The 144,179-nt window shown below is 45.9% G+C and overlaps 2 protein-coding genes and 1 long non-coding RNA gene across 3 annotated transcripts in view; 1 reads left to right on the forward strand and 2 right to left on the reverse strand.

Annotated features, from left to right (window-relative positions):
• Positions 1 to 24,285: 24,285 nt before the first annotated feature.
• Positions 24,286 to 34,280, reverse strand: LOC144259204 (uncharacterized). Its single transcript, XR_013344829.1, has 5 exons — positions 34,178 to 34,280; positions 32,243 to 33,808; positions 30,870 to 30,986; positions 24,697 to 24,765; positions 24,286 to 24,452 (listed from the first exon to the last, which is right to left on the reverse strand). It is a non-coding gene; the product is annotated as an uncharacterized LOC144259204 (long non-coding RNA).
• A 4,616-nt stretch (positions 34,281 to 38,896) lies between these two features.
• RIMKLB (ribosomal modification protein rimK like family member B) lies at positions 38,897 to 102,226 on the reverse strand. The gene is made up of 6 exons (XM_077807388.1): positions 101,796 to 102,226; positions 94,763 to 94,985; positions 50,654 to 50,884; positions 48,593 to 48,679; positions 45,753 to 45,956; positions 38,897 to 39,360 (listed from the first exon to the last, which is right to left on the reverse strand). The coding sequence occupies exons 2-6, from the start codon at positions 94,935 to 94,937 to the stop codon at positions 38,897 to 38,899; spliced, it is 1,161 nt and encodes a 386-aa protein (XP_077663514.1). The 5' UTR covers positions 94,938 to 94,985; positions 101,796 to 102,226.
• Positions 102,227 to 137,995: 35,769 nt separating this feature from the next.
• The window catches only part of MFAP5 (microfibril associated protein 5), a 14,625-nt gene continuing 8,441 nt past the window's right edge, over positions 137,996 to 144,179 (forward strand). Inside the window, exons 1-2 of the mRNA XM_077807389.1 lie at positions 137,996 to 138,056; positions 141,501 to 141,548. Coding sequence (XP_077663515.1) covers positions 137,996 to 138,056; positions 141,501 to 141,548 — 109 coding nt within the window. The remainder of the gene's footprint in view (positions 138,057 to 141,500; positions 141,549 to 144,179) is intronic.

The following is a 144,179-nucleotide window of genomic DNA, read 5'->3' on the forward strand; positions in this document are numbered from 1 at the left end:
CCCTGTGGGGTACCCTCAAGCCCTTTCACACCCCGCCACCAGGGAAGAGCTGAGAAAGAAAACAAAGGAAATTAGCTGTTACCACCAGCTAATCAAACAGCACAGGCATAAAACCTTGGGGCCCAAAAATCCAAATCCTGTTCTTAAAAAAGGTAAATTTTATTTAAAACAAAAAAAAGAAAATACATCTGGAACTTAGCTATTGCTAGATTTTAAAAGAGCAATTCCCAAAATTAAGCACCCAAAATAGCTTTCTTGGGGGTTCACCTTAAAGGTTACAAGCAAACAAAAGCAACTGGGGTTAGCATAGAGGAGATCCACAAGCCAAAATAAATAAACATGATTGTGTTTATCTAAACATTCCCTATCCAAATGATTTCTTCTAGGTATGGAAGATAATTTTTCATACCTGCTTCAAACCTTACATAGCATTCCTTCTTATAGCATTGCTGCTCCGTGTCTCTGAAACCCAGGGAGAACACCACACAACAGAGGGAAGTTTTTTCCCCAATTTTAAAAAGTTCTAGCCCTCCCATTGGCTCTTTTGGTCAGGTGCCCACTCCCTTTTTCTTTTTTGTACCAATCCAGGGAGGCTTTTTAACCCTTTACAAGTAAAGCAAGTAGAAAACAGCTACCAAGAGGAATTTTACAGCTAACTGGCTGGCTGGGTGTACATAAAAGGGAGCTAACCCCCCTTTATTTATCACAGGGGCTTCACAGGCCTGCCAGCACCAGAGGAAGAGTGCTTGACCTCAACAGTACCCTTGGAGACAGAGGACCTTGACAGGGACCTGGTCTTTTTCAGATCTGGCTCCTTACAGAGATAGAATCCATGCTCCTCTTTTGGGAAGTCTTCCCAGCATGCGCCAAAGACTTCCTTTTCTTAGGGGAAGGATGCCCTGACGTTGTCTGGGCTCTGGATCTGTCCAGAGACAGATGTACATGGGAGAGGGTGTCTCCTGACCTGCTCAGAGGGTGATTGCAGGGAGCATTCCATAGCCAACAATCTGAGCTTTATCTCCCTATTCTTCCTAGCCCCGGACTTATGGACCAAAGAGAAGGAACACTCCTGGACATGTGGCACTCCCCTCGGCAATAGACACACTTGTACTGTCTGTTGCTTACCAGTATAGCCTCCTGGCAAGAGAGGCAACATTTGAAGCCTGGCAAACCAGGCATCCCCTGCCAGGAGAAGACAAGTTTCCCAGGTGAAAAGGGAGGGGAAACAGTCCTCTCACCTATTACTAACCACTGAACAGTAACCTCCAACTACACACTAGCTTGGAAGAAAGAGAAACGGCTGAGTATGCGCTAGGCGGACACGACAGTGTTCCATCTTGGGCCAACGCGGTAGAAAAGGAACTGAGGGTGCTTTGCCTGCACACCCCTATCGAGTCTTGGCGTCTGCCATGAGGAGGAAGAGAGAGCACGCAGGGGCCAGACGCTGTTAGCTAGATATCTCTGATCGAGGGTTCAAGAGGCGCATGTGCACCTGATGTGGAGCACCCATAGGGACGCTACTCAAAGAAGAGCAAACCATTTGCCAATAGAACTGTAGAGTCATGGGGATAGAGGGCTGGACATCCGCATGACTGAATGCCATTCCAGACTACCACAGGGGAAGGGAGAGAATGCAGCTGGCTTCCAGGAGACACCGGCTGCTTTACCAGGATCATGGATGCATATATGCTGTAAGGATGGAACTTGGCCCATGCAGATTTCCTTATCCCTGCTGTTCTTTTTCTTTGCTTCGCATGCTTCCTGACTCGCCTGGGCTTACCTGGCCCAAACAGCCTTTTTATCCCATTGCTCTGTGGACATGCCCCTCTCATAGAGCAGGTCTTGCTCCGCTTCTTTCCATGTTCGTCTAATACTTTCCTTCTCTCCACATGCACCTATAGACCTGTTGTTCACAGAGTCCTCTTTGCAGTTCCCATCATCTCAGCCAGTCATCTCTGTATCTCCAGCTACTCACCTCTCTGCTCATCTAGCACGGCCCTCCTGGCCGTCCCATTGCCTTAACTCTGCCCCCTTAGAATCATAGAATGTCAGGGTTGGAAGGGACCTCAGGAGATCATCTTGTCCAACCCCCTGCTCCAAAGCAGGACCAATCCCCAATTTTTGCCCCATATCCCTAAATGGCTCCCGCAAGGATTGAACTCACAACCCTGGGTTTAGCAGGCCAATGCTCAAACCACTGAGCTATCCCTCCTTGTTCAGGTGCTTTTTGATACAGTCTTTAAATACCAGATCACATTCTATTTCTCAAGTAACACCGTATCCCAAATTTTTTTTTTTTTTTTTTTTACAATTAGAGATATAAATTTCTGCTTTCTACCCCAACTCATTTCAGCTGCAGGACTGTTTGGAGGAGGAGGAGGGAGTCAAAAGAATTTATTTTTTCATACTGTATGCCAGGGCCATCCTTACCCATACGCAAACTATGCAGCTGCATAGGAGACCAGGAAACTTGGGGCAAATTTCCCGGTGCCCTACGCAGCTGCGTGCTGCTCCAGTGGCCAGCCCGATCCCACGGTCGGCTGAGCTGGCCAGGAAAGCTGCCCCCACTCCCGCCCCACGCCCACTCCATGCCTTCCCCATAGCCCCCACCCCTGCTCTCTCCCAGCCCTGCCCCCACTCCACCCCTTCCCCTGAGCTACATCCAGGGGGACTGCAACAGGGGTCGGGCATGCCCTGCACTCACTGGGAGGCAGGAAGTGGAGCGACTGGGCCTCAGCCTGCTCCGTGCTGCTGGTGAGTGCTGGGGGGCGGTTCCCCCGTGCCTCCCAATTCCCAAGGCTGGGAGCCAGGGGAGCAGAGTAGAGCAGGCTGGGGCCGGGTCACTACACTTCCCGCCGCCCTGTGAGTGTGGGGTCAGGCATGCCCTGCAATTACCAGGCGGCAGAAATTAGAGCCACCTGGCTCCAGCCGGTTCCACTCTGCCAGCTCGTGCTGAGGGGCAGTTTCCCACCTGCCCCTCCTCCCCAAACCTGCTCCTGCCCCCCAGAGACCTTGGGCACAGCCCCCTCCCCCTGTTGAGGGCTGGGGCTAGCCCCCCCCCGTTGCGGGGGGGCTGCATAGGGCACCACAATGTCTAGGGGCAGCCATGCTCTATGCTCCAAGATTGCAGACCTTTGCTGTCTTTGCTTCAGTTTTCCAGGGAACAAAAAAATCATCCTTGGGCAGCGATCAAGCCTGGAAAATTTCTGCCCACAAGTAACATTTGCTAAAATTCTGAGTGACTGGAAACCAGGGAACATTCCCTTCTGTCTAACGTATTTATATGGTTTCTCCCTGCCTTACTGTAGTATCTGAGCACATAAATCTTTTAATGTATTTATCCTCACAGCAGCCATGAGAGAAAGGAGGACTATGGGAAGAATTGTGGCATGGAGAGACTAAGTGACTCACCAAAGGTCACATAGGAAGTGTGCGGCAACGCAGGGAATTGAACCTGAATATCCAGTGTCCCAGCCTGGCATAGGTGCCGACTCCATGGGTTTTCCGGGGCTGGAACACCCACGGGGAAAAATTAGTGCATGCTCTGCACCCACTGGCAGCCAAGCTGCCCTGCCCCACCTCCTCCTCCTCCTCCTCCCCCTCTCCCCTGAGCGTGCCGCGTCCCCGCTTCTCTGCCTACCTCCCAGCATTTCCCGCCCGGCCAGCACCAAACAGCTGTTTGGCAGTGTAGCAAGCTCAGGGTGGGAGGGAGGAGCGGGAACGTGGCGTGCTCAGGGGAGGAGGCGGAGAAGAGGCAGGGGTGGGGCGGGGATTTGGGGAAGGAGTTGGAATAGGGGCAGGGAGGGGGCAGAGTTGGGGTGGGGACTTTGGGGAAGGGGTTGTAATGAGGGGAGGGCAGGGCAGGGTTGGGAGGGGGTGGAACAGGGGCAGAGGGGGGTTGAGCACACACCAGCAGGAGCAGAAGTCGGCACCTATGCAGCCTGGCACTGATTATCCTTCCTCTTGCCCTCATATGTACAAGCCAGGATGGGCTACACTAAGCCCTGAATAAGTAATTGGATTGACCTGCAACATTTTACAAGCCTACAGTGCTACAAATAGCTACTTTATTCCAACAGAAAGGGGAGAGTCCCAATTTTTCAGTGGGACACTAAGGTGAGATCTACATTAGAAACTTTTGCCAGTAAAATAATGTTGCTTAGGGGTAAGATTCTTCATGACATTTTATATTAGCAAAAAGTCTTAGTCTAGCCACAGTTGTACAGGCAAAACAGTCCTTTTGCAACATAGCTTATTTAATTCAGGGAACTGGTATAAGCTATATGGGCAAAGACACTCTTTTGGAAAAATAAGCTGTGTCTGTACTAGGGTAATTCACCAGTATTGCTATATTTTCTAGTGTAGACATACCCTAAGTACTTGCTTCTAGTGCTGGAGTCATAAGATACTGGACCTTAAAACTACAGCATTATTAGGTGTCAAAAAGCTAACTTAGAGTTGCCTACAATTTTCAGTTATAATTTTCCTCTTCTGATTGTTGTACAGTTGGATTTGAAATACATGGCTGAAAAGCACGAAATAATAGCTAAGTATTATTACTACTTGAGGGCAAAAATAAAAAAAAAACAGTAGGAGAAAAAATGTTAAACTCCCCACAAACATTTTGAAAACAGATTTTATGTAAAAAGAAAATGAGGACTTGTGGCACCTTAGAGACTAACCAATTTATCTGAGCATAAATTTCGTGAGCTACAGCTCACTTCATCGGATGCATGTAGTGGATTCCACTACACACATCCGATGAAGTGAGCTGTAGCTCACGAAAGCTTATGCTCAAATAAATTTGTTAATCTCTAAGGTGCCACAAGTCCTCCTTTTCTTTTTGTAGATACAGACTAACACGGCTGCTACTCTGAAACTAGATTTTATGTAGCATAACCAGAATATAAGGTCTTACAGTAGAATGCACTGGGCACCTTAACTATAGGCAGTGCTACCTGCCCCCGTAGATAGCCAGTAAGAGAAAATACTTTAATAAAAAAAAAGTTTTAGCTCATGGTGCACATATCTAACTTTACTCACATGTGTAGTCCTAATAACTGGCTCTGTGGATGAGGGGAAAGCAGTGGACGTGTTTCCTTGACTTTAGCAAAGCTTTTGATACAGTCTCCCACAGAATTCTTGCCAGCAAGTTAAAGAAGTATGGATTGGATGAATGGACTATAAGGTGGATAGAAAGCTGGCTAGATCGTTGGGCTGAACGGGTAGTGATCAATGGCTCCATGTCTAGTTGGCAGCCAGTATCAAGCGGAGTGCCCCAAGGGTCAGTCCTGGGGTCAGTTTTGTTCTATATCTTCATTAATGATCTGGAGGATGGAGTGGATTGCGCCCTCAGCAAGTTTGCAGATGATACTAAACTGGGAGGAGTGGTAGATATGCTGGAGGGTAGGGATAGGATACAGAGGAACCTGGCCAAATTAGAGGATTGGGCCAAAAGAAATCTGATGCGGTTCAACAAGGACAAGTGCAGAGTCCTGCACTTAGGATGGAAGAATCCCATGCATTGCTACAGACAAGGAACCAAATGGCTAGGCAGCAGTTCTGCAGAAAAGGACCTAGGGGCTACAATGGACGAGAAGTTGGATCTGAGTCAACAGTGTGCCCTTGTTGCCAAGAAGGCTAATGGCATTTTGGGATGTATAAGTAGGGGCATTGCCAGCAGATCGAGGGATGTGATCATTCTCCTCTATTCGACATTGGTGAGGCCTCATCTGGAGTACTGTGTCCAGTTTTGGGCCCCACACTACAAGAAGGATGTGGAAAAATTGGAAAACTTCCAGCGGAGGGCAACACAAATGATTAGGGGGCTGGAGCATATGACTTATGAGGAGAGGCTGAGGGAACTGGGATTGTTTAGTCTGCAGAAGAGAAGAATGAGGGGGGATTTCATAGCTGCTTTCAACTACCTGAAGGGGGATTCCAAAGAGGATGGACCTAGACTGTTCTCAGTGGTGGCAGATGACAGAACAAGGAATAATGGTCTCAAGTTGCAGTCGGGGAGGTTTAGGTTGGATGTTAGGAAAAATGTTTTCACTAGGAGAGTGGTGAAACACTAGAATGCGTTACCTAGGGAGGTGGTTGAATCTCCTTCCTTAGCAGTTTTCAAGGTCAGGCTTGACAAAGCCCTGGCTGGGATGATTTAGTTGGGGATTGGTCCTGCTTTGAGCAGGGGGTGGGACTAGATGACCTCCTGAGGTCCCTTCCAACCCTGATATTCTATGATTCTATGAAGTTACATGTCTGCATAAGTGTTTCAAGGATCAGGACCCATATTTCCAATATATTGTTTTTTTGCATACAGCAGTTTTGTAACATTCAAATCAGACAACCTACCAGTAAGGGTATCTTTTAAAATATCCAACACTTATAATTTAGTTCATTCTACATTTTAACCTAGACTTGCAATGACATACATTTTCAAATTATGCTGAACTTGATTTATACCAATGATTCAAAACAAAATAAACAAACATCACTCCACCTTGCCTGGTTGTGATTATTGGTCACTACTAAAATATACATATTAAATTACTCTTCTTCTTGCCACCTATGTTTGCAGGGACACTGATATCAAAGTCACTTTGGAACTCATAGCATTTTAGATAATTAAAAATAAAGCACTTTACACACCTAGTTTCACTAACCCTCTCTCTCCCCTCCAACCAACAAAAAAAAACCAAAACGGATTCAATGTCACAAACCAACGTCTTTGCCATGTTAATATCACTCAGATTATTACAGTGAAATAATTTTAAAAAACAAATATCTTTAATGGCATTTCTCTCAGTTTGGAAAATGAAATTCAATTAAATCAGTTTCAGTTTGGTTTACAGCCAGTTTTACTTAGTGTTTCTCCGTGCTGCAATGTTTAGCTAGTCCATGCTGCTGGGGATTTTTTTTTTTTTTTTAATCACTAGGAAACTTTCTAATGGATTTGGACTTAGTTTTGGACTTCAAGTTTTGATTGATTTAAAGGCCTTTCTACAAAACAAAACGTGTGTTCATATGAGATACCAAAGCCGCCCCCCCTCCTTTTTTTTAATTCCATATTTAGGCCTCAAATTACAGTTTTTAAAATGTCTCCTTCACAAGAATAAGGAGGCAACAGCTTCAGAAAATGCCTGAATGAGGAAAAACAGATTTTATTGGATACCAGCAGGAGGAGACAGAGCCTCAGAAAAACAATCATCCTTTCATTGTGGTGAAGACATTTGGACAAAATCCCCCATAGTATAACAGCACTAGAATCAGCTGACTTACTCTAGGGATAAATTTAGCCCATTGAGATGTGGCAGTCTGAGTCTTGTTTCTATCCCATATGAAACACAACGACAATAGTACAGATGAAGACACAGGTTTTCAGAATGACCTCTGGTTTGGGGTACCTCTGCTTTTGAATGCCTAACCTGGGGCATTCTTAGGCCTGATTTTCAGAGGTGCTAAGCCTCCTCTGTTCCAACTGATATTAGTGGATACTTGGCATCTCCAACAAAATCAGGTCGTGGGTGTCTCAAGCTGGGGACCCACAATTAGAGACAACAGTCGAAAATGGGTTCACATGTTTCAGCTCTGCAGACATGGTGCAAATACTAGTTAAAGTGACAGCGAGTGCTTTTAATAGATTTTATCTGGGGGAGTAAATATGGTTCTTTCAAGACGGGGAAGATAAATGCATTGCATTACACCTCCATCCTAACCAGCAGCGATCCCTGCCTAAGTGCTGGGGAGGAAAGATTTACACAGCCATAAGGCAGCAGGTAATGGGGGGGCAGGGGGGGAGGAGGGTTTCCTTGTCTGGAAGGCAGGGGCTGGTTTTTGAACAGCAGGGAAGTTGGGTGATAAGGGGACCCCACCCTTGGTGACTAGCTGAGGGAGGTGTGGATGGGGAGAGGATTCTAAAAAGGAGGATGGAAATAATGGAAGAGTGAGACTTACTGTGGGCAGGAATTTCATCTCTTCCTGCTGATCAAAAGCTTCCCCCACTCCATATTAGCACCCTTTGCTTCCAAAACCCTCCTAACTTCACTGAGTCACTGCTTGTGGAATTGCTCTGGCTCCTAAGGGTTACATCTATTCAATGACACTTACAAAAACCTGTAATTAAAAGACAACTAAACTCCTTCAGGCAACTGAAGCAAAACACACACACAGACGCAGGCATGTCAGGGTGAAGGGAAATTACGACCGCCCCAATTCCACATGAACAAAACAATGCACCACAGTATGTTGAGTTCAAAGGGGCACAGAAGAGAGGGAGATTAAACATAAGCCACTCAGGCTCAGGGAAAGAGATGGAAATATAATTAAAAGGAGATGGCTGGGGTGATGTAATTTTGCAGAGTTTGGCTGCTTGTAAAATAGACTCAACTCTTTCTCCAGGCACACTAGAGAATCCAGGGGCATAATCCTATGAAGTGCTGAGCACTTTCTTTTCTCTTTTAAGACAGCAGGCGTTGAGGGCACACAGCATCTTGCAGGATCGACTCCCCCGTCTCGCCCAGGGCAGCATCCAGAAAATCTGTTCCCAACCCAGCTGCAAGCTCCCCTGTCCCAAACTGCTTTCCTGTCCCTACTGGGCAGGAAGAGGCTTCGATCCCACAGGGGGAGAATAGAGCAGCAGTTCTCAACAAGGGCCCAGGACCCTCTGGGGGCCACAAGCAGGTTTCAGGGGTCCGCCAAAATAAACCAGAGAGGGGCCAGTGTTAGATTCATTGGTCCCAGGGCAGAAAGCCGAAGCATGAGCCCTATGCCTGGGGCTGAAGCCGAAGCCTGAGCAATTTAGCTTCACGGGGCCCCGTGGCATGGGCCCCTGGGCAATTGCCCTGCTTGCTACCCCCTAACGCCAGCCCTGGATATGCAGAAAGACAGTTGTTATGGCACAGGTGGGCAGTGGAATTTTTATAGCAGGTCCACAGGTGGGCAGTGGAATTTTGTGGGCAGTTATGGCACAGGTGGGCAGTGGAATTTTATGGCACAGGTGGGCAGTTGTTATGGCACAGGTGGGCAGTGGAATTTTATGGCACAGGTGGGCAGTTGTTATGGCAGAGGTGGGCAGTGGAATTTTTTGGGGGGCAAGGGGGCACGCCTCAGAAAAAAGTTGAGAACCCCTGGAATAGAGAACACGTACAGAGCTGGTGTGGATGTTTGTGGGGTGAGTTAGGAGAGCAGTAAACAGAAAGTTCCCTCTTAAACAGGAAGGGAATGTGATGTGCCCCAACACACATTGGCATAAAGCAGATGGCTGCATTCCCCAGGGACTCAAGCTATCATCCCCTCAGGCTCCTTATGCTCTTAGACAGACCTGTAAAAAACTTGATCTGTAAAATGAGGATTGTGAACCCTTGGTGCCAACTGGCAGAGAGCACACGGATTTATGGGGATCCCCTAGGTCAGATATACACATAATAGCTCACCAAAGGGTGGCATGTGAGGTCTCTGCTCATCAGGAGGTGACATACCTCTGAAATGTTCCTTTCAGGCAGGAGGTAACAGACAACTATCTCCCTGTCAAGCCATTTGGGTATTGTCTGCCGCACACTGTCTGCCTGTTTGCATACAGAGCCACCAACAAACAGAGATTGCAAAATCTACAAGATGAAACAAACAGCAGGGAGTGTCCTTTCTATGAATAAAGACAAGGGATTGTCTATCTTGGCGTGTAAGGAAATACACGGACTCCTTCACCTGGGAGGCAATCTGACAGCATACTTGCCTCATGAAACAAATATCTCAGCCAACTTGTCTGTAAAACACTGCAAGGATTTTGGGTAAGCAATATTCTACGAGATATGAGAGGATCTTGTTAATTAATTCTAGGCTCTACAATGTGCACTAGGATTTTGTTTTGCCTGTAACCATTTGTTTCCAATACTCCTAGTTGCTACTACTTGAATCTCTTTGTTAAATGAGCTCATACTTGATTTCACTGTAAAGGTATCCAAGTGCTGCATGTTAAGGAGAGCGGTGATCTGAGGCGTAATTGGAGAGCTGGGGGGTACTGTTCCTTTGGAAGCAGCAAATCAGTGAATACAGAGCGTCTAGGAGGAGATCGGGGCTGGGCACTACAGGGAAACATTCAAAGGGCTCGTGTGTTGGAGCGTGCCCATCGCTAACCTGTAGAGTAACAGTGGGGCCCATGATAACAAGAGCGGAGTGCTCGTGGCTGGTGGAGTTGGGAGCTGACCCATGGCAGGCACAGACAAGGCTTCCTCCCACTATAGGCAGGTGGTAGTAAGGTGCCTCACAACCCTGGGTGCCACCAGGAACCGTTATAGGGGTAATGCTGACCTACCTTCCAAGGTCAGAGAGTGTGAGTGACTTCATTACTTTAGAGACCCTCAGCTCAAAGGTGCTACTAAAGGTCAAATTAACATGGCTTCTTTGAGGAGACTGTCAGGGAATAAATTCAAGCCATTTGGAAGAGTGAGATCAGTAATACAGAGCCCAGCTCTGCTCAGGGCTGGATTAAGACCACCAGAGACTAATGACCGTCATTCCCCTTAACCAGCTGTGCACCAGGGGCAGGTATAGTGGCAGTTCTTCTTCTTGCAGCTATGCCCATTCAGTGCAAACATCAGCAAGGGCAGGGAGTTCAGGAACAGAAAAAGTGATTGATCTCACTGTGTGTGTGGCAGTCAGGGCTCCTCATAGGACTCAGCCCTAACCTGCATTTAAAATACCACTTTGCCTCTCTCCCTTGGTTTCCACTCACAGATAGCAAAGTGCTTCACAAACACTGGGGAGTTTAGGGTCACAGAACCCTAGGAGGGGCACATCCATAGTTTCTCCATCCATAAGACTGGGGCACAGGATGTCATGTGAGTTGCCTCAGCTCACACAGTAAATCAATGGCAGGGCCAGGAAAAGAACACACGGATCCAAGTCTTGTCGCACTCCCATCTAGCCACTAGACCACCATGCCTTTCCTAAACACGCACCTGATTTCTTCTCTAGAATATTAACAAGCAAACCCTCCAAAGGGCTGAGAGGTTTGGTTCAAATCTCCCAGGCCTATGCCTTAAACACAGGACCATTGCTTTTTCCCTGCAACAGACCGCCCTGTTAGGGTTGCTGTTATAGCAACTAACATCACCGAAGGGAGAGTGGGGAAAAACTGGCAGCAGGCATCTCTCTTGGTCAAAGCTGTTTCAGAGCATTGCAAGAAAACGAACCCAGCAGAAAAATTAGTTGTAAAAAACGGAACTGCATCAAAGAGCAACAGCAGTGGAACAAAGTAGGGAATGGCCATAATTGCTTCTCCTGAAGGAAGTTCTGCTTAGCACCTTTCACAGCCCAATATGATCAACTAGACACCCACAAGGTGGGTATTATCCCCACATTACAGCAGAGGAAAACAAAGGCAGGGTGTTAAGGAACTTGACCAAGATCTCATAAGGCAGCTGCAGATCATGAAAGACAACACCGCTGTTCTGACTCCATAATCCCTGTTCTAACTAACAGACAATACTGCCTCAAGGTTGCTATCAAAACAATCCAAAAATAGGGCAGCCAAGGTGTTGGGGGGAGGAGGGGAAGTGACCCAGAGAAGCAGGCAAGGTGACAGAGCAAAAGGAAAAGTGATCCAGAGAAACAAAGGGCAGTGGTCAAAGCACAACTGTCTGCTTATCTCATACACAGCTGGGAATGCAGGCCAGCCAAATCAAGAGGTTTTTCCAAAGCTTGTGCTAACAAGATCACCCACTCCACTCCGTTACACTAAGAAGTTTTGTTTATAACAAGGGCTCCACTGAAGGGGAATGTGCTGTGCAGATTCAGGAGTGCAGCAGAAAAAACGGTTACTTACTTTCTCGTAACTGTTGTTCTTCGAGATGTGTTGTTCACGTCCATTCCACATTAGGTGTGCGCGCACCGCGTGCACGAGCGTCGGAACCTTTTTCCCTTAGCAGCTCCCGTCGGGGCACCCCACGTGACGCCACCGCACCGTGCATATACCCCCCTGCCGGCCCGACCCCCTCCAGTTCCTTCTTGCCAGGAACTCTGACAGAGAGGTAGGAAGGTGGGTGGTGGAATGGACGTCTCGAAGAACAAGTTAGGAGAAAGTAAGTCATCGCTTTTTCTTCGAGTGCTTGTTCACGTCCACTCCATATTAGGTGAATTACAAGCTTACCTCTGGAGGAGGGTAGGAGTCATGGAACAACTGCTTGGAGGACCGATCTGCCAACTGCCGCGTCCTCTCTGGCCTGCTGGTTGACCGCATAGTGGGTCATGAAGGTGTGCACCAAGGATCAGGTGGCTGCTCTGCAGATCTCCTGGATCGGGACCTGTGCCAGGAATGCCGTGGAAGTCGCTTGCGCCTTGGTCGAATAGGCCATGACCACCAGGGCCGGAACACCCGTGAGCTCATAGCACGCCTGGATGCAGCTTGTAATCCAAGACTAAATCTGCTGCACCGACACCAGGAGGCCTTTCATTCTCTCGGCTACAGCCACAAACACTGTGCGGATTTGCGAAAGGGCGTGGCGCGCTCCAAATAGAACACCAGCGCTCGACACACATCCAGGGTGCACAAGCTGCGGTGACTCGGGTCAGTATGGGGTTTCGGGAAGAACACCAGCAGACAAATGCCCTGGCCCAAATGGAATTGGGAGACTACCTTAGGGAGGAACTTGGGGTGCCAACGGAGCTGCACTTTGTCCTTGTGAAATACTGTATATGGTGGCTCAGAGGTGAGGGCCCTCAGTTCGGACACACTTCTGGCCGAGGTAATGGCAACCAGAAATGCCACCTTCCAGGAAAGGTGGAGGAGAGAATAGGAAGTGAGGGGCTCAAAAGGGGGCCCCATGAGTTTAGAGAGAACCAGGTTAAGGTTCCATGGAGGGACTGGGGGACGGGAGTATGGAAACACCCTCTCCAACCCTTTAAGGAACTGTCCCACCATTGGGTGGGAAAACACCGAGCCCTGCCGAGAACCCCGGATGGAAGACGGAGATGGCCACCAGGTGCACTCTGACTGAGGATGGGGCTAGCCCTTACTGCTTGAGGTGCAGGAGATACTCCAAAATGGCCTGCACCAGGGCCTGGCACGGCCACACCTGATGGGGTTCACAACAACATGAGAAACTTTTCCACTTGGCCATATAGGTCGCTCTGGTAGAGGGCTTTCTACTGCCAAGCAGAATCTGCTGCATGGGAAGGAATCACAGGGCGTTTAGCCACAGAGCCTCCACGCCGTCAGGTGCAATGACTGTAGGTCAGGGTGGAGAAGCCGCCCGCCGTCCTGCGTAATGAGGTCCTGGTGAAGGGGCATGACTACTGGGGCCTCCACCAACAGCTCTAGGAGCGATGTCTACCAGTGCTGATGGGCGCAGGCTGGGGTGATGAGGATCACCGCCGCCCTGTCCCTGCACACCTTGAGTAGGACCTTGTGTACCAAGAGGAATGGGGGGAAGGCATACATCAAGCGTCCTCTCCACGGGATTGCAAACATGTCCGCGAGCGAGCCCGGGCTGCAGCCCTGGAACAAGCAGAACCGCGGGCACTGGGCGTTGGCCCTGGTGGCAAACAAGTCTACCCGGGGAAACCCCCACCTGCGGAAGAGCGAAAGCACGACGTCCGCCCTGAGCGTCCACTCCTGCATGCGGTACGACCTGCTGAGGGAGTCCACCAGCTCATTTCGTACCCCCTGGAGATAAGACGCCTCGAGATGAATTGCATGGGCTATGCAAAGGTCCCAGAGGAGAGCCTTGTGACAGAGTGGCAAGGAATGGGCCCCACCCTGTTTGTTTATATAAAACATGGGAGTAGTTTTGTTTGTCAGAACTGTCATGCTGTGACCACTCAGAGTGGCGTGAAAGGTCTGGCAGGCAAGACGAACCGCCCTGAGCTCCTTCACACTGACATAGAGCGACCGCTCTGCTCCGGACCACAGCCCCTGCGTCATGAGGTCCCCCAGGTGAGCCACCCCTCCGTGATCTGACGCCTCCGTCACCAGCATCAAGTCCGGCTGTGGGGTGGCGAAGGGGATGCCTTCACAAACCACAGGCTGGGACTGCCACCACAGCAGGGAGTCCAGCATGTCCCTTGGGGCTGTCACTACCAAGTCCAGGGGGTCCCGAGCGAGCCACGCCTGCAGAGTCCTGAGTCTCAGTCTGGCATGCCTGACCACGTGCGTGTATGCCACCATGTGACCCAGCAGCCACAGGCAGCACCTGGCTGTTGTCATTGGAGACTGGCGCAGGGAGGTGACCACTTGCTGGATAGCCTGGAATTGGGATACTGGAAGGCTTGCTCTGGCCTGCACCGTGTCCAGGACTGCCCCTATGAATTCCACTCTCTGCATGAGTATGAGTGTGGACTTGGGGACGTTGACCAAGAGCCCCAGCTCGTGGAACAATCTCAGGGCCACCTCCACATGGCCCCGCACTTCCGCCTTGGATCGGCCCGCCAGGAGCCAGTCGTTGAGGTACGGGTACACCTGGATTCTCTGCCTCCGTGAGAAGGCCACCACCACCGCCATGCACTTCGTGAACACCCGTGGGGCCGCAGCTAGACCAAATGGGAGAACCGCAAACTGGTAATGTTCTTGGCCCACAGTGAAGCATAGGAACTGCCGATGTGCTGGATGGATGACCATATGAAAGTACGCGTCCTTCATGTCGAGGGCAGTGTACCAGTCCCCCAGATTCAGGGAAGGGATGATGGTGCCCAGAGAGACCATGCGGAACCGGGTCTTGACCAGGAACTTGTTGAGCCCGCGCAGGTCTAGGACTGGGCAAAGGCTCCCTTTGGCCTTGGGGATGAGGAAGTACCGGGAGTAGAACCCTTTCCCCCTTAGGCTGTGCGGCACCTCCTCTACCGCCCTGCCTCTAGCAGTGAGCGGACTTCCTTCTCTAGGAGATGCTCGTGAGAGGGGTCCCTGAAGAGGGATGAGGAAGGATGGTGGGAGGGGAGAAGGGAGGCAAACTGCAGCGAGTACCCATTCCGCACCGTGTGTAAGACCCAACGGTCTGATGTAATGTTGGACCATGCACAGGAGAAACGGGACAGGCGGTTCAGGAAACAAAGGGACGGATCCAGTGATTGGTCCGGTATGCTGTCCTCAAGCGCACCTTCAAAAGCCTGGCTTAGTGCCCAGCTGGGGTTTGTGCTGGCCTTGGTTCTGGCCCAGCACATTATTGTTACTGTTGTGTTGTGCCGTCGCCTGTTATCCCTACCTCACCTACGGTAAGGCTCATGCCTATGGCGAGGCTGTTACTGGCATTGAGGGGGAGGCTGCGGCTTAAAGGGTTTCCCCTGGGTTGCCGGGGTGTGCACACCCAGTGACTTAAGCGTAGCTTGCGAGTCCTTAAGGCTGTGCAGCTTCGTGTCTGTCTGGTCTGAGAAGAGCCCGGACCCTTTGAAGGGGAGGTCCTGGAATGTATTCTGGACCTCGGGCGGCAGGCCTGACTCCTGGAGCCACGCCGAGCGCCTCATGACCACCCTTGACACAACTGGTCTGGCCACCGCGTCTGCCGAATCCAGGGAGGCCTGGAGAGAGGTCTTGGCTATTGCCTTGCCCTCGTCCACCAGGGCTGTGAACTCCTGTTGGGAACTTTGCGGGAGGTTGTCCTTAAAACTTCCCCACCACCGCCCAGGAGTTGAAATAATGCCTGTTGAGGATGGCCTGCTGGTTCGCAATCCTCAACTGAAGGCCCCCAGATGAGTACCCCTTTCTGCCAAAAAGGTCCAGGAATTTCACCTCCTTGGCCTTAGGGGCTGGGGCCTGCTGTCCATGGCGCTCCCTTTTGTTTACTGCTGAGACCACTAGGGAATCATAGAATATCAGGGTTGAAAGGGACCTCAGGAGGTCATCTAGTCCAACCCCCTGCTCAAAGCAGGACCAATCCCCAATTTTTGCCCCAGAACCCTAAATGGCCTCCTCAAGGATTGAGCTCACAACCCTGGGTTTAGCAGGCCAATGCTCAAACCACTGAAGTATCGCTCCCCAGGGAGCATGGACTTGGGTGGCAGAACAGGAACTCATAGCCCTTAGATGGGGCAAAGTATTTATGCTCCACTCCTTTGGCCGTTGGAGCGCTGGAGGCCGGGGTCTGCCGTATGATCTTATAGTTGGACTGGATGGTCTTAATGAGTGGGAGCGCTATTCTGGACAGACCTTCGGGGCTCAAAATGTCCACCATGGGGTCCTTCTGCTCAACCGTCTCATTGCCCTGCAGCCCCAAGTTCTGGACAACTCTGCGCAGCAACTCCTGGTGGGCTCTATGGTCTATCGGTGGAGGGCCGGACACCGCTGTACCCGCCAACGCCTCATCCAGGGGTGACGATGAGGTTAGCTGCTGCTCGATCCCCTCTGGCTGGTCCTCCTACTCCCCTTCTCCCATGGGAGGGGCCTCTGGCTCGGGCCAGGGCGGGAGTCCATGGGACGGCACTGGACTCGGTCTCGATCTCTCTGGTTTATCCTGGGGGGATGCTGGATGCCTGGATACTGTAGCCTCTGGCACCGTCTGGCATCGGTGCGGGGACCAGGATCACTGCACCGAGTAACTTGCCCTGGACGAGGCCCCTTGGTGCTCCTGATAGGCCTGGGAGTCCAGAAAGGCCAATGGCCTGGCGGCCCCCATTGGCATTGCCAGCGCACATGAGGGTCCCTGCTGTCTGGGGCCCGGTGCGGGTAGCTATAGCAGCCAGTGTTGGCGCCGGACTGCGGTGACGCCAATGATCTGCGCTGGCAGGAGAACGAGCGGCTCCTGGCTGAGCGGTACCGGTGTCCCTGGGACCGGTGCCGGCGTTCCCTGGACCGGGACTGTCAGAGGGCTCCTGCAGATGAGGGCCATCTCGACTCCTCCCGGTGCCAGTCTTTGGGTGGTGCCGGAGAGCGGTGTGCCCTTTCCGGTGCTTCCTCACGCCGACCCGCTCCTGGTGCCGCAACCTCCTTCTGGGCTGCTGGTAACTGTGAGTCCGCGGAGTCGGAGCTTGACCGGGACCAACTCCAGGAGCGGTGCCAGGACGGTGTCCTCGAGCGGCACACCATTGCCAGCTTACCCCTCGATGGCACCCGTGGCATGGATGCCAGAGGGTTCTCCCAATACGGGAGGGGGCTTGCCGCCAACAGCTCAATGAGGTCCTTTGCAGCCTCAAAGGTGCCAGGCATGGAGGGCTGATCCGTTATGCCTTCGAGCCCACTGTCTGCACTGAGCTCACTTAAGTCTAGGCTCGGTGGGGCTTGTGCTGCTGGGACCACTGGTGTCGGCGCCGGTACCATGGCCTTCCCACTCTTATCGGCGCTCGGGGCCTTGGGAGGTGCCAGCCTCCTGTGCGGGGAATGACCACACCTTCCTTTAGGCTGCGCCGGGGGCCGCACTGGGGAGGACGATCGGTGCCAGGGCCTAGCCTGGCGCTCCGAGGCCGACAGTTTACGGTGCTTAGCCGGTGCCGGGTCTCTCGATGGCTCCGGGGCACTACTCACCGAGGAAGCCTGAGCCGGCATCGGGTGCTCTGGGCCTGGTGGCTGCAATGAGGCCTCCATCAACAGCTGCTTTAAACAAAAGTCTCTTTCTTTCCTTGTTCTTGGCTTAAACGCCTTGCAAATCCTATACCGCTCAGTCTGATGGCAACGTAGACACGAGTCGTGGGGGTCACTAACTGGCACAGGTTTGTGGCACGTGGCGCAAGCCTTGAAGTCGTGGGCCTGCGGCCCGGGGCGGGTGCTGGAAGCCTCCAAGCACATAATCACTTAAGTGTCCCCAGTAAAGATATGTTAACTAACTGATAACCGCTACTCTGAAGGCTAAGGGACTGCTCTTCTACGAGAGAGAGAGAGTGGGGTTGTTCCAACGTCGCTGGTCGGGCCGGCAGGGGTATATATGCACAGCGCAGTGGCGCTATTCGCGGAGACCCGCCAGGAGTTGCTAAGGGAAAAAGTTTCCGGCACGCGTGCACCTAATGTGGAATGGACGTGAACAAGCACTCAAAGAAGAACTGTTTATACCAGGGCTTCTCATGGGCCACAGTGTGTAGTTCCCTCACCAACCAAGGGAAGAACACAAAGGAACACAAGTAAGATGGGGCAGATGACACCCATTTATCCTAACACAGTGTAGCTGAGTGGCCCTTGAACTACAGCTGACCAGTTCCTTGTGGGAGTTGGCAGAATGAAAATTTGAGAACCAAGTAGCAAGGAAAGGGTGGAGAGATCACAAGGGAATCTCTACCTCTTATGAAGTCATGGTCTCTCTCACTTTTCTCAGCATTGATGCAGTGTTCTGACCTCCCTTACTTCAGCTCACTCCATTTTGGCAGTGGACCTAGACAGCTCCATTTCACTTTACTAGCTGCTCACTGCTGCTGTATTCGGGCTTCACATTCCAACAAGGGAATGCTTAATGTCTAAATAACAAACCTGGTTTTCACTAGAAAAAGGACAATAGGCCTTTTGGGGGATTCATTTGAATATCAAAGAGTGGCTGTCAATAGCCACTGAATAACAAATATGAATAAGCCCCTGTGATTTGGAAAGGGTGGGGAAGCAGGCAGCTAAAATAAGATTGCAGAGAGCAAGTAAGGCTAGCGGGTAGGAGCTGGTAAAGAATGGGGGAAGTCCCAGAGAAATTCCAGGGAAGCTGCAAAGCCACTATGCTATGGGGGCAGCCATTCTTGATATTGGTATTTGAGGGTGTTGTTTTAGGTATACGTTCCGACACAAAATAGCTGCAGATTGCTGATACTGGTATGGAGACTCTGCATAATATTAATCCCATTCCCAGCTTCCACTGACATTTAATTAACATACAAAGAGCAAGAATAAGAGGCACAAATAAGCCCGGAAATCAAAGTTCTACAGCAGGTGGGTGTGATTGTCATAGTGAAGGTGTGTGCAGAAGTCACTGTCTCAAGGGAAAAAATCATCTTGACATGTATTGCAAAAGGTCTTTTGGTTAAGTTAGGGAGCTGGCTACAGATTTCACTACATGTACAAATTTATGCACAAATCTGCTAATAATTTTTTTTTTAAATTGTTTAGTTGTGTAATGCCCTGATAGTGCAAAATCCTGTGGATGGACATTCAACATATATATAATCAGCAAATGAAACAGCCTATTTTGGGGACAGAGTGATCCACAGATCTCCTTATTAAGATGATGTTTAAAAAAAGTGAATGGTACAGAGTTTAAACATGAAGTTTCTGGTTACCAGGGAATAACGTACACATTAACTAGTACATCCTGACTCATCACCTCAAGGCAAACATGAGAGAAAAGAGTCTCTTCCCCCCTCCCAAAAAGTTCATTCACTGAGTGGAGTTGAAACTGGTCAGTACTTGGAGGGCATAACTAAGGCAGTAGTTTTCAACCTTTTTTCATTTGCATACCCCTAAAAAAATTCAGATAGAAAAGCAGACCCTTTGGAAATCTTAGACCACAAGTTGAAAATCATTGATCTAAGAGATAGCCACATAATGAAGTGGTTTCAGAGTAACAGCCGTGTTAGTCTGTATTCGCAAAAAGAAAAGGAGTACTTGTGGCACCTTAGAGACTAACGAATTTATTTGAGCATGAGCTTTCGTGAGCTACAGCTCACTTCAGCTCACGAAAGCTCATGCTCAAATAAATTCGTTAGTCTCTAAGGTGCCACAAGTACTCCTTTTCTTTTTATAATGAAGTGGGTTACTGATTTAGTAAGGGGCATTCTTTCCCAAATCTGTGTTAAGTGGTAATCCTGGCACTAGGGGCACTGTACAATTGCAGCAGCCATCGTTGGATGAATCATAAAACACAGCCCTTCACTCAGAGACCCTATGATATTTTTCTCCAGGACCTTGTCTTCACTAGAAAAACATTATATTCTTCCCACACGTTAGCTAGTACATGTTAACCTTGTGTGACCAAAGCAGGGCAGTTGTAGTCTTAAACACAGAGAAACATGATGCTATCAGTGTTAAAGGCCCAAGCATATTGATAGCACTACTGTATATAATTTAATGCTGATTCTATTTGTGCACAAATCTGCTAATAATTTTTTTAATTGTTTAGTTGAGTAATGCCCTGATAGTGCAAAATCCTGTGGATGGACATTCAATATTTATGATCAGCGAATGAAACAGCCTATTTTGGGGACAGAATGAGTGATCCACAGATCTTAAAGTACTTCACATGGGTTGTCAAGTGTAATTACTAGAGCTGTCAAATGATTAAAAAAATTAATCACGATTAATCACGCAATTAATCGTGCTGTTAAATAGAATACCATTTATTTAAATATTTTTGTATGTTTTCTAAATTTTCAAATATATTGATTTCAATTACAATTATATTTATTTTGATTACAAATATTTGCACTGTAAAGAACAAAATAGTATTTTTCAACTCACCTACTACAAGTACTGTAGTGCAATCTCTTTATCATGAAAGTGGAACTTACAAATGTAGAATTATGTACAATAAAAACCTGCATTCAAAAATAAAACTGTAAAACTTTAGAGCCTGCAAGTCCTTGTTCAGCCAACCACTCAGAAAACAAGTTTGTTTACATTTGCAGAAGGTAATATTGCCTACTTCTTGTTTACAATGTCACTTGAAAGAAAGAACAGGTGTTTGCATGGCACTGTTGTAGCTGGCATCATAAGATATTTACATGCCAGATAGGCTAAAGATTCGTATGTCCCTTGCTGCTTCAACCACTATTCCAGAGGATGTGTGTCCATACTGATGACAGGTTCTGCTTGATAACTATCCAAAGCAGTGCAGACCAACGCATGTTCATTTTCATCATCTCAGTCAGATGCCACCAGCAGAAGGTTCATTTTTTTTTTGGTGGTTCAGGTTCTGTAGTTTCTGCATCAGAGTGTTGCTCTTTTAAGACTTCTGAAAGCATGCCCCATGCCTCATCCCTCTCAGATTCTGGAAGACGCATCAAATTCTTAAACCTTGGGTCCAGTGCTGTAGCTATCTTTAGAAATTTCACATTGGTATCTTCTTTGCATTTTGTCAAATTCGCTGTGAAATTGTTCTTAAAACGAACGTGTGCTGGGTCATCATCCAAGCCTTCTACAATATGAAATATATCGCAGAATGCAGGTAAAACAGAGGAGGAGACATACAATTCTCTCCCAAGGAGTTCAGTCACTAATTTAATTAATGCATTATTTTTTGAATGAGCATCATCAGCATGGAAGCATGTCTTCTGGAACGATGGCCAAAGCAGGAAGAGGCATATGAATCTTTAGTGCATCTGGAATGTAAATATCTTGCAATGCCAGCTACAACAGTGCCATGTGAACGCCTGTGCTCACTTTCAGGTGACGTTGTAATTAAGTAGTGGGCAGCATTATCGTCTGTAAACGTAAAAAAAAAAAAAGGTGTTTCTCTTAGAGATTGTCTGAACAAGAAGTAGGACTGAGTGGATTTGTAGGCGCTAGAGTTTTACACTATTTTGTCTGAATGCAGTTATGTAACGAAAAGTTGCACTTTCTTGATAAAGAGATTGCACTACAGTACCTGAAGGAGGTGGACTGAAAAACACTATTTCTTTTATAATGTTTACAGTGCAAATATTTGTCATAAAAAATATAAAGTGACCACTGTACACTTTGTATTCTGTGTTGTCATTGAAATTGATATATTTGAAAATGAAGAAAAACATCCAGAAATATTTAATAAATTTCAATTGGTATGCTATTGTTTAACAGTGCGATTGTGATTAATTTTTTTAATTGTGATTTTTTTTTAGTTAATCGTGTGAATTAATTGCGATCAATCAACAGCCTTAGTAATTACCCCCATTTTACACAAGGGGAAACTGAAGCATGAAGGTATTAAACAATTTGCTTGAGATCACACAGCAAATCAGTGGCAGAGCTAGGAATAGAGCTTAAATGTCTTGGTTCCTTGCTGGATACCCCTTCCTTCAGACCATGCTGCTCATCATGCATGGAGTAATAGGATGGTACTTTTCCATGGTACAAACCTCATCCGGAAAAAGTCAACAAGCTGTATGAAATCACAACAGCTCATAACCACAACCGTGTAAAGCAACCCCAGATTATACACAAAACAGTCAAGTGACCTAAATGCTGATCAAACGCAGACCCCTGGAAAACACAGACCCCAGGGACCACTGTCTTTTTCAAATTTCAACACAAAGGATCCTGTGGAAAGAGAATTGTGGACCAGTTTGCAGTATAGAAAAAAGTGAAAGAATTCACATAGAATGGTGACTTACTAGTTAGCCAGTTTCAGCCACCTGGGATTTTGTTTCGGGCAGCTGATCAAATTGCTGGGGCAATGCAGTCAGCTCCCACTTCAGCGCATTTTTATGTACTGTTACTCAGCCCATAACAAAGCTCTGCAAAAGTATTTCAGTACGATCATTTCTATCGAATCACGCACACATTTGGACCTAGTAGGCTTCTGACAGTCGAGATGGCAGCAGTCTGCCTCCACCTCCCATCTATACTTGACTAGGGAACTTGCAACAATTCCTTTCAACATGTGGACCTCATAACACAGTTTGGTGTGCCTTGGTGATCCCCAGATTGAACTTGTGTAAGGTGCTTCATATGTAGGGCTACAGTTGAACTGACATACCAGGGCAGATCAGTGGTCTACCACATCCTGTGTACTGTCAGAAGTAGCTAGGACCAAATGCTTCAGAGGGAGTAAAACCCTCAGAATGGGCTATTATGGAATAATATGCCTAAGGAAAATTTGCTCTTGACCCCAGGCACTTAGGGATTGGTTATGCCCAGAACCATTAGAGTTTATATCCTTTAGATATAAAAAGAAAAGGAGGACTTGTGGCACCTTAAGAGATTAACAAATTTATTTGAGCATAAGCTTTCGTGAGCCTTCATCGGATGCATTCAGTGGCTCCTTTAGATATGTGTATTCTATCTAAAACAACTGTAGATGTTCTTATTCATGTAAGGCCTAATCCTTTATTGAGTCCTGTTAAGTTCTTGGCCTCAGCCTGAATTGTACTTTGAAACTAACTACTTTAACACTGCATTTTACCTGCTTACTTAGTAGTGCTTAGTTGCAGGAAATATATTACATTGGTACTCCCTAAACTGCACCAGCTTCCAACCTGGTCAGATGCAAGTAGTTAGTTTTAACCTAAAAAGCCCTTTTTGTGCTTTAGGTCCTGGACAGACACTGCCTCTCTCCGTCTCGTAACATCCTAGGACAGCTGCCATCAGCTATGGCACTTGAGTTTGGCTCTAGTTTTGCATGTCCAGAAGATCTCAACAAAGGGGTATAATGTTGAATTTTGTCAATCCTTATAGTACTTTGCAAAGCCTTCTGCAGTCTTTGCCCTGGCTCTTAAAGAGGGATGTGAAACTGAAGTTCTTGGCTTCTACCAGAAGGAAAGAGTTCATTGACTTGTGTCAATTTAGATTTCTTGTAAATTTGTTTCAATCTTTATATCACACACACCTAAAACTTTCCAAAAAGGCAAATTATAAAGTTAGCATTAGTCAAAATTTACTTTTCTTATATATTGTATTTTATTAATATCTTGCAGTTCCCTACCATGGTGAAATGTCCAGAATATGCATGTTCTGCATCTCAGGTTCTTTTTTAACACACATTCCTAACTATCACATGAAATAGATATTGTAATAAGTATATGGCTACCTAGGACATCACTGTTATAAGTATTTCACTGTGGCCCCTTGGAACTTCATAGCAACAGTTGGGGTAAAACTCAGACCCTCCTACTCCAAAAGCACAATCTAACCATTTAAAGCATTTCCATTTGGTGTCAGCAATACATGACCTATGACACCCAGCTGAGCATTTCTGACTGGTGCACACACTCTGCCATAGGTCATTACAATATGTTTTGTATTATGGTTTTATTGATTTTTCTTTTAAAACTCTGCTGGAATAAACATTTTGTTTTGGTTTTTGGTTTCTTTTAAGTCACTTGTCTTATTATCTGGATTTATAGCGGAGATCTGATAAAACTGAAGACCTGATGTTTAGTTTCTAAAGCACTTGGGAAAGTAAATTAATCACAACTCTACACCATGCCCACTCCATAAAGCGTTTTGGCATCTTTCAGAATGAAACGTGCTGGGGAAATACAAATTCTCCATCCTGTATCTTTAAAATATCTTAGAGTTAGTGACAGGTTTCTGTCTTCACTGTACCAGTGCTGTGAGGTCATCACATTTCTGATGTCAGCTGACACTTTGAGAAATTAATCACAAGACAGAGGAATACGTTTACAGAGAAACAACTACTGAAAAGAACCTCAGACTTCTGTGAGTTACAATTCACAACACTTTAATTTAGTTTTTCCACGTAACAAAGGCAGCATCACTGTGGCTGCTATCATCTCATCTCAAACTCTGTCTGTCGTCCCACACTTATGCAGTTCTGTTCTCTCATCCCTTCATCATCGAGAGTAACGGAGTGAGAAAAAGTATTCCCGTAAAGGGGAAAGAAGGATCTCTTGCCGCTTCACAATGCCTAGAGAAATAAACCACAGAAAATCAGTCTCCATCAGAATATACAATCAGAAATTCAAGCAGGCATCACAAAAACCACCACCACCAATTGGCAGTCTTAGTAGACATGCCAAGAACTAAATAGGGCATGGAGACCAAAACTCCCCTCTTGACCTTAAGGAAGGTCCCTCCAGCTCAGGGGGTGAGGAGCAGTAGAGGCTATGTGCCCTGAGGGAGAAGTTTAACCACTGATGCCTGTGTGTTACCTGTCCTGTGTATAGAAGATTTCAATCTCTGGGGCTGATGATCCAGCACCTTTCACCAGTATTACATTCCTGCAGAAATATTTCATATGGAGAGAAATGTGTGTAAAATGTCTATCAGAGTCAAACTGCAACCGCTCTCTCTCTTCCCAGCTCTCCCACTGACAAAGCCTTGGAATCTGCCACATGGAAGACAAACATTTCTGGCATTCAGGGAGGGGCACAAAGCCTCCTACAACAGATTGTGATGTTGGGCTACTGCTCCCATATGCTGCCCCACAGATGGGCAGGGAAGGTAATTAGAATGCTGGTGTGGGTTCTATCATCCTTGTGTTTGTCAGATGGATGGGGCCGTATGGTGTTCTCACTCCCCTGAAGAAACTTAAGCAATTCATCTTGAGTGTCTTCCTAAAGCATCTAGAGTATATTGCAAGTTGTGTGCATAACACACAACAGCAGCAAAATGCCAATACCTGGAGAGAGCAGAGACTGACTGACACACAGTATTCCACACCAAAGTGGTGACGAAGAAAAACTTTGCACAAGGATACTGGGGGAAATCCTATTCTTATAAAAATGGCAATGAAGTCTTTAAGGTATAGACAGAGCCATAGCTGTCTTCCCATCCCCCACCAAAGCCATCCTGCCATCACTAACCATCTTGGCCTCTACCCCACAACTGCATTAAGGCATTGAAAAGTGAAGCTAGTACATGTATATACCAGTACTACCCACTCCCCTCTCTCTGCTGAAGTTTTAGGTTTCTGGGCTCATGGAGCTGTGCTCCACAGCACTTCCTGTTTATTTATTTACCTATGTAATAAGAATATGAATAATATGCACTTCTACAACTCCTCCCTTCCAAGAATCGAAGTGCTTTACAGGCATTAATGAATTAAGCCTCACAACACCCCCATGAGGGAAGTCAATATGCTCAATTTCCCCCCATGCTTCTTTTGTGAATAATGGAGGAAGCCTGCGTGGTGAAACTGAATGAATTCCTCAAGGTGGCAGCAAGTTTGTGGCAAGGGCAGGATCAGAACCCAGGATTTCTAACTCCCAGTCCAAGTAATTTAACCGTAATAGCATCCTTCTCCTTGTCAAACTCAAATTACCACACAATTTTCCAAAGACTCCACCATATAATACAAAGAATTCATATGATTGACTCAGAACAAAAATCCCTCGGAACAATAACTACACAAATCTTTTTATGTTACCATAAAACAGTATCTATTATCAACTAGATTCTAGTTTGTTGCCCAACCACAAAATATAGGTCCATCTCATACTGCCCTAGTTTAACCCAAGGATTTAACATTGCTACATAAATGCAGTGTATCTATAAATGAAAATAACAGTACAGGACCACAGAAAAAAATCATGAAAAAAATATTTGGAGGTCAGAAAGCAGCTGCCATTTTCTGTACTATTCGTGCTCTGCAAATTCAAAGAAATATTTTTGTAGTGCGCCCCAAAACAGAACTCCCCCTTACCATCATGCTGAGCATGGTATAAATATGCAGGCAGACTGAGTAAAGTCTGGACCCAACCACTACCTCTTTCCCTTTGTGGAATGAGTCTGAGCGTTCACAGGGAGGAGAAGAGAGTCTAAATGACAGTATTTGAAAGGGTATGCCTAGACTAGTATAAAAGGTGTATTTTTAAAACATTAGCTAAAATATTTTAAAACTCTAGAGTAGACCAGGAAAGCTGTATTTTAATAGGTGTTAAAACCCTTCCTGGGAGTTCCCCTCAACCAGCTAACATGTTAAAATAATGACAGGTTTCAGAGTAACAGCCGTGTTAGTCTGTATTCGCAAAAAGAAAAGGAGTACTTGTGGCACCTTAGAGACTAACCAATTTATTTGAGCATGAGCTTTCGTGAGCTACAGCTCACTTCATCAGATGCATACCGTGGAAACTGCAGCAGACTTTATATATACACAGAGAATATGAAACAATACCTCCTCCCACCCCACTGTCCTGCTGGTAATAGCTTATCTAAAGTAATCGTCAGGTTAGCTATATTCTCTGTGTATATATAAAGTCTGCTGCAGTTTCCACGGTATGCATCTGATGAAGTGAGCTGTAGCTCACGAAAGCTCATGCTCAAATAAATTGGTTAGTCTCTAAGGTGCCACAAGTACTCCTTTTCATGTTAAAATACAACTTGCTCGCTCTACAGACATTTGAAAATACGTTATTTTAAACATTTTCGCTAACGTTAAAAAAAAGAAAAACACCTTTAATCGTAGTCTAGTCAAACCCGAGAACTAAAATTCACTGGTAGGTAGGTTTTGGCTAGGTACCCGTTCAGTCTAATCCTCCCACCTCCCCGATCTCAATTCTCAACAGCAGAGGGCTTTCTGCAGCCAGCCATTCTTTTAGTAAGACATATACACAACCACACCAGGAAGCTATAAAAAGCCAGCCACAAAGGATGCAGTTATTCAAGGCAGGCAGCACTTTCAACTTCCCCCTCCTTCTGTTTCTCTTCCTCCCTTACTAAACAGCAGGTCTGATCCTCTCCCAGCAATATCAATGAGTGCATGATTGGAACCAGACTGGATGGAACCTGCCTTATATTTTACAGGCAAAATTACTGCTTACCAAAAACACAGCTATGTTCCCCTCCCCCTTCCCACTCTGCTCCCTACAGGAGAGAAATTCCAGAGACTGGGAATGGGCAATGAAGTGACAAAACCATCCCTCTCCCACCCCCAGGCACTTTGCTCTTAGGAACAGTGCTACAGCAAAGAGAAACCTCTGCATATTCTAGTGATGCTATTTCTGTCTTTCCTATGCAGCAACTTGCCACCAAATCAGAAATGGACAATACCACAAAATAGACATAGGGGACGAAACCCACTAATATCTTTTTACGAAGCCCTCTTCTGGGCAAGTGTTCAATCTACTGAGCCTCCGCCATACTGTTCCTCTCTGTCACTTATATACTTTGGCAACACTTGCATCTCTTGTCATGCAATTAAAGAGAGTTTTGATTTGCTATCAGAAACTCCCCACTCTCTCTCTGCACCCCACCCAGCCCCTGCGTTTTTTTCTGACATGCTGTAGAGGAGAAGAAAAAAGAGGGTTTCTGAAGAGAACAAAAGGAAAATGGAGAAATACCCTGACAATGCCCTGCCTCAGCAAAACTTAAATGCCGCTCTTTGTCCCAGCCTAATCCACGCTGGCAGGGCTGGAGGGGTGGGGGAGGCTGAAGCCCCTCCCCTTTTCATTAATGCACCTCCTGTTCCACCCCCCCCTTGGACTCTCTGAAAAGAAATACAAGCCATTCCACTCCCTTCTTGGGTCTCTTTACCAGTGCGGGGTTGCAGCAAACACAGGGCACTCTGCTCTGTGCTGCATCTGGCGGGGAAAGCAGACTGGATAGACGTTGACTTGCAAAAAAATGGAAAAAAACATTAATTTAATCCCCACTTTTCTTGCATCTCAGAAAACTTTGCTGAACACCTAAAATGGCTACCTCAAGCCTTGCCTTTGTGAGCAAGGCTCACATTTCTATACCCCTACCTCCCCAATTCAACTACCAAGATCAGCTGGAGATGCCTTATGAGTAGGACCCTACCAAATTCTTGGCTGTGAAAAATGTGTTATGGACCATGAAATCTGGTCTTTTGTGTACTTTTACCCTATACTATACAGATTTCATGGAGACCAGCGTTTCACAAACTGGGAGTCCTGACCCAAAGGGGGGGGGGGGGCGCAGGGGAGGTCGGGTCTGATATTGCCACCCTTACTTCTGACCTGCCTTCAGAGCTGGATGGTCGGAGAGCGGCGGTTGCTGGCTAGAAGCCCAGCCATGAAGGCAGTGCCCCACCAGCAGCAGTGCAGAAGTAAGGGTGGTAATACCTCACCATGCCATCTCTATTTATCTGCTGCTGCTGGCTATGGCGCTGCCTTCAGAGCTGGGCTCTCAGCCAGCAACCACTGCTCTCCACAGGCCCAGCTCTGAAGGCAGCACCGCCGCCAGCAGCAGCACAGAAATAAGGATGGCAATACGGCGACCCCCCTACAATAACCTTCCGACCCTCCCTGCAATCTCCTTTTGAGCCAGGACCCTTACAGTTACAACACAGTGAAATTTCAGATTTAAATATCTGAAATCATGAAATTAAAGATTTTTTAAATCCTATGACCGTGAAACTGACCAAAATGGACCATGAATTTGATAGGGCCCTAGTTATGAGACTGACGAACGTTTTTGGTTAGGAGACTGACTATTACCTGCCCTCCTCACGCCTCTTGGTTTTCCTGTTTCACTCACCGCTCAGGGTAAAAAACTGTCATTTTACCATGAGAAACATAGCAGCATTTTTAACCAGAATGACCATCTGTCTCCATGGACAGGAGCTGTGCTGGTTTCTACACCATGCCCATCCCCAGGTCCACTGCTCAGTTTTTCTCCTCCATCTTGTGAAGGCTAAAAAGCCTTTTCCACAGGGGAGGAGGGTGGGTATGTTTCCTATTTTCTTCCTCTCAACGGACAGATGGGGAGTGCTAAGGCTGAGAAAGTTCCATTTTAACCGTCTTGACTCCACTGCTGCTGAAACATTCACCTATGCTTTTGACTCTGCTTGCCTTGACTATCACAATCTGCTCTCTGGCATTTCAGTTTCTTAACTCTAAATACAAGAGCCTTCTTCTCTAAAGCTCCTGCTATCTAGAACAGCATTTGTGTATCACTCCACTGACCAGAACTCTCTTTACAATTCTCTACTCAAAACACCTTTCCAATTTGCATCTAGATCTTAGTTTCTTGTGCCCTCTGCAATGACCTCGGGTCAAATCATGCTTACTTCCCACATAGTAAGTACTCCAGATGGTTTTAATGGGACTACTCAGATAAGTAAAGAACACAGGATTTTGCCCTTAGTATTTAACCAAGCGTAATATTTAAGTGCAAAGTGAACAGGGGATAGTCTTACTGAAGAAAAAAGGGACAATGGTGTATTATTCACTCTATGCATTTTAATCACATCCAAGTAACATTTCTGCCATATCAATGTGCTATAACCACAAGAACCTTCTTTTGGACTTTAAGACATTCTGGTGGGACAAACAGCAGAACAGCCTGTCTTGCCAGTTAACAACAGAGCTATTTTAGAAGGCAGGTTGCACATTTTACAAGTTACTTCTAAGGTACTTGATTTAGAAGCCAAATACAGTGAGGTATGCTGTAGATTTACGAAGTGTTCATTATAACTAAAGGGTCATACATTTTGTTGCTTCTGAGGGCTGAGTGTATTGGACATACCAGGTTCTCCTTGTAGCCCTTTAGTCCCCATAAACTACCTGTGTGCCACCCTCTCTATTTCAGGGACTCCCTGTAACCCTCATTAGCTCCTCCCTCTATGCCAGGGGCAAAGGTGTGCCCCCCCTCATTTCTTTTCTTTCTGTCTGGGAGAAAGACAGACAGAAACATGGATGCCATCAGGCTGAGTGTTAGGCTAGGTCTACATTGCGCAACTTACAGCGGCACAGCTGTGCTGCTAAAGCCTTGCCGCTGTAAAGCATGCAATGTACCCGCTCTTTGTAGGCAGGAGAGCGCTCTCCTGGAGAGAAAACAAAACCACACCCAACAAGGGGCAGTAGCTTTGTCAGCAGGAGAGCATCTCCCACCAACAAAGTGCTGTCCACACCAGTGCTTTTCGTCGGTAAAACTTTTGTTGGTCGGGGTGTGTTTTTTTCCCTCACCTGAGTGACAAAACTTTTACTGACGAAAGTGCAATGTAGACATAGCCTTAGACCTTGCTTTGCATAGCCAATGAATAGGTAGTTTCCAGTAAGTATCTTTCGCTTCTGTCTTCCATGAAGACCACACAATATCCTTTCCACTATTTCTAGGGTGTCTATCACATACAGTATTCTAAGTATCATAACATTTACATAGTTATATGGAGAGTGGATTTTATAATGGCCTCTGCTCTTTACCTCTTCCTACCTCAATAGCTTTTTGCTTACCATGTTGGGTTTGTTTTTGTTGCTGTATTAATTCCTTGTATCCTGTTATTATATAAAACTTTTTGATATTCTATATAACAAGTATAATCAGACAGGTTTTCTTTTTTAAATGAATTCCATCACTGATTTTAAATATTTTGAAGCCTTTTTCACATTGTAAGCAATTTAGCTTTTTGCACTTCACTTACCAATTTGACTTACTGAACTAGATCAAGACAAGGTGGGTGAGGCAGTATCTTTTATTGGACCAACTTCTGTTGGTGGAAGGGACAAGCTTTCAAGCTACATGGAGATCTTTCTGAGGTCTGGGGAAGGTAACCAGAATGTTCAAGTTAAATACAAGGTGGGACAAACTGTTACACATAAAGGTTTGGCAAGCATTGTAGGAGACCACTTAAAATGAAGTGGGAAATTAACATGTCTGCAGTCATAGGACAAAGGAAGGTAGTAGGCAGCAAGGTATGTTAGAAATTGTTCTGAGTCATAAAATCAGTGTTTCTGTTATGTCCATGGTTTTTGTGTGTCTAGCAGAGTTACAAAGTTACCTTCCCAGGTTCATCTTTTGAAGATGGTTTGCAGGTTTCCTTTGAGGAAAGGACTCATATCCTAGGACCAACATGGCTACAACAACACTGAACCTGATGGGTTAGTTTCACTTTATATTCACATGCACCAGTACAATGGTAAATGGGACAGTATAAGTCCCAAGGAGACAACTACTACTTCTTATTTATTATTATTATTAATAAAGTATCATGGAAAATATGTCTATTCACATTAAGATTTTGAAAAATGTTTTTTCTAAGGAAATAATGTGCTGAACTGACTATACACTCACCACTGCTCTCTACTGGCTGGAATCAGAACGGCTTAACTGTGTCAACCTCTATCCTGCTAATGGCATGTCCTTCAGTTCAAGCAGCTGAGCCCTGTGCATTTACTGAAGGAGGATCTCCGCTGTTGCTGTGAAATTTTGAGTGGCCATGGTGTGCAGCAAAGTGACAACTGTGGCATCCTAGGTGGCACTGACTTGGACAATAAAACTAAGATATACAGCTAGTTGCATGCTACACAATATGTAGTTAATGCTCCCCACATACAGTAAATGGATGAAAACCTGTCAGAATACTACAATGAGAGCACTTGAGATTAAAGAGGTGACTGATTTTAACGTACAGAAGACAGTATCTTGGGGGAGGAAATGCTAAATATATTTATCAAGTGGTGTTTGTTATTATAGATTAATACACAAAAAGATTCCAGAAAGGAATATATATAAAGTGAATAGCACACAGAGTAGCTAAGCATATTGGCTATGAGTCTTGTGGCTTCAGGGCTGACCACTGGCTCGGGGTCAGGAAGAAATTTTCTCCACATTTGACAACAAGTAGTATTATGGGGGCTTATGTCTCCCTCTGAGATATCTAAGCGTTAGCCCATGTCAGAGGCAGCTGGAAGTGGGATGCTGAATGTCAGACGACACTAGTCGAGAAGGGCCAAGGTGTCCATTCTACTATGACAATTCCTATGATGGGTAAGAATTGAGTAAAACCACACTCACCATTCAAAGTGACAGTTCAAGCACTCTGCCTCTCTCCTCTGTCCCCCTTACTTCAGTTAACATTTTGCAATCCATCTCTCCTTGAATTGTAGGTTTCGCAGGTCCCAGCCACATTAGTTCCTTCTTCTGCTACTGCCACCTACCAGTTTTATTATTCTGTTGCAGCAGAAGGGCATATAGAAGAAGTTCTTGTTCAGCTCTCACATAATTACACAATAGGGATCCCTTTGTCTAAGTTGCCAAGACTTATTCAAGTTTCTCCAACATCCTCCCTTCACCCAACACCCTTTGCAAAGTACTGGACACAAGCAAGATTAGTATTAGGCTTTGAAAGCCATTCCAGCAACAAGGGAGGGACGGGAGAGTAGAGGATTGAGACATCAGCTTCAGTGGACTGAAATAGCTTTTTTTTTCTATGCTTCCCACCAAAGACTGTTTATAAACACTATAGGGCTTAATGTTTTCTACCACCAAGAAAACTTTGAAGAAATATGTTAACTGTGGGTCTGAGCTGCAAAGTCTAGAGGCAAGTTCAGATCTGGTTAACTTATGGGTGATGGGGGTAGAAGGAGGGTTCAGACCTATCATTAAAGAGTATTACAAATCTGCAGATCTTTCCCCAAAACAGAAGACACCCAGCCACATGCTTGAAAGCCTACTGTGTCTTACAGCAGCTGATTCACAAAAATATACACAAATAAAGGAATAGGCCTGCCCAGTGGTGAGACGAGAGAAGTGGGAGTGTCTGAAAGGAAAAAGCATTGGAAATGTGAGTATAAACAGGTCTGTACAATTATCTTGCACGTGAAATTAAAGGCACAAATTCTATACTCTGTTATACTAGTGAAAATCTGGTCATTTCACTGATACTTTAGATTAGCATAACAGAGCAAAATTTGGCTCTATCTAAAATTACTCCCCCCCCACACACACACACATTTTGTTCCGAGTATTGCTGCTCACACAAGCTGAATACACCAGCACCGTTCTTTTCTAGAGCACAGAGGAAACAAATTGAGATGGTCACAAGTAGAATTTTTTTAATGCCTACAAAGATCAGAGTTATTCACATATACAAAAGATCTTCAAAAGAAGGGCAAGAGTACCTAGAAATAAATTATACGAGGGAGCACTTGTAAGCCAGCCTGAAGTGTCATACTCGCCCTGCTTAGAAACTCCCTCTGATACCCACTTCACCTCTTTGCTTACACCTGTAGAACACGGAATCTCCTACCCCACAAGGGATTTGGGAGGCTACACTGTCAACATCTGCAAGGTGCGTTGAGATCAGTAGATGTGAGGTACCACAGAAGGACAAATTATTTATTGATCCTTGGATATTACAGTTAGCGGGATCATTAAAAATGCCCAAAACAGATACAGTCAGCCCAAATGTGGTTCTATTTAGCAGAGGTATTCTCCCATTTGCCATGTCCCCCATATCTGCAAATTTTAACCCTAATCCAACCTTTTTAATACTAGTTTTCCATACCTTTCAACTCCTAATTGATGCTGTTAAACTTTGTGCTCACCGTGCACCTGGAAAGCACCATAACCCTGTGAAAACTTAAGCCAGAATAGCATATTGGAAGGAAAAAGTAGAGAGATACACAGAGGATGGTCAAATTTGTGCAGTTAGACATCATCCCTCCAATCATTCTGCCGCAGCAGTGGTATTTAACCCACCCTCACAGTGGCTCACCTGAGCACATTAAGGGAGAAACCCTGAAAAATTTCTTAAAATCTATCTTGTACAAGTGGGGGTAGGGAAAAGAAGGAAAGTAGGATTTGCTTTCTAAGCCTCATTACTGAGGACATCCTTTGAGAAGCTTCATCAAACTAGTGGGTGGATGGTGGAAAATGGGAAGGAAGAAAGGCAAACACATGAGGGTTAAAAAAGAAAGAAAAGAAAAAGAGCAGAAAGAGTGAATTTACCTGCCAACAGGTCGGTTTTGGATGCCACCAAACTGCTGCGTTTACTGTTTTACCAGCTTGCATTACTGGGGAGAAAAGTTTAGGAAGGAACATTCTCAAGGACTTTTCATAAGCTCTCACTCTCGCCATCAGAAAGGGGAGAAGGGAAGTTTTTCTCTGGATTGTTTGACTTTTTTGGCTCCTGAAAAGTTTTGCAAAGAACAGTAAGAAAGTGCGAACTGTTAGAACACGTCTTTTTTAAAAGAAAAAAATAATACACACAAAATAGAACAATTTCAGATAAACAAAATTACAATGCCCACCCAAAACCCACGCTTCATTTTCTGACGCTGGTTCAAACAAATGAAAAAAACCCAAACATTTCAACTGAAAATTGGAACACAAGGGGTTTGGAGATTACCAACAGTGGGCTAAGATCCGCCATCGGAACACTCTCCAAGGTCAAGAGAGACGTAAAAGAAAAAACAAAACAAAACAAACGGAAAAGGCAGCAAACACTTGGTTATAAATCCTGCAATGTGTTAACATTTTAAAGGAATTCCTAGAACAGTGAAAAATTAAAAATGAAGAAAAAAACAGTAGCAGCAGAGGTTACCTGTCTGAGCACCTACAATTCCATAGAGAGAACAGGAGTGGGTCGTGTGTCTCACACCAGCCATAAAGCCCATAAACCTTCTCAAAAAGAGCGAGCCATGAGAAAGATATTGTACACACGGGTTGCTTTCACAAAGTCTCTCTAAGCCTGTGAGGCCCCTTACATATTTAACCAGCTAGGGCTTTTTGCATTTGAGGAAGAAGAGAGGAGATTTAGAAAGAGTTATTGATATCACATGTGGGATTTAAAAGTCCAGTGCAACATTTGAAGAAATGTCCTCTTTCTTTTTTTTTTGGCCAACATAAACAGTAGTTCCAGAGGCGTTTCCTGGGCAGATATCACACATGAAAGACTGCAAATGTGAAGCAGGAGGGGAAAAAGCCATCAAAGCATGACCACATAGCTTGGAGGGGGTGGAACACCAAAAAAATAAATAGTCCATGTGTATACAGAGCGTCACTCTTCCATCACGTGTTACAGATGAGGCATTGTAGCATTCCAGAGAGGGGTGATTTTATAAAACACATCAAAAAAATTAAAAAGATACTTAATATACAAAGCCATACAGACAATTTAGAATTAAACATGGTAAACAAAGAATTGTAAACATGTGACCAAATCACACAGCAGAAAAATTCACAACCCCGCCCCCCCAAATCACTGTTACAAACAAGATGACAAATTCCATCAGGTTTAAATTAAGAAAAAACTTATTTCTGCAAACAAAAGTTTCTGCTTGGCTCACTCAAGTTTCTCTCCCCTCCCTTAAAAAAAATATAGATATATTAACAACTCATGCATCACCATTATCTGTATCAGCCCTTTTTTAAAAAATCCTCAGGTGTTTCTTGATTACGTGTCCTTTCCAATATAAGCTTCCAAACCAGAATATGACAGGTAATGTTAGCTCTATTAAGGCACTAGAATATGGAAAGCGTTCTTTAGGATGTGGAACTGAAGAGAGCATAGCACATAGTGCTGAGCTGTATAGTGTTTAGATGTGATGAGAGACATCTCTTGGTTAGCACAGGCTTGATTTTTTAGTTGTATTACAGGCATACATGTGAAACCCATTTTTTCTTCTCCACTATATACATCTCACTGACCACGGGACAATGGGTAGGTTGCAGGGAGGAACCTACAAGATTGATTCAAATAGACAAAGCTTTGAATCCTCAGCAAGGCTTTCCGTAAGCAATATCAAGAATTACTGTCTACATGAATGTGTATAAAGTTTTAACTCCTGATCCTCCCCCATAACAAGCACTACCCATAGACTTTTCTCCAATCTTGTAAAAGAAGCACCAATCGCACAAAAGGATCTCATCAGAAGGGAGCCAGCCACAACATAATACCCTTCTGTCCATTTGCTTGTGTGTTTCAGAATAAAAGTATGTGTACCACTTCACAAATCTGTATTACTCTGAAGTGTGAGTAGTAAATTCTAAAGGCGAGATGCATTAAGAAGTCCCTGCTGCCACAGCCTCTTTCCCTCAAGCAATGTGGGGACTCAAGACAGCTCAGATCATATAGCTGTTAGCAGCCTCTTTCCAATAAGTTATCTTTGCAAACTGTGACAGTAGTGCAGAAACCTTAGTTGATTACTTCCAGCTGGCATGGAGCTGACTTGTCCACCCTCCCTCACTTATATCCCCCACAGGTGCTCACAGTGTGTATATTAAAGTAGGGCTGGAAACTGCAGGCTCAATCGGGTCTCAAAGGGAATACAGAACATTATTTAAAAAACAGCTCCTTAGTAAGCATATGAAGGGACAAGAGCCTGTAAGGAGGCAGAGCTTTCCCACCCAGTAATTAGAAAGTTAGGTTGGATGTAACCTGTACTGGGGTGTACTGATTTTTTATACAAGGGAAAACCTTTGTTTTCGTTTGTTATAATCTGTGCACTTGAAGGTTCAGGAATAAAACCTCAGAGATGACCTTGACTGTTGAAACGTCTTTTGTTGCTGGATCATCTGGATCACTCCATCAGCTAACATCAACAATCAACCTTCCACTTGTTTTTAATAACAATATTTAATTCTACAAAAACCCCTCATTTTATTACATTCCTTTTTAAAATTAAAAAAACTGTACAAATAAGCATGATCAAACCTCCATGAAAGCAGGTTAATACTGTTCTGTTTATTGCCTCTTGAAGTCTCTCTCCGTAGTGTCCATGAGTTGTGTTTGTTTAAGATCCAAACGAGCGACGGTAAAGCAGCAGAGCAGCGGAGAGGTGAGGAGGGGCCACAGGGGTAGGAAGCGCAGAGCCTCAGCGGATACATGGGACATGCTCCTTTAAAGTATCCAGATAACAGCAGCATTGCACACACACAAACACCCCTCCAAACCCTCTTTTCACAAAACCATCTTTCAGTCACAAACGTTTTACTTTTTTTCCCCTAAAAAGAGGCGCATATATATATATATCTATATATATATATATCTATCTATCTATATCTATAGTTCCAGTGCTTTATGAACCCAGAAGGAGGGAAGGAACAAGCAGGAGGTGAGGAGGAGGAAGGTGGGGACTTCAAAATGGACCCAACACTGCTGTTTTGGTTCTTTGTTTCCCAAAACTGCTCAAATTGAATGAGAAAATGCACAGCCAGAAGGACTGAGGAAAGAAAATCAGTCAGCCTGAAAAAACGAAACTGAACAGCCCCAAACCAAAAAGAAATAAAGCAAAGCACACACACATACACAGGGTCCAGGATCCATCTATTCATTGCTTGTGGCCTTTTATATTTTTATTCTAGCTGAGCCCTTTTTTTTTTTTTTTAATCTGCTGCATAGTTTCCCAATGCCAAGAACTGTGTATTTTTCTCCTGGATCCATGTTTTGGAGCTCAGCTGACATCAGAGTTGAGACATTTTCAGTGTGGAAAATACAAGCCTAGTAATAGTGGTAACGAACCAACTTCAGTTTTATCCTAAATGTCTGAGGTTTCAACCAACCTTTTCCCTCCTCCACACCCTACCACGTTTCCCAGGGAAAAAATGACAAAAATAAAAGAATGATTTACAGGCTTCAAGTCAGTGTTTTGTTAAATAGTTTGTGGTGTTCTCACTTTGGCCACTGTTAAAGATGCAGGCATAGAGAAGGGTGTGTTGGACTAGCATGTATTAAAAAAATGGAACATTAACATAGCATCTCTCTCTCAAAAAGACTAAAACACTAACAAATACAAGTCAATGCACATTTGTTTTAAACTAGTGTAATTCTTTTTCACATTGGATTAAACATTATTTTGTACACCGAACATTACAATGCTGTTTATCTCCTCCAATCGTGCAAAAATAGTTAAAACGTGCCACTTCTGCCATGAATGAGAACATGACTGATTCCTCTACACACCTGCCCCAGGATTTAAAATGATAAAAAACACAAATTTAAAAAACATCCCCCCCTCAAAAGCTTTATAAACAAATATGGACACATTTTTGTGGACACATGCCAGTTAATACTGAGATGGCAGAAGTCGCAGGTTTGTACTGAAAGCTCAAGTTTCCTGTCCCTGCCCCATCACTCAAGGCCAGATCCTGCAAGGTCACAACGGGCTGATTTTAAGAGATGCTGAACTTTCACAGCTCCCACTTACGTAAATGGGAACTGCAGCTGCTCAGCACCTTTGAAATATCAGACCTTGAGCACCCTCAGCTCTCTTGGAAACTAAAGGCACTCAAGCAATTCACAAGATCAAGCTCTTAAAGAGGCAGGAGAGAGTTCACAGCTGCATGAGTTCACAGATGCTTTTGGAGAATTGTAAGATAGCATTCCAAAACCAGAAGCGTGAATTGCGCTGTAATATTTCCCCATCAATACACAAGTTCTGTGATAAGCTTGGGACCACAGCGGCACATAAATAAAATCCCCACGTGGGTTTGAACTGGGTATCACTGACTAGAGATTGGCTGCCAAAAAATGAAGCCAATCATATGTTGTGGAGGATTAAAAAGTAAGAGCAGCAAGCGGAGAACATGCACCTTTTAATCTCACCCTTTCGACTAATTCCCTCCCCACTCCATTCATCTCCCTGAGCTTCTCTGATAAACAGCATTGCAAGTTGGTTTAAAAAAAAATGCACAAGAGTTTTGCTGGTCATGTATTTACACGTGGCATCATTCCACAAGGAGTTTGATCTCATTGGCTAGTAGCTGGTTCATGTTGAATAAAGCCCCCGGGAGCTTGGTGAGCAACTCTCTCTCCGTGGTCTCAGGGTCGCTGTCGACAGAGCTGGAGCTAGCGCTCATATTGTCGACAGCGGCACTAGCTGGAGGGCCCAGCTCTGGCTCGCTCGTCTCGCTGGCCGTGGACACCACAGAGAGCAAGGACATGCGCCGCGTCAAGCGACCGGGGGGGAGGAGAGAAGCGGCGTAGTCCGCTATGATACCAGCTACATCTAGATTACAAGCCTTGTCAAAGGCAATGAAACCTACATTTGCATTGGCCTCACAGACGTAGAACGAGCCATCATCTTTCATCAGTAGGTCGATGCCACACACGTCCATCCCCAGGATGTTTGACACCTGGACTGCCAGCTGCTTGCCTTGTTCGCTCAGTGAGCACATCATCCCTACACCGCCTGGCAAAAGGGAAAAGAAGGGTCAGCCCTCAGGCTGCAATCTGGTCAAATGGCACCTGCTGAGCATAGTAGGGATGGCTCAGTTCTTGGATGGGAAACATCCAAGGAAAATCCAGAGTGCTGCAGGGAAGGGTGTGACCACTTTTGGTCAGGAAGGATATCAACACATTTTTTATTTGTAGGGGTGTTAAAGCTGACCTGCAAATTAAAAAACACACGCCATGTGTCTGTTTTGCTTCTTTGTTCCGTTACAAGGTGGTCTGACACAGTGTCATCCCTCTGCCCCCCACCTAAGAGCATTGCTTGCTTCTCCTATTAGCTACTCAGATCTTTGCTATGCTGGAAGACTATGGTAACTGAAGAATCAGTGATACGACATCAAAAAAGATAAGCCTGAAAGCTAAGCAGTTGAGGAAACAAAAACTAAAAATTCATTTAACATTTAAGACAGACTATTCTTAAAAATTAGATTGACCTAACTACATCAGTGAGGGCTGCGAAAAATTTTGCACCCTGTCCTACATATTTAGCACGACCTAACCCATTCTGTGGACATAGGAAGCATCTACACTATGGGCTTGGCTACATTTGCGAGTTAGAGCGCATTAAAGAAGCCCTGGGCGCACTAGCTCACTACCCGTCCACACTGGCAAGGCACGTAGAGCGCTCTGACTCCACGGCTAGAGTGCTCCTGGTACTCCACCTCAGTGAGTGGAATAACGTTTGGTGCGCCCACCACTGGAGCACTGCGGCACCAGACACCCTGGTCTGTTAGTGCACTCTGATCGGCCTCCCTAAGTGTCCCACAATGCCTGTTCTAACCACTCTGGTCATCACTTTGAACTCTACTGCCCTGCCCTCAGGTGACCAACCGTCAGACCCGCCCTTTAAATTCCCAGGGAATTTTGAAAATCCCCTTCCTGTTTGCTCAGCCAGGCATGGAGTGCTCTCAGCGAATCTTTTTAGGTGACCATGCCTCCACCCACCAGGCAATCGCCAGTATGGAGCAATGGTAAGGTGCTGGACCTCACCAGTGTTTGGGGGGACGAAGCTGTACAGTCCCAGCTGCGCTCCAGCCATACCTTCAGGCAGATATCAAGATACATGATGGAAAGGGGCCATGACCAGGACGCACTGCAGTGCAGGATTAAAGTGAAGGAGCTGCGGAATGCCTAACACAAAGACCGCGAGGCAAACAGCCACTCTGGTGCTACCCCTGCGACCTGCCATTTCTTCAAAGAGCTGGACGCGATACTTGGGGTGACCCCACCTCTATTCCGAGGACCACCATTGACACTTCAGAGCCCTGTGGAACAAGACAGGAGGAGGAGAAGGAACAGCAAAGCAGGAGCGAGGGTGCTGAGGCAGAGGAAGACACCCCGGAATCCCTAGATGCATGCAGCCAGAAGCTGTTCTCAAGCCAGGATTAAGGTAGCCAGTCGCGGCGGCCAGTGCTTGGGGAAGGACAAACACCAGAGGAGGACCCCAGTAAGTGGCTTTTATTTTGGGAAATAAATTATTCGGTGTGGGCTCTTGGGGCGAGGAGGGCTATGGCTGCATTGATGCCTAGATGCAGAATAGGGCGTTGATGTGCTCTCTCACATCGCGGTAATCGGCCTCAGTGATCTCTTCAAAGGTCTCGTCCAGAACTTGGGCAATGTGCTTGCGCAGGTTTCTTGGGAGAGCCACTGTGGTCCTTGTCCCAGTAATGCTAACTTGTCCGCGCCACTGTGCTGTGAGAGGCGAGGGGATCATTGCTGCACACAGGCAAGCTGCATATGGGCCAGGGCGGAAACCGCATTGCAGGAGAAGACCCTCCCTTGCTTCCCAGGTCACCCTCAGCAGTGAGGTATCTTCCAGGATGAACTCCTGTGGAAAATGTTGGCACAATGTTCAGTATAGGGGCCCCTGCCACTGTTGGCTCTCCCCAAGGCACAGAAACCCAGAGGACAGTACAGCCGTGAAACAGTCAGTCACACTTGACCGTGTGCTTACTCACCATTTTGGGGCTCCTGGGAGTTATGTGCGCTCGCTTTAGGACAGGCAAATTATGCTATTGTGTAGACTGTGCTTGTTCTTAAATATGGGGGAATCATTGCTTTGTCTGGTGTGAACAATGCTGCCTCCGTTAAGTGTTGCATTTTGCCTTTACAAATGCAACCTTGAGATCTCAGCCATCCATGTTATCACCGGCTGAAAGACTCCAAAGAATCAGAAAGAGGCCACGTGGAAGCAAGGAAGACATGTTGCATGAAGTAATGTAGCATTCAAATAATGAAAATCAAAAAGTGCAGGAGTGGCGGGACAGTGAAAGGAGGATCCGCCAGCAGAATGAGGAGCACCGGCACAAAAGCGCGGTGCTCCGGCAGCAAAGCACGGATCGGCTGATAAGCATAATGGGGCGCCAAGGGGACTTGATCCAGACGCTCATAGCCATGCAGGCGGAGCACTACTGCGCCCGCCCCCCTGCAGCCCTTGTCCCAAAACTCTTTCCCTTGTGCCTCCATGCCACCTCCCACCCACTTTCCCCAATATCTGGGTTCTTACCGTCACCAGCTGCCTCCAATACCTGCAGCTTCACCACCTAGCCCTGAAAACTACGACCCTTATCCACTGCACTCAACCCCCACCACCATGCAGTATAGCCATCCTGAAGTGCAGCACTCATTGCACAGCACTCCAGACAGGAAGGCCGAGTAACGTAACAGGACATACGGAAATCTGTGCTTGTACCGTTTCCCACTCCACCCCCTTGCCCTTTCTGTTTCCCAAGCAGTTGTGTTTCTTTTCAATAAATGGATTTTTTGGCTTTGAAAACATTCTTTATCATTGCATAAAGTAAAAGATACCTTAACCCAGGAAAGAAACAGGCACTGCAAGTCAGCATAGCAGACACAGAGTCCTACTAACATTGGAACCACTGCACTTCGCTCCCGTGCGGGGCACCAGACATTACTGGTGGCTTTCAGCTCAAATTGCTCCCTCAAGGCATCCCTAATCCTTGCAGCCCCACGCTGGGCCCCTCTAATAACCCTGATCTCTGGCTGTTCAAATTCAGCCTCCAGGTGTTGAACATCTGAGTTCCATACCTGAGTGAAGTTTTCACCCTTCCCGTCACAAATGTTATGGAGGGTACAGCACATGGATATAACCACGGGGATGCTGTCATCGGCCAGGTCCAGCTTCCTATACTGACAGCACTAGCAGCCCTTTAAATTGTCAAAAGCACACTCCACAGTCGTTCTGCACCGGCTCAGACTGTTGTTGAACCGCTCCTTGCTGCTGTCAAGGCTCCCTGTGTAGGGTTTCAAGTGCCATGGCATTAAAGAGTAAGCGGGGTCTCCAAGGATCACAATGGGCATTTCCACTTCCCCTACGGTGATCTTCTGGTCTGGGAAAAAAGTTCTGGCTTGCAGCTTCCTGAACAGGCCAGTGTTCGGAAAGATGCATGCATCATGCACCTTTCCGGGCCAGCCTGCGTTAATGTCAATGAAATGCCCACGGTGATCCACAAGCGCCTGGAGAACCAAAGAGAAATAACCCTTCTGATTAACGTACTCAGACTAGGTGGGTTGGTGCTAGAATTGGAATGTGTGTGCCATCTATCGCTCCTCCTCAGTTAGGAAAACCCATTTGTGCAAAGTCATCCACAATGTCATGCACGTTACCCAGAGTCAAGGTTCTTCTGAGCAGGATGTGATTAATGGCCCTCCAAACTTGCATCAACACAATTTAAACGGTTGACTTTCCCACTCCAAACTGGTTAGCGACCGATTGGTAGCTGTCTGGAGTTGCCAGCTTCCAGATTGCAATAGCCACCCACTTCTCCACCGGCAGGGCAACTCTCAATCTTGTGTCCTTGCGCAGCAGGGTGGGGGCGAGCTCCTCACAGGTCCCATGAAAGTGGCTTTTCTCATCTGAAAGTTCTGCAGCCACTGCTCATCATCCCAGACTTGCATGAAGATGTGATCCCACCACTCAGTGCTTCTTTCCTGAGCCCCAAAGTGGCATTCCACGGTGGTGAACATGTCCATGAATGCCACAAGCACACTCGTGTCATATGCATTACAAGAGTCGATATCATCGGAGCCCTCACTGTCACCTTGGATCATAAGGAATAACTATGCTGCCAAATGTGATGTGCTGGCGAGACTCATCAGCATACTCCTCAGCAGTTCAGGCTCCATTTCCGCAGACCGAAAGGGAAGACAGAGCGCGCAGTACAAAAAATGTTGAAAGATGGCGCCAGATGTGGACTGAGGCACAGGGATTGCTGGGATGCGAACCGATGCATCACAGGGCATTGCGACAGGATCCAGAATGCCCCGCCCCCTTCCCACAAGCCACAGCGCCAGAATGGGAAGAGGTGCTCTGTGGGATAGCCGCCCATAATGCACCGCTCCCAATGCCGCTGCAAGTGCTGCAAATGTGGCCACACCAGTGCACTTGCAGCTGTCAGTCTGGACAGACTGCCGCGCTTTCCCTACTGCGCTCTCTGAAGGCGGGTTTACCTCAAAGCACTCTACATCTGCAAGTGTAGCCGTGCCCTATGACACCACAAAAAGCACAACCGCAGCACTGTAGCTGTGCCACTGTAGTGCAAACAATGCCTTACTTAATTCAAATGCCTAATGAATATTTGAAAGAAAGAGCATCTTTGTTGAAGATTTAGCACCCCGCCCTTTAAGCCAAAGTGTGGGCTCCCAATACACATCTCTAAGCACTCTTAAGAAGCCTTTGAACAAGACCAGGGAGGACTAGACATAGTATTCCAAATATTGCTAAGGTCAAAAGTAAAATAACATTTAACAAAAACCTTTTAAGGCCACCTTTACTCAGTATAAAGCAATCTTCTCCACCCCACACAAAAAAACAAAAGGGAGTACTGCTGACCCCATATTTTAAAAATCTTTTGCAGATTTCTTAACTCCAGTGTCCAGGTTGAATTCTAGCTTGGATAGCAGTTATTTTGATTCCCTACAATTCCCCTTGCAGATTCAATTGTATATATATTAATTTCCTGTACTAAAATATTATACAGCACCGCTGTTTAATGTTAAAACTTCTGCCCCAGAATGCCTGTATTTCAGTGGTGGGTGTTTAAGTGTTCAGAGGTATATCTAGATTTCAGACATGTATGCGCACGTGTTTTGCCAAGCTCTTTGGGATCTTTGCTTTAGTGTGCCATATACACTAATGGCCTGATGTTCAAAGCTCCTACTTGCTTTAATGAGAACTGTGGATGCTCAGCATCTTAGGAAGAATTAAGTTATAGAGTATTCAATCTGAAACACCTTTCCTCAAGTCATCTCTCAAAATGAGTCATGTCCCCTAGTATCTGTTACACTGAAAATTCCCCAATTATTCAAACTTTTTTGATCTCCCATAAGATTTGAAGCTGTACTGCATGTGAAGGAGGTGGTAAAAATGGGGCCCAGCTAGGGTCAACTCTCCCCCCACCGCACTCCCCAGAACTATGCAGGGGAGGACCCCTTCCCCCACACCAACTTTGAGGACACTAAGAGCCATGTGTCTTTGGGAAAGAAATTGCATGGAGGAGCCAGCCAGAGACTGAAGCTGGTCCAGCAGCTGCAGAAAACACTTTAAGCAGGGGCTGACAGACACTGATGTCAGACAGCTCTCTCCAGTTTTCACTCTGAACATTCTCTCCCCTGTGCTGATTGGTTTGCTCCAACCCCTCCCATCCCCTTCTTTCCTGTGTCTTTCCATCTAGTTCAGCAGTTCTCAAACTGTGGGGTGCAACCGCATTTTATTGGGGTTGCCAGGGCTGGTTTAGACTTGCTGGGGCCCAGGGCTCAGGTTACAGGCCCCCTGCCTGGGTCTGAAGCCCTTGGGCTTCGGCTTTGATGCCCCCTGGCCTGGGAAGGTGGAGGTGGAGCTTCAGCTTTGCCTCTCCTCCTCTCCCAGGATGGCGGGACTTGGGCATGCTCAGGCTTCGGCCCGCTCTCCTTGGGTCCTGTAGTAATTTTTGTCGTCAGAAGGGGGTCACGCTACAATGAAGTTTGAGAACCCCTGATCTAGCTTATCCCCTTCTAATATAACCCCACTGAAAGACCAAAAATACCATGGCACTAACATGACATTTGCCACCATTGCATCATTCACACTACTTGTGCGTCTTATCTTTTTCTCCCATACTGTCTTCTCTATTTAGACTATAAGCTCTTTGTTGCAGGGACTGTCTTATTCTATGTTTGTACAGTTCCTAGCACAATGGGATCCTGTCCTCTGGTGGCCCCTAGACATTACTGTAATAAACATCAATAAATAAAAAATAAAATGTGCAACTTCTCATTTAAATTGGGGTTGCCACTCATCTCCCATTGGGCTCCACAAATTCCAATCAAGACCACAAACAATGCTATTCCTACCAAGTGAGCAGTTGCTCTGCATCCTCCCATCTGTTGAGCAGCGCAGCATGGTCCCCACCACGCGGCCGCCTACCACGATGACACGAACATCCTTGCCATGGGACTCCTTGACATATTTCTGGAACAGGTAAGGGGCCTCATGACGAATTAAATGGCTCAGGTCTGCCAAATGGTGCTTATCTCGTGCCAGGAATACAGCTTTGCCTGTTCCAAGAGAAAACATTGAGAGTGGGAACTGGGAACAAGGGCAAGAGCCGCTAGACTTGTCTTGTGTTATAGATTCAGCACATGAAGAATCTCCAAAAAAACTGCCTATCCTCATGAGCTGGATATATTTTATATCCCTTTACACATTCTCCTGTGTAGATCAGTACTCAACTGCGTCAGTGCTGCTGAATGTACCAAGTACTGAGACAGTCAGGGTGGTAAGTCAGCCAAAAAAGCTCTTTAATAGAGAAACTGGGCCTTATAACTCCCACCCCTTTTGGGACAGGTGCCTGGTAAGACAGGAGAGGAGACACAAACCACAGAGAGAAGCACACATGCAACCAACAGCACAACCTCTCCCCCATTTAAAGCAGAAAGCTGGAACTTCAAGGTATAAAAACAAAGTTAACTTAGAACTCTACCCAGATGCACTGTAGGAAGTATGCTATGGCATTAGTCCACTGCTGTAAAATCATCATAGTAATACATGAGGAAAACAGCACCCCTGTACCCACAACATCCCAGTAGTGGGGTGACAGACGTCCAATGGAACATAAGCGTTTAGAGAGAAATGTAGCTGTGACTGACACTGATGGAGCTGATAAAATGAGACAACTTCAGCAGCTTATTCCACTAAAAATAATGTGGGGCATACTGACAGTTGGTGAAAGAGGGCCAGCTTGTTTCTTTAGAAATTCAATGCCCCTTGCCAGCAAACTATTCTAAAGATTTACTTCAGCCAATCTCTAATTTATTCTTTTTACTCCTCACTTTGTTTCCTCAGCTCACCTCACAGAGACTTCCCATCCCTCCATGTAATCTCCCCAGTGTCTGTGAAAGGCACTTCTGGAACAGTCTCCACTACTCTGTAGTTCATTTCCTTTCCTTCATCAGCCTTATCTCTTAATTGCTCTCCTCCTCTGTTGACACCTCTTGTATTATATGGCACAGATTTACATTTTGCAGTAAGGCACCACCAATTTATGTGGCAGAGCTTCACTGAATTATGCTGCAACATTACTGCATTACAAAATCCCTTGATAAACTGCCTCGTTTAACGAGGAAATGGGAAAAAAAAGCAGAAGGAAGAGGAGATGAAGTACTGTGTTGGGGGTACCACCTCAGCAGGCTCTGCTCCTTCAGGGCTTAGGGTCTGTGTAGCAAAAGACTCCTATGTAACATGGAGCTGCTAAAGCCAGCAGTAATGGAGCACTGCTTCGGAAGGATTTAAGATAGTACTGGTACCACCTACTCAGTCCCGGTCCACACTTAAGCTCATTCTCCTCATGCTGCTGCTTATCCCCTACTTCCCCACTCTCCTAGCTACTGTGCTCCCAAAATGGGGATGAAAACACCAAGGACTTGGAAGATGGTAGGATACTGCCCATTTCAGTGGGATTATGTGGTACCAGAGATGTGTGGCATTTTGATAAAAAACTATGTGCCCATTTGCACTGATGCAAGTTGCACTGCTAATGGCCTTAAGCGTGAGTGGTTAAATTCATTCACCATATATAACATGTAAGCCACTGTTTTCTAAAATATCATTTGCTATCTGCTGTTCTGTATTTAACTTCAAAGTATTTGGGGGGAAGCTTTTCATCTAAGAATTCATGCCACTGAAACGACACTGTACAGACACACTGGATTAAGTGTGCTTTAAAGTACCCCTTATAAACAGGGGTTTATGCAAGCCCAGATTGGAAGAAATTTGGAAGGAGAAGAAATTTGATAGCTGTAAACTATCTAATTGATTATATTTAGTAGATCTAATCAGCAGAATACCACGTAGTGTCAAGTTAAATCCTGGGTCCCACATATTGCACAGATTCACCCTTTACTGCATAATCATGCTCCAGAGTCTAAGGCTCTGGCTACGTAAGAAACTTTCATCACTAACTAAAATCAGTTTTTAAAGTTAATTTAGTTAAATTGGTGCAATCCCCTGTGCAGAAACACATCGGCTTACACCTGTCTTCATTTGATAATCTACTGATTTAACATTAAGATAAACTGATTTAACACTTAATATTTAAATTACAAAATGAGGTTCTTATTCAGTTATTTGAAGCTGCTGCTGAATCTGCACCAAAGTCACAAAATCAGAAATCCAGCTGTAGAATTTAGGTCCAGTTTGGTACTTAATGCCTTGATTAAACTGAAACCTGACTATTGGCAACGCTAAGTAGAAAGAAAAAGATATTAAGATTCACTGAACTGAGCTGTAGTCTCTTAAGCTTATTTAGAAATTTCCCCTTAATTCCACTACTATTCCAAGTCCTGGAGCCTCTCTCCACAGTTGTGCCCGTGCCACTCACTCAAAAGCTGTAGAAACCTTCTGCTGTTCCAGTCCTGGCTCCTCACACGGCTCTGTGAATGCACCACATGCAGGACCCCTGTTATTTCTATTCTATGCTCCTTGAACAAGTTACCAGCTGATTTAAAAACTGCCTTCCATGTTTAAAGTCTGTTCAACGCTCAGAAGCAATTCAGAAGTTGGAAGGATTTAGAGAAGGAAATCAAAGTCTAACCCCCAACATAAAGCCTCTTCAAGCCCCTTTCCCTTCACCACACATGGAACCCTGGAATGCTGGTTACCACCACACGCCTCTTCCCCTCATCCCTGCACCCACCTCGATGACCCCGTGTGTTCTTCACCACCATGGGAAACTCCAGCACCTCCGCTTCATCAATCATTTTGGCAAAGTTCTCATGACCACCTGACAAGAAGAGAACGAAGAAACGTTACAAATTGCCAGTCAGATACTACCAATCTAATCTGTGACTGCTGGATACAGACTATACCCCTTCCACCTCTGGTCTTGAAGACAGCAGTGTAGGCCAAAGGTTAATAGAAGGCAGATCATTCAGAAGGGCCAGCACTTCCCTGACACATGTCATCTATGAGACATTAACCCGTAGTAATTGGGAAAGGGTATTGTTGCCCTTATCTCATCTTCCTTCCAAATATGCCCCAATACTCCCTGGAACTCCTGATCCCCACCCACGAGGAAAAACCCAATCCCCAAATCTTAATTCCCCTGAACTCTATTGTTCTTCCTGCTCCCTTTTCCTTCTCCATGTTTATCAACTCCCACCTACCTGCCTCCCATCCACCTGGCAGGGAACCAATAGGGGAATGCTCTGGAGACACAGGTCCATCCTGGCTACGTGTAGCAGGGGAACAAGATGTGATACAGGGACCAGCACCCCCCAAATCCTGTCCCATTCTACCTCCCCAGATTCCTAGATCTGAGTTCCTCACATCTCAGCCTGCCCCCCTAACTCCGGGACTAATGTTTCCACTCCTCCATCCCACTCCATCTATAAAGCCACTAGAAGAGTCGTTTTTAAATGTTGTTTACCTGATAACAGCCTAATGTTAGGCTGTTACCTGATAAGCTCAATTCACCCTTCATTCAGAGGGCTGACTGTAGTGTGGGGAACAGAAGGGAGGGGGTTAGAGGGAGAGAGAATGAAAGCCCTCAGAGGCTTGTGCAGTAAAGCAGAGGACTCAAGTCAGGGTGATAGTTTGAAAATCAGCAGCAGCTGCTGCCGCCCTGGATTTTGCTGCTCACAATGGAATATGAGCAGCTCAACATCTCCTGCTCTTCTTGGCAATGCCACCCTTTACAAGCCACCTACCACTTAAACAGAAGAGAGCGCAACCCTGAATCCAATTTGTTATATAGACAGGGCGAGCTGTGCAGGATGGGAGACACTCTCTCGTTACCCCTCATTCTTCATGTCCCCCTTTCTCAAAGGAACAACACACATCTCCCCTTCCCCAACAGTTGGGACGTCTGAATCTCTAATGCAAGGACACAGTCACTTTTCAAATAAGTATCTGTTTTATTTATATCACATTAGTTTATGTAACAGGTGGACAGATTTTATTCATGGATCAGTTCTCCTGTTAACTGAGACTTTGTATGACAGATCCCATTACTAGAGCCTGTTGGTGTTTCTGCACAGAGACAATAAACTTCCCCCTTTCCTTAGCAGAAAAGGAGGCTGAGAGGGAATCTTCCATTCTTAAATACATTACAGTTAAAAACAAAGAAGTTCCCATACTAGATCAGAGCACAGATCTATTTAGCCTAGTATCCTGTCTCTGACAGTGGCCAGTACAACACACTTGAGGAAGGTACAATAAAACCACTTGTAGACAAGGACTGAGTAATCATCCTGTAGGGGAAATTATCTTCCTAATACCAGACGGTTTTTGATAATAAAGCACGAGGATTTGTAACCCTTATGCATTTTTTCCTATCCAATATAGCTGTGGATGTTCTTGATCATATACATTTCTAATCCTTTTTCAAATACAGCTGAATTCTTGACTTCAGTAATGCATTGAGTTCCACACATTATCTGTGTGTTGAACAAGGGACATAGCTTTTTCATCTGAAGATATCAAAGTATTTTAGATAATAATCTTCACAATACCCCACCTTACAGATGGGGAAAGTGGGGCATGGAGCCTAAATGACTTGCCCATGGTGTCACAGCAAAGCCCAATATAGAACAATCAAGCAGTCCTGACTCCCAGTCCCCAATCTAGCCACTACACAACACTCCTCTAGGGCAGTTACACACTGCAACCCAATAATAAGGGCCTTGCCGAACTTGACTAATGTCCCACCTGCTGTAAGTGCTTTTAGTATGTTGCCCTTTTAACCCAATGGGCTTACCATAGGAGAAGGTGTCTGGAAGAGGCACACCATGACCAGCCAGCTCCTGGAAGGTCCAGAACTTGTTGACGCAGTTGAGGATGGCTTGGGGCCGATTCATCAACCGGCAGCCCATCTTCTCCAAGTGGCGAAGGACCGTGATGTCACTGTCGCTCTGGACCCAGGGTGTTGGCACACGTACAACCACCACCTGTGGATAGGCAGTAATGAGCTCCCCATTCACCCGGAGACCTAGGGAAGGAAAGGAAAGCCATTCCAATCAACTCCAAGGGCTCAAGAAGATGACAGATGGATAAACAAAGCATAGAAATAATTATAATACCAGATCACACCATCGATCCATCTGTATTCTGCATCTAACAGATGTCTAACGCCTTATGTTTAAATGGCACCCCGTTACTCTTATAACAGACCTAGTCAACTGTGCCACTTTGTACACAGAGGCAAAAAATCCTTCCTGTCCCCCCCAGTGATATATTTAAAACTAGGTCTGGACAATCCTGGACTAGCCCTCAGAGTGATGAATTATTAGAGATGGGAAAATACCAATCTAATCCAACAGTCTGTGTGTCTGGAGGGATGAGGTGGGGTGGGAGGGAAAGTTGGAGTGAAACAAGTTGCAGGAAAGTAAGTATGATGGCTTTGCTTTTAGAAGATGTCAAGTCTCCTGAGGAGGACCTAGCAGATGACAGTGGGTTGGGAGCCGAGAAGTCATTTTGATCATCTTGTCAGGTCAATAAAGTGAAAACTGATGGAAACTCATCAGTCAGTGCAATTCACTGAGGTGATGACACTTGCTATTGGTACCGTAATGGTTAAAGGAGGAGAGAAGAGATAGGAAAAGAGATAACAATGAGCTTAGATTTCCATAAACAATGGAAGCCAGCTGGAACAATTCAAATCTGGTACTGTGTATTTGCTGACTATCCCCATAACAAAAAAGGGGATTTATTTTTAAAACAGGGCTGCAAATCCACAGTATACAACTGCTATATTGACAGTTTGTGTTTCATTTTGCTTTTAAGGAGCACTTGAATTAATGCTTTTTCTTGGAGACAGGTCTTTTCTGCTCCTCTTCCTCTCATATCCCTCCTCCCACCTAAGATACATTTCAGATCATGCCTTTAATAGAAAGGAGAAGCCACCTCTACCCTGCAATGCATGGAGAAAGATGCCCTCCCCACCTTCACATGCACACAGACACAGAACCTTTTCTTTTTTTTGGAAAGAGCAGAAACAGAGCCATTCCCAATACAGATCCCTTTCCCCAATCCCCTCTCCTACTATTGTGCGTGCATGTGTGTGTATATATTATATATGTGTGTGTGTGTATAGACACACACACACATATATATGTGCACGAGAGAGAGCACACACAAGAGGAAGGCTGCTCTGAAAGCTCACCTCATTAGCACCAAGCACTGCCGCATTGCAGCTGACATGACTTGCGTGTTTAAGCAAGCAGGCTTCACAACACCATTTTACAGTGCTTTCTCAAACAAGATTAGAAATAGCCACTGCAAAAAACCCAAGTGGGATGCAAACATCAGGGAGAGGGCCACCATCTCCTTCAACATGAAAAGGAACTCTGATTTGGCAAGCACGGAACTTTGACGTTGTCAGAACAATTATATAGTAGCATTCTCCATTAGACACACTCTTCCCCGCCTAAATCTCCATTCACACCCACTTTTCACTATCCTATTTACATGCATGTATTGAGACACATGGAAGTTGAGTAACAGTTTACATTAGTGAGAATTGCTTTTTCAACAGTAGCCGTTGTATATTTTTGTGTTGTGAATTGGAATTATGCAGTTTTCTGATGAAAAAAAAATCTCTCTCAATCCATTTTGGCATTTTCTCTTTAAAATGGAATATACTAAATTGAGTAGGTTTTGGCTTCAGGAGTTTGCAAAAGGGATGCAGCAATCTGAAGGAGAAGTATAAACCACCTCCAATGTCCTCCTAAATATTTTGGACCAGATTTGACTGTTACAACTGGTATAAATTCAGTCAGGCCATCAGCTCCCATGGAGTGACACTGGAATTACAATGATTTAACCAAGAGGATAATCTGGCCCTTTGTTTAGATTCAAACTGGTCTGGACACTGTTCTCTCCAGAACAAAAAGCATTTTCTCTCCCTTTAGAGAAGACAGTTTAAAAACAAAGAGGAAAAAGGCACTCAATGAAATGTATAATTTGAGTCACTGCTACTGACGCGCATCATAAAAATTAGCTGCAGTCTCCCAGCAACGGAGTACTGCAACTAGAGGCAGCTCCATTAAGGTAAACAGGAAACCCAGATCCTGCCATTTTGAAAAAATAAGCTTTTATTTAGCATTGGCCCTGAGATGCAGTCATTTGTAGTTAAATGAACATCCAGGAGAACTGAATGCCCTGATGAGTAGATTTATCAATCCACGCATTAGGCTGTGGGGCATGCAGCAACATGTTTATGTATATGACTAATTAGCTTTTCAAAGAACAGATCTATACATACAATACGAAATAAAAACCAAGATACCAGAGAGTTATAGGAAGTGACTGAATGGCTTGAGAATTTGGCAAACAGTATGCAGAGTATCTCACCTCTAAGTACTGGAACCATTCTGGCCTTTGGACAGAAGTAATAAGTTACTTCCCAGGCTATTTGGCATCCTACGTGAAATGAATTCGTTTCAGGCCAGCATTTAGCAGGCATCTGTCCATATACAAAAAAATCCTGAACATGACTAACTGGCTGCCTTGGTGGCAGTCTCAGGCTACATCCACCCTACCACGGGATCGACACTGCTGTGATCAATGCACTGGGCGTCAATTTAGCGGGTCTAGTGAGACCCACGAAAACAACAGCACAGAGCTCTCCGGTCAACTCCAGTACTCCACAAGGAACGAGAAGAGTAAAGTAAGTTGATGGGAGAGCATCTCCCATCGACCCAGCACGGGTGTAGACACCGCAGTAAGTCGACCTAAACTATGTTGATTTCAGCTACGTTATTAACTTATGTTATTCAACTTACTGTGGTAGTGTAGACATAGCCTCATGAATAGGCCAAGCAGACATAGCTATCCACGCATCCTCAGCCCTAGCAGGTTTAGGCACATTGGGAGGAGGGACACATGTATTGATACTTCTTATACTTCACTGGTATCCACTTGAGGCCTTTTGCCAGCAAAAATGTTCGCTTTAATGGGGGGAGGGGGTGGCCAATGCCTATATATGTAATGATTATAAAGCACTTTGGGATTCTTTGGCACAAGTAGCTCCTAAGACTACACGAGCTTGAACAGCACCATAAAAAACAACAATCTTACATTTAAATAGGGTTTTACACTTAGTAATACAGCCATTCCTTAGCCCTCCTCTGCAAGGCAGATGTCTCCACAATAGAATGTGGCAGTTCTAACTCTACTCAGTGAATTTAATTCACTGTATCCAGATGATGCTGTAAGAGGAATTTTAGCAATGCACAATGTAATTACTTAAGATGGAATTTTGCCAGGATACTTCACTCTTGGGGGGGGGGGGGGGGAATAGGAGCTACAGAGCTTCAGTTCTCGCTCTCACATGAAGGGTGGCCTCTCAAAACAACATCTGATAACTAAGTAAGACAAGCACTCCTTGAATCACTATTACACTCATAAGAGCCAACCCTATTTCGATGGTGAGCTAGATGGGATAACAGCTTCCTCTCCACAAGCTAAACTGACTGCCATTTTATGCATTTCTCTAGGAAAAAATGCTTTCTCCCCATTTCTTCACACCAGAGGTCTCTCTAGCTGCTTTATTGTGACAATCCATCCATTAACCACCTTTTCTGCAGAAAAGGCAACTGTTCCTAAGACATGAAACATTTAAAGAGGGAACATTACATTCTAAAGAAGTATCAGAGGGATAGCCATGTTAGTCTGTATCCACAAAAGGAGGATCCACAAAAACAACAGCATCTTAAAGCAACAGTGGCACATTAAAGACAGATTTATTTGGGCATAAGCTTTCATGGGTAAAAAAAACCCCACTTCTTCAGATGCATCTGAAGAAGTGGGGGGTTTTACCCATGAAAGCTTATGCCCAAATAAATCTGTTAGTCTTGAAGATGCCACCGGACTCCTCATTATTCCAAAGAAGATGTATCAGTGTTTAAATGTTTCAACTTTTGCTGTACCCGCCTTCTTTCCAAGCTCAACAACTATTATTAGTGTTTCAGCCACATAGCCATCTGTTTCTCTCATGCTTCTGAAGCTGCTAGGTTGAGACTGCAGATATACTTTTGCACTGAGGGCATTATAGTTCACTGAAAAGGACCAACCTATTTCAAGACACCACGTCCAGGTCTGATCATCATCTTAATTCATGCACCAGAAGTATTTGATAGCGTCTGACATCTTTATAGCTCACTATGCCTACCTTTCTCCCCCCAAATCCTTTACAAACTCTACAAGAATCACTTCACCAGTAGCTGTTCAGATGTGACAACAACATAACCCTTCCTGTCCTCAACTGGAAACACAATTCTTCACCACAGTTTAAACAGTGGAGTGAACTTTAGGGAGACAGAAAGCTATTCAGAAAAAGGCTATGATACCCCCATGGAGTTGCAAAAATTGCCAAAAGATTTTAAAAAGTTTTATAGAATCATAGAATATCAGGGTTGGAAGGGACCTCAGGAGCTCATCTAATCCAACCCCCTGCTCAAAGCAGGACCAATCCTCAACTAAATCATCCCACCCAGGGCTTTGTCAAGCCTGACCTTAAAAACTTCGAAGGAAGGAGATTCCACCACCTCCCTAGCTAACGCATTCCAGTGTTTCACCACCCTCCTAGTGAAAAAGTTTTTCCTAATATCCAACCTAAACCTCCCCCATTGCAACTTGAGACCATTACTCCTTGTTCTGTCATCAGCTACCACTGAGAACAGTCTAAATCCATACTCTTTGGAATCCCCTTTCAGGTAGTTGAAAGCAGCTATCAAATCCCCCCTCATTCTTCTCTTCTGCAGACTAAACAATCCCAGTTCCCTCAGATTCTCCTCATAAGTCATGTGTTCCAGTCCCCTAATCATTTTTGTTACCCTCCACTAGACTCTTTCCAATTTTTCCACATCCTTCTTGTAGTGTGGGGCCCAAAACTGGACACAGTACTCCAGATGAGGCCTCACCAATGTTGAATAGAGGGAAACGATCAAGTCCCTCAATCTGCTGGCAATGCCCCTACTTATACAGCCCAAAATGCCATTAGCCTTCTTGGCAACAAGGGCACACTGTTGACTCATATCCAGCTTCTCGTCCACTGCAACTCCTAGGTCCTTTTCTGCAGAACTGCTGCCAAGCAATTCGGTCCCCAGTCTGTAGCGGTGCATGGGATTCTTCCGTCCTAGAGTGCAGGACTCTGCACTTGTCCTTGTTGAACCTCATCAGATTTCTTTTGGCCCAATCCTCTAATTTATCTAGGGCCCTCTGGGCCCTATCCCTACCCTCCAGCATATCTACCTCTCCTCCCAGTTTAGTGTCATCTGCAAACTTGCTGAGGGTGCAATCCACACCATCCTCCAGATCATTTATGAAGATATTGAACAAAACCGGCCCCAGGACCGACCCTTGGGGCACTACACTTGATACTGGCTGCCAACTAGACATGGAGCCGTTGATCTCTGCCCACTGAGCCCGACAATCTAGCCAACTTTCTATTCACCTTATGGTCCATTCATCCAGCCCATACTACTTTAACTTGCTGGCAAGAATACTGTGGGAGACCATGTCAAAAGCTTTGCTAAAGTCAAGGAACAACACATCCACCGCTTGCCCCTCATCCACAGAGCCAGTTATCTCGTCATAGAAGGCAATTAGATTAGTCAGGCATGACTTGCCCTTGGTGAATCCATGCTGACTCTTCCTGATCACTTTCCTTTCCTCTAAGTGCTTCAGAATTGATTCCTTGAGGACCTGCTCCATGATTTTTCCAGGGCCTGAGGTGAGGCTGACTGGCCTGTAGTTCCCCGGATCCTCCTCCTTCCCTTTTTTAAAGATGGGCACTACATTAGCCTTTTTCCAGTCATCCGGGACTTCCCCCGATCGCCACAAGTTTTCAAAGATAATGGCCAATGGATCTGCAATCACATCTGCCAACTCCTTTAGCACTCTCGGATGCCGCGCATCTGGCCCCATGGACTTGTGCTTGTCCAGCTTTTCTAAATAGTCCCAAACCACTTTTCTCTCCACAGAGGACTGGTCACCTCCTCCCCATGCTGTGCTGCCCAGTGCACCAGTCTAGAAGCTGACTTTGTTCGTGAAGACAGAGGCAAAAAAAGCATTGAGTACATTAGCTTTTTCCACATCCTTTGTCACTAGGTTGCCTCCCTCATTCAGTAAGGGGCCCACGCTTTCCTTGACTTTCCTCTTGTTGCTAACATACCTGAAGAAACCCTTCTTGTTACTCTTAACATCTCTGGCTAGCTGCAACTCCAGGTGTGATTTGGCCTTCCTGATTTCACTCCTACATGCCCGAGCAATATTTTTATACTCTTCCCTGGTCATTTGTCCAATCTTCCACTTCTTGTAAGCTTCTTTTTTGTGTTTAAGATCAGCAAGGATTTCACTGTTAAGCCAAGCTGGTCGCCTGCCATATTTATTATTCTTTCTATGCATTGGGATGGTTTGTCCCTGTAACCTCAATAAGGATTCTTTAAAATACAGCCAGCTCTCCTGGACTCCTTTCCCCCTCATGTTATTCTCCCAGGGGATCCTGCCCATCAGTTCCCTGAGGGAGTCAAAGTCTGCTTTTCTGAAGTCCAGGGTCTGTATTCTGCTGCTCTCCTTTCTTCCCTGTGTCAGGATTCTGAACTCGACCATCTCATGGTCACTGCCTCCCAGGTTCCCATCCACTTTTGCTTCCCATACTAATTCTTCCCGGTTTGTGAGCAGCAGGTCAAGAAGAGCTCTGCCCCTAGTTGGTTCCTCCAGCACTTGCACCAGGAAATTGTCCCCTACACTTTCCAAAAACTTCCTGGATTGTCTGTGCACCACTGTATTGCTCTCCCAGCAGATATCAGGGTGATTGAAGTCTCCCATGAGAACCAGGGCCTGCGATCTAGTAACTTCTGTGAGTTGCCAGAAGAAAGCCTCGTCCACCTCATCCCCCTGGTCCGGTGGTCTATAGCAGACGCCCACCACAACATCACCCTTGTTGCTCACACTTCTAAACTTAATCCAGAGACACTCAGGTTTTTCTGCAGTTTCATTCTTGAGCTCTGAGCAGTCATACTGCTCCCTTACATACAGCGCAACTCCCCGACCTTTTCTGCCCTGCCTGTCCTTCCTGAACAGTTTATATCCATCCATATATCTCCTCATAACAAATACTTGACATTTATAACAAAGCTCTTCATCTATCACTCTCAAATCTTTTTACAAATCTGGTTGCACATTATCACTCCCATATTATGGATGAGTAAACTGAGGTAGAAAGAGGTGAATTGACTTGCCAGGATATTTAAGTCTGTGGTACTCAGGAATCAAACCCAGGTTTTCTGACTCCTAGAGTTCAGTGTGACCACTAGAATTTTCATATAAAGTTAAACATGTAACAATTTTTAACACACAAACACAAAGGGTATTGTATGGGCATATATTTACAAATGTAGTTACATAAATTAAACATCTAGTTATATGCAAATTCTAAACAACTTTAAATGATGTTGCTATCAGATCAGATGTAAAAGGCTGCATCTCTAGAGTATAGGAAGACATACAGGGAAGATGCATTTAGGGCGAGGAAGGAAAAACTTTATCCATGAGAAACCTTGGACTTGCATAATTGCTGCTTACTCAATGTTAAAATCTGCAGCACAAGATTTCCTGGCTTGGTATTGCCAAACTCGCTGAATTCCTGGCCCAACACCAACTGATAATAAAAATGCCTTGCTTAAAAAAAATCCAGTGTCATGTAAACAAGCCTGGAGGAGTCTATGACATACACACCAAGTCAAAAGGAGCATAGTTGTGCAAGTTCCCTTTTCAGCATGTTGCAACTGATCCAGCAACACAGAACATTTGAGCATCTTGGACCTTCCTTTTTAAAGCTGGCCTCCAACTAGACATTTTTTCTAAATTTCATCTGTGAACATACTAATGATGAAAGGTGCCCAAATGAAAAACTGGATGATTGAAGTTCTCTATTTAACCCAGAATAGGTATAGCTGTGCAAGTTTCCACACCATCCCACCATTGGGAGTTATCATTGCCCAGGAGAGACCATCTTTGGGAGCGAGAGCAGAGTTCAGTCTCTATGACTTGTTCTATCCTTGGAGTCTTTGCCGAGATTGCCAATAAGTGCCAATGCAATGGTGTGGGGTTTTTTTATTTATTAATTATTATTATTATTATTATTAGGAGTATGCAGACACTTGTCCTGTTATGAACAGGATGGACTCACAAAAAAATCAAAAATGCCTTAAAGTTGTCAATTACAACAGTAAAATGAGCACACCCAAAAAATGCCCCTTCCTTACTTTATATATTTGCCAACTTCACTGACCCAAACTAGACTTTAAGCCCAGTAGATCTACAAAGCCCACAAAAGATACAGGAACACAAGCTCTTGAGCTCCATGGATAAACTCCAGTGGTGGAATCTTTACTACCAGTGAAAGCATCAGAATCAGAAAGGACAGAATTCCTGCCTCACTCAGAGCACAGGATAGTCTTGCTCTGGAGATGAATCAGGGTTGTGTAGTGAAGGAGGGTTTTGGCTATAGGACTTGTGCCTCATTTTTTGCAGAAGTTGGAAGGTATATAGTTAAAGAGGCAGAGAGAGAAAGGATGGCCTCATAGTTAAGACAGTTGAATGCTGCCCTGAAGAACTGGATTTTACCCCTGCTTTTTAGAGTTGCTATGTGAAGCTAACCAAGGCACTTTAACCAAACTTTTCACAGGTTTCCAATAATTTGAAGTGACTCAAGTGATGGAATTTTTTTTAAAAAGGTCCACTTACATCATATATTTAACTGGACACAGTCAAGCACTGGGCCCTTCTTGTCAGTTTTGATGCATCAATTCAGAACCACCACAGAAAGCTCCCTCCCACATCCTGAAAATAATCTTAAATCCAAAGATATGAGAGAGAAGAGAGATTTGTGCTTAGTAAAATGAATAGTTCAAGCTGCAGTTCTCGAAGTTCTGAACCTGTGGGGTTTTTTGTTTTTCCTCTCTCCCCTTAAGAATTAGCCAAAGAACATTTCTTGCATAGATTCCTGAGCAAATCACAAAAGGCAGAGGGTGAAAAAATGTGAACCTGCTACTAGGAGCATGATGCTAACTACATATTAGTTAGAATTCAAGGGACCATAACAAGTGTATTACTTATTTAGAACTCTTCTCTGGATTTATTTCCACCTATCTGATCCTTATATATTCATTTTGTACTAGCTCCCTTTCCACCTTTTCCCAAAAATCTCATTCCTCACTGAGTGCTCAAGAACCTTCTTCTCTGCAGCTCCTCTCATCTGGAAAAGCCTCAATGTATCAACTCAAGAATAACACAATTTGTTTCAATTCTCTCCTAAAGCTCTTTTCTCCCCTGCCCATGCCTCTTTCACACCATCTATGATGACTCTAATGTACACCAAAATGGTATCTTCCAAAATACTTTAATGCTGGATGATCTAGTTTTATTTCTTTCCTTGTCAATCCACCCTTTTATTTATTAAAGCTACAGCATGGAGCAGTGTCATTTCTAGCTCACCTTGGGCATGAGATCTCCCCTCTCCATCCAAATTCCAAAAAGCTTTATAAAACACTAGGGCTATAACAGTTAACACACATTTCTTATAAATGTGTTTTTACATAATTCCATTTGAAACTATAGCAAAACAAAGATTCAAATGCCAAATTACAAATGACTAAGCCATTTTGGAAGCCATTCCATTCTGGCTACTGCTACAAATCAATTAAAATACATCATAAAAAAAACCTAACTTCTCATAACCTGACAAATCAGAAACTAGTTACAAAAGCAACAGAATCAAGAGTTCTAAAGTAGGTAAGAAAGCATATAATTTCTTGACTCAGCCTTGAACTCAAGTCTGCAAAAAGAATGCTTTTAATATTGAGATTGATTTAAATCTGTTGAATTTAATTTTTCAGATAAGTTGAAGGTATCTACTAAATCAGGAGATATTTGGATTTGTTGATTATAATGAAGCCAAGGCTTTAATAACTTACCTTAATGAGTGTCTGCATGCAGAGGGAATTTCGTTTTGATATTGTGGAGAGGTTCCTGAATTAAAAAAACCTAGTATGCTTTTACAAAGCACTTTAACCAATTATTAATCATTTTGATAAATTCTTCTTGTCTACCTTATGTCCAACTAAACATCTTAATGAATGGAAGGTTTATTCTAATTAGGAGAAATATTCGTAAGTACACATGTGATTTAGGCACCCAGCTCCCATTGACTTTCAACGAGGGTTGGACACAATTGCTTTCTGTGTCCTTGAAAATCTACCACCATTAAGAGTATTTATAGAGATTCCCCATCACCTTGTTATCTAGTAAGTGTCAAATAAACTTAAGAAAAACACTAAAAAAGAGTCCTGAAAAATTAGAGTTTCCTCAGAATTCCAGTAAAGGGGTGTTTGTAATGTTGCTGTAGCCATGTTGGTTCCACTACAGAGGTGTATTAATTTATATTGTATGGGAGCATATTTTAAAGAAATTCTCATAATTATTTGATAGAGGCTTTATCAAAGGACTATACTTTGAACTTCAAACGGAATACAGTTAGGCTTGGGGTGCAGATTAACTTATTCTGACTAGTTCCATAGTTTGGGTCCTGCTGATTGTCCCAGTGCCTGATAGTGCAAGTAGTCCATTCATCCAGCCCATACTACTTTAACTTGCTGGCAAGAATACTGTGGGAGACCGTGTCAAAAGCTTTGCTAAAGTCAAGGAACAACACATCCACCGCTTGCCCCTCATCCACAGAGCCAGTTATCTCGTCATAGAAGGTAATTAGATTAGTCAGGCATGACTTGCCCTTGGTGAATCCATGCTGACTCTTCCTGATCACTTTCCTCTCCTCTAAGTGCTTCAGAATTGATTCCTTGAGGACCTGCTCCATGATTTTTCCAGGGACTAAGGTGAGGCTGACTGGCCTGTAGTTCCCCGGATCCTCCTCCTCCCCTTTTTTAAAGATGGGCACTACATTAGCCTTTTTCCAGTCATCCGGGACTTCCCCCGACCGCCATGAGTTTTCAAAGATAATGGCCAATGGCTCTGCAATCACATCTGCCAACTCCTTTAGCACTCTCGGATGCCGCACATCCGGCCCCATGGACTTGTGCTCGTTCAGCTTTTCTAAATAGTCCCAAACCACCTCTTTCTCCACAGAGGACTGGTCACCTCCTCCCCATGCTGTGCTGCATAGTGCCGTAGTCTGGAAGCTGACCTTGTTCGTGAAGACAGAAGCAAAAAAGCATTGAGTACATTAGCTTTTTCCACATCCTTTATCACTAGGTTGCCTCCCTCATTCAGTAAAGGGCCCACGCTTTCCTTGACTTTCCTCTTGTTGCTAACATACCTGAAGAAACCCTTCTTGTTACTCTTAACATCTCTGGTTAGCTGCAACTCCAGGTGTGATTTGGCCTTCCTGATTTCACTCCTACATGCCCGAGCAATATTTTTATACTCTTCCCTGGTCATTTGTCCAATCTTCCACTTCTTGTAAGCTTCTTTTTTTTGTGTTTAAGATCAGCAAGGATTTCACTGTTAAGCCAAGCTGGTCGCCTGCCATATTTACTATTCTTTCTATGCATTGGGATGGTTTGTCCCTGTAACCTCAATAAGGATTCTTTAAAATACAGCCAGCTCTCCTGGACTCCTTTCCCCCTCATGTTATTCTCCCAGGGGATCCTGCCCATCAGTTCCCTGAGGGAGTCAAAGTCTGCTTTTCTGAAGTCCAGGGTCCGTATTCTGCTGCTCTCCCTTCTTCCCTGTGTCAGGATTCTGAACTCGACCATCTCATGGTCACTGCCTCCCAGGTTCCCATCCACTTTTGCTTCCCCTTCTAATTCTTCCTGGTTTGTGAGCAGCAGGTCAAGAAAAGCTCTGCCCCTAGTTGGTTCCTCCAGCACTTGCACCAGGAAATTGTCCCCTACACTTTCCAAAAACTTCCTGGATTGTCTGTGCACCACTGTATTGCTCTCCCAGCAGATATCAGGGTGATTGAAGTCTCCCATGAGAACCAGGGCCTGCGATCTAGTAGCTTCTGTGAGTTGCTGGAAGAAAGCCTCGTCTACCTCATCCCCCTGGTCCGGTGGTCTACAGCAGACTCCCACCACGACATCACCCTTGTTGTTCACACTTCTAAACTTAATCCAGAGACTCTCAGGTTTTTCTGCAGTTTCATTCTTGAGCTCTGAGCAGTCATACTGCTCTCTTACATACAATGCAACTCCCCCACCTTTTCTGCCCTGCCTGTCCTTCCTGAACAGTTTATATCCATCCATGGCAGTACTCCAGTCACGTGAGTTATTCAACCAAGTCTCTATTATTCCAGTCACATCATAATTCCTTGACTGTGCCAGGACTTCCAATTCTCCCTGCTGGTTTCCCAGGCTTCTTGCATTTGTGTATAGGCACTTGAGATAACTCGCTGATCGTCCCTCTTTCTCAGTATGAGGCAGGAGCCCTGCCCTCTCGCACACTCCTGCTTCCTCCCGGTATCCCACTTCCCCACTTACCTCAGGGTTTTGGTCTCCTTCCCCCAGTGAACCCAGTTTAAAGCCCTCCTCACTAGGTTAGCCAGCCTGCTTGCGAAGATGCTCTTCCCTCTCTTCGTTAGATGGAGCCCGTCTCTGCCTAGCACTCCTCCTTCTTGGAACACCATCACATGGTCAAAGAATCCAAAGCCTTCTCTCCGACACCACCTGCGTAGCCATTCGTTGACTTCCACGATTCGACGACCCCTACTCAGGCCTTTTCCTTCCACGGGGAGGATGGACGAGAAGACCACATACACCTCAAACTCCTTTATCCTTCTTCCCAGAGTCACGTTGTCTGCAGTGATCCGCTCAAGGACATTCTTGGCAGTATCATTGGTGCCCACGTGGAGAAGCAGGAAGGGGTAGCGATCCGAGGGCTTGATGAGTCTCCGCAGTCTCTCCGTCACATCGTGAATCCTAGCTTCTGGCAAGCAGCAGACTTCTTGGTTTTCCCGGTCGGGGCAGCAGATAGATGACTCAGTCCCCCTGAAGAAAGAGTCCCCAACCACCACCACCCGCCTCCTTCTCTTGGGAGCGGTGGTCATGGAACCCCCAACCCTAGGACAGTGCATCTCATGCCTTCCAATCAGCAGAGTCTCCTTCTGTTCCCTTCCCTCAGATGTATCATCTAGTCCACTCTCCGCATGGCGGTTCTGCGGCTGGTAAGGTCGCAGGGCAGGCACAGGCCTAAAATGCCTGCCCTGGGTAGCTGGCGTGTGGAGCCCAGAGTAACCCTAGAGTGCTTCAAACCGTGAAGTCTCTTGTCAGTTTTTTCAGAAAAGAGGGAGGATCCCTCGAAGGAGAGGTCCTTTATAGTCTGCTGGACCTCGTGATGCAGTCCAGAGACTTGTAGCCAGGAGCCTTGTTTTATCACCACCCCGTGGTCAAAGTGTGCGAGTCTGCATCAGCCGGTCTAAAGCCACGAGGCTGGGGAATGGTGTGGCCTTTCTGTCTGAGCGGGCAGCGCCGGGGATAGAGAGCGGCGCACCATCATGCCTGGCTTGCCCCTAGAGTGGAACGGGGGGTGCGCGGTCACCGGCGACTTGTCCCTCCTCTGAGGGGAGAACAGCACTGGGAGGCGCATCAGGTCTCTGGCCGCTTCAAATGCCTCTGGCATCGATGGGAGCTGTATGTCACCCTGGCGATCCGGGGACCAAAGGACAGTTCAGACTCGACTGGACCCCAGCCAGGGCAGGAGTCAACGAGACCCTGGAAGGTTGCAGGGAGAAGGTGATCTGTCCCGATGCACTCATGGAAGGCGCAGACCCCTTAGGTTTTGATTGAGGGGACCGACCTCTCTCCAGCCTCGTCTTCTTTACCAGCACCGGGGATTGAGAGTGGTGCCACACTGAGGTCGACTTCTTATGGCCCAAGCCGTGGTGGTGCTGGGGGGCCTTAGAGTCCTTAGCTGGTGCCATTTTGCACGTTGTTGGTGCTGGAACACTGTGCACTGATGAGGATGTGCTCAGTGCCGGTTCAGCAGGTCCCGGGTCGTAGTGGGGCCCTAATGCCCCCTCCATCAACAGAAGTTTAAGTCTCTGTTCCCAGTCTTTGAGGGTTCTGGGACGGAAACCCTTACAGATACGGCACTTCTCTTTCTGGTGACTCTCTCCCTCTGCACCACAGGCAGGAAGAGTTAAGATCACTCAGACATAAACTTGCCACAGCCCTCACAGAGCTTAAACCTTAGAGAACCAGGCATACCCCAAAAGGGGAAAATGTTGTTTTTTGGGGGGACCCCCCAAAAACTAACTACTACTATAAAGAACAACTATTAAGGAATAACTATTAACTGAGAAACTAGATACATGGTATGGTATCAGACATCGCTAAAGCACTTGCTACAGGAGTGAGCAACATTCCAGCTAGCTGTCACTGGCGGTACGAAGAAACTGGCGGGGTGGAGGGTTGGTAGGGCCCTATGTTGGGCACCATGAAGACGCCACTGCAGGGGGCGCCCAGGTTGACCCTACGGATGCTGCTAAGGGAAAATCTTCCGGATGACATGCACGCAGCGTGCACACACCTGGTTGGAATGGACATGAACAATCACTCGAAGACGACTCATGGCTACTGAATGAGAGGCTGTAAAAGCGGCCTCAATAGGCACTTGAAGAGATGTTCTGACCATGAGCTGCCCCTCAAAAAGTAGAGCCAGAAACTGTTCCTTATATTCCTCCTGCAATTTGTCAGTAAACTTAGAAACTGCACACAAATTCATAAAAATATATCTAGACAAGAGAGACCAACAATTATTCCACCATTACTCTTCATACGAGGGAGGCTAAGCCTTTTAGCCACATAAATCCAGTCTCTTGAATTCCCTGTTTTTGGGAGTGGCTTTAGAATAGGATTAATGAGACTGCTCCAACTCTCACCATAGGTGGCAAGAAGGACCTGAGGGGAAGATGGGAGACACCCCTTTTTTGCCCTCATTTGAGAGCACAAAGAAAGCAGGGGTGCACATGCCATTTTGTGGTATTACTGGCAAAAGCTTCTGACTCAAGTTTATTGGGTATATGTTAATATACACACACACACACACACACATATACACACACACACACACACAAACACACCCCCACGGTGGAATGTATATGTGCACCACTCGAAGGAGAAATACTCAGTGCACCCAGATGTGCACTGCACATGGATTTGGGACTTGTCACAGGACACACATCTTAGAGAAAACAGCTCTCAGGACCATGAGCTATAAACTGATTATTGTCAACTGGCAGGATTAAGAATTTGCAATGGGAGATGAGGCAAACACAGCAAAAGGACCTCAGCTTTCTCTAGCCCAGTTAAGATGTGCTTGTTTTCCCTACACAAGTTACATGATTAACACTGCAGTGCAGCAGCAGGCACACAAAGGTCTGACACCAGAACTATAAAGAAAACACCAGTGACCTCAAGACTACTGATCTCAATCTGAGCTGGCTACAGGATCTTCCAACGCACACCAGGTACACAAAGGTCAATAATTAAGAACTTGGCACGACCCCTGATTATCTTATAAAAAAACCATGGTATTACACTTGAATACAGCTCTTCAAACTGTGACTAGAAAAACGTTCAGAGATTACGACTACTCCATTCCAAATACAGCAAATTAAAGCAAGCATAAGGAAAGCTCTCTGCTGTCCAAACTTCTAGTTTCCAAAAATAGTTAGTTTTGGCCTTTGAAGATATCATGTTCAATACAGGAGGACACACTGCAGCCAGGCTTCAAGTTTGAAAATGTGGTTTTGATAATTTAGTTAGCACTACGAGTTGATACTTAACACTTATATATGTTTCAGAGTAACAGCCGTGTTAGTCTCTATTTGCAAACACTTATATATGCATTTTAAGCCTTACAAGCACCCTTAGCTACCTCTTGGGGGATGAAGAAGTAGTACTATCCCCATTTTATAGATGTTGAAACAGAAGCAGTGAAAGGTCACCAATTTGACCAAGGTCACACAAACAAGACAATGAGAGAATCCCAGAGATAGAAGTTCTCTGTTGACACACATCGAGTCCATAAGCTTCCCCAGCCAGCATGCCTTAGTCCTGCACAGAAAAACCCAGCTCTGCAAGAAGCTCATTTTAATGTCTGACACATATATATTTTTCCAATGACCTCCCTCATTTGGCAGCATTTTGGATGCAACCCACTAACTGCCAGTTTGAATGCCTCGCAATACCAAAGCTCTTGACAGTATGTACGGAAACTATGGTATTTGACTATGTTTAGCTTCAAATTCACAGTATCTGACCCACCAAGAATCCCACCCTTGATCCATTCCCAACAGAATTGGATACATTCACTCATGCAGTGTGAGCCCACAATACTAAATATTCTTAACAAATTATGCCCCTTTCCTCTAAATGTGTTTATCAGCACTTTTTATATCTTGAAAGAGTCAAGCCAGCAAAAAGGAAGAGTGACAGGAAGTGTACTTTAGAAATTATTTGGAAAGGATACTAAATGAATCAGACACGAGATCACAGATCTCTGCAGAGAGCTTTTACCATCCTCTTTTCCCTTATGTTTACAGACCCATGTTCACTGCACTAGCCCAGGATCCATTTTGTAAACACAGAATGGTCAGTCAAGCATCTCTCCCTCCAAAAGTCCTTCACCCTCCTGGCCATGCAACCTTTCCCCGAGCAGAAGGCACGTTCATCAGCATAAAGAGTGACTCATGTTTCCAGGCAGTACAGCTCTGTGCAAATGTAACTGCTATAAAGGCCCAGCTGCTCAATTCCTTATTAGCACAGTCGGCGATCATTTGGTTAACCCATGGTAGGTCATAATTTCAGTGCCCACTGCTAATACTTTCCCCAAATTTACATAATAATTGTAAAGCCAGGTCATGCTGGTGCACTCTACACATTAAGCCATTTTCAAGCAAGTCTCTGTAGACTTCAAAGCCCTAATAGCATGTTCATTATTTAAACATGCATGTAAAATATATACAATGATATTACACACAAAAATAAGTTAAAAAAATATTAAGATTGCAAGCAAGCCCGCAACAGTTAGAAAATGGAAGAATTAAGATTGTCTGTGCAAATGAAATTCGGCCTCCTTTTGCACATGCATTATGATAGTCTTAATTACATGATCACAAACTCTTTCTCACAACACCTCTCATTCAGTGCATGGACGGATGTGCTCTGGGGACGAATCAGGGCTGCACAGAGAAGGGGCACCCCCTGTTGCATTTGTTGCAGAACTTGGAAGATATGTAGTGAATTTCACCAGGGTGTTGTAAAGACAAATTCATTAATTTTTGTGAAACACTCAGACACTGAAGTCATCAGTGCAATAGAAAAGACCATGAATAAATTAATAATTCTGTCTTCCAAACAGAGGTTGCAGTAAATAAACCATAGGGTCAACACAACGACCAATGAGAAGAAAAAAAACTGAACAACTGCTCATTAAGCATTGAGCAACGTCTAATTCTGTGCACTGAATGAGGCAGTGCTTCTGTGGAAAAAAATAGTATTTGATCATATAATAAAAGTTTATTTCAATACATACTGACCAGGAAGCCAAATTAAGTTGCACAAGCAACCTTTATTCCAGTGCTCTCCACTATTTTTGAAGTGAGGCCCACTTTGGCAAAAAACCTTCAATGTGAGAGCCACAACAACCCGACACACACTGTTGAACATTCCAAGTTCTTTGTTGGTTGATATGGTAATATTACCTTTACTGGTAATATTGCTTGGGGTGCACGAAAGGATATGGGGGGCTGGCTCTGGGAGGGGGCTCAGGGCTGGGGCAGGGACTTCGGAGTATAGGAAGTATAGGGGGCTGGCTGTGGGTTTGGTGGTGGAAGAGCTATTCAGAACCTGCCCATTGAAGGAGGTGGCACTTACTTCTGGCAGCGCTGGCCCCACACCGCTCCTGGAAGGGGCCAACGCACCCCTGCAGCAGGCATCTGGCTCTGCGCACTGTCCCTTTCTGCAGACACCGCCCCCACAACTCCCATTGGCCACAGTTCCCTGTTCCCTGCAAGGGTGCTTGCAGACAGGAGCAGTGCGCAGAGACCTCTGCTCTCCCCCTTATCCCCCAGAGGTGTCCTGGTCACTTCCGGAAGCGGCATGGGGCTGGGGTAGGCAGGGAGCCTGCCTTAGCTGCAGCCCCACTGCACCACAACAGAGCGCAATCGACAGGGAGCCGCATTTAGTGTCCATGGGAGCTGCCACTGGCTCACAGGCCTTGCAGTGAAGAACACTGCTTTATTCTGCCATTCTTAACTTCTGAGGGCTTGAGTTTGCAATCTTAATGTCCTTTTAACATTGTTTTGTGTGTAATCAAAAGAAAACTGAAAACTAACAGCTACCTAAAAACACAAAAAGAAAAAAAGTTAGTAAACATTTTCTGTAACTGTTTTTCAAAATCCATTGCCAAGTCCATTCCACTGTAGGTCCGTGCACACCTTGTGCACAGTTGCTGGAAACTTTCCCCTCAGCAATACACAGTGAGGAGGTGTGAATGCCTTCTGTTGCCTCATGCCACTGCGTGCGGGCATAAAGGGCGGAGCTATCCTCACCCCCTCAATTGCCACATGAAAATAAGTATCTTTTAAGTTAAGGGCAACATACCAGTCCCTGTGATCTATGGAAGGGATAACATAAAATTGTGATTGGTCACTCTAGCTTATTTTCTTTAGGAACTTGTTTAGCTGTCTTAGATCTAAAATAGACCTGATACCCTCCCTTTGCTTAGGCAACCATGATAACAGATGGTGCTACCTGCCCCCTATAATATACAGGTGTCATGGAGTCCACTAAGGCACAAAGTGCAGAATCAGAAATAGAACCCAGGACCCCTTTGCTCAAACTAAGCAACGCTTCAGTTTAGATCAGTGTCCTCCCATATGGGGTATAGGAAGAATGCTACCCTAATCATTTTTTAGAGGCTTGGGAGGTGAAGGAAGGACTTGATTCCAATGGTCTGAACTCTTGTTAGGAAGTGAGAGAGGATGGCAGTGTTGGGCTTAGGACATTTTATGCTTTTAAATCTTGAATGACTGAAATCAGGCACCTATGTAAGTGGCCTGATTTTCATCCTGAGAAACATATGAGGCTGCCAATGCCCAGTAACTTTGAAAATTAGGTCACTTATACAGAAGTCAAAATATGAATTATATTCGTATTTAGAAGCAAAATGCCTGGAATCATGAAGGACGATGTTCTATTCTCACTCTGCCGCTTACTCACTCTGTGACCTCAGACAAGTCCCATAACTTCTCTCAACCTCATTTTCTTCATTGAGAAAATGGGAATACGAGCAGATCTATGTTACAAGGGTATCTGGAGGTTTAATCAATTAACACTGGGAAGGAGCTTTGAGACCCTGAAATGGAAATTGCTATATAAATGTGGGATATTGTGGCTATAAACCTAGAAGATCCTACGATCTTCAGTTTCCAAAAAGTCACACAGGCATCTACTACTGACAGATCACTGAGACTCTTCTGCACCTATGATATTTACACGCCTGTTCCAACATATATATTCAGCACCATCACCTACCAAGTTGGAATAGAGTTTGAACTGATTCTCCCAATTTACTCAATCTGACAGAGTGGTGTATGTGTGTCAACTTTCTTCCGAGTGTCATTGTGAGGGGGTGAATTAGGCCCAGAGGCCCCCTGCTGGAGGCCTCATGGTCCTGTCACATTTGTCTCAGGAAAGGAGCAGTGGAGAGGTCCTCCAAGCTGCCTAGAGCAGCAGTATGGGACACAGCCAATGAGAGGGGCTGCACGGAGCAGCCAATCAGGGCCAAGCAGGCCCATATAAAAGGAGCTGCAGGGCCAGAGTGAGTTCAGTCTGCTTGCAAGAATCGGGGAGCAAGAGGTGCTCCTGACTGACTCCACGGGCTGCAAAGGCTAAGGCTGGTAGTTGCTGGCAGGGACCAAAAAAGTGAGGGAACAGCTTCTGGCTGGCTGCCAGGACTCAATTAAGATGGGCTACAGGGAAGTGGCCCAGGGGAATGCAGTTAGTTAAAAGGGCGTGGCACATGGCCGATACTTAGAGGGTCCCTGGGCTGGGACCTAGAGTAGTGGGAGGGCCCAGATCCCCCTAGCCTCCACCCATCAGCCATTGGGGAAGTGGCTGTGCCCTGAGAGAAGGGAGTTTAGACAGGCCCAGGGAAGGGACTGTATGTGTACCTGTTACTCCCTCTTCTCCAGAAGGAGGCTGAACTGAGACTGACGCATCTAAAGAGCTAGAATCAGAGGACTAAAGGGAAGGCAGAGAACCTCCAGGGAGGAAGCACTGGGGGTGCTGCTCCATCCCAGAGCACGAACCTTCACACACACAAGCGGGCCAACTACAGTACTGAGATCAGTCCTCAGTCTGACCAACAGGGCCTGTGCCAGGGGAGAGCTAGAGAGACGACGTTGCCAATGGAGGGGTACTGTGATGGGCCCGGTTGGACAAAGGACTGAGCCCGGGAAGAGCTGCAGGGTGTTTTGGACTTATACCCCCAGAAAGGGTGTTTGTCTGTTTGCACATGGACTGTGTGAGTCTTGGCCAGAGGCCTGAGTAACTGAAGACCTGCCTGACAAGTGCAGCAGCCAACAGGGGGCACTGTGAAATTGAGAAAAACTGCAGGCATGCACACACTCGAACTGGGGGGGCTCACAAGAGGTGAGTGCCACCCCATTACAGACAGTCTAACTGGCTCTAATTCAGCCATGTTATGTTCCTTTTTATAGCCAAATCCTTAGTTTATTACTGATTATCTGTTCTGAACAGTTTTAAGGGCTAGTTGTAAATAACCAAGTTGAAGGCTATATGTTTATGTGCAGAGGTTCAATTTTCATCTGCCCAAAATTAATCAGTAACTATGAATTTCTTTTAAACCTATATTTCTTACTTAGCCAGATTTTCTGTGCTCACACAAACCATTAGGTCAGTTTGTCACATCCTCCTCCCAGTATACAGCCCAGGGAAATGCACCACAAAGATGGCAACAGATAATTCACTCTGGAGGAGGGAGCCTACCAGGCTGGTAATGCATTTGGAGCTTTGCAGGCGTCAAATCTGGACAGACTGGCTTAAGAGATTACACCAGTGATTCAGCAGAAACAAGACTGGACATTACAGCTCTGCCCATGGCATTCACACCATTATCTCCATTTGTTAAATTGACTCTCAAAGTTAGATACATTTTCTTTGTTCAGAATTGAGGTTAAGTATGCAATTCAATCCAAACACCTCCTACTTCTGTGTTGTCAGTGCAAAGATATTGAAAAGAATCCTTATGCTCCAAGTCAAAAGTTCTGCGGTACTTCCCAACAAGGCAAGAAAATAGACTAGATGACCAATTACAGATCCTTTCCAACACAAACTCCTATAATCCTAGATGGGCATTTTCTACTCTTCTGAGGGTATGTCTACACCACAATTAAACAACTGCAGATGGCCCGTGTCAGCTCCCTGGGACTCAAACTACAAGGCTGTTTAACTGCAGTGTAGACATTCGGACTCAGACTGCAGCTTGGGCTCTGGGACCTCCTGAGGGGGGAGAGCAGACATACCTTGAATTCCCATACCCTCACTTGCTAGAACTAATTCATCATTTTAAATGCTGCACTACAAGAAAACAGGATAGACTGAAGGATGAAGTCCTGGTGGTTCTTCAAGGTGCTGTCCCTATCTGTATTCCACTAAGAGTTATATGCATGCACCATGTGTCCAAAGCTGGAGATTTTGTAGTAGTAGTCCACTGGTCTGCACATGCGCCCTTGCTCCTCCTCATGGTTTCAACCTAGGAGATAAAGGGCGGGGCAGACCAACCGCCCCCTCAGTTCCTTCACTGCAAATCAATCAAATTCACAAATCTTGCAGAACTTCCAGTTAGAGGTAAGTAACCTCCTTTTTCGAGTGATGGTCCCTACTGTATTCTGGCTTCAAAAAGGTAGATAAGATAAGTGTATGGGTTGGTTGAGGTGAAAGCAGGAAACCACTTTTTCCAGAAACTTGGGATGCAAACACAGGAAAACTTTGTCCTTATGGAACATGGTGAAAGGAGGGTCTGCCATCATGGCCCCCAATTCACCCACCCTTCTCACCAAGGTAACAGCTCTCACAAAAGCAGCCTTCATGGAAAGAAGGGAAAGGCAGCAGGAGGCCAGAGGTTCATCAACGCCATGAGGTCATGGCTGAGGTCACACTGGGGAGCGATGGATTGAACAAGAAGATATATCCCCATTGAGCCCTTCCAGAATTGTACAGTCAATGGGTGAGTGACAACCAAGTGCCTCTCCACAGTGGGGTGGAAAAAACACTAATGATCACTACATGTACTTTGATAGAGCTGAGAGCAAGTCCCAATGCCTTCAGGATAGAAGAAAATCCAAGAAGAGAGGAATGCATATGGTCTCAGGATCAAGACCTTTGAACTGAGCCCAGGAGGTAAAGCATTTCCATTTGGCTTGGTAGGACCGCTTCATGGATTACTTCCTGCTACCAGAGAGGACTTCTATCCAAAAAAAGTTCTCAGGTGAACCATTTGTGGATCAGGATGTCTGATCCCACTATTGTGTTGCCTGAGCAGTTCCGGGAACGTCAGTAGCGGTAGAGGAGGATCCTTCAACATGCAGAGAAGGGAAGGAAACCAGAACTGGTCAGGCTAGAAAGGGGCAATCAGAATGACCGTTGCTGTCTCCTGCCAAATCTTGAAGGACGTGAGGAAGGAGTGGTAAGGGAGGGAAGGCATAATTGTTCTGGTCCAACCAGCCAATGACTAGGGAGTGGACTCTGAGCCCGCCCCGGAACAGTACTGGATGCATCTGGTGTTAGTGCGGGAGGCAAAGAGATCCCTGACCGGAGTCCCCCAAATGGTGAAAAATGTCTGACCATAGAGTTGTACAGCTCCCATTCGTGGTCGGCCACAAAATTCCTGCTGAGAGCATCTGCAATCATTTTCTTAGTCCCCGGCAGATAAGCCGTTGACAACAGGATACCGTGTGCAATGCACCATTTCCAGTGGCAAACCACTTATGCACGAAGTGCTGGCAACCTCCTGCCCCCTTGTTTATGTAGTACATTGTACTGATATTGTCATGATGAAAATATGGCAGGAGCATATGGACAGGAGAAGTAAGTGACGCTGTCTATACTGACCTAAGTTCTAGGTGTTTATGTGCATCCTGGATTCCCAAGCGGACTAAGTCCCTTGCATCATGTGTTCATCCATAATGATGGTCATGCTTGGGGAGGACAGATGGAACAGCACTCCAATGCAAACCTGATCTGGGTCCATCCACAGCTGTAGGGAACTCACTGAAACAATCAGTTCCAACAGGGTCAGGAACCTGTCCTGCAGTAGGTAGGCACGCACAGAGACCACATTGATGCGTGCCCTGATGAACTTGAGGGACTGTGTGGGGTCCAATGTCCATTTTCCAACATTTACACTCACCCTCAAGGAGGAGAGGAGAGGAGTAGAAGCAGCAGGGAAGTTGATGCTTGAGCCTTGCCTCTGGATCGCACTGACAGCAGCCAGTTGTTGAGATAAGGGAAGATGAGGACCCCTTGACCCCGGAGGTAGGCCACCACTACAGAGACAAGCTTGGTGAAGACCTAGAGGGAAGTGGTGTGTCTGAACGGTAAAACCCTGTATTGGAAATGCTAAGGGCCCAGGGTAAACCTCAGGAATCATGTCGGTCAGATGGATATCTATGTGAAAGTAAGCATCTTGCATACTGAGAGCCGTAAACCACATCTTTTTCTAGCGAAGGTTTGACGGCCGTGAGCACGACCATAGGAAACTTTGGCTTGTGTATGAAGCAGTTGAGATGACTGAGATCTAGGATTGGTCTCTATCGTCCCGTTTTCTTGAGTACCAGGAAGTAGGTGGAAGTAGAAACCTGCGCCTTGGATGGCCATGGGCACAGGGTCTATCGCCCCTCTCCTCAGAAGGGAATCTACCTGTAGGACGAGGATACTGTCATGAGAGTGGTCCCGGAAGTGGGACTGGGAATGTGAATGAGATGGTATACGATCAAGTTCACGATGCTATGTTGAATGACATCCAGGCCCCACTTATCTGATATCACATGCCAGACTGGTAGAAAGAGAGCAAGGCGAGTGGGGTGCAAGAACACTAGGGTGCAATATGGTTGACAGTTCTCTGTTTGCACTCAAATATTGCTAATGTGAAGGTTGAGCATGTGGCATTCAGAACTCTGCTGACAGGCCAGGCAGACAGGGTCAATGAGGATTTTGACACTTGTGAGGAGGCTCACAGGGCCGCTGACGGAAAAACTGAGGGGCTCTGTACAGTTGTGCAGGAGGTGGCAGACAGAATTTACATTTGAGTGCTGGTGTATAAACGTCCAGAGATCACAGGGTGGTTCTAGTCTTTGAGGGTAGTGAATCATCAGTCTTCCAGTTGAAGAGGCGAGATTCATTAGAGGGGAGGTCCTCAATTGTGTGTTGTACCTCCCTCAGGAAACCAGAGGAACGTAACCAGGATTCCCTCTTCATAACTATACTTGTGGCCATAGCGCCCAAAGACATGTCCATTGAATCTACCGCAGCCTGGAGTGTCGTCCTGGAAACCAGTTTGCCTTCCTGTAAAACAACCTGGCACAGTCCTGCTGGAGAAGTTTGTCCGCAAATTCTGCTAACTGGCCATAATTCAAAAAAATCATATTTTGCCAGTAATGCCAGGTAATTAGAGATGTGGAACTGAAAGTTCGCCAACAAACAGACCTTCCGACCCAGGAGGTCCAGCCTCTTTACCCTCGTCAGTCGGAGTGGAACGTGGGTGCTGCTGCCCGGCCCGCTCTGTAGCGGCTTGAATAACCAGGGAATTGGATGGGAGGTGAAAAAAGACACACTCAGATTCACTGGTACATAGTATTTCTTTTCTGTCCCCTTCAGAGTGGGCGCACAAGTTGTCGGGGTATGCCAGACGGTGTGCGCCTGTTGGAGAATTACACTGTTGCTTGGTAGCACCACTCTGTCCAGTACCAGTGTATGCAGAATGTCCAGTAACTGATGCTGGCTGTACCCTACACCACCTCCAGTGGAATGTGGAATGCCTCAGCCACCTTTAACAACTCCTGTAAATGGCAATAGTCTTTCGGAGAGAGGAAGGAGTTGAGGACACTGCCGCATCCAGAGATGAGGGTGAGGGAACCTCTCCAGATCTGGCAGCATGACATCCGGAGATGAGGAGAGAACCGCTTTGGATCTGGCAGTCGGAGGTTGGGCTGACTGGTGCATCCTCCAACCCTGGTTCTGAATGTCTACTTGACAAAGACCAGGGAGGTGAAGAGGGGGACTCCTCCTCCTCGAGACAGTTCCAAAGGTAGATTCTGGGGCCAAGATCCCTAGTATGACCAACCATGTGGATCCAGCAGTTGCTGTGGCGGTCCCCATGGAGCTGGGTACCACTGGCTCCTGTGCTGAGGAAAGGGAGGATACTGCCACTGGACCAACAGAGTCTTCAGATATTCTTGCCGCCATTACAGGAGCGGTGAACCATGTGCACCTTCTGAGTCCGATGCCAAGAAGTCAGATCCTTGTTCAAATGGTGGAGCCAAGTGAGTCTCAGGGGACACAACCTGAAGGTGGCAAGTCCAAAGCTGGGGAGTGGAGTCTCTTTGGAAGCAAACACACCAGAAAACATGTGGATCTCACCTCATCTAGGGCAAACAGTTTATGAGGTCCAGGAGTTGACTTGAGTTTCTCCAGTGTCAGCGGCACGCGTTCCACAGACGGAACCAGAGCCAGAACAGGGACAGAGGATTCTCTCGGAACTGATGATTCCTGTGGCTTCAGCGGTACAGATGAAGTGTGTGTGTGAGGCTCAGCAACCGGGACCAGTGGGTCCGGCATTCTATGTGACTTTTTGTCATGTTTGTGGGGCTTGGAACACGCTGCTTCTCTATGGCTGGAACTCATGGAAGGTGCAGTGTCTTTCTTGGGCCTTGAGAAAGACTTACAGCCATGCTTGTGCGCATGCTTCCTTGCCTCACAGCTAGGCCCTGGCAGGGGTCCATAGCACTGGTACTGGTGGAACCAGACTGGAGTTCTGTAATAGGAGGAGCACTCCTTGACTGCTCAGGCCGATGTACAGAGGGATTCTCTGGCCTGGATCCAACTGCAGCCACCTGGAGACCTCCACGAGGTGCTTCTTGAGGCAGAGAGCCTGGCGTTCCCAGGTATGAGCAGAGAACGAGAGGCAGATATTGCACCTGCATGCAACATGGGCTTCGTCCAAGCAGTAAAGGCAGCATTGGTGCTCATTGCTAATTGAAAACAAGGGCAGGAAGCGCAGATCTTGGGCATAATCCAGTACCCAGGTGTGCATGCTGGGGGGAGGGGCTAGTAGGTGGGAAATTGCCAAAGCAGCATCCCTAAGTCCTTAAATCCTAAGAAAACTACTACTAGCACTAAAACCTACTACAAAAACAATAAAACGTTAACTATATACAAGATTGAGTATTGTATGGATGGCCAACTCCTCAATCTTCGATGTCTTCAAACAAAATCTAAGCTCTTGAGAATTGGCGTCACTGACTTTCAGTATGCAGATGACTATCATTCTTGCACACAGAGGCCAACCTGTAAAGTACCCTAAATCTTTTTGCAGATGCCTATCACAGCCTGAGTCTCTCTCTCAACATCAGGAAAACCAAGGTACTCTACCTGCCCTCACCTGCACAAACTACTCTTCGTACTCCACAAATCACCATCAGCGGAGAACCCCTGGAAAATGTGGATCATTTTCCGTACCTTGGCAACCACTTCTCCCAAACAGCCAGCATTGACATAGAAATTGAATACAGGATCCACTGTGCCAGCACATCTTTTGAAAGACTACTCAAACGAGTCTTCAATTATAGGGATCTACAAACAGGTACCAAAATCCTGGTTTATAAGGCAGTTGTGATCCCCACACTTCTCTATGGGTGTGAGACCTGGGTGACCTACAGAAGACATCTCAAACAGCTGGAGTGGTTCCAGCAGCGCTACCTCAGGAGCATTCTCAGGATCAGCTGGGAAAACCAATGCACTAACATCAGGGTTCTCACTGCAGGCAACATCAGCAGCATAAAAGCACAGGTCATGAAACACCAACTCCGCTGGGCTGGCCATTGCGTATGTAAGTCTGACACTCACCTCCCAAAGCAAGTACTCTTCTCAGTTAAGTCAGGGAAGAAGGACTCACGGAGGACAACGGAAGTGCTTCAAAAGACATACCGAAATTACACCTTAAAAAGGGAGGCATCAACTCAAAAAACTAGGAGGACTTGGAGAACAGAACACAGTGGCACCACACCATACACCAAGCCACCGCTCACTTTGAGGAGAACAGACGTGCTCATGAGACAGAAATGACAAAGGAGGAAAGAAAGGGCACAACACTCCAGCCAACAATCATGTCTCCTCCAAGATTATCCCTATCCACTTTTGTGGGAAAATCTGCAGGGCAAGAATGAGGCTCCTCAGCCACTTAAAAAACATCACCAATGAATCCCCTTGGCAGACATCATCCTCGCATCGAAGCACAGACGAAGAAGAATAAAACAGCCTTTTTAGTAAAATGTGGAAAGTGCATCACAAGGGATGAGAGAACAGCAGAAGTTCCAACTTGGAGAGTAGTGAGAAGAAACTGAGGGTGCAGTCGGTCCGCCACACTATTTACTGCCTCTGTCGAAACCATGAGATGGAACAAGGACACACGCATGGACCAAAGGACACTACTACTTTCAAAATCTCCAGTTCCGGACACATGGCACATGTGTATAACCCTCAGTGGAATACAATAGGACCACCACCCACAGAACACCACTAGCTTGTTCCAGAGAGTTTGATCTAGAGAAGCATGATGCCTATGTAGTCCAGTTTCTTACCTTCTCGATGCAGCAATCAGATGAGTGCATTGGTCCATCTAGCCCTAGTATCCTACCTCCTGCTACAGCGGATCAACCACTGATTCATCTAGTCCAGTATCCACTCTCTGCTGGATACTTTTAGCAAAAGGGGGGAAAATAATCCATAATACATCTGGATATATTGTGTAACACTGTATAATTAGGTGATGGAGAGTGTGTATATGAAGAGGAAGGGGAGTTTCTTAATGCAAGTGACCAGCTGAAGCATGAGATTTGATTAGCTCTCATCTTGCCTTCAAAAGGAACACTCTCCTCTTATTCTCCACTCTATCAGTGAACACACGGCTCTGGAATTTAGAGGCCAAATTCACTACTGGTGCAACTCCATTCAATTCAAAGGATTTAAACCAGGGATTAATTTTGCCCTAAACCCTGGTCCACACTACGGGGTTAGGTCGAATTTAGCAGTGTTAGGTCTATTTTAAAATGAATGTGTCCTCACAACCAACCCCGTTCTGTAGACCTAAAGGGCTCTTAAAATCAACTTCTGTACTCCTCCCCGGCGAGGGAAGTAGCACTAAAATTGACCTTGCTGGGTCAAATTTGGGGTAGTGCAGATGCAATTCAACAGTATTGGCCACCGGGAGCTATCCCAGAGTGCTCCAATGTGACCGCTCTGGACAGCGCTTTGAACTCTGATGCACTAGTCAGATACACAGGAAAAGCCCTGGGAAATTTTGAATTTCATTTCCTCAACGTGGCGAGCTCAGCAGCACAGGTGACCATGCAGTCCCCCCAGAATCGCAAACGAGCTCCAGCATGGACCGAAAGGGAGACACTGGATCTGATTGCTGTACGGGGAGAAGAATCTCTGCAGGCCAAACTCCGATCAAAAACAAGAAATGCTAATATATATACCAAAATCGCACAGGGCATGGTGGAGAGAGGCTACAATAGGGACACACAGCAGTGCCGTGTCAAAGTTAAGGAGCTCAGGGAAGCCTACCAAAAGACAAAGGAGGCAAATGATCGCTCCTGGTCAGAGCCCCCTACATGCCGCCTCTATAATCAGCTGCATGGCATTCTAGGGGGGAAACCCTACCACTATCACACCACTGTCCGGGGACACCTGCAAGGGGGGAGTCTTGCAACAGGGAGAAGGATTTTGTGGCTGAGGAGGAGGAGGAGGAAAATGTGCAGCAGGCAAGCAGTGAATCCATTCTCCCCGGCAGCCAGAACCTTTTTGTCACCCTGGAGCCAAATACCCTACCAAGGTGGGATCCCCAACCCTGAAGCCGGAGAAGGCAGCTCTGGTGAGTGCACATTTGTAACTACAGTATAGGGTTTAAAAGCAATAGTGTTTAATGTTTGATTTGCCCTGAAGAATTGGGATGCATTCGCGGCCAGTACGGCTACTGGAAAGGTCGTTAACATATCTGGAGATGGAGCAGGAATCCTCCAGGGACATCTCCATGAAGCTCTCCTAGAAATACTCCGAAAGCCTTTGCAGAAGGTTTTTGCGGAGGGCTGACTTATTTCATCCTCCACAGTAGGACACTTTACCACATCAAGCCAGTGGCAAGTAGTCTGGAATCATTGTAGCACAAAGCATTGCAGAGAATGGTCCTGGGTTTTGGTCACACTCAAGCAACATTCAGTCTTTATCTTTCTGTGTTAGCCTCAGGAGAGTGATATCATTCATGGTCACCTGGTTGAAACAGGGGAATTTTTGTAAGGGAACAGTAAAAGGACCCCGTTCATGCTGGATTGCTTGCACTTGGCTAAAAGGGATCATCTCAGAGAATAGCCACGCGGCAGGGGGAGGGGTGAAGGGATCATCCCAGAAAATAGCCACACGGTGGGGTGGGGGGAGGTGTGCGCTGCACATCCACCCAAGAACCGCAGCCCCTCCTTTTAAATGTGAAACCCAACTGGCATTGCTTGCTATGGGAAAGGATGGCGCTGCAGTTTGAAACCATTCCCACATGTTATGAAGGCGTAAGAAGCCAACCCCATGTACCAAAAGGCTTACCCTGGCTGCCTGGAAACCGAATTCTGTTGCCCAGCCATTTGTGATGTGTCACCATACCAGCAGGTGCTCAATATAAAAGGCAAAATGTGACCTTGTACCTAAAGCACATGTACTGTCTGCTGTGAATTGTTTGATTCACTGTGAAAGAGTGTCCTTTTTGTTCTTAGAAATGTATCTTAAATTTTACTCTCCCTTTTTATCTATCCCCAGGTGCAAATGTTTCTATGCTCCCCCTATCATCTCTGTCCCTGAGGTTATCGCACATTAGAAGGCAGAAAAAAAAACGTACTCGCAATGACATGTTTTCTGAGCTCATTAAGTCCTCCTGCACTGATAGGGCACAGCTTAATGCATGAAGGCATTCAGTGGCAGAGGCCAGGAAAGCATTAAGTGAGCGCGAAGAGCAGAGGCAGGAAGCGATGCTGAGGCTAATGAGAGCGCAAATGGACATGATAAAGCGTCTGTTGGCACTGTAGGAAAGCCAACAAGAGTACAGACCCCCCCACACTGCATCCATTGTATAACCACCTGCCCTCCTCCCCAAGTTCCATATCCCCCTCACCCAGGCGCCCAAGAACGTGGTGGGGAAGGCTCCAGGCACCCAGCCACTCCACTCCAGAGGATGGCCCAAGCAACAGAAGGCTGTCATTCAAATAGTTTTGATTTGTAGTGTGACTACAATAAGCAATGTGGCCTTGTTCTTCCCTCCTCCCGCACCCCATCCCACCCGGGCTACCTTGTCAGTTATCTCTCTTTTTTTTTTTAATAAAGGAAGAATGCATGGTTTCAAAACAATAGTCACTTTATTTCCTTTGCCAGCTGTGATCCAACGGGGGAGGGTGGTTGGCTTACAGGGAATTAAAATCAACAAAGGGGGCGGGTTTGCAGTAACGAGAAACTCACACAACTGTCACACCGTAGCCTGGCCAGTCATGAAACTGGTTTTCAAAGCCTCTCTGATGTGCAGCACGCCTAGCTGTGCTCTTCTAATCGCTCTGGTGTCTGGCTGCTCAAAATTGGCCATCAGGCAATTTGCCTCAACCTCCCACCCCACCATAAACATGTCCCCCTTACTCTCAGATATTATGGAGCACACAGCACGCAGCAATAACAATGGGAATGTTGGTTGCGCTGAGGTCTAACCTAGTCAACAAACAGTGCCAGGGAGCTTTTAAACCTCCAAAGACACATTCTAGCACCATTCTGCACTTGCTCAGCCTATAGTTGAACTGCTCCTTACTACTATCCAGGCTGCCTGCGTACGGCTTCATAAGCCATGGGAGCAAGGGGTAGGCTGGGTCCCCAAGGATACCTATTGGCATTTCAACATCCCCAACGGTAATTTTCTGGTCTGGGAAGTAAGTCCCTTCTTGCAACTGCTCAAACAGTTCGGAGTTCCTAAAGATGCGAGTGCCATGCACCTTTCCTGGCCATCCCACGCTGATGTCAGTGAAACATCCCTTGTGATCCACCAGTGCTTGCAGCACCATTGAGAAGTACCCCTTGCAGTTTACGTATTGGTTGGCAAGGTGATCCGGTGCCAAGGTAGGGATATGCATTCGGTCTATTGTCCCACCACAGTTTAGGGAACCCCATTGCAGCGAAGCCATCCAGTATGACCTGCACATTTCCCAGAGTCACTACCCTTGACAGCAGAACGTCAGTGATTGCATTGGCTACTTGGATCACAGCAGTCCCCACAGTAGACTTGTCTGCTCCAAATTGATTTCCAACTGACCGGTAGCAGTCAGGAGTTGAAGCTTCCACAGGGCTATTGCCACTAGCTTCTCAACTGTCAGGGCAGCTCTCATCTTGGTATTCCTGCGATTCAGGGCGGAAAGCAAGTCAAAGTTCCATGAAAGTGCCCTTATGCATGCAACAGTTTTGCAGCCACTGTGAATCATCCCATATCTGCAACACTATGCGGTCCCACCAGTCTGTGTTTGTTTGCCAGACCCAGAATCGGCGTTCCACTGTATCAACCAGCCCCACTGCCGCCATGATGTCCCAATTGCCACAGCCCGTGCTTTCAGGAATGTCTGTGTCCATGTTCTCATCACAATAGTCCTCGTGGTGGCGTCTCTTAGCCCGGTTCTGCACATACTCCAGGATTACGTGCGAGGTGTTTACAATGCTCACAGCAACAGCGGTGAGCTGAGCGGGCTCCATGCTTGCCGTGGTATGGCATTTGCACGGGTAACCCAGGAAAAAAGGCGCGAAACGATTGTCTGCTGTTGCTTTCATGGAGGGAGGGAGGGAAGGGCAACTGACGACATGTACCCAAAACCACCCGCAACAATGTTTTTGCCCATCAGGCACCAGGAGCTTAACTCAGCATTCCAATGGGCAGCGGAGACTGCGGGAACTGTAGGATAACTTCCCACAGTGCACCACTCCAGAAGTCGATGCTAGCCATGGTATTGAGGACACACTCTGCCGACTTAATGTGCTTAGTGGGGACATACACAATCAACTGTATAAAATCGATTTCTAAAAATAGACTTCTATAAAATCGATCTAATTTTGTAGTGTAGACATACCCTAAGGATATAAAACATACAGTTACAGAGCAAGCACACACACTAGATTTCCCCATTCATTCCAATGACTTGCACATTGTAAGAATGCATGTGTCTGCCTTCTAAACCAGAGTGTGCTTTCAATCCAGTATCTGCAATATATGGCAAGAATGACTGTGTCTGTAGTGGAAGTGGTTGAATCAGAGGCCTTTTCTACATTATGGCTGAAACAATTCCAGTAATGAGGGTAATCCAGCAGAGTTTTCTTGATCACTGAGAGTAGACTATTTCTCCTCAGGTAACAGTACATTTTGCCTATCATGATGTTTAGAAAGTGGCTTCCATCCAAGCTCAACATGCTGTGGAAACATTAAAAGGGCACTGTCAAATTTAAAAAAAAAAATAAAAAAAAATCACAACTGTCTGAACATGGTGTACATGCTATTACCACTTGCAATACCTAGCTGAAAGAGATAAATAAAGGAAAAAATACATATATGTTTGTTTACTTTGTGTATTTGACAGCAGTCTAGTCAATTTCACGGTTTCCCCCTGTATAGTCAGTTTCCCTAATTTATGACAGTTTCATACAGTAATGGGAAAATAAATTGAAGGAAAATGTTATTGTAAAAACAACAAAAATTGACAGAGTGACTCAGGAGCAGGTGCCAGATCTCAAACTATTTTTAATTCAGTCTTTGAAATTAACGAGATTAAGGTCCCTTTAAATCTCATAACAACCTTATGAGGTCAGTCAGAATTTTGGGTCCATTTTACTTATAGGGAAAACTGACACACAAAAAGGCGAAGTGACTTGTCCACAGTCAAAGAGTGAGTCGACGGAACTTCTAGGAATAGAACCTGTGTCTCCTAATGCCCAATCCTGTGCTTTAAGCACTAAATTACCTTGTTTCACCATACGCCATCTAACCAAGATATCCTAATATCCAGCGTCCTTCACACCCACAATCCCATGTAGTAATCAAATGATGTGTATTATCATGAACTGATGACCTCTAGCACTGATCTAGGGAAAGGTGAAAGTACCCCCACTCCCTTCAGGGAATGACAATTAGAGTTGTTTTCTGATCAAATCTAGTGAGATGCTTAAATTCAACCCTCTACATGTGACATAGATAAGTGATCATGGGAGACTTTAACTTCCCAGATATAGACTGGAGGACAAGTGTTAGTAATAATAATAGGGCTCAGATTTTCCTGGATGCGATATCTGATGGATTCCTTCACCAAATAGTTGCTGAACCAACAAGAGGGGATGCCATTTTAGATTTGGTTTTGGTGAGTAGTGAGGACCTCATAGAAGAAATGGTTGTAGGGGACAACCTTGGTTCGAGCAATCATGAGCTAATTCAGTTCCAACTAAATGGAAGGATAAACAAAAATAGATCTGTGACTAGGGTTTTTGATTTCAAAAGAGCTAACTTTAATAAATTAAGGAAATTAGTTCAGGAAGTGGATTGGACTGAAGAACTTGTGGATCTAAAGGCAGAGGAGTCCTGGAATTACTTCAAGTCAAAGTTGCAGAAACTATCAGAAGCTTGCATCCCAAGAAAGGGGAAAAAATTCATAGGCAGGAGTTGTAGACCAAGCTGGATGAGCAAGCACCTTAGAGAAGTGATTAAGAAAAAGCAGAAAACATACAAGGAGTGGAAGATGGGAAGGATCAGCAAGGAAAGCTACCTTACGGAGGTCAGAACATATAGCGATAAAGTGAGAAAGGCCAAAAGCCATGTAGAGTTGGACCTTGCAAAGGGAATTAAAACCAATAGTAAAAGGTCCTATAGCCATATAAATAAGAAAACAAAGAAAGAAGAAGTGGGACCGCTAATCACGGAGGATGGAGTGGAGGTTAAGGATAATCTAGGCATGGCCCAATATCTAAACAAACACTTTGCCTCAGTCTTTAATGAGGAGCTTAGGGATAAGAGTAGGACGAGAAATGGGAAGGAGAATACGAAGGTAGATATTACCACATCCGAGGCAGAAGCCAAACTTGAATAGCTTAATGTGACTAAATCAGGGGCCCCAGATAATCTTCATCCAAGAATATTAAAGGAACTGGCACATGAAATTGCAATCCCATTAGCAAAAATTTGTAATGAATCTGTAAACTCAAAGGTTGTATCGTATGACTGGAGAATTGCTAACATAGTTCCTATTTTTAAGAAAGGGGGGGGAAAAGTGATCCAGGTAACTATAGGACTGTTAGTTTGACATCTGTAGTATGCAAGGTCTTGGAAAAAATTTTGAAGGAGAAAGTAGTTAAGGACATTGAGGTCAATGGTAATTGGGACCAAATACAACATGGTTTTACAAAAGGTAGATCGTGTCAAACCAACCTGATCTCCTTCTTTGAGAAGGTAACAGATTTTTTTAGACAAAGGAAATGCAGTGGATCTAATTTACCTCGATTTCAGTAAGGCATTTGATACGGTTCCACATGGGGAATTATTAGCTAAACTGGAAAAGATGGGGATCGATATGAAAAGGTGGATAAGGAACTGGTTAAAGGGGAGACTACAACGGGTCACACTGAAAGGTGAACCGTCAGGCTGGAAGGAGGTTACTAGTGGAGTTCCTCAGGGATCAGTTTTGGGACCAATTTAATCTTTTTATTACTGACCTTGGCACAAAAAGCGGGAATGTGCTAATAAAGTCTGCGGATGACACAAAGCTGGGAGGTACTGTCAATACAGAGAAAGACCTAAAGTTTGCTGCTGTTGCATAATCTCATGGCTATACTCAGCAGCTACTATTACAAACCCCACTACTTGTGGTCCATAGTTGCCAAATTGATTCAGGTTAAACCCTAAAGGTGGGGGTCACTACTTGGCAAGTCCTTGGAAATTCAGATTAGAGGAAGTAAGACACACAAAGTTAATGGGATAGAACTTGGTTACTACTAAAAGGAAAACTGAAATGGCTTTTTTATTTGTCAAGACCCAAGTCAGTAGTTACAAGTGTCTTGCACAACTGCTGATGTAATAAGTAGCAAAGGAACCTGCTCTCCAATGCACTGCTTTACTAATTATCCAATTTTGAGATATAGTTGCTGGGAAAGCAAATACCAGGTTTCATCAGGTAAGCAAAGGAAAAAGCAATTTTTAAATTGAATTTTTAAATGCTGGTAATGTCAGCAGAGAAACCAAGGATTGAATAAACCACAGATTAACCTTGCTTTTCCTCCTAGAGATGACCCTGATTACTCAGAGGCACACTGGGAGGAGGGCAAGAACAGAGGAATCTTGCACCTTTGCTCTTCTTGCTCATGGAATAAAGACCACAGTAGCTCTAATAGGCACCCATCTCAGCACCTTTCATGAGCACTAAATTCACCTAATTTCTAGTCACCGTTAGGTATTTTGTGCTCAGGGCAGTTTCCTCTCCAGCCTCTAGTGTGGAGTTACATCATCTACACATCATCAAGGAGATGTGATTTTGTGATGGCTGCTGCCAGCAGCAGGAGACATGCCAATTCTGCAGTGCTGGGCGAGGCTGGCCAAGGCTGCTGGCCTCTGTTCCATCATTCCCAGAGCCATTTGCTGCATATTGTAGGGAGGGCTCTCAAACAGAGCTGTATGACTAATACAAGAAAGATGCTGAAGGGAGCAGCAGCAAAGCATCTGGATATAGAGCTGACTGAAAAAGAGACAGATGAAAACACCTCTTGGTAGATTTAATGGCAGCTCTTAGAGAGCTTTAGTAAAGGGGGACTGTTTTTAAAACACAAGAAAACATCTTTCCACCAGAGATGATCCGGGTCCATCCTTTATGTTGTACTGTGAAGGATGATAGTCATTCTCTAATCCTCATTGTTCCTTCCAGGTCTCTCAACCTCCAGATATGCCCACATGTCCTGGTCTCATTATTCCCTTTAGCATCTTCATCTGCCAACACAGGAACTTGGCGAGACAGGACCTCAACAACTTGTTTCCAACTCAATGGCTGAATCAGTAACAAGGGACAGGTTGCATGAGGGGAAATGAATCAGGTCCCAGGATGTGGTGGAGAGGTAGGTTAGGATGGACTTGCACTAGACTGCATCGTTCCTGGTCGCAGCTGCCTGAGCAACCTCAGATGCTTGGATCAGCATCTTCTATTGACTGTAGGGGCAAGCCATTCTCCGCAACCCAACATCTCGGTTTTATTAATATCTCCTTTTCAAAATATAGAAATAAAACCCCCTAGCCAGGTCCCAGACATCATCCATCTGTCAACGAACAGGCCAGCTAACCACAGCACAGGTCTTTTCACTTATGCACATACCACTACTCTCCCTTCCTGTAATCCCTAATCCAGGTTCTCATTCATTTTTTCATCCCCAGTTGTGGGGGAGCCCAGAAGTTGCTCTAAAGACTGAAGTCTTAGTTTTATGACCAAACGGTTTTTAGAACACACCACCTCCATTCAATCCAACAGCTCTAACTGCTAAAAAGCTCATGAAAGAGCCTCTCTGTTTTACCTCACAACCTCTCTTCTCCAATATCAGAGGCAAGGAGGAGCTACTACTCTCAAACTGCTAATAATTACAGAGCAAAGTTTTCAAAGATGGATGTTCAGGTGAACAATTTTGGTGGAAAGGGGGTTCAGAGTTCCTTAGTGATGCTCTCACCAGCATCTAGGTCTTATGCTCCATTTCTCTGATAGCCAGCTTCTTTAAAAAAAACAAAAAAAACACACATGTAAGACCTATACACAGGCAAGGGACAAAAACCTACTCAATTCTATACAGATAACCGTTGGGTTATATATCTTTGTCCATCTCCCTCTTCCACTCAGAGCAAAATTGTTCCCTATAGTCTATTCTCCAGAGCTTTGTTTAGTCTAGTTTTAAATGTCCCAACCAAAAGAAAGAGGGACAAACTGGGCATAAGGAATGTTCCTTTGGGAACATTACCCTTGGGAAGACTATTCCATAGTTTAACAGAACTCTTACTGTTAGCAAATGTTTTCTAATAGCCAGACTAAAGTCACACAGTTTTGCTCAATTTCATCCCATTTACTTCTAGTCACGTTCAGAAGAACACAGCAATTGCCATACCAGATCAGCTCAGTAGTCCATCTACTTTAATAATGCAGTACCCTATCTTCAACAGTGGCCAGCAGCAGATGCTTCCATGTAGGGTACAAGAACCCTGAAGTTGGCAGTTATGGAATATCCTGCCCATAGGGAAAATCACCCTCCACTTCCTTTAAGGCAGGGGTTCTCAAACTGGGGGTCGGGACCCCTCAGGGGGTCATGAGGTTATTACATGGGGGGGTAGCGAGCTGTCAGCCTCCACCCCAAACTGTGCTTTGCCTCCAGCATTTATAATGGTGTTAAATATATTAAAGAAAGTGTTTTTAATTTATTCGGGGGGGGGGTCGCACTCAGAGGCTTGCTACATGAAAGGGGTCGCCAGTATGAAACTTTGAGAACCACTGCTTTAAGGTCTGGTTTATGCCCCAACTCATGAAAGGTTTCTATCCCTTCCAAACTTTAAAAAAAAAAAAAAAATTATTACTGTAATTCTGGATGTTCACCGTTTCCCTATAAATATACAATCCTGTTTTGAATCCTGCTAACTTTTTGACCCGAGTGGTATTTTATGGCAACGAGTTCCACTGTTAACAGTGCACTGCATAAATGGATAATGTATTTCCTTTCATCAGTTTCAACTTGCTGCCTTTCAATCTCACTTAGTGCTCCATTGCTCTTATTTTGTGAGAAACAGTGAACAGAAGGGCCCAATCTACTTCCTCTGTACCATTCATTATTTTGTATGACAACTTTTTATATCCTCTGTTATTCATCTCTTTTCTAAGGTAAACAGTCCTAGTCTTTTTAATCTTATCATAAGCAAGTTTTTTCTTGTTGCTGATCATTTTTCTCTCTGAACCTCTGCTGTTTCTGCCAGATTTTTGAAACAGGATGACTACAACTGCACACAAGCAGAGTGAAAATGTGCCATTGATTATACAAAACAACATGCTGAAAGATTTTTTTTTTTTTTTTTTTTTTAAAGTTACGACCTTAATTCTAGCATTTCCTAACTTGCGGGTTCTTGACTTTTCAAACTTAAAGTTTTGGGTTTTTTTTTTAAATGTAATGTCCTAAGTTTTTAAACAAAGAAAAAAGGCAAACACAAACTCCATTATACACAATCATAACCACCAGCTTCCCCACAGCATGTGTTAGCAGCATTTGAACCCTACACCTCCAGACCTGCAGTAGATGATTTGTGATTTGATCTATGATTTGTGCTAAAATAATATGAGCTGGCAGCAGCAATAGGTCATTATCCTCTGTGGATCAGTCACTTGAGAAGAAAGAGTGGATTATATCTGCAGGGAGTTAAAATATAAGAATGGCTATACTTGGTCCATCTAGCTCAGTATCTTTTCTTCTGACAGTGGCTGATGCTAGATGCTTCAGAGGCAATTAATAGAACCGGGCAATTATTGAGTGATCCATCCCCTGTCATCCAGGCCCAGCTTCTAACAGTCAGAGGCCTATGTACATCCAGAGCATGGGGTTGCGTCCCGGACCATCTTAGCTAATAGCCATTGAAGAACCTATCCATTAACTTTTCTCATTCTTTTTTGAACCTAGTTATACTTTTGACCTTCCCAACAACCCCTGGCAATGAGATCCACAGACTGACTGTGTGCTGTGTGAAGAAACACTTCCTTTTGTTTAGTTCTAAACCTGATGCCTATTAATTTCATTGGACAACTCCTGCTTCCTGTGTTATACAAAGGGGTAAATAACGCTTCCTTATTCCCTTTCTCCATGCCATTAATGATTTTATAGATTTCTATCACATTCCCCCTTAGTCATCACTTTTCCAAGCTGGACAGTCCTAGTCTTTTTAATCTCTCCTTGTACAGAAGCTGTTCCATATCCCTAATCATTTCTGTTGCCTTCCAAAAAAGATATTACCATTGGAAAAAGTACAGAGTGGCAGGGAATACAGAACTGCACACAATGTTCAAGGTACGGCCGTACTATGGATTCATATAGTGGCATTATGCTATTTACGATCTTATTATCTATCCCTTTCCAAATGGTTCCTAACACTGTTAGTTTCACTGCCACTGCACACTGATTGGATGTTTTCAGAGAACTATCCACAACTCCTAGATCTCTTTCCTGGGTGGTAACAGATAATTTAGACCCTATCATTTCATATGTATAGTTAGGATTATGTTTTCCAATGTGCATTATTCTGTATTTATCAACATTGAATTTCATCTGTCATTTTGTAACCCAGTCTTGTGAAATCCCTTTTGAACTCTCACAGCCTGCTTTAGATTTCACTATCTTGAGTAATTTTGAATCATCTGCAAATTTTGCCACCTCATTGTTTACCCCTTTTTCCAGATCATTTATGAATATGTTGAACAGCACTGGGCCCAGTACAGATCCTTGGGGGACCCCGCTATTTACCTCTCTCCATTCTAAAATCTGACCATTTATTCCTACCCTTTGTATTCTATCTTTTAACCAGTTACTGATCCATGAACGGACCTTCCCTCTTATATCATGACTGCTCACTTTGATTAAGAGCCTTCAGTAGGGACCCTATCAAAGACATTCTGAAAATCCAAGTACCCTAATGCGACTGAATCACATTTGCCCATGTTTGTTGGACACCCTCAAAGTATTCTAATAGACTGGCAAGGCATGATTTCGATTTACAAAAGCCGTGTTGGCTCTTCCCCAACATATCAAGTTCAGCTGTGTGTCTAATAATTCTGTTCCTTACTACAGTTCCAAGCAATTTATCTGGTACTGAAGTTAGGCTTTCCAGCCTGTAATTGCTAGGATCACCACTGAACCCTTTTTAAAAAACTGTCCTTACATTAGCTATCCTCCAGTCATCTGGTACAGAGGCTGATTTAAGTGATAGGTTACATACCACAGTTAGTAGTTCTACAATTTTGTGTTTCAGTTCATTCAGAACTCTTGAGTGAGTACCATCTAGCCCTGGTGACCTATTACTGTTTTATTTATTAATTTGTTCCAAAACCTCCTCTATTGACACCTCAATCTAGGACAGTTCCTCAGATCTGTCACCAAAATTGTATGGCTCCAGTGTAGGAATCTCCCTCACATCCTCTGCAGTGAAGACCGATGGAAAGAATTCATTTAGCTTCTCTGCAACTGTCTTGTCTTCCTTGAGTGCTCCTTTAGCACCTCTATCATTCAGTGGTCCCACTGATTGTTTGGCAGGCTTCCTGCTTCTGACATACTTTAAAAAAAAAAAAAAAAAAAAAAGTATCTTTTGGTCTCTTCAGATTCTTGGTTGGCTTGCCTAATTATATTTCTACACTTGATTTGCCAGAGTTTATGCTCATTTCTATTTTCCTCAGTAGGTTTTTACTTCCAATTTTTAAAGAACGCCTTTTTGCCCTGACTCTTTTACTCTGTTGTTTAGTCATGGTGGCCTTATTTTGACCCTCTTTGCTTTTTTAGTTATTATTTTGGGGCATACATTTAATTTGAGCCTCTATTATGTTGTTTTTAAAAAGTTTCCCTGCAACTTGCAGGCATTTCATTCTTGTGACTGTTCCTTTTAATTTCCATTTAACTACCTTCCTCATTTTTGTGTAGTTCCCCTATTTGAAGTTAAATGCTACTTTGGTGGCCTTCTCTGGTATTTTCTCCCCCACAAGTATGTTAAATTTAATTACATTATGGTCGCAATTACTGAGCAGTTCAGCCACTCAGGACTAAATCAAGAATTGCTTCCCCCTCATGGGTTCCAGGACTAGCTGCTTCAAGAAGCAGTCATTAACGGTGTCCAGAAGTTTTATCTCTACATGCATTGTGAGGTGACATGTACCCAGTCAATACGATGACAGTTGAAATCCCCATTATTGAGTTTTCTATTTTTGTAACCTCTCAAGTCTCCCTGAGCATCTCACAATTACCATCACCATCTTGGTCAGTAGTATATGCCTAATGCTATACTCTTTATTATTAAAGCATAGAATTTCTATCCATAGAGATTCTGTGGTATAATTTGGTTCATTTAAGATTTTTATTATATTTGACTAGGCTTTCTTTCACATATAGTCCTACTCCCCCACCTGCACAACCTATTCTGTCATTCCTATACATTTTATACCCTGGTATTACCATGTCCCATTGATTATCATCGTTCCACCAAGTTTCTGTGATGCTTATCATATCAATAGCCTCATTTAACACCAGGCACTCAAGTTCACCTATCCTAGTATTTGGACTTCTGGCAGTTGTATACAAGCACTTATAAAATTTGTCTATATTTCATTGTCTGCTTTCATGTGATTTAATTGAGTAGGACTCTTTCATTTGTCTGTTTCTCTTCAGCTCCTACCTGTACACTTTATCAACTTCTCTCCTCTCCTCTTTACTAGGATATAGAGTTGTCCCATTTTACAGATAGTGTAGCCAAGCACACAGCACTAGCAGATTCTTTCTGAGGGGCAGTGAGGTAAAATGAATGAGCTTGGGTTTGCTATATTAAATATGTGGATTCCATTCCCAGCTGCCAGCTTCTCAGTGGAGTATGATGCCTCAGTGGAGTATGATGCCTTCCATTCCCCCTTCTGTAGCTTCTCAGTGGAGTATGATGCCTTGTTCAATAATAGTTCTGTGCCCTTCACAACCCTGTACGCAAGTTGGTATAAGAGATGAGTACAGAACACATTTCTACTGGATCTATTCCAGCACTCCTTCCCCTAAGCCAAAAGGGTATTTTGATGGGGATGGGTAGACAGTGGCGGAAGCAACAGTGGAAGATGACAGATTCATTTTGCCTATGTCCCATCTGGAGATTTGGTACTGTACATAGGTGCAACCACAGGGGGGAAAAAACCTGCAAGGCAGGGGGAAGAGATGACTAGGAGGGAGAATGTGGTTCAAGAAAAGACAAAAATGAGGAGAGAGGAAGGCTAGCCCTAAGCAAATTTCTCTTCCCACCCTTCCAGCACATTTTATATCACTCCTTTAAACAAATATAAATGTTACTTATGGTATTTTGCATCACCAAAGAGAAAAAATAAAGTAAAAATGTTAAAACGCTGGGGGACAGAACATGTTTTCCCTCTCTGTCCATCCTTCCCAGCAGCTGTGCCTATGGTTCTGTGCAGTTGCCTTAGCCCAGCACAGGGACAGTAGAGAAGCATGCTTGGTGCAGACAGAATCTTCTGAAATTTTAGCAGTAAGACTCTCATAAATGCTGTAGAGTACATCAACTACTTTAAACTGCCAAATCTGAACAAACTTCATGGGGAAAACACAAAACACCTATTTGACCACAGGACCATCTCCTTGACAAATGTCACATTCCTCATACAAATCTCAGAGCATTAGAAATCTTAAAGGTTGGAAAGATTTTGATAAAGGGAACTGCTAGACAACTTTACGTAAGTGTCACTATTGCTCCTCTTGTAATAGTGGCATTGTATTTTCAATATTATTTTACATCCCATTCCTTATACATCCTAACATCTTGTTTTCCTTTTGATCACTATTGAAGAGATATTCACTGATGGTTCACAGCACCACCAAGCACCTTTTCCCAAACCATTACAGATAATTCAGAACCCACTAAGGTGTAGTAGTAGTTCAAATTATTTTGATGTGCAGTACTTCACATTTGTCAACACTGAATTTCATTTTGTTTTTGTTTTTTTAAGTCCTGTCTTCAGTCTTGACTAACCTAAATAACTGTGCATTGTTGAAATTTTACTTCCTGACCGCTCACTTCTTCTTCCAGATACCTTTTCATTTTGGTGTTTACACTCATCATATTTGAAGAGGACATAACTCAGTCATCTTTTAACTAAGCTACAGATATTCAACTATTTTAATCGCAATATTAATCAATCCTTCCAACCCCATGACCACTCATATTACTCTTCTCTGAAATTTCCTTTCAGTTTGTTTGCTTGCTTGACTATCTGGGCTGAGTTCAGAACCCAACCTACAGAGAGATATTGATGGGTTACCCTCACAGCTTCCCCTAAACATAAGTAATCAACTTACAAACGCACACAAAATTAAATGAAGTCAATTCTCTTTAACTCAGCAATCCTGGAGGTAGTTAACCTTGTATTAATTCACTATTGTCTGTTGGAGAGAACCCCCTCATACAGTAAGGCTGGGTTGCCAAAACACGACCCCATGGCTCTAAAACAGACTTGCTCCCCTCACTCTGCAGAGGGAGAACAAAGCTTATCCAACTGCAAGCCAACAATTTCTATTTGATGATCAAGTACACAAGAGCAATGCATTTATATGAAATATTAATTTAGATTAGGTGTACTGATCCTGGCATATGTGCACTTCATTGTCACGAAGTTTAGCCACCCCTGTATTACAATCTCCTTGTCAGATCCCCTCCCCAGCCCACACTCCAACCTTCACTTCATCCTCACCCAAGTTTCCATGCTCAATGGTCAGTACCACTTCATCCATCACCAAGGCCCGAAAGTCTAGTTCCTCTTCACAGCACTTGGCCTTGAGCGCCCTCAGGATCTCCTGTTGAGGGTAGTCTTCCCTGATACGACGATCTGTTAAGAACCACAGCCTGGGAGCAACTGAGCTGCACATCTTGTTTTACTAGTCTTGCAACCTCCGGGATCTCCTTTTAATGGAACTCTAAGTAAGGGAGAAGATAAGAAATCAGACTACAAAGGTTTCTGTCCACATGCTTCCCACCATCCCTCAGACCTCTTCCCTGTACACACAGCTCTGTCCTTGGTTTAGAGGGGAGAAAAAAAATGTATCTATATAGCATTTCCTATCCGAGGATCTCAAGGAAGCAATCAATGTCTTATAAATATTCATTAAGCTTCACATTTCCCTTATGCGGATATTCAGTATTATCCCAATTTATTGATGGAAAAACTGAAGCATACAGAGATGCAGTAACGTGCCTAAGACAATACACTGAGCCTATGGCAGAATCAGGACTCAGGTCTGAGTCCCAGTTCTGTTCCTTAGTCACAAGGCCATCCTTCCTCACACACAGAAAATATCAGTGGATTCCAACACACTCCCACAAGTGCTGCAAAGTACTGAATTTGAACACTGTTGGTAGAGATGATCCCACCAGGTGACCAGTGAGCCCATATGGATTTGCATTGTTGTTGCTCCCCATACTTTGGCTATATAGAAGACATCAGTCTCTAGTGACGTTTTACCATCTGCTAACATCATTAAAAACCGTAAAGCAATCAAGGCAGACTGATATGCAGACTGAAAAATCCACTCCATTGGTGTGTAAGAAACCTTCCTTGATGAATTTGAGGAAGCATGAGGTAAGCAAAAGAATTCAAGAAAACTTAAGACTTTCATTTGTTTAAATATGAAATTTCCTGTTCTCCTGGTTGCGAAAAAAAGGAAAAGAAAAGAAAACTCTTCTAAATACGACCTGAAACAGGTACTATCTACTGAAGGACTTGCCTATGCTGAGATTTTCCCTGGAAACAGCCATCAGTGGCCAGTAACTGGTAGACACTCAAAGTATAGACAGGCAAAGCTGCTACTCAAGGCTTTCCCAAGCAGCAGCAGCAGGATGAAATTAAAACTGGCCATTTTCACCTGCTATTTGGAACCCAGTGGACAGCAAGGAAACTGTCAAGAACCATATCAACATCACAATACTGTTATTGCTTTGGAAACCTAGGAGCAGCAGAAGGGCCAAGGACCAGAGCTCTTCATGCAGGAGGAAGGACAAAACCAACTGCTGGGGGAGGGCAAGTAAGGGAGCAGACCTGCCCCCTGTGGCAGACAAGAAGGTCTTGCAGAAGAAGTGTGAGAGGGAGCATCTTCTCCTTCCAGCTGTGAAAAGGTGTGTGGAGTGGAGAGGGCAGGATTCAAGTTTTATACCCCCAGTAGACAGAAGTTACAATACAAAAGTCCCAAAGCAGTGTCCACAGCACCCCGGTCACAATAATTTCTCCTTCCAAGCACCAAAAGGTGGCAGGGGAAGTCTGGGCTTCTGCCTGGGCCTCACTGGCTGACAATTCCCCAGCCCTGCCCTACTTAATCTTTCATATTAGCCTCTGGGAAGTAGGTTAAAGTTTCCTTCTATGGCTAGCAGGTTACTGAAGCTCTGCTGGCAACATACTTAAATAAGCACTGGAAGAGGATATATAGTTCAGAAACAGCAGAACATAAGAACAAAGGAAAAGCCAAGTTCAGGAGGTTTCTAGTCAATTTATCCTCCTTTCTACTCCCTACAAACATCTTACTATCAATAGACAGAAACAGACCACTTACTGTCTCTCCCCTCAAAAGCATGCTATGCCCATTAGAAAGGCAGACCCACCTCATTTTAAATCCAGCCATAGAGCATTAAGTGTGTAAAGAAAACAGACAGATGTTTTGATTTTTAAGACCACGTCAATCAGAAGCCATTACAGATCTGCAGCATGTGTTTCAAGGGACTTGTCTACACAGGGAAGTTAGTGCACACTAAGCTAGGGTGTGAATTTAAAGTGCACTTGTTACTCCCACACTAATTCCTGATGTAGATACACTTACTGCACACTAACAGTGCTCTCAGGCAGTTTAGCTTAGTACACTTCCAAGGTGCATTAAGCTAACATGCACAAAGGCACTCCGTGCAGTGAGAGTGTCCGTGTAGTAAGTTAGTACAGAGTATTTAACAAGCACCAGCTACTTCACTCTTTTTCCCTACATAAACAAGCCCTAGGTCTCATTCTCTGGCCCCAATATCAAAACCAGTGTCAAGTACTCTCACCTGTACTTGTTTTCTACTCCTCCTTACCACTAATGTGCCCCTCAGTTCTTCTGCCAAGAGGAATCTCTTCCCTGCACTTCCCCTTTCTCAAATCTCTTCTTCCCAACATAACACCCCTTCCATCCTTGAAAGCTGCACTCAGCCATCTCCTTCCTGAATATTTCAGCCAGAAAGCAATTCGCCAGCGGAGATAGGAAAAAAAAAAACAAAAAACTTACAAATCCTAGCTCCCAGTCCTCTGCTCTGCTAGCCCTATACCACACGATCACCACCTCTTTCACATCCTAAGTAGGCCATGCTGGGGTGTAAAGACATCTTATCCCCATTACTTTAGTATTTCTGATCAAAGTCTGGACAATTCAGCTTCAAGCTCTCATTAGAACTCTTCAGTCAGTCAAAATTACTTATTAGGGACACACTGAAAATATTGACAGGTTTCAGAGTAACAGCCGTGTTAGTCTGTATTCGCAAAAAGAAAAGGAGTTCTTGTGGCACCTTAGAGACTAACCAATTTATTTGAGCATGAGCTTTCGTGAGCCACAGCTCACTTCATCAGATGCATACCGTGGAAACTGCAGCAGACTTTATATACACACAGAGAATATGAAACAATACCTCCTCCCACCCCACTGTCCTGCTGGTAATAGCTTATCTAAAGTAATCGTCAGGTTAGGCCATTTCCAGCACAAATCCAGGGTGAGAAAACCTGGATTTGTGCTGGAAATGGCCTAACCTGACGATTACTTTAGATAAGCTATTACCAGCAGGACAGTGGGGTGGGAGGAGGTATTGTTTCATATTCTCTGTGTGTATATAAAGTCTGCTGCAGTTTCCACGGTATGCATCTGATGAAGTGAGCTGTGGCTCACGAAAGCTCATGCTCAAATAAATTGGTTAGTCTCTAAGGTGCCACAAGAACTCCTTTTCTTTTTACTGAAAATATTACAATTTGTTTTGGTAACGCCAGCATCTCAAGGGTCCTGCCCACATTCTCAAGAATATTCTGAGGAAAATGTGCCTCTCAGAGCTTGTCTACACTTAAAAGGCTGCAGCATCTCCGATGCAGCTGTGCTGCACCAATGCAGCTTCACTGCTTTAGTGATTCAGTGAAGAAGCTACCTACACCAATGGGAAGGCTTCTCCCATCAGTGTAGGAAATCCACCTCACAGAGAGGCAGCAACTATGTCGAGGGGAGAAGCCTTCTCATCAATATAGCATTGTCCACACCAGGAACTAGGTCACTATAACTGCATATAACTGAAAAGTCCACTCCTCTGAGGAATGCAATAAGACTGACATAAGTTACTAGTGTAGACCAAGCCTCAGACAGCTGCACGCAGCATCAGCTTTTAAGTATGATATGCTTTCAAGAACACCTCCCCGGAAACTAACCCCACCCACCTGGATCTAACAAACACACAGCCTGAGACAATGCTGGGTGTGTGTTAAACATTTTCCGCAGTGTCTATGGGAGTACCAAATCCAAAATATGCACGCGTGAGGGAGAAGGAAAAACAGGAAATATTTAAGTATCTTCAGAGATTAGAAGTGGCTGAAAAGCCTTTGCACTGAAAGCCACAATGGCCAAACTGGGAACAATCTCTCAGCAGGTGCTCAACCCACTTACCTGATCAAAAGTGACAACAAAAAACCCATCAAGGACAACAGCTAACTGAATGTCAGTTAGACTATCCCTGCAATCACAGATTGCATCTGCTTCAGAGATTAAATCAGTCACAAAACCTCCACTGATTTGATTATGGATGGAATCAAAGTGCTATCTCAACTTTTAGCTCTAATACTGCTGATGCTAGGTTTCACTCTAGCATCTCCACACCAGCTCCTTTTCCCTTCGTTTGCAGTCTTCCTCAGGGTACATCTCTACATGGGAATAAAAGACCTGAGGCTATGTCGCAGGCATTTAATTGCTGTGTAAACATACCCTGGTTGTCATCTTGTTCCCTGCAACAGTCTAGTGGAACACACCTACATTGCCTCAAATCATATAAGGTTTTATTCACTAAGCATGAAGGGAGATCAGACTGGCTGTCTTTAGAGTCCTAGAAACCAGAAGTCCTCTGTTTACACTCAGAACTGGTACAGCAAAAGCTTCCTATCCCCACCAACACACCCTTGCCCTGCACATAAGGAACTACTTCCAGGAGCGAGAGGGGAGTTCAATCTCCATGGACCACTCATTCCTGGTCTCCAGACTAGTGACAGCCAACAAAAGGGACAATTGTGGTATTGTATTTTTTGTTTTTGATGTGAAGAGTTTTCCTTTAGAAGATGAGAATCCAACAATTCATTTTATATTGTGCAAACTGAATAACTGTCAAGATAGTAACTCCTTTAGGTATTACTGACAAACGGCTGAATTAGAATCAATCATCTAGGTAGAAGTAAAATTGTTCCATAGCCCTTTTCCTCAAAGTGCCACAGTTACAAGAGCTGCTGCATTTAAAAAACAAAAAACACAAAAAAAAACAAAAACAAAACCACACACACACACACACACAATTTCTTCCCTGCAGGAATGCTGAATGAAATTCCAGATGTTTCACAACATTAGGACTCCATGTCATTTAGCCTCAATTGTCTGGCTTGTGATCTGTGGTTGTGGTAGAGTCCTACTGTCTACAGAATGCTCTGGGGCACAAGATATCGGAGAAGATCTCTCACATTAACTCGTTTCTAGTCTTTGGATTAGATCCTGGTCTCAGTTACATCACAATGTATCCAAAGCAATTCCAGAGATAATAACTGGGGAGCAGAATAATAGATCTCCAGGTCTGTTTGATCCCTGCCAGCTCAGATTTGAGGGCTATCATGGTAATCAATAACGGAGGAAAAAATTTGATCATCCCAAGGAGGAGGTGGTGATCAGGAAAAAAAATCCCCACCCACCACCCTTTACTATGTACAGCATTGCATGCTCTTGTTTATGATTTGTAACAAAAGCACCTATGCTCTCTTTGGCACGTTATTGGGAGAGGAAGGGTATTTTACTTTCCACAAAATCATCATGAATTAGCTGATGCTGGACTACACTTTAAACAGAACAAGTGCCTCTTTCACGATAGCAATTTCTGCAACCCTATTTTGGAGGCCACACCTTAAGACAGCGGGATCAATAGCTACAAGACTAGCAAAGAACCTTTGAGAGATTGTCATAAATAGAGGTAAGGAAGATGGCTAGCCCATGGTTCATCAGAATTATTATTGCAATGTCACAGATGAGATGGATGGTATTTTGCTAACTGTCCCACCCTATCATACATTGCTAGGAAAGACTCTGGCTGAATTTCACAGTTATTGTGCAAGGGGAGCGAAGTCGTAATTGACCACATTATGGAACCAGAACTGCTCTTTATGTCATGCTGAAAGAAGAACACTATCAAAAACAATTTTAAATTGAAGTACAAAACTCAGCTAATTCTACCTTCTGTGCACAAGTTACCAAGGCAATCAGCACCTAAGAAAAAACTTACAAATAGTTATGCATCAAGACTTTCCAATAGGAAAGATATTCACAGATAAGGACTTATTAAAAAGAAAGCTTTTGACCATTTATTATATTACTTTAAAATAAAAAACAAAACAAATGCTACCCTCTCTCATCACTACAGCTAAACAGGGATGCCCAGGGACAACCACAAATAGTAGGGTCCCTTTATTACAGAAATAAGAATTAGTTGCAGTTTTTATAAGATCGTGTACAAACATGACTGCTTCAAGGGCTTTAGAAAAGACTACAAAAACAATGGAATCAGAAGAAAAGAAAAAGAACGAACAGGCCATGGTATCCTGAAAGTAGCAGTGCAATCTGTCCATCACTCCTGCATGTCATCTACCTTCCCCGTATATACATTATACAATTTAAAATCACTGCAGGCAGGTGAATCCAAAGCACACCTCTTTGAAAGCATATGCACTGTACTCACACACCCCTCTTCCTCACCCCCCTTGGATTTTTGTAGAGATCACTGCAGTCAATGGAGGAAGGAATATATTAAGCATACTGATAAACAGACTGCAGAAGGGCACAAAATAAAATCATCTTCCTTCTTCACCCCCCTCCCCCAATTCCTTCCCAGTATGCCCTCTCCTGCAGATAGGCAAATACTCAGCTGGATCCTCTGACTGAATCCCATACTACTTTTATCTGTTCAATCTCTTCCCTTCAACTGAGTAATCTTAGATACCAGCAGCCCTTCTCCACAATCGCCCTCAAGACACACACATCCCCGCCCCCTTTCTTTCCTCATCTCTCCAGGCTTGTAAGTAGATGATAACATTCTTCACCCATACACCCCAGTTTCTGATGGCCAATGAGGAATCTATTCCCTTGCCTCCCTGCCTTACAAAGCTGATATTGGTCAACATTAACGCCCCCCACCACTTGACCTGTAAACATCTCCTTTCTCTCATAGCTGTCGCAGCTATTACACTCCTCTTTAGTATGCGCATAATGTATAAATTCCCCATTGCTTTTTGAGACCAGCATGCCTCTGTCCTTACCACCACCACCACCCTGCAGAGTGGGTGTGTGATATAAACCCCCCTTTCCCGATCCATGTACATAGCCACTTCTCTCAGATCCCTTCCCCCACCCTGCTCTCAATCTCTGTGCATGCCTCTCTTGTAGCAGTGGGGGAGGGGAAAAAAGCATTGAATGAATGAATGTGGTATGACTTACCAGAGGTTTGGTGAGTAGGGGGTAGGAGATGAAGGGTTGTCAAAGATGGGTGCTTCTTTCAGTGCCCCCAATAACTGGTACTTCAGTCCTGGCTCTCTCAGTGAGGTGAAGGCTTGCTGGTACCTTTCTTTCCTTGGTGCCCCCTGAGAAGAGGGTGCTAATGAAGTCCTCTCAGGGCCTCTCTGATCTGCACTCCAAGGGAGGGAGCAGTGTCCTGCTGGAGCCCCCAAAGCCAGGAAAGGAGCGATGAGGATTATGTTCTCCTGGTACTACAATGGGTGATGCCTGGCTTGTGCCCCCAGGGACCAAGGTATGTTGGGGAAGGGGTGGGGGATATTAAAAGTGATTCCCAGCTCCTCCCCCCCTCGGGGGAGAGGAGGGTGGGGAAGAGAAGTGAAGATATTGATGTAGAGCTGTGGCAGCCTGCGCAAAAAAATAGATTCAATCCAATAAGCCCCTCGCGTCTCTGCTTCCTCAGAACTGAACCCCTAACTGTCTGAGTCTGGAATCACCAACACCTATGGAAAGAAAGACATATTAGACATAAAAAACCCAACCTACTAAACAGGAAATGAGATTGCAACCTGGAGAAAAGAGAATGAGAGACGCAAGACACTAAGAAAAAGCTGAGCAAAAATCAGACCGATATAATTTTGGGGGGAATGACTTTAAATAAAACAAAATAATTTACATAAAATATATGAAATTAGAAGTCTTAAAAGGAAACAAATGAGGTTCCACTTGGGCAATTGTGTGTTTAATGCAGATAAATCTATCTATCTATCTATCTATATCTATCTTAATACAGGCAGAAAATTCTATTCTTTAAAAGAATAAAATTTTATTCTACACACTTTAAATATCACATTTTGAACCCAATCAAGACAAAAATTAGATTAACAGAACCATGTTTAAGGTCAGAAGCATACTCATGTGAATGAAATCACAACCTCCTAAAGCCCAGTGGTTTCTAAACAGAAGCAAATAACCAAAAGGTAAAATTAATTTCTAAAAAGTGTTTGCTTATATGACGCAATACATTTAATTATTATAAAATTAAATACTTGTACAGCCCTTTCATCGTCCTTGGCACTATATATTGTAAGTGCCTGATCGTAGAAGTTAACACTACACAATTATCCTTTTAAAAATCAAAAAGGCAACAAGAGAAAAAGAAACCCAGTTAAAAGGGTTTTGTTAGAAGTATGTGATACAATGCAAACATATTAAAAGCATACAAAAAACACCCCCATATTTGCATACCTTTATGTACAAAAAGGTTTTAATATCTGTTTACACGTTGATGCATGTGAATATACACAGACGCCTGCAAGCACGAGTGCGTAAATGCAGATATTAAAGCACACAAATAAATACCACACAGATTCAGAATTATCACAGCGGACATGAGTCTGAGGTGGAGGACACAGCACGATTTCAAATTCAAGCCAGAAGAAACGTGGTTTTTTAAAGACACAAACCTGGCCGCTGCTTCTGTCCTCCCGGGCAGGATTGTGTGTGATGGTTGGAAAGTTGGGGATGGAGAATTTTAAATTCTCCCCTTCTCCGCCAGGGACAGTGTAAAATACACATATGGGACCCAACTAAACCAGTGGAAACCAGGGGGGAAATGGAGAGAAAAGAGGGATAATCCCGAGAAAACTGGCCACTAATTAACCCACCCACCGAGAAAGAGGCTCCCGGCCATGCCCCCAGCAATAGCTATCCACAGCAGCCCTCCCTCCCCCCAAATTATTCATGCTACTTAGGGCAGCTAATCAACCCGCCCAAACGTCCCCCATCTGGTCCGCAGTTGAGGTCCCCGCCACACACGCCCCTGGCCTTCACACCCGCTACAACCAGGCTGGAAAGAACAACCGCCCCCCGAGGTCCCCAGCGGCCCAGCCCGCCCTCCAGGCTGGGGGCGCGGCGCGGGGACCGGGCTGCTGGAAGGGGCCCCGTGGAGACTCGCCCCCTCCCCCGAGAGCAGGAGTCGCTCGGCGACGCTGGGTGAGGGGGTGACGGTCGCCCCTTCCCTCGGCCCCCTCCGCTCTCTCCCGCCCCCTCTGACGGGGAGAGGCGGCAGCCCGGGCTCGGCTGTTCCCTGCTGCGCCCTCCTCCCCCCGCTGCCCCTGCTGCGGATGCTCCACTCGCAGAGCCGCCGCCGCCGCCTCCTGCGCTGGCTGGGGCCCGACTGAGCCGGCCCAGCGGGAGTGCGCGAGGCCGCGAACGCTAACATACGAGAGGGGTGGCCGCTGGGCGAGCACGCGCACTGGGCAGAATCCCCCCTCGGCGCCGCAGCGGCTCGCGGCTGCCTCAGGTTGCGCGAGAGGCGCCGAGGCATCCGCCCCCGTCCTGCAGCCCGCGCTGCCTCAAGCAGCCCACGCGCCACAGCGCGCCGGGGCAACAGAGCCCGGGGCGGGAATAACCGTCACTCTGTGCAGTGCCCACTCCGGCCCCGCCCCTCTCACCAGCCTCCAACCCAGAGGTAGCCCCAGGTTATTCCTGGTCACCCCGCTTGCCTGTCACAGGCCTGTTCTGAGTGTGAGGCCCCAGGCTAAGTGCGTGTGACATGCCACCCTGCACGCCCTGCGCATGTGGGACACGCCTGACCCAACTCAGCCAAGCCACGTGTGACCCTCTTGCCCCCCTGTGACACACCCATCCCACTGCCCTGTTGGGCAGCCCACCACCCTGCATGGCCAACACAAGTGTGAGACACCCATCCTGCTGCCCTGACATATGACACACCCAGTCAGCTCTACCCGTACCTGAGCGACACACCCACTACGCCTGCCATCACCTACCCACCATGTTTCACACAGACTGACATGAGCGTGACACACAGACACCACCCCATTTCACCCATGTGCCTGACACAGTAATACTGTTGGCAATAAATGGTTCTTCTGACACACCCAACACAGCAGCCAGCCCCTTGCCCACCAATATGTGTGACACACCTCTCATGCTTCCCCTCACACCCACACTTGTGATACACCTAATTGTCTACCCTCTATGCACTACACGTACAACACACTGACTAACATACTGACTGTCCTGACCCATATCCCCAAACGTGAACACACTAGACATCCTTTGCCATCACATGACACACCTAACGCATCATCTGTTGTCCCCATGCACTCCCACTCGCACCAACCTATACTCCCAACATGCTGTCCCAGGCCCATCCATACAAATGTAACATTCCTCCCTTATACCTTTTATCCCATGTGTGATGCATCCAATACACCAGTGCTGCCCTTCATTCCCTCACATGCGTGACATGCCCAAAACATTAGCTGTCCTATGCTCCCCCACATCTGAAACATCCAATACACTGCACAGCATCACAATGAGTATATGATACACTTAACTGGCCACTCGTGTCTAACATCTAACACACTATCAAAACCATGACACACACACCCATCCTGCGACCCCACATTCCCACAGAGATAAGATTCCTACCAATCTACCTCTGGACACCTTTACATGTGACACATCCAGATGGCTGACCTTCATCACCACACATCTGATATGCCCAACTTACCGCCCTTTGCTCTCATGTGTGACATTCCCAACCCACCAGCCTGCATGTGTAATACTCTCAACCTGTGCCTTCTGAGGTATGCCCAATCACTGCCTGACTCCACCAAAGATGTGACACACATAACTTGCCATCTCTAGCATTCACAAATGTGACATACCTATCTCAATGCCTTGTCCCCAATGTGTGATACACCCAAACAGCCACACTGCCATGCATGTAACACGTCCATCCTGCTTCTCTCCACCTCCCAAGCATGTGATAGACCCATCTCAACCAAGTGCCCTGCTCTTCCACCTGAATGACTGATGCCGTCTATGTCCCCATGGTTGAAAAACCCATTCCAATTACCATCAGCATACATGACACACCCAGAGCCATTCCAGCTGTGAATCCTGCAGCCGCAGGGATCGCCTGGATACGGGTGTGTCATGCATATTCCATACAAAAGACTCCATGTACTCTGTGGCATGATGGGCCCATTTTCTGCAGCATCAACCCCCAAATTATCTGGCAGAAACCCCAAAACTCTACTGCAATGCAAATTTATTTTACTACCATGTAATACTCTTTATTCCTAGCCCCTCTCCTTCTACCCTGCCTCCCCCAGCCAGATGTATGGCTCACAGTTAAAAATACTCACTGATGTAAACATTGTTGATTATTTTCAACAGTGACTTTTTTGAAGATGTTTGTTTGCTGGGCTCTCCAAAGCAACCTGGCTCCACTCCCCAGGCCTCAGTTCCCAGGCTGTTGTCCAAGCAGTCTGGCTCAGAACCTCCTTCCAAATGTGCGCCATAGAAGAGGGGAGCTCAGTTGACTTCAGTGGCCTATGTCCTTAATTGCCCAGGCCTCATCTGAAGCACTGTTCTCCAGACAGCCCAGGTTTGCTGCCTACCCTTCCAGTTTCCCTATTCCATGGCTGCAAATTGGATGCCAGTTCTGTCTCCATGGCATCCTGCTGCCTTGCTCCATTTAGCAGTACAGGAAAGATGTACTATATAATCCATTTAATTCACTGCTGTGGGGAAAGCTGAAGAGCAAGAGAAAGCTGCAGGCAAGTCCCAGCAGGGTAGGGACACAAACAACAACAAAACCAAAAATGCTGGGCACCTGGCTGCAACAAAATGGCAAATTATGCGACAAAATTGCTGAATTCTGTAGCATCTTGGGAAAACAGAGTTAATGATTGCACTGAATTACTGTTCAAAGCATGCAAGAATGCCCCAGATGTCACCCCAGCACTTTTTTGGGGAGCTGGAATAGCATTCATGCTTCTGATAAATTTTAAGTGAATTAATGATTATTGGTTATTTATTTCCCTCTGTATTTTGCAGTATGGGTGGCCAGCACCTCTGTAGTGAAATTTTGCTTTCCGGCACTTCTCTTTTTAGGAATTGAACTCTGCACTGAGTTCACATGTCTCAGAGCTATCATTTCAGGCTGTCTGCAGTTTAAGGGTGTGTCAACACAGGGAAAAATAATTATAGCACTCTAGTTATACTGGTTATAGAGTAGAACCTCAGAGTTACGAACACATCACGAATGGAGGTTGTTTGTAACTCTGAAATGTTCGTAACTCTGAACAAAACGTTATGGCTGTTCTTTCAAAAGTTTACAGCTGAAAATTGACTTAATACAACTTTGAAACTTTACTATGTACAAGAAAAATGCTGCTTTTAACTATCGTAATTTAAATGAAACAAGCACAGAAACAGTTTCCTTACCTTGTTAAATCTTTATTTTAAACTCTCCCTTCATTTTTTTAATAGTTTACGTTTAACATAGTACTGTACTGTATTTCCTTTTTTTTTTTTTTTGGTCTCTGCTGCTCTCTGATTGTGTACTTCTGGTTCCAAATGAGGTGTGTGGTTGACTGGTCAGTTTGTAACTCTGGTGTTTGTATCTCTGAAGTTCTACTGTATTGGCAGTAGTATAAATTATACTGGTAAATTTCTCCATATAGACAAGCCCTAAGGCAGGCGTCACTACATCCGTTCATGCTTGGTTCACATTTTTGAAGTTGTCTTTGCAATCCTAATGACTAAAACCATATTTGTTTTGAAATAAAAGCTGAGCTACTGGAGCAAAATTTTGTGGCAAGGGATGAATTCCACAGTGGGGAAATCATGGAATAAGTGGAATTTTGTCCGTATGTATGAAAATTTGCTTATGAGGAGTATGAAAAGGAGGAAGAAGCTCTGACTATTGGAAAGAATCTCAGTATGGTGAACACAAAGCTGCTGAGCTCCCTCTCAAGCCTGCTGGGATCTCTCAGCCTGGTCCTCTGACCTCAGGTGAGAGCCCAGGTCTGGGAGTTACTGCTGGACATCACCCACAAGCTGTGTTCTGATACTGAACTTGTGCCCATCCTTCCACCTACCTGCCTGTCTCTCTGGAATGGAAGATGTAGCCTTAAGATGGAGGTCCTTATTACCTGTTGTTTGGCTGCTGGACTTGAGGTACATTGAACTCTATCACACACATTCCTTGACTGCTGGACCGACAACCTTGTTCTGATGCTGGGCTGGGCTGAGGTAGCCTGTCCTCAGGAGAGTGTTTCACTATCTGGGAGTTAAGCCCTTGTCTGTAGACAGTCGAAGGGTCTTTCTGCTGTTTGTCAGGATGGTAGGCCAGAGGCTCCTGTCTGTCAATCTTGTTCCCTGGCACATGGCTAGGGCCCTATCAAATTCATGGCCATGAAAAACGTGTCACGGACTGTGAAATCTGTGCTTTTACCCTATACTATATAGATTTCATGGGGGAGACCAGTTTTCTCAAATTGGGAGTCCTGACCCAAAAGGGAGTTGCGGGGGTTCGTACTATCACCACCCTTATTTCTGCATTGCCTTCAGAGCTGGGCGGCCAGAGAGCAGCGGCTGTTGGCTAGGTACCCCGCTCTGAAGGCAGCACCCGGCCAACAGCAGCACAGAAGTAAGGGTGGCAATACCGTACCATGTCACCCTTACTTCTGCGCTGCTGCCTTCAGAGCTGGGCGGCCGGAGAGTGGTGGCTGCTGACTGAGGGCCCAGCTCTGCAGGCAGCAGCGCAGAAGTAAGGGTGGCAAAACCACCCCATGACATCCTCTCTGTGCTGCTGCTGGCTGTGGCTCTATCTTCAGCGCTGGGCTCCCAGCCAGAAGCCACTACTGTCTAGCTGCCCAGCTCTGAAGGCCGCAGCGCCGCCAGCAGCAGTGCATAAATAAGGGTAGCAGTAGCATACCGCCCCTACAATAATCTTGCAACCTTCCTCCCCCATCACAACTTCTTTTTAGGTCAGATTACCTACAATTACAACACCATGAAATTTCAGATTTAAATAGCTGAAATAATGAAATTTACAATTTTAAAAACCCTCTGACTGTGAAACTGACCAAAATGGACCCTGAATTTGGTAGGGCCCTTCATATGGCAGTGGATGGAGAGACCGTGAAGAGTTCAGTCCTTGTTGCTCCTGTGCTGTTGGGCAAATGAACTCGATGGGGGTGTTGTACATTCCTTCTTGAGGAAAACAAAGCTTTTTAGGCTGATGAAGGTGAGGTCTCTCTCAGCAACTACAGGCCTGGTCCTAAGTCAAAGAAATGGGGATGATCCAAACAGAAAGTTTTATGGTAACCTTTACCCTCTGTGCTAATGCACCAGAGAACAATGTCAGCTTTACCATTAGGGCAATCAATATAATATTATTAACTCTAATTGGACAAAAGCTAATTAATGAATAATGGACCCCACTGCACAGTGAGCATCATGGTCACCTTTCTTTTTGCTTTTTCCCTTGCTCAGCTTATGTTGATAGCAAGACGTGGTATAATGCCTGATATGTATAATGTAAGGACTGTTCCAGAACCTCTGTGTATCTGAAATAACATTTCATAGTTGCTTTCATGAAACATCTCTTGACACTAGGATCACTAAAAATGCAAGATAGCACTTTGGTCTTGAAACACAACTTAGTCCCAAATTTAGAGGGTGTTATTAGCATGTCAGAAGGCTTCATATATAAACTCTTCTGTGTGTGTATCATTGGATGTGTTGGATTTTGATAAGAAATGTGGTGGAAAACTCCTGTCTATACATTCTGGTACTGATGGAAATGTTGGAACAGTTAATTGGAAATACATTAATGCTTCTTTTTCTGTTCACTAATCCTTTTCAAATCTATCTGGATTGTAGTGAATGCATATGTTTTTCACAAGTATTTGCCCAAAGGTTTATGCCAATACATTTCAGCCTATGAGTTCTTTCTTGTGAAATGTTTACCTTAACTATTCAGTTGGTCACCTACGTAACATAGTACTATTTCTGCCTGTTTGGATGATGCAATAAATAAATAAGAAATAGAAGGCAAGGCAAAGGCCCCTGTTCAGTACCACCCATGCATGCCCATGCCTCTTAGCTATGACACACCCTATTAGTCACCAGACATCCTCATTCAAAACCAGGGGTGGCCAACCTGTGGCTCCGGAGCCACATGCGGCTCTTCAGAAGTTAATATGCTGCTCCTTGTATAGGCACAAACTCCGGGGCTGGAGCTACAGGTGCCAACTTTCCAATGGGCCGGGTGTGTGTGTGTGTGTGTGTGTGTGTGTGTGTGTGTGTGTGCTCATTGTGTAATGACCCATCCACTCCCAGTCTCTATTCAAGCCTAAGTTAATTGTATCCAGTTTGCAAATTAATTGCAATGGAGTCCAAGGAGAGACTGCTGAATTGGAATTAATTTGCAAACTGGATACAATTAACTTAGGCTTGAATAGAGACTGGGAGTGGATGGGTCATTACACAAAGTAAAACTATTTCCCCATGTTTATCCCACCCACCACTGTTCCTCAGACATTCTTGTCAACTTCTTGAAATGGCCCACCTTGATTATCACTACAAAAGGTCCCCCCCCCACCCCACTCTCCTGCTGGTAATAGCTCACCTTAAGTGATCACTCTGGTTGCAGTGTGTATGGTAACACCCAATGTTTCATGTTCTCTATGTATATAAATCTCCACACTTGTATTTTCCACTGAATGCATCCAATGAAGTGAGCTGTAGCTCATGAAAGCTTATGCTTAAATAAATTTGTTAGTCTCTAAGGTGCCACAAGTCCTCCTTTTCTTTTTGCGAATACAGACTAACACGGCTGCTACTCTGTGACCTATTACTGTGGCTCTTTGGCAGTGTACATTGATAAATTCTGGCACCTTCTCAGGCTCAGGTTGACCACCCCTGTTCAAGGCTATGACACTCAACTCAGTAACCTCCTCTCCAGTGCATGAGACACAACCAGCCTATTATTCTGTGCCCCCATATGTGACACACCATCCAACTCCCACCTCACCTGGGAGAAACCCAGCCCATTGCCCTACATTCCTTATGCCCATGATGGCAATCACACTCCCAACCCTGCTGTACCCCACTGTGTGACAGATGTTCCCAACCAATGTCCACAAGTTTATGATAGACCCTCTCCACGCAGCAACCACATGTGTGTGACAAACCTACTTCCACCTACTGTGTTGTGCTTTTTCACATGACAGGCTAGGGTTAGGAGTGTGCCAACTGCACACCAGTATGTATAACAAATCAGTGAGGAAACCACTTGACCCTAGGGAGGGGAGGAGCAAAAAAAATCAGTGTTAGGAGGGAATGGCAGAGGGAAATTGCACGGAAGTCTGGAGACAGGAAGGTGAATGGGGAGTTGCAGAATGGGAAGAAAGGTTGAGAGCAGGCAATTCATTTCTATGATCTGCAACCCACGGATAGAGATTAATTTATTTGGCGCTCTCATGTACATGTGCATCTGGGTAGGCTTGTCATGTGACCGTGTGTAATTACTTGGGTGGCTATTGTGACTATGTGTGACTATGAATACAAAAACAATCTGAGAACAGTGTAGATTTTTAGAGTACTTACTAGAGTCACGCTTTAAACAGAAACCTAGTTTTAACCTTCACTATAGCCCCTGCTATAATCAGGGTGTATAAGAGGGCATTTGTCTGTGATTGAAAGGGTGGGGGTGTACTAGTGTGCAGGGGTGCATGATGTTGAGCGTGTCAGTGCATGAGATGTTTCAGAGTAACAGCCATGTTAGTCTGTATTTGCAAAAAGAAAAGGAGGACTTGTGGCACTTTAGAGACTAACCAATTTATTTGAGCATGAGCTTTCGTGAGCTACAGCTTATGCTCAAATAAATTGGTTAGTCTCTAAGGTGCCACAAGTCCTCCTTTTCTTAGTGCATGGGATGTTAGTGTGCACGTGGCTATGTGACTGGGTGTGTTAGTGCGTGGGGCTGCATTAGCGTACGTGCCAGTATATTATTGTATAGGAGTGCTCACGAAGGAGTGCGTGTGAGTATATTACAGTGTGAGTATGCGTACATTAGCCTTGCTTAGTGTGAGTACGTGACTGCATTTGTGTCATTGCATGGTGTAGCAGCGTGTAAGCTGGTTGTTTATGTGCACGGTGTTGTGTGTGCGCATCTAAACCCTCCATATTTCCCCCTGCAGCAATAGCTGTGAAGCAGCAACGGCAGTAGCAACTCAGCTCCCTGCAGCCCGCACATCACCCAGTGCCAGCCGGCTAGAACCGGCCCCAGCAGCACGGTCTCTGCAGTCAGAGTCAGAATGGCTAAACGCCCGTTTTGCCTTCCCCCTCCCGCTGCTCTCCTCCATCTCTCCCCGGAGCTCAGTGCGTGCTGGGCAGAATCACCGAGTTCGCTCACAAAATGCCTACGCGGTACTTAGAGACGCAGGCAGGACGGGTGGGGCCGCATCGGGGTGGGGGGGGGGACGAGATCGGCTGAAGCAGGGGGGAGAAGGAGGGAGGCGGAGGAGAGAGAGGAGCTGGAAAAGGTGCTGCTAATTTATATCTATTTACATTTTTTCTCTTTTTCGTGCCTGTTTCTTTCCCCTCCTGAATTCCAGAGCTGGAGACATTCAATCTGTACAGCTGGGTGTAGCTTAACTAATGGGCTTGGGGAGGGCACCATAACCCATCTGTTAAGCATGTGAAGGGCACAGACTCCTAGGACGGAGAAGAATTGTGTGGTGTAAACTAGAAATAATGGGATGAAACTGAACCCAGGGATAAGGTCTGTTAGATTGTGGAACAGAGTCTCCCCAGAAAAGTTCATTTGCTCATGTCATTTAAAACTAGGACTAGTGGACAAAACCCTGGAAAGTAACTGTCGTCCTGCACTGGTCCCCGGAGAAATGGGCTAGATGTGACATAACAAGACTTACCCTGTCTGATTATAGCCATTTGAGGACTCAGGGTGTGGGGACTAGATAGCACATTTTGCTTGGCTGGTAACTTAAAAAGGCCAGAAGCTTGTGATACCATAATTTTGTGTACATTAGAAAAAGGGAAAGAGATAATCAGGCAGACAGAGTTACAAATAGACACATGGATAGAATTGGAGAATCATGTAGATCAACGGTTCTCAAACTATGGGGAGCGCCTCCCAAGGGAGGTGCGGGAATGTGTCAAAGGAGGCGCCAGCTGTGTGCTTTTTGTGTGTGTGTGTGTAAGAGCTCTGGCTGTCAGCCCCAGGTGGCTGGGGCTCCTGCAGAAGGGCCATGCACACCCGGGAGGCAGGGATAAAGGGAACAGCTGGAGCCCCGCCAGCCAGGCTTGGGCTCTCCTTCTCCCCCACCCCATCCCTCACCAGAAGGCAGCCGAAGCTCTGGCTCTCCTTCCCCCAGTCCCCACAAATCCCACACCAGGAGAGGACGGAGCTCCAGCTGTCAACTCCAGGGTGGCAGTAGCAGTGCAGAAGTAAGGGTGGCAATGGGGTGCAAAGTCTGCTGTGAAACGTGATACTGGTGAATATAACTTTTCACATTGCCACCCTTACTTCTGTGCTCCTGCTGGCTCAGCGCTGCCTTCAGAGTTGGGTGGTCAGCTAGCAGCTGCTGCTCTGCGTTCTGCCTTCAGAGCTGGGTGGTGGTATATGTACTTGGGGAGGGGGTGGGGGAATGACTACAGATACAATGAAGGGGGACCCAATCACATACATTTGATAACCACTGACATAGATTGATCTCAAGTCCACTGCTTAACCAGCCAGTAGTCAGTCTCATGAGGAGGAACAGTGCAGCTGCTGCTAAAATGGCACTGCAGGGAAAGGAAATAATACTGGGGAGTTAGAGAGATGAGAGGAATATGGTGGCCTTTGAGAGCAAGTTTAATTTAGGGGGCACAGAAATGGGCTGCGATTGATGGTGGCAGTTTGAGGTGTTCAGCAGAACTTTGAGAGGGTTTTTTTGATGAGACCCCAAGATGTAGAAGGTGGACGGTGGGATGGGCTTCTATGTATCCTCTATCATCAACCTTGTCCTTTTCTTTTCAATTTTCTGCATCCCCATCTCTCTCCCTCTTTTTCTATCTCTCCATGTCTTTCTCATTTTCTTTTTCTCTATCATTCTTTCCTTCAGGCCTCTTTCCCCCCTTGCATCTTTCTGGCCCTCTCTCTTCTCTAATTCCTTCTCTCACTTTCTGTTTCTTTCTACTTTTTTCTTTCTCTATTTCAGCCTTGGGAAAGTTCCTTCTTTCTGTCTCTCCCTCTCTTGTTCTTGCCATCTATTCTCTTTTCTCTGTTTGACTGTCTTGTTCTGGGCCTCCATCTCTTTCCCACATTGTCCTTCGCTGAATGTTGATGGTATTTCAAGGGTTGGTGGGCATGGTTTGATGCAGGCGCAGAGTGCTGTGTCTTAGGGGCAGGACCGGAAAAGGGATGATAAACATTTGCCCTATGAGCCAAAGGGCTTTATAGAGCATGTTAAAGAGCCCCTGGGGTTATCCCAGTTCCCATGATGTTTTACATCTGGTATGACAATTGCACTAGATGATGAGTTAGATGGGGGTGAGGAGCTTTTGAGACTAAACTCATTGCAGGGAGTGATCACTCCATCAGATTCTCTTTAAACTGTCTCCTGGTTATATGTTCAGTGCCCTTTGCCTGCACTAAACAGAAGCAGCAAATTGTCAGGACCAGGGGGGTGTCTCTAGGATCTTCTATTCCCTGTGGGGGGAGCATTACACAAGCAATTATTAGGAGGTTGATTGGGGTGTGGAGTGACTCTGCTCCCTTTTCTTCTGCTGCAGGCAGTGAAGGTATGGAGGAGAAAGAGATGCTTTGCAGAGTGGGCAGAAGTAGGTCACTGCAGCTGGCAGCTGTAGTTGGTGCAGTGTGATGTCGGCAAAGGATGGTGGTGGGAGGGGGGAATGGCCAGAGCGGAGAGCGTGTGAGAAGCATCTGAAACAGAGGAAAGGGAATTGTGTGGGAGTCACTGGGAGGAGTTGCAGGGGCCAGGCAGCCTCCTGCAGGCTGATTGCATGAATACCAGACACACCCTCAATCTCCTTACAGTCCTTCCCCCCCACCATCTGTATCTCCCATGCATGCCTGTGTGAGATCTTCTCATGTGTCTCCAACAGAAAGAAAGTAGAAGAGATTCCGGGCTTGTTTCTCCACTGCTTTGAACTCAGGGTTGTCATTTTTATCTGGGCAAAATGGTGTGTGTGTAAGATGTCACATGGTGTAGGCAGTGGAGAATCAAGCCTGAGGGGAGAGAAAGAAATTGATGGAAGAAATGAGAGTAAGATGAAGGGATAGAAAAGGATGGATGAAATAAATGACAGAGAGGCTGATGAAGAAAGGATGATGAAAGAATGTAGTGCAAGATGTTAAAAGAAGGGGAGAGGAAGCAGCCAGAAAGAAATCTGGACAGGGAGTAAGAAACAGATGGAGAAAATAGAGAAAAAAACAGAGGCAGAAAGGAAAGAAAGGAAGAGAAAAGGGAGGAAGGGAAATGTGCTAGGCAAAAATTATCCATGCTATATTCATTGTAATTGCTACTGTGTATGTGTGGGTGGGGGGTCATCTTCTATTTATAAATCCATCCAGCAAAGGGAGCATGTTTTCGTTGCCTCTGCCAGAATTCATGAGGGCATAAACTTTTTCAGCCAACTCTTCCCCCACCATCCCCACCCGCTTCAAAGAACGTCAGTAGTTCCGGCCTTACCAGCTCCACAAGGTGTTGCAGTCCTGGGAACCCCACCCAAAACTCTTCCAGTGCCCCCTCAATCCTGACCCATAGCACTCCTTGCTAGTCCAGTCCTGCCTCAAGCTACCAGTTCCTCCTATGCACCTCACTCTTTACCTGCAGCGCCTCCTGTTATTCCATCATGCTTCCTCTTACCCCACCCCCAGCAGCTCAGCTCTTTCATCTTGGTTTTAACCCGCAGCACCTCCTGCTAGTCCTACACTGAGACCTATGCATAGCTCTACTGATGCACCTTGACTCTGACCAAAGATCATATTGTGATCTTCCTCTTGAGTACAGTGAAAATATGTTTAATATACTGTTCAGTTTGCATCATTTGACCTTTTGTATGTTTCTACATTTATGCCATAGCCCTGCCTGCTATAGTTTCAGCAACAGAAATAGAGAGAGCTCTAGTACTATTGTGTATTGTTATATGGTTATTGTACCACATAAGAATGCATTCATTTCTCTCTCTCTCAGCCATTCTCCTATTGCCCTTGTGGCAGCCTCCATCTGCTGCCAGAGCTCATTCTGCCTTGTGCCTCTTTTGGCTCTATCTTTCAGACCTCTGCTCTCCAAGATGCTCAGCCAAAGTCAGAATGGTGCAGTAGTCTGCAGACGCACAACACACACCCTCCCAGACATCTCCGCCCCCTCTCCTCTTGTGCTCAGTCCCCACTCTCTCCTTCCTGCCCTGATGCTGGCAGTGTGACTACTCCTCCCTTGCCTGCAGTGATCCCAGCCCTTACTGCAGTGCAATCCATCACTCCTGGCCAAGGTCTGTGTGCGAGTGGAGGGGGAGATCCTGACTCTGAATGGGATTGTGGGTGGGCATGGAATGTAAGTCTCCTTTGCTAAAAAGGGAGAAAGGGCTCTTGGAATACAGACCCTTCTAGAACAGAAACCTCCTGCCCCATTCCTAGATACTTTATTTAGTCAGTCAGTTCCTGTGTTTCTTTGAAAATAATGTCTCTGCCAACATTCCAGTGAAAGTGACAGAAAGGAAACCAAGGAGACAGACAGTGAGAGAGGTACAAAAAGATACATACAGCAAGAGAAACCATAAGAAAGAGCACAGAAAAGAGAGAAAGGGCTGGGGAAGAGGAACAGAGGAAGAAAAAACAGGGAGAGAGAAAAGACAGGTACAGAACAAAACAATAAAAAAAACACACAGGAAGAAACAAAGAAAGACAGTGAAGGACACAAGTGACAGAAGGAAAGAGGGAGCTGAAGAGTGATCTATAAGGAGAGGGGAATAGATTGATGAGAGGAGATCATTTGAATTTTTAAGTGTTTTTATTAAGCAAAACAAACATATTCTGAAGTGAATGTAAATATTTTCCACAGCCACATTTAGATGGGATTAACACACCTTTTAATTCTAAATGAAGGAACAACTACAGATGAGGATATTATTAGTGGACAATAAAAATGATCTTTTCTACAAAGTGCCCCCTCTCCCTCTTCTCCTCACTCTTGTGAGCTACTGGGGCACCTCAAAGATAGCTGCAGAGTTAGATAAAAGAGATGAATGATTAAAACATCAGTGAAGTCTACATTTAGGCCTTGACAACACTGGAATTGTAGCCATCTGGGAGCTGCACCAGTGCAAACATCTAATGTCGACATGGTTTATGCTGGTGCAGATCATTCTTCACTGCTGCAACTTACCCTAGTTCAAAACTGAGGTAAATTACTCCATAGCAACCCCTTAATGTGTGTGTATATATGTTTTACACCAGTACAGCTCCAGGAAGTGGCAATTCTAAAAGATGCTATACACTGAGTAAGAACATGCATGGGATTGGGGGTTGGAAAGGAAGTCCTCCTTTGGGCAGAAGAAGCTCCCAGGAAGAAAGGAGGAGGAAGCCTTCAAGCAGGGAGCTAGGGAGGAAAGGAAACACTGGAACAACTTCCTCCTATCTCACTGAGGGGGGTCGGGGGAGGCGATATGTCTGAGCTCTGAGAATTTCAACACACTTGGCCAAACATGGGGGCTTTGCATCCCATGTGACAAAGAAGGATGCTTGGCTATGGTATGTGAAGCTGCAGGAGTGAGGAGCTGAATGCATATTGGCTGAACACTCTCAGCCTCCCTTGTGGGCTCCCAGAAGGGTTTTCCAGCCCATCAGAACTGGTCTTGATGAAGCAGAGGTCTAGGTGGAGAGAGTTCTACATCCTCAAGGCCATCACAGTAAAGGTACAATCACCTGCGAAACAGAAAAGGATCAGGACCAAACTCCCCTGAACTTTGGAGATGTGAATTTCATAGCTGTCCCCATCTTTAGACTGGGGTGAACACAAGCCCTGATCTAAATACCCCAAATTTAGGAGAGGATTGGATCTGGCTTTGAACTCTGTGGCTTAGGTCCATCTCTACTGCCAGCACAGGGCACAATAGGGGAATGACTCAAAAGATTGTATCAGAGCTCAAGTAATAATCGATCCTATAAGAAACTTTCTGGCTCCCAGGAATATTCCCCTTGCCTACCCTGACTCAAATGAACACACAGTGTTACATTGAAACAGGTTACAGAAACTCATTAATTTCTCATTGCTGAGACATAGTAACCAGGCATTAAGTTACAAGTATATGTGAAGGCCAGGGAGATGCAGAGATAGAGAGAATGAAATTAGCTGAAACTGATGGCTTCCCAAATGCATTACAGACTTTATACTCAGGGATCATTCGCCCACTCACTGAAAAGCAGTGATCTCTGGGGTGGAAAGCATCATGAGAGTTTGAATTGCCCCAGGGCAGTTGGTTTTGTTTTGCAATGAAAATATTACATTGCCTGCATGACAACTTCCCTAGCAACATGTTATGACGTTAGGGTCAGTACTGACTCAAGAGGGAAGAACAGCCCTTGCTGAGCCATTCACACTACTCCTTGACACGTGGAACCCCATCAAACCACACTAAAGCTTTGGGGATCTGAACACCCCTATGACTCAGAGGGGAGAGTTTCCCTGTGGCACAGCACCCCCTAGCATTATATTGGGTCACTGGGGTTGGCACTTTTCCCTCGAGTCACCCATATCATGACATGCATCCACCAAGGTTAACTTGGAGGTCCCCCAGATCTACTTTGCTGGGGTAAGATGCCTGCAGCCGAGTGAGAGAAAGAGGGGAGATAGGCAGAAATAGAGGGAGATTTTTGAGTTTCCTGGAGGTGATCGGATCTCCTGAAATATCAAGTTTCATGGGGAAGGACTGTGGAGAAAAATCACAGATTCTTCTTCCCCCAAAACCTCCCAACTAAAGAGGTGCAGAACCAGATCACTCAGAAGCAGAGCGAGATTTAAAGGAGGAGCCATAAAAAATTAAATTGACTAGGGACCCTAGCTCTGAAGGTATATGAAATGTAATCATAGTGAACTAGGATATGTGGAGTGCTGTAGCTCCCTCCAGTGTCCACTAAGTGCAAGGGCACCATCCTCTATACTTTTTTCATTTACAGTTGTCCTATTTATAAAATATTGAATTGCCTCCAAGAATATTCACAATAAATAGAAATAAATTCATTGGCATTGAAGGCTAAACCAATGCTAACTAATATCACAAAGTCATTCTCCATCAACCCCCAAGCTTCCAACTCCCCTGGGTAAGCAAATGAGCCTTGCAGCCTGCCCAGAAATACAAAAACCTCAGGCCCTGTTGGACCAAGTTGGAGGGGAAAGGAGAGGGTGTGTGTGAAGGAAACTGAATCCAAGTTGATGACCCCTCACTAAGAACAGCCTGCGCATAGCTCCCCCGAGGTTTAAAACTGAGGGTTATTAACCCAAGTGCAATGTCTGATTTCGGCTGTTGTGGAGAACACAATGAGAAGGTAGGTGGTTTCTGAGTTATAAGAGACTCAAACCACAAAAAGATTTAGAGATCAAAACCAACCACCTTGAATTTTTTTATGTGGCGCACAGATGTAATATGGTCCCTATGGGAAACACGTTCTGTGCTATCTGAAGTTTCTAAATGCTTTTCAGGAACTCAATCTGTATAGCACATTACAGTGATTCAACCTAGAGAGCAAAGGCCTGAATTACTGAAATGAGGTCCAGCTTCAAGAGAAAAAGTTTCCACCTCCTAGACAAGCACAGGTGGACAGAAGCACTCAGGGACATCACTGCTGGCTTGAGATCTAGAAACAGCAAAGGCTCCAAGAGTCTTTTTACCCAGGTGCCAGGTATCACCTCCACTATTTCTCTTTGTTGCTTCATCACCTTATTGGCATCTCCTCTCTCTTGTCTGGATTGAGTTGATGCTAACTAGCCCTCATCTAAACCCCAGTCTTGGCCATATATAAAGAATTGCATTGGCTGGCGCCAGTGGAACAGATGGATAGCAGTGTAGCCCAGAACGCCTCATTAGCTCCCCTAATGACTGCAGGACTCCTGTAATTCCTCCCACCTTCTGCACTCCTTTCGCTGCCTCCTGGGACCAGTTGTCCCCTTCCCAGCTCTTTGGAAGGGCTGGAAGTGGGAAGGACCAGCTAGCCACTGACTTAATTTTTCATCCCCAGTGGCGGCTTGTCCGAAGGCTCTCTAAGGGTGGAAAGTGCTGGCTCACCCACTGCAGAAGCTCTGCACCAGTAGGGGAAGGTAGCGCCCCACCAGGCCTGGTGTGGTAACTAGGACACATTGAGGATTTCCCTAGGACCTGTGCACTATGAATTATTGGGTTAGCATGCAGTTTCTAGAGAACCAGTGAGGGTTACAACTCTATGCCTCATGGGGCACTGCCTTCCCCTACAAGGTTTCCATCTCCTGCTGCCTTATTAATGAGGGACCTTGGGCTACTTCCTACCCTTCCTTCCTTGGGATTGGCTACAGGACTGTGACTATGCCTGGCAGCTCCCTTGAACCCAGGAGATGGGGGATGATTGGCCAGCTTATGCCTCCCAAGATCAAAGGAAGGAGCTGTGAGGTACAGGAGGCAGTAGTAGGGGAAGAAGGTCACTGAGCACCATCTCCAAGTGAGCAACAATAAATAGGGAGGCCTCAGGTCCTGTTAGGGGAAGGGGTAGGGAAGCTGGCCAGCTGAGAGTGGAGAGGGAGGATATTCCAGTGGTGGGAGGGGAGGTCATGGCTTTGCTCCCTCAGGCTCACAAAACATTTTGAAAATTTTAAGGCAAGGCTGTTTAAGTGGGTTCAAGTTATGATATGAATGATCACACAACTCTTTCTTCCCCTTTCTTTTTCTGTCCCTCCTATCTGTCCCTCCACTCTTTTTTCTTTACCTTCACCATCTACCTAATAGCAGCCAAAATGGCAAATGCAATGCAGAAATTGCTCCTCATTCCTCCTGTAGATTCTGATTCCTGCCGTCTCTCCCCCCCACACACAGTCCAGTTCCCTAGGGTGAGCCCCCTCCTATAGCCCATTTTGCAAAGCAGCTAGTGAAGGGAGGATGCTTAGCTTTCTAACTCCTGGCTCATGGACACGGGGTTATGTCATTACTCTCTCTGCCAGCTGATTCGCTGGTTGCCAGGCACTCCATCTGTCAGCTTTCCATGAAAATCATGCATCTTAGTTCTGGGCTTTTCTCTCCTCTCCTTTGTTTATCTGATCCTGCTTTCTCTGTTCCTGGGACATTTTTGTGCTCTCTTCTTGAAACACATATGTGGCCATCTAGGACTTCATGGTTGTCATCTTGCTCCACACGGAACATCACAGCAGCAGCAGTGATGGAACTGCATTCCTCCTGCTCCAAAAGCCCAGGAACTAACCACTTAAGCTAAAGGAGACTCCCCATTAGCTGTTACCAGTATAGGGTGTATGACACAAAGTGCAGGAGTCCTGTTTTCAGTAGAGGTCAATGGTACATGTATAAGGCATCTGATTTTAGGTTTTAACAGATAAATATTGGTAATCCCCCCCAAAAAATTATAAATTTGAGTTTACCCAATAAAAACTGGAAATGGTTATTCAGTTCATGTTGACTTCACCCTTTTCCCAGTGTAATTTGTGTATAAAGATGATATCCCTGCTCCCTGGCTTGTAGCTAAAGGCTTGTCTACATGGAGCAGTAATGCAGACTATGCAGGGATCTAATTTCTAAAATGCACTAACACATTGCACATTAGTTGGGCCATGTAGACCCTTCTTGGTGCACACTAGAATTTCCTAGTGTGCTTTAATGTTGTGCTATTTCAAACAATATTATGTGTATATACCAAGAGAAAGTTCAGAAAAACCCTGATTTTTGGACATCTATATAGAACTCAAAAATAGTTACAAAATAAACCCTGAAAATGAAATTAATAAACCCCCTAAAGCAGAAGCCCTATGTACATACATCTAGCCAGTTAATTTATATGATTTCCCTACCCATTGCTCTTGTGCTCAATTATGTTCTTTAAATGATCCTGAATTCCTCTTGTTACAGCACAGTGATGGAGCCAGGACTCAGAACCAGGATATATATCTGGAATTTGAAAGTCCTGTGGGATATTAGTGGAAAATAAACTTTAAATATAATTCCTTCTCAAACTGTAACAAATTGCATTAAAGAATGATACACTCAGGTCCCCAAATATTTCTTGAAATGGAAGCAAGTGTTACATTTGGGGATATTCAGGGATGGAAAGAAAGGAGAAAGGAAAAGGAGGAGATATATGAAAAAAGTACCTAGAAAGAGTTACAGAGGGAAGGAGAGAGAAATGTAGTAAGAAAAAGATACAATGGGAGATTAACAGAGGAGGTAGGTTGTGGGGGAGAGAGCGGGAGGGGGGTAGAAATCAGATGCCTTATACATGTACCATTGACCTCTACTTAAAACAGGACTCTTGCACTTGGTTTCATACACCCTGTACTGGTAACAGCTAATGGGGAGAGAGACTTTTTGACTTTTAAAACACTTTTAGTAATATCAGTGCAGAAACACAGCATAAACAAAAATACAAATTCAAAAACAGTTGCCAAGCCCCGAACAGTACAAAGTGCAATTCCAAGAGTCTAACTTATAAACTAATATCTTATATTATATATTATAAACTAATAACGTATACGCTATTTGGATCAATTTATTCAGTCAAATAGCTTATAAAAGTGTATAATATCTAAACTCCAGAAGAGGACGTAAAACCACTAAAAATCTAAAAAAAACCCCAAACACCAAAACAAAAAAGAACATCGGCAATCCCGGTACCAAATAATTTACATCTACCTTTTAAAATGTCCATCTTTGCTTGACCCAAAATAAACTTTGCAAGGCATATCATAGATCTATTTGTGAACCTAAACTTAGCAGTCAAAATAAATACAGTAGGAGAAAAATCAAGGGACAATAAACAAAAAATACCCTGAAGTAAAACAAATAATGGCTGTAACCTGGACCAAATAAGAAATGTATGAAAAATAGTCTCCTCTGTGTCACAAAAAGAACATGGACACCGACACCTGTGGAGTCAAAAGTTGCACAAACACATTTGTGGCAATAGCCCCGTGAAGAATTCTCCATTGGAGATCACCTATCTTCTTTGTGATTAGAGGCTTCTTTACAGTTCACCAGAATGGATGGGTGGAATCCACCACCAGAAATTTGTTTTCCCCCATACTGTATCAGGATCATCAACAAGCATTCAAAAATGACATATCTTTACCACAAGCGTAAACAGTGACTTATGGCCTAAAATATTATAAATAAGTTCAGAAGACCCATTGAAGGCAAGCAAGCTGCTAGGCTTGTCAACATCCCAATCCACAGCAGGATCAACAGGCAGGAAAATAGAAGCATTAGTATAATCAGGACTGGTTCCCTCAAGGAGGCAACCGTCCAAACTGGCAATATTACCCCTAGGAAGTGCTGATTCCACCTCTGATAAAAACCAAGAAACCCAGCAAACGGAGTGAAAACCAGGCTTGACAGCCAACGTATCAGCTGAGACCCACGTAAAATGGTAAGACTAATTACATTAACCAGTTTTGTTATACCTGCTACAATAAGGGAAGAGACAAGACTCCTAGAAACAAGACTAGGAATGTGCATGGCAGGGTTATAAACAAGGAGTTCAGCAAGCAGTCCTGGGAACTCCAGCTGCCTGTCCTGTTGCCTCAGCTTAAAAACAAACACTCTAAATTGAGGCACCAGGGTTTGAAAAAATGTTCCAGATCAGAACCCAAACCCCCTACAGACCAAAGAAAAGCAAAGGCCATTTGCTTCCAAGAAACGGGCTTATCCTCAAACAACAGCTGTTACAGAGACTGTAACTGAAAAGTAGTGACTCTGCTCAAAGGATCAATGAGACCTTGAGCCCCTGGCACAACAGGCAGACACAAACCATTCTGCCTCAGCCAATGATGGCCATCCTAGCAAAAGTCCAAAAGAACCGTCTGAACTTTTTCTTAAAAGCATGGAAGGGGATCCAAAACAATACATTTGTGCCACAACATGGAGGCTGATAAATTATTAATGACTAACGTCTGCCCTCAGAAGGAAAGTTGAGGCAAACACCATCTTCACTTTTGCAAGTTCCTCTCCAGCTTTTTCATAACTCCCTGCTATTTCCAACTCAAATCATCATCAAGTCCCAGCAAAATATCAAATGCATTAAAGCCAGTTTGGCTCTACAGTAGTGCCCCCGGAAAAACTGGAAGGTTGGAGATTACTCAAATCCCCAGATGCAGTATGTCACTCTTCCAATTTACGTGAGCCAAGGAAGTCTGCTCAAAAGAATGCTGATGTTCAGTCAAAATCTGCACAACCATCAATCAGCCTTCATGTTGCCCACAGAGAGGCAGGCAGCCCCTGTACCTGCAGTGAAACCATGACCCAGAAAAACATCCCCTCTCCAATCAGCCGGCCCATCAGTTTGGTTGCCAGCCTCTGTGTGGGTCTCTTGAAAAAATAAAAAAGTGTCCACCTTTTTCTGGGACAGATACTCATAAAGAGCCAAACTTTTGTAATGTCCCTCCACCCATTCACATCAGAGAGCCACATACAAATGTATCCATTAGACCAGTACTCATTAGAAAAAAATAAGAAAAAGGCAGAAACAAAAAAACCCCTCCTCCCTCCCAAATCTCAAACAAAACCACCATATTTTCCTATATCCATTAATCCCCAACATTTCCATTGGTCAAAGAGACATGCACTTTGATCATCAGGTTTTTTCAATCTGTAGCACTTCTGTTTGTCAAACTCAGACAGAGACACATCTCATAGCATATTGAGCAGGCAACACAATGAGACTAAGCTCAGGAAACCAGTTTCCCCTTAGCCACAGCCAGAAACCTATCAATAGCATCCAGGGTATATCCCCCATCAGGCATTCAGGGCTCAGGAATCTGAGGTCATTGAGCCTGAGAATGTGTGGGACGGAGTCACTGCTGACCTCAAGGGTTTGGAGTGTGTGTGTGTGGGGGGGGGGGGGGGTGCGGGACGTCACAGAAATGGGAGGAGCTCCTGGATCGAGGGGGCAAAACTAATGCCTAAGAATTCTCCATGTCCCCAACCTCAGCAGCATCCTGAGCAGTGTGCTCCCTACCCTGCCCAAACTAGCCTGCTTCGCTGTACCCTCAGAAACTGGAGCTCCCTTCACAGTCAATGGCCATTTTTTGCTTTGGGGCTTTGCCAGGAAGCCAGATGCCACAGCCCAGGCTGTGGATTCCATAGTCTCTATTACGCAGTCAGGCTCAGGCTGGTAGGCCACTGAGTCAGGAGCCACAAACCCAGTAATGCCATCTCTCCCAGGTTGTAAAGGGGCACTAATGCCCCAGACCCAACATCCCAGAGACATCTGGAGCCTGTTGGGACCCAATCCATGCCACAGCCACCCCACTCTGTGCTTCACTCTCAGAAACCCCACATTTCCAGGCACAGGGTCAGCATTCCTAGGGGCAGCCTGCTTCTTCTTGGGGCACTGATTAACCAAATGTGTCAGACTCTGCTGGGAGGTTCAGTGTCTGAGCCCCAGCTGTATTGCCTAGCAGCAAGAGCCTGTGGGTCCAGCAGTGGGGGAACCTGGGCCTTCCCTGCTCCACTAGGTTCCAACCCAGGGCCCTGTGGCTAGCCATTCAGACATGTGGCCTGGAGGAGTGACGCCACCAAGCCTGCTCCCTGGGTCACTTCCTATCGCATTCTCAGCCCTCTCCACAGCCTCAACAAGGGTTGGCTTCTGAACTCATGGAGAGGAGGGTGGTTCTCACTGACTGATCCGGAGGCTCTTCTCCTTCAGTTGCAGCCCTCCCCGCATATTCCCTGTCTCCACAGGGGTTTTTGGTGGCTCTTTCCACAGGGTCTGGTGTAGACAGTGTGCTGCTCCAGCAGCCTACCAGCATAGGACTGCTCCCTTGCTCTGCTCACCCTGACTGAGCTGGGCCGTTCCCTTTTGAGCTCTGCCTCCACTGTGAGCATGCCCAGCAGGTACAGATGGGCATGACTTTCTGGGCCCAGTGCTGCTTGTTAACCCTTGGCTCCCCATTGTAGGGCTTATATATCCCATCACACTCAGGCTAAGACTGGAAGATGAGTCTTCCTCCTGCCACCTCCCCTCCATCCTGAAAAAAGAAATCAGCATTTGTGTGTGCCTGTTGGTGATGAAGTACCTGGAAGTCATAGGGCTCCAGGAAGAGGTACCACCTCATGATCTAGGTGTTGGTATCCTTCATGGAGTTTATCCAATGGAGACCGGGCATGGTCTATGATGAGTAGGAAGGAGTTCCCTAGGAGACAGACTCAGACTTTAAGATCAGAAGGGACCATCATGATCATCTAGTCGAGTGGTTTTAAATCTGTGATTCATGCACCCATGGGAAGTGGGATCCCAAACTATGTGTAAGGGGTCTGTGAAAGGTTGTCATTACCATACATCAGTGGTTTTCAGCCTGTGGTCTGCAGATCCCTGGGGGTCCACAGACTATGGCTAAGATTTTCAAAGGGGTCCATACCTAAGATCCCTGTAAGGTGCGTGGCCACGCAGCAGCCTATTTAGCATCATGCAGGCGCTCAGGGAACCCGCCCAGCTGGGACCTGCCGCAACCAGTCCGAACCCAGCCCCAGCCCCAGCCCCAAACTAGCCCCCAACCTGCCATAGCTGGGGCAGGGGCACCCGTCCCCCGGCCCCAACTCAGCCACGGACCTGCCAGGGGAGGGGCGCCCCTGCCCCGGCCCAAACCCACAACCCAGACCTGGCCCGGACCTGCTGCGGCCAGGGTGCCCTCCCCTGGCCCAAATCCAGCCCCGACCCCGGCTATGTCACACATCACCTCCATATTGGTGCACATAACAATTCATTCAGCATGTGTGGGAAGAATTAGAGGGAACACTGGCGTACCTCCATTTGAAATTTTTTAGGAGTCTGCAAATAATAAAAGGTTGAAAACCACTGATCTAATCTAATCTTCTGCACATTGCAGGCCACAGAACCTCATCCACCCATTCCTGTAATAGACCCCTAACCTCTGGCTGAGTTACTGAAGTCACAGAATCACAGAAATGTAGGGCTGGAAGGAACCTCAAGAGGTCATCTAGTCCAGCCCCCTGATCTGAGGCAGGACCAAGTCTACTGAGACCATCCCTGACAGGCATTTGTCCCGCCTGTTCTTAAAAACCTCCAGTGACAGGGATTCCACAACCTCCCTTGGAAGCCTATTCCAGTGCTTACCTATCCTTACTGTTAGAAAGCTTTTCCTAATTCCCTACCTGCAGATTAAGCCCAATACTTCTTGTCTTACTTTCAGTGGAGATGAAGAACAATCGATCACCATCCTCTTTATAACAGCCCTTAACATATTTGAAGACTTATGAGGTCTCCCCTCAGTTTTCTTTTCTCAGGGACTAAAAATGCCCAGTTTTTTTTTTTTTAAACTTTTCCTTATAGGTCAGGTTTTCTAAACATTTTTTCAGTTTTGTTGCTCTCCTCTGGACTCTCTCCAGTTTGTCCACATCTTTCCTAAAGTGTGGTGCTCAGAATTGGACATAGCACTCCAGCTGAGGCCTCCCCAAGTCCTCAAATCATCATTAGGGCTACGATTTTGTCACAGAGGTCATGGAAGTCATGGAATCTGTAACTTTCATAGACCTTCATGACTTGAGCCTCCAGCTCCTGGGAGCTGTAGGGTCCCTTGCCACCCCTGGCAGCTGGGAACTGTGGGGGCCAAGCTCGCAGCTGCCACAGAGCTCCCATGCCGTGGGGAGACCCCAAGCTCCTGGCCACCACAGGCAGTGGGCCCCCCCCGTGAGCTCCTGGCTACCATAGAGGTGCTTTGCAGCTCCTGGCTGCTGCGGAAGCCCTGGAGCACAGAGCTGCCATGGACGGCTGGGGTGCCGCAGAGCATGAAGCCGCCATGTGCAGCTGGGGTGCCCTGGAGCTCCAAGCCACTGCAGGCCATTGGGGTGCCCTGGAGCTCCCAGCTGCCATGGGCTGCTGGAGTGCCCTGGAGCTCTGAGCCCTGCCACGGGCAGTAGGGGGACCCTGTAGCTCTGAGACAGGCTCCCCTAGGTGGTGTGGGGAGCCTGCAGCTCCCTATTTTGTCATGCATATTTTTAGTAAAAGTCACAGATGTGACCTTTTTCTTTATTCATAGAATCATAGAACTGGAAGGGACCTTGAGAGTTCATCTAGTCCAGTCCTTGCACTCATGGCAGGACTAAGTGCCTGTGACCTATCTGTGACTTTTACTAAAAAGATGTGACAAAATCTTAGCCTTAATCATGACTTAACTTCAAATTACAGAGAATCTACCATTTGAACAAGTTTAAACCTGCAAGTGACCCATGCACCACGCTGCAGAAGAAGGTGGGAGAATAGCTTCAGCGTATTGTGTTGCATAGTCCACAATCAACAATGTGGGTTTTCTCAAGGGGCCCCACTAAATGTCCACCCATTCAAAAGATACTCCCACCACTGAGAGTGGAACCAGGGTGTCCCTTCGGGTCCTCCCAGCTGACATTCAGGGCATGAGGCACAAAAATTGCCTATTTCTTTGTGTATCCCCAGCCAGAAGAACCCGAGGGCCATTCTCTCCAGCATCTTTTCTCTCTCCAAGTGTCCCACACATAGCACCAAGTGTGCTGGGTGGAGAACCATCTGGCAGAACTTTTTGGGGACCAGGAGCTGTCTCACTGTCTCCTGCATTTGGGGGTCCCACATTACCCTGTAAAGCCATTGATTCCGGAGCTTGAAGTGGGGCCACTGCTTTAGTTGTCGAGATTTACGCTTTTCTCCATCAGAGAAGGCTATCTGCTCCCATGCCCAGCTCCGAGTCTGTTCCTGCATGAAATCTTCATTCTTAGGTAGCCATATAGGACTTACACCTTTGGGTGCCCCTGAGCTATCAGGCAACTGGGTTGACATTCCTGGCTGACAGGAGTGACCTTCCCCAGGGTCTTCCATTTTGCCCTGCCCCATAAACCCCCTCTGAGATTGGGCTGATTTCCATTTTTGGGGAAGGGGGGGTGGGTCTCCGCTCCACCATTTCAGGACCTCCTCAACCATTTTCAGTCCTGCCTTAGTATTCTGGGGTAGACCAGGGTGCCCAATAGCCCTATCCAGTAGGTCTTGGTGTAGCCCCTTATCCTCAGCTGCACTTCCATTGTGGGGTAGGGTTAAATGTCCCAGTCTATGCACTGGAGATAGATGGGAGTGCTTGACATGTCGAGAGACTACTAAATTTTCTTGCACAATTGTTTGGTTGCATCCAGAATCTACCAGGCCTGTTACCTCAGACCCAATGGCCCATGCTAGGATTAGCATCTTGGCTGGGTGCTGTCTGCAAGCCTTAATGCATGCAGTCCAGGTCTGGCTATAGCTGCAGTCCAAGGGGTATTCCTACCTAAAAACGTCCTTTCTGTCCACACTCAAAACAGTTACCCTTTGGACCTGTGGCTGGCTGGCCCTCCTCTGGGGTTGTGGGGTTTCCCAGGGGGCATTTACCCCCCTTCCCAGGGACCTTGGTCCCCTTGCAGCTCCACTTTGGTGGCGGGGGTCAGGCCCCGTGGACAGGAGCAATCTAAAGTGGAGCATCCAACCCAGCAATCCTGGGCTCTCCATCCCAGCCCGGCCTCCACCCTGTGTCGGTGTCCTGAGTTCAGGTGTCTTGGTTCTAAGTATCAGCGAGGCCGGACCCTCTGCAGCCACATAATTCTCCATTAGGGTTACAGCCTCTGCCAGTGTTGCTGGTCGATGGTGCTTCACCCATCCTCTCCCACCAGCCAGGAGAACCTGGATGAACTGCTCCAGCAGGATAGGCTCTGCTACTAGTACTCCAGTCGGCTTCTTGGTGTCCAGCCACAGCCAGCGCCAATGCTGTTCTTTGAGGCACTGTGCCACTACCCCAACCACGCTCCTGGCGGGTATTTTTCCTTCCTGAGTCATTGGTGGAATGTCTCGGGGTTGATAACCATGTAGTCTAAAATGGCTGCTTCTACGTTAACATAATCCAGTGCCTCTATGGGGTCCAGGATCCTGTAGGCGACTTGGGCAGGTCCCATCAAATATGAGGATGGCCCAGTGTTTCTGTGGCCAGCACGCTGCAGCAGCCGGCTCCTCAAAGGTAGCCAAGAAGGCTTCTGGGTCACCCTCGTGACCCATTTTCGTGAGCTTGACGAGCAGCCCAGGGGGAGGGACATCACCTGAGTGTCCTGGCAACGCAGCATTAGATGCTCTCTGGGCCGTCAGGAGATCTGCTACCGTTGCTTAGGCATTGCTGTTGCTCCTGCCGCTGGGCTGCCAGCTCTCTGAGCAGCTGGTGCTGCTGGGCTGCTTGCTGTTGCTGCTGGCAGGTATCACTTGCAGTAGCTGCCCCTCGTTGTTGCTGTTTTTGGACTGCCTGCTGTTGTTGGCTCGCTATTATCCATTTAATCAGCTTTTCTGCATCCATGGTCTCTTTTGGGCCAGTTTTGTCGGTAGGTGCACCATCCTCTTATCGGAACTGAGTCGATGCCCATGTTCACCACCAGTTGTCCAGGTCTTTGGTGTTCAATCCCCAGCGGTATTGCCTAGTGTCGAGAGTCTAAGGCTGGTGGTAGGGGAACCCAGGCCCTCCTACTTCAGCAAGTGCAACCTAGGGCCCTGTGACTGGTCAGTTGGATCTGCAGCCTAGTGTGCAGACACCCCTCACTCCCCAAGCCTGGTCCCTGGGTCGTTTTCTACCACATCCTCAGCCCCCTTCAAAGCCACAACAAGGGTTGGCTTATGAACTCACGGAAGGGGGGTGTGTTCTCATTGACTGTGATCTGGAGGCTCTTCTTCAGTTGTGGCCTCCTGGCCCTGGTCTCCATAGGGACCTTTGGTGGCTCTGCAGCAGGGTCTGGTCCTGGTGGTGTGGAGCTCCTGTGGTCTCTCTGCAGGTACTACGAGCACAGGACTGCACCCCTGCTCTGCCTGAGCTGGGTCACCCCCCTTTGAGCTCTGCCTCAATCATGAGCATGCCCAGCAGGTGTGGCTGAGCATGATCTTCTGGGCCAAAGCTGCTTGTTAACTCTTGGTTCCCTGGTGTGGGGTTTATACAACCAATCACAGACTCCCCACAATCAAAACAGGTCATGTCCTCAGTGGCAACAAACACATATGTAGTCACACTTCCCAATCCTATACTTCAGGGAAACCTTTAAAACTTTGGAAGCATTTTTTAACATAGAATCATAGAACTGGAAGGGACCTGCTCTTAAAAATCTCCAATGATGGAGATTCCACAGCCTGCCTAGACATTTTATTCCAGTGCTTAACTACCCTGACAGTTAGGAAGTTTTTCCTAATGTCCAACCTAAACGTCCCTGGCTGCAATTTAAGCCCATTGCTTCTTGTCCTATCCTCAGAAGTTAACGAGAACAATTTTTCTCCCTCCTCCTTGTAACAACCTTTTATGTACTTGAAAACTATCATCATGTCCCCTCTCAGTCTTCTCCAGACTAAAACCCAGATTTTTCCATCTTCCCTCATAGATCATAATTTCTAGACCTTTAATAATTTTTGTTGCTCTTCTATGGATTTTCTCCAATTTGTCCACATCTTTCCTGAAATGTGGTGCTCAGAACTGAGCACAATATTCCAGTTGAGGCCTAATCAGCACAGAGTAGAGCAGAAGAATTAATTCTTGTGTCTTGCTTACAACACTCTTGCTAATACAGCTGTGACAGGGTTGGGACTCACCCCCACAGTGCCTCCTGTTGGTAACTCTGGGAATTAGCTCAGTCCATGTGGAGCGCCTTCCACTGGCAGTGTCCGGTCCATCTCTCACCCTCTGTTAGCACCCGGACCCGCTTTGCTCCCTTCTCTCAGTGTTCTCTTCAGGACACTGCCCTCCGGCAGTGCCCCCTAGTCCACACTCACCCCCTTCCCAGGGTGGGGTGGTTAACAGCAGTCTTTTCTCTTCACCCCAGCTGCAGTGGCCAACCACCTCCCCAAAATGTAACCCCTTCTATCAGGGGTCAGATGCAGTCTGCTGTGGCCATGCCTAATGGCCAGGTGTAGTACAAGGGGGAAGGGAGGACCCAGGCCCACCCTTTATTCTGGGTCCCAGCCCAGGGACCCTCTAACAGCAGCCTCCCTGCCCTCCTTTGCTCCCCTTGTCCACTTCTCTCTGGGCTGCTTCCCCTTCAGCCCCCTTGTGGGCCCTTCTATCAGGGCCTGCAGCCTGGCAGGTATTGGACTGGATCTCTCCTCAGCTCCCCCAAGCCTGGGCTGGGCTGGGCTGGGCTGGGCTGGGCTGGGCTGGGCTGGGCTGCTTCACTCAGGAGACAGACCTTCTCCCTTGAAGGTCTGGGAGAGACTGCCTGCCTCTGCCCTGGCAGCCTTTATATAGGGCCTAGCCTGGCCCTGATGGGCTGCCTCTTGCTCAGCCCTGATTGGCTCCCCGCAGGCCCTCTCTGATTGGCTGCCTGTCTGCGCAGCTGCTCTGGCCTTCTGTAGCCCAATCTGGCCTGGGGGTGGGGCACCGCCTCACCACAACATCCCAGAATGATCTTTGCTTTTTTTGCAACAGTGGTAAACTGTTGACTCATATTTAGCTTGTGATCCACTGTAGCCCCTAGATCGTTTTCCGCAGTACTCCTTCCTAAGCAGTCATTTCCCATTTTGTGTATGTGCAACTGATTGTCCCTTCCTAAGTGGAGTACTTTGCATTTGTCTTTATTGAATTTCATCCTGTTTACTTCAGACCATTTCTCCAGTTTGTCCACATTATTTTGAATTTTAATCCTATCCTCCAAAGCTCTTGCAACCCCTCCCAGCTTGGTATTGTCCGCAAACTTTATAAATTTGTTCTGTATGCCATTTTCTAAATCATTGATGAAGTTATTGAACAGAACCAGACCCAGAACTGATTCCTGTAGACCCCACTTGATATGCCCTTCTAGCTTGATTGTGAACCACTGATAACTACTCTCTGGGAACAGTTTTCCAACCAGTTAAGCACCCACCTTATAATAGCTCCATCTAGGTTGTACTTCCCTAGTTTGTTTATGAGAAGGTCATGCAAGACAGTATCGAAAGCCTTACTAGAGTCAAGATGTACCACATCTACTACTTCCCCCCCCTCATCCACAAGACTTGTTACCCTATCAAAGAAAGCTGTTAGATTGATTTGACATGATTTGTTCTTGACAAATCCACGCTGACTGTTACTTATCACCTTATTATCATCTAAGTGTCTGCAAATTGATTGCTTAATTATTTGCTGTATTATCTTTCCAGATACTGAAGTTAAACTGACCGGTCTGTAATTCCCCGGATTGTCTTTATTTGCCTTTTTATAGATTAGCACTCTATTTGCCCTTTTCAAGTCCTCGGAAATCTCTCCCATCTTCCATGACTTTTCAAAGATAATAACTAATGGCTCTGATATCTCCTCAGTCAGCTCCTTCAGTATTCTAGAGAGACATGCCAAACACGCGCGCGCAAAAAAAACCCACCATGGAAATTGAGCTTGTTTTTGGCCTAATTGGCTTGTGAGTTGCTTGTTGGCAAATTTTTGGCTTGTAGCTTGTTGCTTGTTCCTTCTTTTTTTTTTTTTATCAGCTCCCGGCAAGCAGGGGTAAGGGGGGCAAGCGGGGCAATGGTTTAGAGAGTCAGGGGTGCACAGCGGGCCCAGCACAGTCCCAGACTGCATGCTGGGGGGGATCTAGTCACATACAGTGTTAGGGTTTTTAGAGATTGGCTTGTTTTGGCCTTGTTTTGAAATGGGATTAGCTTGATTTTTGGCTCATTGTGAGTCGGGGTGCTTATTTACCATGTGAAAGTTAGCAACTGTGATTCTAGGATATATTTCATGAGGCTCTGCCAACATGAAGACATCTAACTTGTCTAAGTAATTTTTAATGTGTTCTTTCCCTATTTTGGCTTCTGATCCTACATCATTTTCACTGGTATTCATTAAGTTAGATGTTCAATTGCTACTAAACTTGTTGATGAAAACAGAAACAAAAAAGTCATTTAGCACTTCTGCCATTTCCACATTTTCTGTTATTGTTTTTCCCCCCTCACTGAGTAATGGTCTGTGTTATATCCTTGGGGGCAACAGTTTTAGGAAGAAATCACTGGAGACAGAGAGAGCTGTAAACCTTAAAAGCAGCCATTTATTGCCACTCACTGAACTAACCAAACACCAGCCAAAACGGGGCTGGGCTATCCCCTAATAATCTAACTCAGTTGCCATAGCAACACAAGATTCTATTACCACGACAAGCAAATACACAACAGTCCGACCCTGTTCTTGGTCTTCCTTTTGCTTCTAATGTATTTGTAGAATGTTTTCTTGTTACCCTTTATGTCTCCAGTGAATGTAATCTCTTTTTGTGCCTTGGCCTCTCGAATTTTGTCCCTACATGCTTGTGGGTTTTTTTATATTCATCCTGTGTAATTTGACCTAGTTTCCACTTTTTGTAGGACTCTTTTTTGAGTTTCAGATCATTGAAGATCTGCTGGTTAAACCAGGGTGGTCTCTTGCCATACGTCCTATCTATTCTACGCAGTGGGATAGTTTGCTCTTTTACCTGCCTATGAAAGCACAAGACATGCCGAACCTCTGGGGCTTTTCAGCCCAAATTAATTCTTCTGATAGGGCGAGTGATTTTACCATAACTAGCCATGTCTCTAGCCAACTGCTTATTTCCTAAAAAAGGAGGAACATTAGAGACAGTGACTTTAACAGCAGGTGTTGGGAGCAGCAAAACAGGAACAAAAACACCTCGCACAACAATCCCCTCCACAACCACTTGCTCAACAAGGCTAAGCGGGACAACAAACACAACAACCCCCTTACTCATGTGGAAGGTGTACATCACATTTTTAAACCCAATCACCTTCCCCACAGCTAGGACACATTCCCCCCCAGAGGCAGAGACTGGAGGCAAAATCCACAACCCAGGGCCATGTGTTAAACCAGGGGTGGGCACACTTTTTGGCCCGAGAGCCACATTTTGGGGTGCGAAACTGCATGGAGGGCCAGGTAGAGAAGGCTGTGCCTCCCCCTAAATAGCCTGGCCCTGCCCCCTATTCACCCTCTCCCACTTTCCGCCCCCTGACTGCCCCCCTCAGAACCTCCGACCCATCCAACCCCCCCCCCCAATCCCTGTGCCCTGACCATCCCTCGGGACCCCCTACCCCTTATTTAACCCCCTGCCCCCGCCCCCCTTACCATGCAGCTCACACCCTGCTGCCTGGACGGAGCTAGCCGCGCTGTCCGCAGGGCAAGCTTAGGCTGCAGGGGAGGGGGGACAGTAGGGGAGGGGCTGTGGGCTAGCCTCCCCCACCAGGAGCTCAAGGGCCAGGCAGGACGGTCCCGTGGGCCGTAGTTTGCCCACCTCTGCATTAAACCCTCAGAATCTGCAACAAACTGAGGTCTCTGTCCCCCCAGTCCAGAGAGCAGACAAAAGCCTACTAAAACAAACGAAGTCCTGAAATTAAATCCCAAACTCCAAAACTAAAACACAAAAACCAAAGCTCCATATCCCAAGCAGAAAGAACAGCAAAGCACACCCACTCTCCAGAGGCGGATTAAGGTTTTGTGGGGCCTGGGCCAGAACAAGTGGAGGGGCCCCTCCCCAGCCCTTCTGCCTGCGGTCCCACCCCCATTCCACCCCTTCCACCTGCAGCCCCGCCCATGGCCTCACTCTGTTCCGCTCCTTCCACCTGAGGCCCCCCCCTGTTCCACACACTCCCCCTTAAACACACACTGTGGCTGGCAATCCATTTGCTCCTTTCTGCCCATCCTAGACCGGAGAAGCTCTGTTTCCCATGCCAAGGCCCCAGGGCCGCAGCAGGAAGTGACAGCTCCCCCAGCCCTGAGGCCGTGGCAGAAAGCAAGAGTGCCTCCAGTCCCAGGGCTGCAGCTGGGGTCAGGCCGTAGGGGCTTCCCCCATGCCTCCTGGCGCTTATGCCAGGAATAGGGTCAGGGAATGGAGGCTTCCCTCTGCCCCTCCCAGTGCTGCTACCTGGGTTGAGGTGTTGGGGCTTCCCCTGCTCCACCCGCCAAGCATCTCTGCCAGGGCTTCCGGGCTTCCACCACCCAGTGGCAGATTTTTTTCCAGGGCCTCCCAATTGGCCAGGGCCCCATCGGTCCAGTGGCTAATCCGCCACTGCCACTCTCAGCCTCGCTCCAACAATCCTCTGAGAGTGACAGAGAGAGAGAGAGAGAGAGAGAGAGAGAGAGAAACAATATGCTTTCTACAGGGGTTTGTTCGACACTAGTAAATCAACTCTGAGAATTTGGCAGGTGGTCGAATTATAACCCAGGGCCCTGGTGCTTCCTGTTACCTAGGAGTGCCTGGGAGAGATAACAGCAGGTACGGTGTTGCAGCCACACCCGTGCTTTTTCATTAATTTGTCCGGTGACAGAGCAGAGCAGTTTATGGACAGGTAGTGAGAAGCGTGCATTCCTTTAGCATAGGGAGAATGACTCTTGCAATTTCTAAGCTCTGGAGTTTTAATAAAAGTTAAACAGTTGTTAGGGAAATCCAGGTGAGTCTTGGCAGTGCTTCAGTGCATGAGAGAATAGCAGGAAGATAGGGTGGGGGAGAAAGGGACTAAGGCTATGTTTACACTTACTGCGATATAACTTATGTCGTTTGGGGGTGTGAAAAAGCCACCCCCTTAAGCAACGTAAGTTACACCGACCTAAGGATTGGTGTAAGACAGTGCTACGTCTGCAGGAGAGCTTCTCCCGCCAACATAGCTACCTCCACTTGCAGGGCTGGAGTAGTTTAAGCTGATGGGGGAGCTCTCTCCTGTTGGCTTAGAGTGGTTACATTAGAGCAGCGGTTCTCAAACTGTAGGTCAGGACCCCAAAGTGGGTCATGCTCCCATTTTAATGGAGTCACCAGGGCTGGTGTTAGACTTGCTGGGGCCTGGGGCTGAAGCCAAAGTCTGAGCCCCAGTGCCCAGGGTTGAAGCTCAAGGGCTTTAGCCCCGGGTGCCATGGCTTGGGCTTCAGCCCTCGCACCCAGGGCTGAAACCCTTGGGAGTCAGCTTTGGCCCCCCCCAAGCCTGGGGCAGTGGGGCTCAGGCTTCATCTTTGGCTCCCTGCCCAGGCCGGCGGATCGCGAGCTGATCTCAGGCTTCGGTCCCCCCACCCAGACCATCAGATCTCAGGCTTCAGTCCCCCGTCCTGGGGTCGTGTCATAATTTTTGTTGTCAGAAAGGGGTCACAGTACAATGAAGTTTGAGAACGCCTGCATTAGAGAGCTTAAAGTGTAGCCATAACCTAAAGCAATGGGGTAAGAGCAAATGGCTGAGTGACGGGGGAAAAAGTGTGAGAGAGGAGGGAGTGAAAGAGAAGGGGGGAGACCCAGGAGAGAGAAGGTGGCGGATGAGAGGGAGAGAGGGTTTCTGCACTGGATGGCAGAGTGAAACAGGACACACGTGTATGACATAGATACTGGGAATCCATCCCTGGCACTGGCCCATCCAGAGGGAACGGGAGGAGCTGGCTCTCTTTGGATCATAATAAACTGGAATGAGGGTGTGGGCTGTTTCTCCTCACCCCCCCCCTTCCTCTCATTCCATCCGCATTATACCACCAAATCCTGCTACTTCTCTCTGTTTTTTCCTAAAATCGTATTTTGAAGACGACCAAAAGTGGAACGTTTTCTGGGAGTGGCTGTGTGTGCCTCACACTCCAGCCAAAGTAGAGGACCAGCCAAAGGGGGAAGAGACAGCGTCTGCAGCCGAAGAGAGTGGAGATCGTGGACAACAGTGAGTGAAGGAGACTCTATCCCTTTCCCCAACACCCCAAAGAATAAGTTCCCGAGAGAAGGGGGAGGAGGGAGATAATGATGGGAAACTTTTCTAAGGGTTCCAGGCAATAACATGAGCAAATGGGTGAGAAAAAGAGAGGGAGGGGGATGAATATTTGGGGTGGATGGATGGGGAGAGAGAACGAATGGAGGGAGAGAGAAAATGAAATGAGAGGGGAGGTGGAAGGAGAAAGAAAGAAGGCAGACAGGATGCTATCTCCAATCCAAAATGTCTGGGAAAGGAGCTGGAGAATGGCAGTGACAGAGCAGGAGGGAGATAGATGGAGGGAGAGAGGATGAGGAGAAGGAGTGTGTCTGGGAGAGGGATTTGCAGTCAGTGGGTGAGGACAGTGTCTGGCCTGCAGGGGGAAGGTCTCCCTGTTCCTGGTGCAGTTTGTGCCAGACTCTCATCTGACCCCTCTCTCTTTCACTTTGTAGGAATGATGACTTTTGGAGCCCGTGCACTGCTGTGCATCATAGCCCTCTCTGTCCTCCCAGCTGGTGAGTCACCGCCCCATGGAAGCCACATCAGGGCTCTCTCCCCTTTCTTTGCCACGTGGAGGCTCACACAGAGACCACTGTTCAGTGACAAGATGGGAAGGACACACACACACACACACAGATGGAGAGTGACAGGGGAAGAAAAAGGGGAGAGTGCAGGAGAGGATGGAGAGAATGCTGGAGGGAAGTTTGAGAAGCAGTGATCAGTGCCCATATATTCTCCTTCTCCTAAGTAGCATGGATAGGAGCAGAGAGAGGTTCAGGGAGTCTGAGCAGAGGGGAAATGCATGTATGCAGATTGTTCCCCTACCAACCATAGTTGCCATTTTGCTTGGTTCTGCCTGGTTGGTGGGATGAACGGGAACAGGTTGGAGTGGCCAGACAGAGATGGAGGAGTCAGTGAACAGCTCCTCTAAATATTATGAGCCTCCTCTCACACTGGTGTAAGTCAAGAGGGGCTCCTTGCAGTCAATGAGTTACACAGGCGTGACATAGATGTATGTGAGAGGTGGCTTAGGACCAACGGTTAGGAAAAGGTGTAGCTGTCGTATGTGCTCAGTGGGGAGCACAATGTATTCTCAGCTGGATATGATGGGGGGCAGCAGATCGTTGGAACCCTGGTCTCCCAGACACTGCCTGGGGCAGCGTCTCAGACCGGGTATGCAGAGCACGTCCAGCTGGTCCATGGAACTTGTTCCGTCACAGTGGTGAAAAACATCTATCAGTCTTCAAGCACGGATGCTTTCTGCTGGTTGTTCCCCATTCCTGGCCTCATTGGCTTTCCAGAGGCTTTTCTGACCAATTAAGCTCAGGATTCCAAGCTTCTCTCCACCTGCTGCTTCATGTCTGTCTGTGCTCTGAGTTTCTTTGTCATAAATTCAAGTGGGATTAAATTTGCAGATGACACCAAAATTGGAGAAGGCAGCACAAAACTGAAGAGTAAGCTGGAGAGAGTGGAGAAGAGAATGAGGAATGATTCCATCTTAATGGATAGAGAGTGCTGTACCCAAGGAGAGAGAGAACCAGGGGATAGGTATCGAATAGGGGATATAGCCTGACAATTGCACCCTTCACATTAAAGCAAGTTTATTCCATTCTCCCATCATTAGAGATCAGCCTGTGTTCAAATGTTTGGATCCAGAGAGGGACATCCCCATTATTCAGTAGCTGTTTGGATCTGGCATGTTTCTATTCCTAATAGTACTTTTTCCCATAAGCAAGTACTTTAGCTATCACAGAGCAAATGTGAGCTGGTGACTCACAGAGCAGGGAGGAGAGGCAGCCCTGGCACAATCTTGATCTTAAAGATGACCTACAAAGTAAAAAGAAAAAGAGGTTGTGTCCTTTTTGGTGTTTTTCTGATGCACAAACAAGGCTTGAAAGGGTTTTCTCCTCCTTGTTTTTTACCCCAGGCCAGGTCGACGCTAAGAAGTTAGGTTGACCTAGCTACATTGCTCAGAGGGGTGAAAAATCCACACCCCGAGTGGTGTAGTTAAGCTGACCCAACCCCGGTTGTAGACAGCACTAGGTTGACGGAATTCTTCCACTGACCTAGCCACTGCCTCTGAGAGAGGTGCATAACCAATGCCAGTGAGATAACCTCTCCTGTCCGGTTAGGTAGCGTTTACACTGAAGTGCTACAGCAGCACCAATACAGCAAGTGCCACTGAAGCATTTCAAGTGTAGACAGGCCCTTACAAATATCAGAAATGTCCAGGTTGGTCATTTTGTTTTGTTGAAGGTTAGTTGGAGATTTAGATAACTGGAGTGTGGCTTTTTCACCCTCCTAAGTAAGGGGGGAGGGTGCCACATCTTTAACAATGAGTGCTTTCCTCCTAAGTGTTTGTCACGAGTTTGAATTAAGTAGGTGTTAATACAAGCAAACAAATTAAACAGCCTAAAAGAAATCCCTCTCCCTCTTGGATTTTATAATGCTTAGATTTTATAGTCAGACCAATTTTCTAGTTGTCCTTAATCTTCTGGAGAGGAAAGGCTAGACAAGAAGTGAATTTCTAATGTAGAAAATAAGCAGACTTTATAAAATGTTCAGCATGTCAGACCTTCCTTCTGCATCACAAAGAGAGAAAAAGGGGCACAAGCCCATTTCCCCCACTTTGCATGTTACCATTAAGAGATGGGCCAGAGTAGGAACAGCTTTGAGAAGCAGTGGGTTATTGTACCTGGGTGATGTGTGTAATACCTGGCACTTCCTGGATCAATGGCCAGTGAAGGTGGCCAGCTGCACAGTCATTGCTGGGGACTCCACTGGGACAGGACACAGAGGGTCCTGAGAAAACTCTTGAAAAGCGGCAGAGTAGGATTATGCCCACGGGCCCAATTCTCCCTCTGCAGGATACAAGTAACTATTACTGAAGTAAGAGATAAATAGGGCTTTCAATCCCCAGTCCTGTAGTCCTTACTCACACAAAGCTCCCAGTAACTTCAGTGGTAACTCTGATGGAATGAGGGTAGAAAGCTCAAGGGCATAGTGTATAGGGCACAGTTTGACAGGGCCAGTGGGGTATACTATACAATGGATCATTCCTACATCTGTCCTAGTTCTAATTTGTTCTGCACTACCCTGTATCACCAGCCTTTTCCTACCAGTTCTCCCCCCTCCCCCCAGTTATGCAGATGTTTTCCTCCTCCCTTGTTTAGCAGAAAACTTTTACCTGTTTCGAGCTGCCTAAAGAAGCAGCTCTCTTGCCACTGGCATTTTGAAAGTGAACGGTGTATCTCAGTTTCTATTCCTCCTCTGTTACACTGAGTGCACAGGTGGCATCCATTGCTCTCTGCCTATCCCTTTTTCTCACCTTATAATATGCCTGGATGTAAATGATCTTCCAGCCTATTGTCAGGGAATGTGTGGTGCTCCATAACAGAGGGGAAAGATAGTCTGGTGGTTACAGCTGTTGACTGGGCACCAGGAGACCTGCCTTCTGTTCCTTACTGTGCCAATGATTGGCTCTGTGACCTCAGGTAAGTCACTTCCTCGCTCAGTGCCTCAGTTCCCTCTCCTATACAATAGGGAGCGTGATACTCAACCTACCTCAGAGGGGGATTGTGAAGCTTAATTTGCTAATGTTTGTAAAATGCAACAAGGTCTGCAAAAGGTGCTGCGGAAATGCAAAGTCTGGGAACAAATCTGTGGCCCCTTACAACTCCACAGCTGTTACTCTTGTGCCCACTCTGAAATGTATGGTAGAGCTCTTGCTCTGACACTTCTTAAACTAAAGGGCAATCTCCTTTATCTATTAGCAGTATAGATCCTAAGACTAGAGTTGAGCAGTTCTCATTCCATCCAGTGGAGGGCAGTGGTATCCTCTACATACATTAGCTAGTTCATGGCAGTCTTATTATTAATTATAATTATATCGACTCCAGTTTATGGAAATCCCCCTTCTGTCTTTTCCCCACTCTCCCCTCTCCTACCTTATTTTGCAGACTGGTTTCTACCTATGGTCAACTGTCAAGTAACCCCAATCCCAACAAGTAAGTCTTGCTGTCTGCTGTGTGTGTGTGTTTGTGCGCACATGCGCATGGCCTGAAAGAAAACCAAGGTACTGGTTAATCAGTAAGAAGTGCTAATCCCAATGCCCCAGTATGGTGCTGGGGGTATTAAGATTTTGGAGGTGTTCTCCCTTGTATGTAGCCTAAAATAGGCACACCAATCACTCAAGGCTGTTAAAAATCTGATGGTACTTTGTGCAGGGATAGGTGTGTTGGTCCTAACGTCCTGGATAATCATATTCTGTCTCACTGCTATTCAGTTCTTCACTTCCTGGCCTCAGCTGTTGTGTAGTGCAGTTATGCAATGTTAAACAGCTGTCATGTTCTACCCCAGAAATGGTGGTTGTTATTAATCATTTGTATTATGGTAGCACTCAAAGACCCCATTCGGGATCGATATCTCATTGCATAAGGTGTATTCCGACACACATGGTAAGAGACAGTCACTGTCCCAAAGAACTTTCAATATAATTTAAGCCAAGACAAGGGACAAGGATAACAGTGATAGTGGTTACAAATTAGCAGGTTTTCAGTCACTGATTTGATATTAGGATGTGTGTAGATATATGTGTGTGTGTGTGTATATACACACACAGAGATACAAACAAATTAATCTCAGGAATCCCCATGGACTCTCTGCCCAGTCACTACTATTTAGCAATTTACTGTAAGCATCATGATAAAAGTGGATCTCGAGGAGGAATTTGAAGGAGAACAGGGTCATGGCTTTATGGAATAGCTAGGCAAGGGCATTCCCTGCGGAGGGAGTAGCCTGGAAGAAAGCTCAAAAATGTCTGTGGGAGAAGCACCTAAAATGGGTGGTTGAGGTTGGCATCACTGGCAAAGTAAGGTGAGGCAATGCAGTAAGAGACAAAGCCACATGAATAGGGGAAGGTAGAATTCTGAAGGACCTTTAAAGGTGAGGACGTGAACCTGATGTGATGGAAAAGGAGGAGCCTGTAGAGGGGTCTGAAGAGGGGACTGATGTAGTGAGAGTGACAAGCAAAGCTCTTTGCAGCTGGGATGAGTGGACTGGAGAGGGCTGGTATGGATATCAGGGATCCAGAGATTGCAGAAATCAAGATGGGAGAAGATGAGGCCCTGGATGAGAACTTTAGCTGTGTGGACAGAGGGAAAAGACTAGATCGTAAGATGTTATGGAGGAAGAAACGCCAAGATATGGACATGGCGTGGATGTGCAGGACAAGAGGCAGGGAAGAACCAGAGATATGGCTGTGTTTCAGTGCTGAGTAAAAAAGCTCTGTATGTACCAATCTGCAAAGCACTTTAGAGTTCTTCAATAATTCATTATTTATTATGGTTCTGAGTGCATGTATTTCTTTGTGTGCTCAGGGATTGTTTGTGAATTGATGCTTTATAGCAAAGGATTGTGAGACAAGGAGGATCCTGGCATCTGACAACTTAACACTGAGTCACTCTCTAACAGTGGGAAGTTAGAGGAACCTTACTGCTATCTCAATGGTACCCAAGTGCGGAACGCTTGGTATATAAGGAGAGCATGGTCTAGTGGTGAGAACAGTGGACTATATGTCAGGAGACCTGGATTCAATTCCTGGCTTTACCACTGACTCATTGTGTACTTTTGGGCAAGTCACATGATCTCTCTGTGCCTCAGTTTTCCCATCTGTAAAGTGGGATTATGATAGTTACCTACCTCCAAGGAGAGGTGAGAGGATAAATGAGTTAATGTTTGTATAGTGCTTTGAAAACATAAGGTGCCACATGACTATGCCCTCTCCTCTCCTCTCAGAGGCAGACTTTGCCTTAGCCGGCCATCCCTTAGTCACCTCACAGCTACACTCCTGCAACACATTCTACTCTCAAAGGCTTCTTGGAAGCTGTGACTCTTGCAGAATGTGGCCACCAAACGTCTGCGTAGGGCACAGGATTGGGAGCACATTATACCCACACTCCACTTGCCCAGCTTTACACCTCTCTGCAGTATGGGCTAGGTTCCACCCTGTTCACCCTGAATTCCCTAGCTGTCCATCCCAAAGGTGAGTGCTGCAGGAACGAGGGGCAGGGCAGCTCCTCAATCTCCGACATCTCTCTCTCCAGTCTGGCCACCCAAGATGGGCCAGAGCTGAGAAGTTGGGATCTGGATCCAGAGTTCAGTAGGGGTTTAGATCTGGGGTTTGTTGATGACCCATCTGTGCCTTTACAATGTCCTTTACAATACAACCCTGGAGTTCCCTGCTGTTGTTAGGGTTCTCTCTGCACTCCTCACAGGTAGGTTAATTTGGGGTGGAGGTGTCATGGTCTATAGGAAATGGCTGTTTTATACTTGAACTAGCCTGTGTACACAGGGCATCTTTATACTCTGGGGATGGGTGCATTTTAAGAAGCAATGAAATGTGAAGCTCAGGCTCTGAGCTGAACTTCCTGGGGTGGTTGCAGGGAGGAAGAGACTTCCTGTGAAACAGCAGAGGATTTGGAGAGGTTCACTGACACATCTGGGCAGCACTGTGACTCAAATTACATGCATGTTTGCTGACAGCTAGTGGCCCTTTTAGAGTACTCCACGGGACAGATATGTGGAAAATGAGGAGGGCTAGTAATAAGCAGGCTGAAAGGGGGGTGAAGGGAAAAGAA

This window comes from Eretmochelys imbricata, chromosome 1 (genome assembly GCF_965152235.1).
Source record: "Eretmochelys imbricata isolate rEreImb1 chromosome 1, rEreImb1.hap1, whole genome shotgun sequence".
NCBI lineage: Eukaryota > Metazoa > Chordata > Testudines > Cheloniidae > Eretmochelys > Eretmochelys imbricata.

Bases quoted from the DNA above. Each gene is read 5' to 3' on its own strand.
- RIMKLB (XM_077807388.1), bottom strand. From the start codon at position 94,937: ATGTGCAGCTCAGTTGCTCCCAGGCTGTGGTTCTTAACAGATCGTCGT. The intron at 50,885-94,762 runs GTGAGGATGAAG...TTCCTTCCCTAG, and splicing joins CATTGAGCATGGAAACTTGG to GTCTCCGGGTGAATGGGGAG. The intron at 45,957-48,592 runs GTGGGTGCAGGG...CTCTTGGAACAG, and splicing joins GAACACACGGGGTCATCGAG to GCAAAGCTGTATTCCTGGCA.